General features: G+C 38.2%; 2 protein-coding genes and 2 long non-coding RNA genes across 7 annotated transcripts; 2 read left to right on the top strand and 2 right to left on the bottom strand.

Moving 5' to 3' along the window:
* Positions 1-49,451: 49,451 nt before the first annotated feature.
* Positions 49,452-51,470, bottom strand: LOC141572744 (uncharacterized). The gene is made up of 2 exons (XR_016019074.1): positions 51,263-51,470; positions 49,452-49,994 (listed from the first exon to the last, which is right to left on the bottom strand). It is a non-coding gene; the product is annotated as an uncharacterized LOC141572744 (long non-coding RNA).
* Positions 51,471-51,563: 93 nt separating this feature from the next.
* On the top strand, positions 51,564-70,148 carry TMEM184C (transmembrane protein 184C). Of its 2 annotated transcripts, XM_019730734.3 has the most exons (11): positions 51,564-52,272; positions 58,038-58,168; positions 58,262-58,298; positions 59,031-59,236; positions 61,929-62,003; positions 63,135-63,228; positions 64,949-65,061; positions 66,426-66,525; positions 67,020-67,191; positions 67,396-67,661; positions 69,810-70,148. In XM_019730734.3, the coding sequence occupies exons 1-10, from the start codon at positions 52,057-52,059 to the stop codon at positions 67,656-67,658; spliced, it is 1,407 nt and encodes a 468-aa protein (XP_019586293.1). In that variant the 5' UTR covers positions 51,564-52,056; the 3' UTR covers positions 67,659-67,661; positions 69,810-70,148. The 2 variants fall into 2 exon arrangements, with proteins under 2 accessions (XP_019586293.1, XP_019586292.1); XM_019730733.3 differs by lacking the exon at positions 69,810-70,148 and having other exon boundaries at positions 67,396-68,137.
* Positions 69,481-95,118, bottom strand: PRMT9 (protein arginine methyltransferase 9). Its single transcript, XM_019730732.3, has 12 exons — positions 94,692-95,118; positions 92,298-92,446; positions 89,304-89,540; positions 88,642-88,809; positions 86,399-86,501; positions 85,360-85,466; positions 79,673-79,865; positions 77,635-77,818; positions 75,056-75,767; positions 71,724-71,877; positions 70,389-70,511; positions 69,481-70,094 (listed from the first exon to the last, which is right to left on the bottom strand). Exons 1-12 carry the CDS (start codon positions 94,878-94,880, stop codon positions 69,879-69,881), a joined length of 2,535 nt encoding a protein of 844 aa, XP_019586291.3. The 5' UTR covers positions 94,881-95,118; the 3' UTR covers positions 69,481-69,878.
* A 26-nt stretch (positions 95,119-95,144) lies between these two features.
* LOC141572743 (uncharacterized) lies at positions 95,145-103,935 on the top strand. Of its 3 annotated transcripts, XR_012498196.2 has the most exons (4): positions 95,146-95,554; positions 96,925-97,125; positions 97,705-97,943; positions 98,323-103,935. It is a non-coding gene; the product is annotated as an uncharacterized LOC141572743 (long non-coding RNA). The 3 variants fall into 3 exon arrangements; XR_016019072.1 differs by having other exon boundaries at positions 95,145-95,554; positions 97,705-103,935; XR_016019073.1 differs by having other exon boundaries at positions 95,150-95,554; positions 96,990-97,125; positions 97,705-103,935.
* Positions 103,936-111,839: the final 7,904 nt, after the last annotated feature.

The raw sequence follows: 111,839 nt of genomic DNA, 5'->3' as shown, positions 1-111,839 counted from the left end.
ACGAATAAGTCATATATGGTTCCAGATGACCGAATTGCAGGGCTCCTTTATGGGTTAGCAGTGAAAATCCATTATTCCACTGGCACATCACATGCAGTGATATATACCTAGAATATAAGCCATAGGTTCACATTATATTGTTTAGGCAATTGCCTTTTTTTTTAAGATGTTTGTCTATTGCATGTGAAGAATGCATTTTGTAAATTCAGAAAGTCATAGATTTCTGAATAACCACAAAGGCTTTAATGTACATTTTTGTTTATGCACCCACCGGTAAGTAACTGTGGTTTAGTAGGAAGATTTTCAATTTCTACTCTTATCACATCTTTCCAAGGAAATCTGTAGAAATGAGCCAGAGGCCAAAGCACTGCATTGCCATTGGCCTGTAAGTATACAATAAAAGTTTACAGAAGCCTTACAAGTGTCTTTTCATTTTTACATAGTTCTTCAGAGAAAATGGTTGTTATGCAATGCCTATCACAAATCTCTCCCTAGGATAGCCAAGCCAGCAATTTTACTTCCAGATACTTCCTAACTGTGCTGTACTCTCAACAACTCTCATTCATTCCTTCAGTTACCTTTCCAGTACATTTTACTGAGTATTTACTACGCCCCAGGAATTCTTCTAGCTACTGGGCCTAGAGCAGTGAACAAAACAGGCAAAGTTCCTGTTCCAATGGAGCTTGAATTCTAGAGGAAGGAGTTGGAAAATAACAATTACAATGCAGAAAAACAATATGTCAGGTGGATACCTGGAGGAAGAGATTTATATATCTCCAACTGCTTATTTGATATCTCCAATTGGATGGCTAACAGACCTACTATATCTAAAACTAAGCTCCTGGTAGCCCTCTAACCTAAGCCATGATAATATCCCTCTGCTCATGTATTAGGGTTCTCCAGAGAAACGGAGTCAATAGACTGTGTGTGTGTGTGTGTGTGTGTGTGTGTGTGTGTGTGTGTGTATACATACAAGTATATATACATGTATATGTATACGAGTATATACATATATATATACATGTGCATGTGTGTATTTGTAAGAGAAGATTTGTTATGGGAATTAGTGATTATGGAGGCAGAGATATGCTATGATCTGCCAGCTGCAAGATGGAGAACAAGGAAAGTTAGTGATATAATTCAGTCCAAGTCCAAAGACCTGAAAACAAGGGTAGCCAATGGTGCGACTCCCTGTCTGAGGCCAAAAGCCTGAGAACTGTGGAACAGCCTGCTTGCTGGTATAAGTCCCAGACACCAAAGGGACCAGGAGAGTCAATGTCCAAGGGCAGGAAAAACAGGATGTCCCTCCTGAAGAAGAGAGAGAATTCACCCTTCCTTTGCCTTGTTTTCTCTTTAGGCCCCTATAGATGGATGATGCCAGCCCATGTTGGTGAGGGCTGATCTGCTTTACTCAGTCTCCTCATTCAAATGCTAACCTCTTCAGGAATCACCCTCACAGACACACCCAGGAATAATATCTTAACCAGCTCACTGGGCATTCTTTAGTGCATTCAAGTTGACACATAAAATTAACCATCACCACTCAGTTACAGACAGCTCCATCCTTTGAGTTGTCAGGATAAAAACCTGGAAGTCATTTTCCATTCTTTTCTCTCACACTTTATACTTAATGACTCAATAAATCCCGACATCCCTATCTGCAGAATATATCCAGAACCTAACCACTTCTCTCTCTCTGCCTCTACCATCCTTTCCTGAGCCACCAACATCTCTTGTCAGAATACCTGCAATCAGTTGCTATCATGCCTCCTGTTTTCCAGCCTTGTAAACACCATACTATCATTGGGGCCTGTATCTCAAACCCTGTAAATTGTCTAGAGGTGTTCACATTTCCAAGCTTCCCTGCCCAACATCCCCTGGGAGTTTTCTAATAACAACGAAAGTAAGAAAGAGCCCTTTCCCACTGTGACAAACCTGGGAGGTTATGAGCCTAGAGGCGACAGGCCACTGTAGTTCAGGCTTTATGAAGGTCAATTGAGATTGTTGCAAAGATGAAAAAGAGCACTTACATCCCCGGTTCCAGTTCTCCCTGATGCTTTGCCATGGCTTGAGTAAGCAAACCAACACATTTACCTTTGTGTCTATGCTAATTAAATTAAATTTGGTTTTCTGTTGCTTATAATACACACATGCTAAGACCATCTCATCTAAGTTATTTGACTTATCTTTTGTTATTGTTGTTTAAATTACTAGGCTTTATGTTTCTTAGAGAAGTTTTAGGTTTACAGAAAAATCGATTGGAAAGTACAGAGAGATCACACATGTTCTTTTTCCCCCTTCCCTGGACACAGTTCCCCCTTTAACTTACCTCCTGTATTAGTGCAGTATATTTGATGAACCAATAGTGATATAATATTATTAACTACAGTCCACAATTTACAGTAGGATTCATTCTTTGTGTTGTACATTCTATAGGTTTTGACAAAGATATAGTGACATTTATCCACCATTATATCTCATTTAGAATAGCTTCACCGCCCCCAAAATCCCTTGCATGCCACCTTTTCTTCCCTTCTTCCCTCTCCCTCTTGATGTATCTTCCCACTCAATGCAGAGATAGTGAACACCCACCACATTAAATTGTTTTAGTTGCTGGGAACACCAAACCAGACGCATAACTGAATAAATGCCAGAAGTGCTTTGTGGCAGCGACTCACTAGACAGACCTCAGCATAGGGGTCGGTAAAGGCAAGAATAGTCAAAATGCTTCCAAGTTCAGCTGGCGACATCAATGAACACAGTGTGAGGACTCTTGCTTCTATACTCTTACTGTCGTGAGCATAAATGTGTCATTCCTGGGAGAATGGCATAATAACAAGCCACATAGCCCTGTCTCTGCTGTATGAGCATTTTAAGTCAGTAAATACATTTTATTTTTCAACCAAAAATAAACCTATCCAGTAAATTTTAAGGGAATGAAAGAGATTGGAGATTCAGTTCAGGAAATAACCAAGGTAAGTGCAAATCTTTCCCTAGTCTGTTACCTCTGTTGTTATTTTTAATTATATTACTCATCCATGATAAGAGTATGAAACACTGAAACACTACACATGTGTGGAGTGAAGAAAATGCATTGCCAGTCTTTCCAAGCCTCTCCAGGCCTGAAATTCTGAATCTACAGTTCCGTTATTTGTAACATAATCTAGTATAGCACTGTATTTATGGATTTTTCTCCATACTTCAAAGCAGAGGTAAATCAGGGCACATATCCATCATATTCAGTTGATTATTTCTGAAATTCCAGTGGGGTCTTCACACGTAAAAATCTCAGTGGTTGTTTTTTTAAATAATCCTACATTTGGAGAAACTGTCACACTTTCCTCTAAGTGATAACAGAGATAAACTAGTGTCAATATTTGGTCAGCACCACTACTCTGGCTTTTTTATTTCTAAAGCCAAAAGGAGACAGGCCACAGCTCTTAGAATCAGGGAATAATCAAGCATTAAAAACAACCATTGTCACTGCAAGACCAGGCTCTCCCCAACAAGCTGGCATAATTCACTTTGGATCTGATGGAGCCACTAGTCCTACTGTCTCCTGGTTTCCCAAGCTTTTGGCATTAATGTTATTCAGTAGATTCTGTGTTTCTTCCTGGGAGATAACAAATTAGGAAGAGTGATGCCAAACCTAGATATAATCAGAAGAGTCATGGAATCTTCCTAAGGGAATAGAGAATTCCACAAATTTTTCCTTTTTGGTACTCAACCACAGCCCTCTTGCCTAATATATCTATGTGGAACTGATCATTTTTTATTTGAATTTGATTCTATGATAGTAGGTAGATTTGCATGTTGAGTGCTGTGATATATTTGTTCCAGATGGGGTGGAGTCACGGACCCTGGCCTGACTATGTAGTGTCACGTGACCAGACAAATCACAGGACCCAGGCGCGTACAGAGCATAGCCCTGACTCACTCCATTTAGGCCATGATTTAACAGAATAAAGCCATTTCTCCATGAACTACAGCTCTCTGTTTCTCTCAACGTGTGATGATTACGATTAACTGCAGTTCAATCCTCTTGTTTTTTAAATATACCTAACATGAGCAAATCTAAGTGTGATCATGTGAAGGGAACATACGTGCCCATTCAGGCTTCGCAGGTCATACATTTGTGCACAGTAACCGCTGACCCCCTAGGTCCAATCCTTTCTCTATGTCATGCAAGCTAATGGGGTGAGGCCTGGATCATTGTCCCTCACTCGCGATCTAGACCCTGTTCGGAGCCATGGAGTTCTGCTGACCAGATTAGGCCACACAGAGCCAACTCCTAGAGCAGGAGTGCGGGAGGGGGACGAAGGGGTGACTTCCGGAAGGAAAACCCGCATGGCCTTAGACAGGAGAAGGGATAAGAGCTGCACTACTTTCTTCCTCATCGAGGACATTGTCCACATATCCTGCTAGTTCTTATTTCTCTCGCTTCTTCGCATTTTCAGCTCAGTTAATTGCTCAGTTCTTATTATTGTCTTTAAACATACTTTTTGCTCTTCCAATTATAAAAATGCTATATAAAATAGACCTATAATATATCTAAACCCTTGCAGAACAAAACAATGATTAGAGAATGATCCATGTATGCAAGGGAGAAAAAACATCCCTATGTATAGGACTATATATTTTATATTTAATTTATCCAGTCCTTTGCTACCACAAACCAGGCTACGTTGCACATCTCTGCACAAGTCTCCACGGAGCCTTGTGTGATTTTTCTGAGATTATTAAAAAGGAATAGGCTCTCTTGCTACTGGGTCACAGGGTTTCTGCATCGTTAACATCCCTGAGTACTTCCAGATTGTCTCCAAAATGGCCCCACCAGTCCTGGGCTGGTCCATTATTGTCCATTATTACAGACGCCAGGGCTCTGGGTACCTTGTACATGCTCTGCTTTACACTGGCCCCGTCACACTGGAGGAGTATATACCTCTAGGCATATGTAACAGACACTGTTGGAGACATGATCGGTTCCTGTTGAATCCCTTAGCTCTATTCACCCATTGCCAGCTCCAGTGTCTGTGCTACTATTTGTGCCTGCATGTTTCAGCGGCCCAACCTTGGAGCCTGCAGCCCCCCAGCTGGTAAGGAGAAGAGGGAGTGCCTGGGAATTCTGTGTCCACCTGCACCCACACCTGTGGCCAGCGACGTCCTAGAGTAGGAGTGCAAAAGCCCAGCTGGCTGTCTCGAGGTGGGCGTGGGGAGGTGAACACCAAGCACCCCAACAGATCAGGCTGAGTCTGGGACTTCACCTGAAACCTCAGCTTCCGTAGCTTCTATTCCCTTACTGGTTTCTTCTGGGGGCTGCATTGTAACAAACTACTTACACCCAAATCCTTGGCTCATGCTCCACTTCTGGAAGAACCTAATGAAACACAGCACACATTTCTAAGTCACAGCTAAACATAAATGGCAAGTTCCAGACACTGAACATGTTAGATTCTTTAGCATCCTAAACTTGAGCTCAGATTTGAAACAAGTCTTTCAATTTCTCCATCTGGGGCATTTTAGTGTGTGTGAGAGCTCTCTCCCAATTGGCAATCCTCACCCTCACCTTCAGATTCAGCTGCTGTGAAGGAGAGTGGCTTTTCTGTCAGACATTCATATAGACCATTCTAGAAACTCCATTTCAGCCTCTTTGGAGCAGGGCTATTAAGCTTTTCTGTGTATCCAAACACTCCTCACATCAGAAATCGGCTGTGATTGCTCTTAGGAGAACATGCCCTCTCACGTGACTTCCAAATGAAGATTTAGGTTATTTATGAAGCTGTATATCAATGAACGGCAACAAAACTAGTCAGCTGGCATAGGAAGGTGCAGGTAGCAAGCACAGGCCACTCTTTCAAAGGGTTTGGCAGTGAGGATACTAGAGAACTAGGATGACAGCCTGAGGGAATGGCAAAGTCAAAGGGAAGGTTTTTATTTCTTCAAGAGAAAAACAACCCCAGCATTTTTATGATAGAAGAATTGAGGCTAGTGAATGGAGGAGATCATGTATGGATGAAAAAAAAGAAGGTAATTCATGGATCACAGTCCCAGGGGAGATGAAAGGAGTTGGGAATAGAGCCTTGGAAAGGAAGAAAGATTCTTCGAAACTGAGTAATCAACAGCATCTGTTTATTTAGGCATGTGATTTCCTGACTTTCTACTCAGAAATGTCCTCTGTCTATATTTTGGGCTTAAGGATAAGAACAGGGCCTGTTTGCACCATAGGTTGGAGTGTGCCATTTTTAAACGGTACCTTACAAGAACATCCTGGAAAGATATCCTTACAAGTGCACCTGTATGAATGAATTCTTCACCTTGGCCAGCTCCTAGCTAAATGAACTCAGGGAAGACTGAGCTACAGCTGGAGTCTGAAGGGGGTCTCCTCCACACTCAAAACTATCTATGGGTGCAAGTGGAAACCATAACTGTGCAGCTGTTTCATATAGTGAACATGTGTTGCTCTGTAATCAGAGTACACGTATATAAAGAGAAAATTTATCCTTGATTTTTGGTGGTGATAGTGTTCATTCTTCAATTAACAATTGGGTTATACCATAAATACCCAAGATAAATCAGAATCATTCCATTATGTATATATGTTTTCTTACAGAACCTATGAGGGAAAATAAATTTCCAATAAACTGGAGATACATACTATTCACGTAACTATGCCTGAAAGCCTTTATTTTAGAAACATCTGCCAATCCTGTAGCTGTTTCATATTAAAGAGTCTTACTCAGTGTTGAAAATCTATGAGTCAGGGTGGTGGGTAGAGATTAAGCCCTGAAGCAGTCTAGCATGGCTGATCGTCCCTTCTTCTGTGTATCTGGAGAATCTACTAAATGGTCAAATGGTTTTTAACTCCTCCTCCTCCACTGAGTGCTCCATTTCCAAATGTGCGTGTGCCTAATATTCATACTTCCTCCATGCCAACCCTCTGTTTCTCTACATCATCGGCAGACACCCAGCAATTGCATGATAAATTGCACAATTCCTTGGGTTTGGTCAGCTGGTATAGCTACCCACTTTTGTCATAAGCCCAGCTTCCCAGGGTCTCTTTCAATCCAAAAATCATGGGAACGTAACATTCTACTGAACCATGATTTGGTTCAGGCAAAATAATGGTGTAAACTTCTGATCAGGCTTGGGATCACTTGTCATTCCATCAGGTTGTTCCAGTACCTCAGGGAACATTGTGTGGTTACGCTCGAGAACTCTCATCTAGGAAGCATGCTGTATGACGTACCGTCTTACGAGCTGCTGCATCTGTTGATTACACAGTATGCAACAAGCAAAAGGTTGTCATTCTGATTTCAGCTTAAATGTCACCTCCTCAGAGAGTCCTTTCCTGACCACACAGTGTAATTAGCCACTCAGTCACTTAATCACTCTGTTTTAATTCTCTGCACAGCACATATCACTAAATATTTTTCCTGCCATTTTAAGTTTGTTTGTCTATTGTCTGTCCCCTCCCACTAGGTAAATTCAGTAAAGTTGCAGGATACAAAATTAACACCCAGAAATCAGTTGCATTTCTATACATTAACAACAAAATATCTGAAAAAGATAAAGAAAACAATCCAATTTACAATATTACCAAAAACAATTAAATACATTAGGAATAATTTAACCAAGGAGGTGAAAGATCTGTACACTGAAAACTATAACACTTTGATGAAAGAAATTGATGAAATCACAAATAAATGGAAAGATATCCCATGTTCATATATCGGAAAATGTCCATACTACCCAAAGTCATCTCTAGATTCAGTGCAATCACTATCAAAATTCCAATAGCATTTTTCACAGAAATACAACAAACAATCATAAAACTCACATGAAAACAAAAGATCCTAAATAGCAAAAGCAATCCTGAGAAAGAAAAACAAAATTAGAGGCATCACACTTCCTAATTTCAAATTATATTACAAAGCTATAATATTAAAAGAGTATGGTACTAGCAAACATATAGACACATAGACTGATGGAACAGAATAGAGAGCCCAGAAATAAATCCTCACATATACAATCAACTAATATGTGACAAGAAAGCCAAGAATATTCAGTGGAGAAAGATAGTCTCTTCAATAAATGATGTTGGGAAAACTGATAATCACATGCAAAAGAATGAAATTGGACCCTATCTTACACTACTCACAAAAATTAACTCAAAACTGATTAAGACTTAAATATAAAACCTGAAACCATAAAACTCCTAGAATAAAACACAGGGGTAAAATTCCTCGGCATTGTTTTGGCAAAACATTTTTGGATATAACACCAAAAATGCAAAAAACAAAAGCAAAAATATAGAACTAGGAATACTTGTTTAACTAAGAAGCATCTGTACAGCAAAATAAATGATCAATGAAAAGAAAGGCAACCTATTAAATGGGAGAAAATATTTGCAAACCATCTGTCTGATAAGGGATTAATATCCAAAATAAGGAACCCATATGACTCAGTAGCAGAAAAAATAAAAACAATCTGACTTAAAAAATGGACACAGAACCTGAATAAACATTTATCTAAAGAAGACACACACGGCCAAAAGGTATATAAAAAGATACTCAATACCATTAATCATCAGAGAAATAAGATATCCACAATGAGCTATCACCTCACACTTGTTAGAATGGCTACTATCACAAATATAAGAGATAACAAGTTTTGGTGAGGATGTAGGGAAAGGGAAGCCTTGGGCACTGTTGGTGGGAATGTAAATTGGTACCATCAATATGGAAACCAGTGTGGAGGTTCCTCAAAAAATTAAAAGTAGATCTACTACAGTGTTTCCCTGAAAATAAGACCTAGCTGGACCATCAGCTCTAATGTATCTTTTGGAGCAAAAATTAATATAAGACCCAGTATTATATTATATTATACAAGACCATTATATTAAAATAAGACCGGGTCTTATATTAATTTTTGCTCCAAAAGACACAGTAGAGCTGATGGTCCGGCTAGGTCTTATTTTTGGGGAAAAACAGTATATGATCCACCAATTCCACTTCTAGGTGTACATCCAAAAGCTATGAAATCAAGATCTCAAAAAGATATCTGCCCTCCCATGTTCACTGCAGTAGTATTCACAATAGCCAAGATACAGAAACAATCTGAGTGTCCATCAACAAATGAAAGAGCAAAGAAGATGTGGTATATATACACAACAGAATATTATTCAGCTTTAAGGAAGAAGGAAATCCTGCCATTTACAAGAACAATGATGGACCATGAGGACATTATGCTAAGTGAAATAACTCAGGCAGAGAAAGACAGTTGTACGATCTCACTTATATGTGGAATCTAAAAGCATCAAACTCATAGAAACAGAGTAGAATAGCAGCTTCCAGGGACTGAGGGCTGGGGAAAATGGGGAGATGTCAGTCAAAGGATACAAACTTCCATCTATAAGTCGAATAAGTTCTGGGGAATCTAATGTACGGCACGGGGCCATAGTTAACACTGTATTATACGCTAGAAATTTGCTAGGAGCGTACATCTTACATGTTCTCACCACAAAAAAGAAAGGGTTCTTATATAAGGAGATAGAGGTATTCACTAACTCTGTTGTGGTAATCAATTTCAAATATATAAGTGTATCAGATCATCACAGTTTACACCTCAAATTTACACAATGTTTTATGTCGAATTATATCTCAATATAACTGGAAAAATAAATTATTCGAACTAGCCAGTCCTAAGCATGCTTATCCTTCATCACCCGTTCCCGCCCCCAGGAACGCCCACATTGCCTCCCTTCCCTCTGCCTTCTGATGAACACAGATGCCTCTCTGTGTGCCCCCCACCCCATGATGCGGTGGGGCCCCTCTTCTTGGGGTCTGGAGCATAACAAGTTATCTTTTCACTGGCAATCATGTCCAAATCTGTTGGTCTTTCCATATCTGAATAGTAAGAAAACTAACATTTTAAAGCAATGCTTCATCAGATTTGCCCTCTCTGTTCTTTAACACTATCCCATGCAGATCCCACAGCTTTCCTGCTACTTTCAGATATTTAGAAAAGTCTTATTTTCAGATGTTGAAATGTCAGTCTAGTTTAAACCAAAACCTTAACCTCTTATCCATTTCAAAGTTTTTTCCCTTCCTCCAGTTCAGGCTGACCCAGCTCAGGGCAGCAGTGGAGAAAGACAGAATGATCTTCCTTTCACTTGCCTTCCCTTTTTGCTGCTGGATCATCCAGGTACAGGGGAAGGGAAGGGTGGCGTTAGAAGAGAAAGGAGCAAAGAAATTGATGCTTAAACCATATTGGTGGTTTTCCTTTAAGCAGCACAAGCCGCCCATGCCCTGTGTTGCGGCAGGTGTGCTCACAAGAAACGTTAATGAACAAAAGCCACACAAAAAACTACAGAGATCACCACAATTCGCCATTTCCTGAGGTGAGCGATATACTGAATTCACCTTGTAACTGACATCTTGTTACCACCCCCACCAGCTCCATCCTTTGGCAGCAGACTCTGTAGCCTGTTCCTGCTGAGGCTTCCTCACTCTGGCAGACAGAGCTCTTTCAAGATGACTGGAGCCTGGCTACTTCCAAGGCATCCAGGTAGCCCAGGGTAACTGGCAGTCTTGTCCTCCGAACGACGGAAGTGCAGCCTGCTCCCCCTGCTGCTCTCTGCTGCCACAGGAAACTTCAGTCAGCCTTCTCCCATCTTCAAAAGTCTCAGTGTAAGAAAATAGGCACCCGTTTCTGGAGTTACCTGTGCCCTCAAACTCCAAAACACACAGGCAAGCTCTTCCTCACCAAATGGTGCTCCAGTTCCATGGAGTTGTGATTCCACATCCCAGACAGCATCTGTCAAAGAGGGTTCTAGGCTGGATTATGGGAGAGGAAACTCCCAGGGAGGTACCAGATGGTCGGCACAGTCATCTGTACCCCCCTCCCGCCCCCCCATCCTGCAGCCTTCTCTTATGTGGGCTGTTGGGAGTAATGGCAGCTGTGTCACACTGGCTATCGCTTGGCAAATCCTTAGCAAATGATGATGTCTCTGACGCCTCTCTATAGAAAGTGGGGTTACTTCCTGCTCTATTATGGACTGTTGTTTCTTAAGCCTCTATAAAACTGTCGTCCTGTAATTGTTTTTAATTGAACTCCTATCTTCTACTGTTTTTGGATTCTGTATCTTCCTCTTAAGCTTCTTTTATTTTTTTTTATTTCTAGTGACCTTGGGTAATTTTTTCAGATAGAAAAAATTGTCTTTTTTCTGAAAGTATTAGAAATGTCTTTATTTGTCCTTCATATTTGGATTCACAATTTTGCTAGGTAATGGATTTTAGGTACGAAATCATTTCCCCTCATAATTTTGAAGGTATTGCTTGTGTCATAAGTATCCATAGTTGTTGAAGAGACATCTACTAACAATCAAATGCTTATTCATTTGAGACAATCTGTTCTTTTATTCTCTCTGATCATCTTTGAGATTTTTCTTTTTCCTTGGATTTTTGAGGCTTCATGAGGATATTTTCATCTGTTCATTCATTCATTCATTCAACAAATTTTTACTGAACAAGTGATATAGGAGTGCAAGTGCTATAGCTGTGAACATAGCAGAATAAAATGTTTTCTGTTTTGGTTTTGTTTTGTTTGTTATTCTTTGCTTGGATCTCTGTGAGCCCTTTCCTTCTGAAGATTGGAGTCTTTAAAATTCAGGAAAATGTATTAATTATTATTTATTTGTATTTTTATTTTACGTAGGCAACAAGTATCAAAGTTAGAGGAAAATATTTTTCATATTTTCCATCTCTTTTTCTTTTCAGCTCTAAATTCTCACAGATTACCTCATTTTATCAGCTTGATCTTTTCCCCCAACAATCTTATAATTCAACCAGTCCATACTTTTTCTTATTTTGCCATTCTTTTTTAAAATTTCTGTCTTCTTTTGAACCTCTGCTTTTCCCTTTTATATAGCAGCCCAGTTTTGTTTGATGGATGCAACATTTTCTTAACCATTTCTGAGGATAGTATTTAGAATTTTTAAAATTCTGTTCTGTTTCCTGAATTATTCTTTTTCTTAGGATAAATTATTGTTTCATTTTTGGTCTTCATTTTTTTACATTGTTTGCTTTCCTCCTATGTCTGGTGAGCTTTATCTTTCCATATTTGTTAATGATGGATGACATTAGTTAGCATAGGAACTGAAACACTTTTCCTCTCCAATTGTGTAGGTCCATATCTTCAGTTGGCTTCTGCCTGAAAACTGACAGTAGGCAAGCGGACAGAGGTCTGTTTCCAGATAGCCAATATGGGTGAGGAGCCAAGAACTCTTTCAAATATCAAATTATGAAGGACTCTTTAGTGTATTTTACCCCTGAAAATTTTTCTTCTGCTGCTTCCTTCCCTTCCCCCTCCTCCTCTACATCCTTCTTTATTATTATTATTATTATTATTATTATTATTATTATTTTCAGGTGTACAAAACAATGTAATAGTTAGACATTTACACTCCTCACAAAGTGATAACCCCCTTCCCCCAATCTACTACCCCTCTGACAGTGTATATAGCTGTTACAATTCCATTGACTTAATTCCTTACGCTGTACTCCATAAGGAGTCTGGTACCTGTGACTATATATACATATTAAATAATACTTGACGTTCAATATTATTCGGCTTCAGCTTCAGGTATACAGCACAGTGGTCAGGCATCTACACCGTCCATGACGTGGTCTCCCTAATAAGACAAGTGTCCATCAGATACCCTACAAAAGCTTCACAACATTATTGATTATATTCCCCAAACTGTCTTTCGTATCCCCGTGGCCATCTTGTGGTTACCGATTAGTGCTGTCTAATCCCTTTCCCTTCTCCCTCATCCCCACCCTTCTCCCATCTAGCAACCCTCAGTTTCTCCTCTATATCTCTGAGACTATTTTTGTTTACTTTGCTCATTTATTCAGTTCTTTAGATTCCACATATAAGTCAGATCATATGGCATTTGTCTTTCTCCAACTGACTTACTTCACTTAACATAATGTTTTCTAGGTTCATCCATATTGTTACAAATGGTAAGATTTCATTCTTCGTTACAGCTGAGTAATAATCCATTGTATAAATGTACCACAGTTTCTCAATCCAGCTGTCTACCGATGGGCATTTCGGTTGTTTCCATGTCTTGGCCATTATGTATAGCGCTGCAATAAACATAGGGGTGCATAAATTTTTTAGAATTAGTGCCTTGGATTTCTCTGGATAGATACCTATTTGAGTGGAATTGCTGGGTCATAAGGTAGTTCTATTTGCAGGTTTTTGAGATAACCTCCATACTGATTTCCACAATGGCTGTACCCAGTCTGCAACCCCACCAGCAGTGCACCAGAGATCGATCCCTTTTCTCCACAGCATCATCAGCACTTGTTGTTTGTTAATTTATTGATGATAGCCATTCTGACCAGAGTGACATGGTTATCTCATTGTGGTTTTTATTTGCATTTCTCTAATGATTAGTGAGGTTGAACATTTTTTCATATCTGTTGGCCATCTGTATGTCCTCATTAGAGAAATGTCTTTTCATGTCCTCTGCCAATTTTTTAATTGGGCTGTTTGATTTTTGGTGTTGAGTTGAATGAGTATTTTATAAATTTTGGATATCAATCCCTTATCAGATGTATCATTGACAAATATCATCTCCCATTCAGTAGGTTGCCTTTTTGTTTTATTGATGGTTTCCTTTGCTGTGAAAAAACTTTTAAGTTTGATGTAATCCCATATGTTTATTTTTTTCTTTTACTTCCCTTGCCCGAGGGGATATATCAGTAAAAATATTATTCAGAGTAACGTCTGCAAATTTACTCCCTGTATTTTCTTCGAGGAGTTTTGTGGTTTTGGGTCTTACATTTAAGTCTTTAATCCATTTTGAGTTTGTTCTAACATATGGCGTAAAGAGGTGGTCCAATTTCGTATTTTTGCATGTGTCAGTCCAGTTTTCCTAGCACCATTTATTAAATAGACTGTCTTTACCCCAATGTTCTACCTCCTTCTTGTTCTTAAAAAAAGAAAAAAAAATTGTTTTGCTTTGTGTCAGAAGTCTAGCATTAACCGTAAATTCTATGCTACTTTTTTCTCAGGCATGAGTAATCTCTCTAGGAGCCTCAGGCAAGCCTACTGTTGACTAAAAGCAGTTTTTAACTTGGGTCTAAGGGTAAAGAACTGTACCCGCAGCCCCAATTTAGGGGGAGGAAGAAGAATGCTAACAGCTAGGACCCAGCAGATAATTTGCAGGCCTTGGTGCAAAATGAAAACGCAGGGTCCCTTATTAAAAAATTATTAAGACTTTCAAGACAACAGCAGAGCATTTGAGCAAGTAGAGGCCACTTCTGTGCCACTGTAGAGGTCACACCCCTGAAAATAGCCCTGGATCCCCAATGGGCACTTCTCCAACTTCCTCTACCAACCAATACCCTTAAACTCCTGGCCATTACCACTTTTTTGTTTTTCTACTGTTCTGCTATTTCCATCAATACAACACCGTCTGTTTTCAATTGATCAGGAATTCCCCAGATTTTCTGGTCTGCTGACCTTCCCTCACTTTCCAGTGATTTTTTTGGTTTTATTCTTTTGTAAAGTATATTTTATAATATTTTGGAACTTTCAGAAGAAGAGGAAATAGATGTCCATTTGAACCAAAACCTGGTTTCTTTTAATGACAGATGTTTACGTAATCACAAATATGCGGGTGGTATACTGGTTTTAAAACCATCCAGTCCCCTACAAATTTGTTAATCTTAGTAGTAGCAAGCAGAGATTAAGTTTAGAAACACTAAAATAATACATTTCTGGGGCACTTATGTACTTCACCTTAAAAAAAATTCACATTACTTTTATATGAACTCATTTTAAAAATAACCTTTGGTATCAATTAACTTGTCAGGTTTCAAAGTTGGCAGAGGTTCCCATTGTGCAAAGGAATATCACTTTACCCGGAAAGTTAACTATTTTTAAGGTCCAGTTTGTTTTGGTTTGGTTTTTTTAGCCAAAGGATGTGGTTTCTACACACAGAGATAAATGAACACTATAAATCTGAGGGTGAGAAGAAGGAATTTTCTGATTCAGATTATTATTATTTTTTCCTTTCTATATGCACAGCTTCACAAACTCCACCCCTATCAAAAGATAAAGGGTTTAACTGATATTGAATTACCTGGAAAGCCCTTATGTGAAAAGAGACTTTCAATTGTCCCTCTAAAACCCACAGCAATTTTGTTGAAATTAGTTATCAGAAAGTGTTCCAAGTCCGAGGACTTCCTTGTACATGAACACATTTTTTTGAGAAGTTTCATTTGTGAAAGACAATTGCATTTAGCTGTTACTAGCGATACGCTGTCAATTAGGGAGAAGCTGACTTTACTAATGAAACCCAGCACGAGAACCATTATTTCAAGTCACTCTTACTTCGTGACTTTTGAAACAAACCATTGACTTCATAAACTGTTTCCTTGCAACTTATAGAAATGAAAACTGACACGGGAAGTGAGACATAACGTCATATTTTTTTTCTAGAAATAATACAAGTAGGTACACTATTTTCAATGGGTAGAGCTAGAGTCCAAATGCAATCCACACCTTTTGATCCAACAATTCCAATTCTGGATGTCTACCCAAAAAATAATCTGAAAAGTAAGTTGTATGCTGAAGATGCTAATTTCCTTTTTTTTTTTTTTTTTTTTTTTCCATGATAGTAAAAAGTAGTATATCCTAAGAAGTGTCTGAGTATGACTTCTCTCCAACATGGAGTCTGACAGAGATTTGGGCAGGTAGCCTATTTGAAAGGTGACTCAAGGAAGGGATTAGACAGCATAGATTGGTAACTACAATATTGCCAAGGGGATATGAAAGATAGTTTGGGGAATATAATCAATAATGTTGTAAAGATTGTGTAGGGTGTCAGATGGGCACATGTCTTACTGGGGAGACCACTTCATGGACAATAAAAGAAATGGAAGATTGAGAGAGAAGAAAGAAAAGGCAGCAACTGATCTAGTGTGAGCTGGTAACATGTGTAGATAGCTGGGGTCTGGTCCGGCTCTGGGACCCTCTGAAGAACCTGGTACTGTGCATCGCAGAGCTGGGGACAGTGCCCCAAGCTTCCACAGGGTGTTGTCTCTAAGCTCTCATGGTATCTGAGCCTTTAATAGGCCATTCCAACATTTTATCTGCCATTGTTTCCAAATGATGTGGTATATTGCTGTACTCATAGATCTTGTGCTCATGAGCCCTTGATCATACATACTTTGCCCCCAAAATGTGTCACTTGGTCCAAGGCAATGTTATGAAGGCTCCATGTCAATGAATTGGTACAGTAGGTCATAAGACACCAGGAATAGCATAGGCACTGTGTGCAGAGTATGTAAGCCCATATTCTGCTCTACAAAAGCTTCGGCTAGATAAATGAATGATGGGCCACAAGGAGAAGCACTGAAACACTGAGGTGCCAGACATGTGAATAAACACCCCCTAGCTCAGTGCAGGTAAGTGAGTGGCTGATGCCATATAGAGCAGAAGAGCCACCCATCCCAGCCTGGCCCAAATTCCTTATCCACAGGATGATAATAATATACTTTTGTTTTGAGCCACTAAGTTTTAGGAAGACTCACTAGCAGCAAGAAGCCAGTAGCTTCTGTTTTCATGATTTGGGAATGCTTCTTCTTAGAAGCCAACCACCATGGGAAAGGACTGATTACTCTGAGACCATAACACTATGAGGAGGCCCAAGCTAGCTAAGTAGAGAGGCTTTGCAGAGCAGCTCCAAGGCTCCTTAGCCAATAGCCCTAGCTCAACCAGAATCAAGTAATGCAGAAGAACCACCTATGCAATCCACAGACTCGTGAGAAATTAGAAAACAAAATAATCACTGCTATTTTAAGTCCCTAAATTTTGGTGTGGTCTACTACATTTCAATAGATCATTGAAACCCAGGGCTACTCCACTCATGAGCCCACTGCACAAGGACTGACAGAGGCTGGCTGACATCCACTGGATGCATCATCTTGCCCACTGTATTTCCAAGCAAATCCTCTGCCATGGGTGCTTCCTAGCAGACAGTGTTATGAGCACAAAAATGTTTGTGCCCAATAGATTCAACCACATTCCTCTTTTCCAGATCTTTACTTCAGTCTTCCATTTGTCTATGTGTCTGTGTCCAAATTTCCCTCTTCTTATAAGGACAATCTAATCCAGTATGACCTCATCTTAACTTGATTACATTTGCAAAAATCTTATTTCCAAGTAAAGTAACACTTCTGAGGTGCCGGTGGACATGGATTTGGGAGGGGCACAATTCAATTCAGTACAATCTCCAAAGACAAATAACTAACCACATAGCTCTGTCCTTTTGGCCACATGGACATGTGGCTTCAAGGGCCAACAGAGTAGCTCTTACTACACACTTATCATGGTTTACATCATTGGGTAATTAGACAATCAAAGTCTTCCCCTAGCATGTACCAGAGCCAAAGTATAATGGCAAGAGTATTCTCTACTTTAATGGTTTCTAAACTCCTTTACCCACAGAATCCTTTGTCCAAGTGAAATTTTACTAGGACTATTCAGGAAAACATAATACATAGATAAAAGCTGTTCTGGTAGAAGTACAGCTGACAGGGTCAGAGTCTGTCTCCCCATCCTGTATTAGGTTATTCAGCTTCACAGACTATTACTGGAAATCTACTTATTCACTTTTCTGTTTAGTTCAGGAAGCAGTTGATAAGTACCACCAACATAAAACAAAATAGGTACATAAGGGATAAGAGAAGACGTAAAGAGGAAAAAGAAAGTGAATTTAGGAAGGGCTAGAAAAGAGATAGTTATGGCCACCTTACGTACTTTGGGTGCAAAAAGGAGAAGGAAAAATCAGAGAATGCCAATCTGTAGCCTCCTGGTAATACCGAGGGAGAGGGTAAAAGGATGAAGGGAAAAAGAAGGAAGGACCTCCTTGTACAGTGGTTTAGAGTGGTAGCTAGTGTTTCCATGTCCCTATGGTGGACCCGTGGATGAAGCTGTAGAGTTTCCTGGATCAAGTCTGAAGCGTAGATACATAGTGAAGGCAAGTTTACACTGAATGACTTAGAGATCTTCTGTTTCCCAAATAAGTAGATAAACAGAAGACTTCAGTCTCCAGACTCATTAATCTAATACCTTCTGTGAGCACTCAGCATGCATACAAGGCTAAATAAAAGCACTCAATATAAATAAATCAATAATAATTTATATCTTTTGATCTCTCCAAAGGGAAAAAAATGTTTATATGTGGAGAAAAAAAATAAACAACATGACATTTAAAGAAAAAATCCATCCTTCCCCACAAATACACAGGACGTTAAAAAAAAAAAAGAAAAAGTGAGACACTAACTAACCATTGGATGTGTCTTTAAAGTCTTTACCAAAGAGGGGAAAGATCTGTCAAGAAGCCAAGGCCTGTGAGCCAATGGGTCAGTTCAGTTTTTCTAAAGTGATGCTCCCAAGAAAGCACTTTCATGTGTTGTCTTAAATGGGTTAATAGCTTAACCTATTAATTCTCATGTCTTGGTACTAGCTGAGTCTGATACGGGGCAAAGAGCTGGTTGGGAACAATTCTGATATGAAAACGTTGCTAAGCAGTGCTACAGCAGTACCGTGAATACCCTGAATAGAGGTATCTTGTTTGGTGAATGCTGTGCCACCAATTCCCCACCTGTGACGAGTTCTTAGTGCAAGGCTCTCCTTGTACAGGGGCTTAGTCAGCTCGGGCTGCTATAACAAATGCCACAGACTGGGTAGCTAAAGCAACAAACATTTATTTCTCATGGTTCTAGAGGCTGGGAAGTCCAAGATCAAGGTGACCATAGACTCGGCATCTGGTGAGAGTTGCTTCCGGGCCCCCTTATCGCTGTTCCCTCACAGAGCCGAGAGAGAGGGCTGTCTTCCTTTCCTTATAAAGGTACTAACCCCATCATGGGGACTCCACCCCTCGAGACCTCACCTAAATCTCATTACTTCCCAAAGGCCCCACTTCCAAATACCATCATATTGGGGATTGGGCCTTCAACATACGAATTTGGGGGTCAGATTCAGACCACAGCAGGGGTTCTTAATCTTTTTGGGGGTCACGGAACCCTTTTCAAAGTCAAGTGAATAAGACTCTTAAATGCATTTTTAAAACACATAGAGAATTATAACAACCCTAATAACATTAAAATATTGTTATCAGAACATTTTTTAAACAAAATTGTGATAAAGCACTATATTTCTTCTGTATTCACACATGAAATAGCAAGATTTAATAGCAGGTAAAACAACTATCATAATTTCTAAGTAGTGATGAGTGTAGGTGATATTTTGAGAGATGTGCCAATAACTGTAATGTGATGTGAAATATCTACGATTTCTATTGGCGACAGTCATAGGTACTGTTAACACCACTGTGATGTATTTATTGCCTATATTCATAATTGAAGGAAACGATAACTGTCAGTTGGGAGTGAATGAAATAGAATGTAATATTCTTCCCATCCCCAAACTCCGCCTCCAAATTCAGAACTCCTCCACAGGGCTCTCTTTGCTTTCAAAATTTCTTCTTTCCACCATGCTCGCCAGGGGCAACAGGCCTAGATGACGAAACACACCCTCAGAAGTAGTTTCTGCCAGTGGCTGTTCTAATGGAGGTTATTCAGCTTCCATCGCTGCCACCTTGGATGGGGCTCTGCACATCCAGGGCTCCCATCCCTGGTGCATGGACAAGAAGGCAGCTGTCACCAGTATCAGAGATTCAAAACACTGGAGATGAATAGGAGGGTAGAAATTATGTGGTTTCTACTGCAAAGGCACAAGGGGTTTTCACAGGCCACAGTGTAACTAACGCAACCAGGGCAAACATGTAAGTGGGTCAGGCACCCTAGGGTGCTTCCTGTGCTGTGTCCAGAAGCCAAACGTAGATTCATTCCATAGCTCAGTGATTCACACAACAATCGTGCACCGCGGGGCCTACGTAGGGCTGGGCACCGGGTGAGGTCCTGAGAGTGGACACTTCGGTGCTCGTGGATCTGCGGTCTGCTCTACAAGAGCATGAAAATGCCCAAGAGCCCATCAGTACAATAAATGAGAAAGAACAGAGAAGCCAGGCAGTCCCTCACCAAGAGGTCCATTTCCCAAAGGTTGCTCTGAACCCACAATGCAGTTTATAAGAGAAAGGGAAGAGAACGAACATTTATTGAGACCTATTATCTGCCAGGCAACTTACATTCATTATTTCCAGGCATCATTAGGAAAGAGGGAGAAAAGGGGTCGCTGAGGACGTGGATGTTTGTTTGCCAGTTAGTATGTGACGGTGCTGGTTTTGAATCCTAGTCTGTCTAATGCTAAAGTGCACAATCTTTTTTCAGTGCGTCATGTGGGTCAGCCTCTTGACCATTCAGAATCAGTTTCCTTATCTGGATATAATGATACTGTGGATCATTCAAGAATATGTATACAAGTGCTCTGGAAATTATAAAACACTAAGCGCATGTTATTGTTGCGATAATCATGTCACCGTTGTTATTATCACCAGAAATTTGGTAGACAGTAACACTTCTGAAATTATCGGAAATCCCGGGCACCTAGACAATTCTATCATAAATGAGTCAAAGCAAGGAGGAGGATTATAGCATATCTATGTAAGGAATAAGAGATTCTGATTTTTCCTAGCAATGGCTTTAGTTTTTAAGAAAATTGGGTCTTTTCCTAATTAGGAAAATAAGTTAACTAAGTCCCACTTAATACAATATTTAGTTTCTTAGAAAAAAAGTAATAAAATGAATATTCTAAATGTGATAAGGAAGTCTCTCATCCAATACGGAGGTAAGATATAACTTTATTCAAGCAGTTCTTAATTTTTCACCATTCTTGGGCTGCCGTTCTGTGAAATGGATGTGTGATAGATACCTTCTCAAATACAAATTTTTTCTTGATTTTTTTTCCCCTAAAAGGTTTCACTGTGCTGCTGTTTACTGAAGTGGATTTGTTTACATTAAAACGGCTTGTTTTGTAAATTTTAATACTGTTTTTTCCTGTTTACCAAAATAACACTTGCTCATTACTAGGGGTAAAAAATGAGAAATGCAGATGAAAATTTAAATACCAAAGACAACCACTGTTAATACGCTATGTTAACTTTTCAGCCAATCTTTAAACTTTTAAAATTCAATCATTTTTTTAAACTTTGACTCCTTTCAGCAAGAAGTCTCCCTTTAGTGGATTTAGCAACACTGACTTTCAACATACAAGGCAAAAATAGCTTTCCTGGTAAAAGGAATTTGTTCCAATGAACAAATTATGCACCAACAGTTTAAAAACATAGGACACTGATGCAGCCGCTATGGAAGGCAGTGTGGAAGTTCCTCAAAAAATTAAGAATAGAATTACCATATGACCCAGCAATCCCTCTCCTGGGTATCTACCCAGAAGATCTGAAAACATTTACTGTAAAGATACGCTTCAATGTTCATTGCAGTTTTAGTTACAGTGGCCAAGACATGGAAACAACAAAAGTGTCCTTCGATAGATGATTGGATAAAGAAGATGTGGTATATATACACAATAGAATACTACTCTGCCATAAGAAAAGATGAAATAGTGCATTTGTGACAACATGGATAGATCTTGAGATTATTATGGTAAGCGAAATAAGTCAAATAGAAAAGTCAAGAATCATATGATTTCACTGATATGTGGTATATAAAACTGAAAACAACAAAGGAAGAAGACAAACAAATGAAAAACCAAAAACTCATAGACACAGACAATAGTTTAGTGGTTATCAGAGGGTAAGGGGGGTGGGGGGTGGTAGATGAGGGTAAAGGGGATTAAATACATGGTGATGTAAGGAGAATTGACTCTGGGTAATAAACACACCTTGTGATATATAGATGATGTATTATAGAATTATACACCTGAAACCTATGTAACTTTACTAATAACTGTCACCCCAATAAACTTTAATTAAAACAACAACAACAAAAAAAAAAACAAACAAACCAGGAGATCCATGAATGTGTTCTTAAAAAAAAAAAAAAAAAACAGTTAAGGAAAATTACCATCTGAAACTCAAACTAAAGTAATATTATTGTGTCAGAAAACACTAAACATCACTTAGGACCTTGGGGCAGAGGAAGGGGAGGGCAGAGTTGGCTCAGAGGCCAGGAAGGGTCCCCATGTCCCAGAGGCATCCTGTTTTCTGGGGCCTCCAGGGGGCATTTCTGTACTCCCCCACCAGCCACCTGGGCCTGGCTGCCCAGCCCCCTTCCTCACTCTGTGGCTGGGGAAAGTAGTGGGAAAACCATGCCCCATTCCTTCTGACCATCCTTTTTCTCACTCTGCAAACCAAAACTGGTATTTAAGTCTTCATGATCCATCGAGTTAAACAAAATATGATTTCTAGAGACTGCAGAGACCCACGTTTGCTCACCAGTTTGCTAATGCTGGCATTTCTTTTAACCAGGGCTAAGCCTTTAACTTCAGAAATAGAAAAAACAAGATGAAACTCCAAACGTCTGGCAGAAATGATATTGCAACATAAATAAATTTTCAATGAAGCATAGTCAGTTGAGGCAGGGAAGACATTTTGGATTACGTGTGAGGGCAGGGTTAGTAGCCTGGGCAAGAAGAGACTTGAAAGGAGGAAATTCATGAAGAAGACATGACACTTCCTAGAATAAACTTGGTTTACTTTGCGCTGACTGGGAACAAAGAAAGGCAGGGCAAATTATTTTCGTCATTTTTGTGCTGTATATAACTTCATCTATGTATCTCTGTGTGTCACACTGCCCACCAGTTTGTTCAGTCACCAAGAACCCAAGATCCTGGAATTGGAAATGATCTTTAAAAATCATCTAGTTCAACTCCCCATTTTAAGAGGAAACCAAATTCCAAAATGGTTACATAAATTACTAAAAATCAGATGTCTGGCTGGTAACTAGAATACAGGCCCCCTGTATTGCAATCTTGACTTTATTTTGCTAACTATCTTTCTGTGCTATTTTCAGCATCAAGAGCTTTCAGACATACACTATATGGAGTTTAGAGAGTAGCTGACCTACGTCTGTTTTTACTCAAGATAGTGTTGTTGCCTCCTGTTTACTTCTAACAGCTATCCCATAACAGTAAAGAATTAATAGTGGATATAAAAGAGTGACTATGATGGTGTGATGGTTAATTTTATGTATCAACTTGACTGGGCCACAGGGTGCCCAGATATTTGGTCAAACATTATTCTGGGTGTGTCTGGGAGGGTGTTTTAGGATTTGAATCTGTAGACAGAATAAAGCCGATTGCCCTCCTTACTATGGGTGGGCCTCATCCAATCAGTTGAAGGCCTGAATCGAACAAAAAAGGCTGACCATTCCCCAAATAGGAAACGAATTCTTGCCTGACAGCCTTGGAACTGAAACACTGGCTTTTTTCCTGTCTTCCTGTCTCCCCATATTCCAATACACACACACTCACACACACACACACACGTGAGTATAAACCTCTTTGTGGGAACCAGAAACTACAACACACTTGTAGTTATTATAGGATTACATGAACAAACAAGTAATTTCCACTCTGTTTTGCCCTTAATCTCTCCAAAGAAACTACCTCAAAACAAAACAAACAAGAGCTTCACTGAAAAATAAACTAGTCGAGGGGCGGCCAGATGGCTCAGTTGGTTGGAGCATGAGCTCTGAACAACAGGGTAGTCGGTTCTATTCCCACATGGGATGGTGGGTTGTGCCCCCTGCAACTAAGATTGAAAACAGCAACTGGACTTGGAGCTGAGCTGCGCCCTCCACAGCTAGATTGAAGGACAACGACTTGGAGCTGATGGGCCCTGGAAAAACACACTGTCCCCCAATATTCCCCAATTAAAAAAATAAAAAATTTAAAAAATAAATAAACTAGTCAAACAAATAAACCACTCTGATCTCAGTTTTACCCAGTTTAACCCAGAGGTAGACAATAATAGCTCAAGTAATGGGCTTTCTTTATTCTTCTCCACCATTTCCCTTGCCAGACCCACACTCAGGCGTCCCTAGCTGAGTCAGGACAACGCACGCTCTGAGGAGCACTTTGTAGCTTACATAATGACTACGCAGGCCTGTGTGGCAGGACTCAGGGGCTCCTGTATTCTTCCCTGGGCTTCACACAGCAGAGCAAGAGTCCTTGAGGTCATCCACCCTGAGGGAATCTGTGCTTACAAAATGCACAGATTTGTGTATATTTTTCTACCGAGGTCAGTTAAGAGTTCAGATAGTATTTTTTTCTACCCAAAGAAAAGACCCAATAAGAAAGCCAAATTAGATTCTTCCAAGAGTTATTTATAACATTAATTGCTGACCAGTGTGATGTGATTTCCAGGGTTTCTTATAGTTCGGTTGTCATGGTGTGTCTGGAGATTGAAGGAATTGTGCCAAATGAAAAAAGCAAGGGGAACTTCTAGGCCAACGGAACACATGTGCGATAGACGGACTCTGCAAAGGACCCCAGTGTTCTGGGGATGGGGAGGAAATGGATCAATGTGGCTGCAACACGGGCTGTGCAGGGTGGGGGAGGGAGAAAGGGAAAGCATTAGGAGAGGGAAGTATACAAAGAGAAGTGAGAGCTAGGCTGCGAAGGCCAAACAGCGCCCTGCACTACCAGGGAGCTCACAAAAGGAAGCTTCTGTCCAATCTGCCTCTTTTTTAAAAAACTATGGTTGTGTACAATATTATATTAGTTTCAGGTGTACAATATAGTCACTCGACATTTGTATACCTTAATGTGATCACCCCACTAAGCCTAGTAATCATGTCACCGTGCAAACTTATTACCATATTATTGACTATATTCCCTTCACCTTTTCCATCCATCCAGCCACCACCCTCCCCTCTGGCAACTATCAGTTTGATCTCATAGAAACAGATATGCTTCTTTATAATTCAACAAAATGCATAGATGTGGCTTCTTAAATTTCTCCTTTGAGGTACTCATTCAGACTACTAGCATCTCTCCACAAAAAAATAAATACCAAGAAGTCATTTGACCCTAATATTTGCTGAAAAGTACAACTATGCAAATGGATGTGTAGTTGGGAGTTTTTGCTTTTCTGCATGCAATCACATAGGGTTGATAACAGTTCCCTCCTTACACCCCACCTTCCCTCCAACATCAAAAAGTCATTGTATAATCATCAGTAGAAGTAAACAGGCATAGTTCCAACAAGTCGAAATACTTAACGGTGCATTAATGACTCAGGAATTTGGGTCTAAGGAATATGATCATTCGCTATCAAAGAATTTCAAATATGTATTCACTTCGATTTTAGTCTCTAAGGAACATATGAATGGGTGACGCTTCAGTCACCTTTTTTAATGGCTAGCACTGGGCTGTGTGAAGGGATGTGTCTCCCCAGGCCTCGTGACAAGGCCTGAAAAGAGTGACTGCCATTTTGATAAACTCACATGGTTCCCTGAATGTACCATCCCCCTGCTCCAAAGGACAACAACCAGCCCTGAACAAAGACAAGACGGCAGGGTTGGCTTCAGCCCGCTCCTCCCTCATGCACACCTTCATTTTTGTTCTGTCCCTTCCCAACCGAAACACACAAAGTGTCTTAGTCAACTCACGCTGCCATAACGAAATACCATAGATTGGGTGGAATGAAAAACAGGAATTCATTTCTCAGAGCTCTGGAGGCTGGAAAGCCAAGATCAAAGTGCCAGCAGGGTCAGTGTCTGGTAAGAGGTCCCTCTCCGTGGGCTGCAGACAGCTGCCTTCTGCTGTGTCCTCGTGTGGCCTTTCCCCTGTGCTCACCCAGAGAAAGAGAGAGACGTCTTATGTCTTCTTGTCCTTCTTCTTTCTACTCTCTCTTCTTCTTCCCCTTCTTCCTCTCCTCCTCCTCCTCCTTCTTCTCTCTCTTCTTCTTCTTCTTCTTCTTCTTCTTCTTCTTCTTCTTCTTCTTCTTCTTCTTCTTCTTCTTCTTCTATTATTACTACAACTACTTCTACTACTACTAAAGGCACTAATTCCATCATGAAGGTCCCACCCTCATGAGCTCATTGAACCCCAATTACCCTCCAGTGGCCTCATCTCCGTACCATCACATCAGAGATTAAGGCTTCAACATAAGAATTTTGGAAGGTTGTGTTTAGTTCATACCATTCTTCCCCTGGCCTGCCAAAACCACGGCCTTCTAGTATACAAAATGCATTCATTTTATCCCAACAGCCTCGTAAGTCTTAACTCATTCCAGCATCAACTCTAAAGTCTAAAACCCAAAGTCTCATTTAAATATTATCTAAGTCAGACATGGGTGAAACTTGAGAGATAATTCATCCTGAAGCACAATTTCTCTCCAGCTTTGAACCTGTGAAACCATACAAGTTATGTGCTTCTAAAATACAAGGGAAAAAACAAGTGGAACAAGCATACATCGCAGGATGGATATTCCCATTCCGAGAGGCAGAAATCAGAAAGAAGAAAGAGGTGACTGGTCCTCAGCAAGTCTGAAACCTAGCAAGGCAAATTCCATCAGATCTTAAGGCTCGAGAAAAAATCCTCTTTGGTTTAAAAACTCTGCCTTCAGGACCCGCCAAGGCAGCAGTCCCACTTGCAAGGTGCTGGCACACAGGGGTTGCTCCCCCAAAGGCTCTAGGGGACCCAGCTCCTAAGGTTCCACAGGGCAGCCCCACTCCTGAGGCACTGGGGGGCTCTACCTGGCCTACAGAAACAGGAGTGGCAGCACTACCCTTTCAAACTGAGGAGAAAATAGCCTTGATTGCTGGGTGTTTGGTGAGAATGGCTGTCCTCATGATTGCTGAATCTTCTTCAGGGTCAGTCTTCCCTTTTCTTGAAGAACAGCACATAGTCAGAGCCAAGCAGGTCCATAGTGCTGTCCTATAGAATCCAAGATCCTACAGCCTTTGTTTACTTCGGCCCATTTCTGTCCTGTCCATTCAAACTGGAAGTGTTTTTGCTCCTATAATCCTATAAAATTGTATGAAGTGATAGCGCAGCCATGTCCTTGGTGTTTTCTTCAGAACATGTTTCCTCATTGTTTTTGCAATATGGAGAGGCTGAGAATTTTCCAGATCTTTAAGTTCTGGTTCATTTTTACTTAATAAGTCCTTCTTTAATTCATCTCTTTCTTCTTTCATTTTACTCTTCCCTCTCATCTCTCATATGACATTCCTCAGCCACGCCTTCAACACGTAGCTTAGAAATTCCCTCAGCTAAATAGCCGATTTCATCACTTGCGAGTTCTGCTCGCCACAAAACACTAGAACATAGTTCGGCAAAGTTCTTTGACACTTATAACAGTCACCTTCCCTATACTTTTTAACAAAATATTCCTCGTTACCATCTGAGACTTCACCAGAATCACCCTTACTGTCCTTCTTTCTAGCATGCAGCTGAAAATTCTTTCATCCTCTACCCATTATCCAATTTCAAAGAGGTGTTCACATTTTCAGGTATTTCATTCAGCAGCACCCTACTTCTTGGTACCAAAATCTGTCTTAGTTTGGATTCTCCAGGGATACAGAACAAATAGAATATATACATATATATAAAGAGATTTATTGTAATGAATTGGTTCAAATAATTATGGAGACTGAGAAGTCCCAAGATCTCCAGTTGGCAAGTTGGCGACCCAGAGGAGCCAATGGTATAAGTTCCAATCTAAGTCCAAAGGCAGAAGAAGAACAAATGTCTGAGCTCAAAGACAGACGGGCAGAAAGAATTGTTTCTTACTCAGCCTTTTTATTCTATTCTGACCTTTGACAGATTGAATGAGGCCCACTCACATTGAGGATGGCAATCTGCTTTCTTCAGTCTACTGATTCAGATATTAATCAGAAACATCCTTACAGGCATGCCCAGAAATGTTTAGCCAAATATCTGGGCACCCTGTGGCTCAGTCAAGTTGACACATAAAATTCACCATTACACCAGGTCATCTACCTTGACCTGCTTTCTTGTTTTCTTTCTTTTTTTTTTTTTTTTTTGAGATTTTATTGGGGAAGGGGAACAGTGTGTACTTCCAGGACTTTTTTCCAAGTCAAGTTGTTGTCCTTTCAATCTTAGTTGTGGAGGGCGCAGTTCAGCTCCAGGTCCAGTTGCCGTTGCCGTTGCTAGTTGCAGGGGGCGCAGCCCACCATCCCTTGCGGGACTTGAGGAGTTAAACTGGCAACCTTGTGGTTGAGAGCCCACTTGCCCATGTGGGAATCAAACCAGTAGCTTTCAGAGTTAGGAGCATGGAGCTCTAACCGCCTGAGCCACCAGGCTGGCCCTGCTTTCTTGTTTTTTCCTCACATGTTTAACCCTAGCCTCTCCCATTCACCACAATTTTTCTGATTTTGCCCAATAACCAGAGCCTCTCTAAGAGACTGTTTGATTGCCCTAAAAATTACTTCTAAGATATTGACTGCCAATTACTTAACAATTATTCTCTCTGTTGCATTTAACCAGCATTTTATTTAAGGAAGAAAAAAGTTTTTATTGTGGTAAAATACATATAGAATAAAATTTACCATTTTAACCATTTTAAAACGTAAAATTCAGTGGGATTAAGTACCTTCATAATGTTGCACAACCATCACCACTATCTCGTTCCACAACTTTTTCAACGCCCCAAAAGGAAACTCCATACCATGAAGCAGTCGTTCCCCACTCCCATCCACCCCACCCCCAGCAACCACTAATCTGCTTTCTGTCTCTATGCATTTGCCTATTCTGGATATTTCATATAAGTGGTATCATACACTATTTGGCCTCTCGTGTCTGGCTTGCTTCACTAAGGAAGAATGTTGGCCTGCTTAACTAAGGGAAGGTGAAAAACAGAAAGCGGAACATACTTTGTGATATAAACATTTTGAGGCACCTCTGAAACCACACCAACCTTCTATTTAGTTGTTTTACCAAGATTTGGGGAACTCATCTGTGATTCATATGCCCTAGACATTCTGCTCTAAGTTATTATTTCTTTTTTTCCATGGAGGTTTGAGACAGCCAAACACAAGCTGGCATCAGGCCAGGGTGAGAATGTGAGGACACTTCAGGGGGCCCATTTCTCCCCATGAGGGAGGCCTTCCTTCCTTGAAAGCAACCTGGCAGGACCACAGGGGTCATAAGGTCATACAGCCCCGAGCAGCACAAGGGTGTTTGTCCCCTGACACTTTAGGTCTTGAAAAGAAAAGCCAGCGCATCTCTGGCAGTAACGTAAATCATTCATGGGCTTTATCTAAAAAGAGAGAGTATTTATAGGGAAAGAAAATGGATACCACTTCAATGTTAAAAATCATTTCCAGAAGAAGATGTTTAATCAAATGTGAGTCAAAGATACTGCGTTCATCGTTTCCACACAGCAGAGCTACTGAGTTAGCAAAAGGTTTGCTGAGATACTGGTTTCTACAATGCGGGTGGTTTGAAAGAATTACATAGCTGTATTGGGAATATGCCACACAGATGGCCAGCTCAGACTATGAGTCTGTGAGTCTGCTGAAGTTTTGTGGGAAATGAGCAGTTTGGCAGCCCTCCCCCCCCTACCCCCCACCCCCCCACCCCCCCCACCCCCCCACCCCCCGCCATCTAAAGGGTCTAAGAATGGCAGGCCAGCAGGATCCAGGGGCCGTAGGGGTCTCCTTAAAATGCTGGCGTACTGGAAGCCCCACTGGAGGGTTTCAGTTGTGTCACAGATTTCATGTGCTGTCGACTCCTACAGCTTTATTTGCTCTACATGTGACCCCAAGCAGAGGCTGTACTTTTCTTTTTCGGCTCTTCCTCTTTTACCAATCTCCCATTTTTATTATTAATAATTAAACACAAACAGCTTGTGAATGTTTTTAGTCTTGATTTCTATCCTGTTACTATTTATATTTATGCTAAGATCAAAGTATGGATTCATCCCCAAATGAGTTCATGTTGTTTTCTTGCTTCTGTTTCAAAATATGGACCACAGAGTCTTTATAATTTTATTCCATGATGACGAGCTTAGATTTAATCATATACACAAGCTTCAATAACTCGCTAAACAAATCCATGTGAGGATAAAAGGAAGATCGCAGGCCTGCTCTGGGCACAAAGGCCTTTATATGTTTCTCTTTCTTTTCAGAAGTTTCTGGAATCTAACTGAACACAGAGAACTCTGGTTTAAAATTCACAATGATTCCTTTTTAAATAACAGCATTTATCTTTGTATGGGGTTCGTCATCCCAAAAGGATTCCTATTTGACAGCATAGACATTTACATTCAAAAGACATAACTGCAAGGCAAGGTCACTGGGTTTTACGGAATACATGGAGTTTAATGGATGCTGCCCCCTCAAACAAGCAGCGACATTCCAAGGATATTGCTACTATTGAACACCATTTTGGAATTCCAATTAGGGAAATGTTCCTTCCCACAGTGAGGGAATTGCTTTGAATGTCCCCAATGGTTAAAAACATCTTTTTCTCATCAGTATAAGTTTCATTTTTGGAAACAACCAAGTCATTCAATAAGGCAGATGATAACCGACTTTAGCCTAAATGAGAGGTGACTACAATATAATAAAACGAACTTTTTCTTTAATATGATTCCTTAAGTTGTCCCAGAGTTCATTCCAAAAGCACTTCCTCAAATGTTTAGGAACAATAGCAGCATGGTTGAAAGAAGAGTCTAAACCTCCAAAGCAACTCATCTGAAAAGGAGGACTTTCATTTGAATATATGGATTTTTAAAAAGAACAATAGGCGATCCTCTTCTTGTTTGATTTTCACAGACACCCCATGTTACCGGTTATTAGATAAGGAGAGTTGGCTATTTTTCATCTTGTTATAGGATAAAATTTTATTGAACAATTCAGTTTTTCGAGTGAACAGAAGGCCAAAACCTGAAATACGTTCATAGAACTATGCTTTAGTGACCTCTTCCAAAACAAACTTAACACATTCACATGCTCATACAATCTGGAAGTTAATGTATGTCCTGGACACAACAGATAAACATATTAAATGTCAACAAAAATATCATAATACTAACTCTCTGCACTACAAATTATATTTTTGGTTTCAAAGTCTTGTTTCCAAAGTTAACTTCATTAAGCATGTCTATGCTTAATGCAAGAATGGCGTATATTGAAATCTTAGGCACCATACAAATTAGTTTAAATAAGTTTTGTATTTTGCCCACATAGAGGTACTTAATATTAATGTTTTTGGTTTTTTTATATATATTCTTGTTGATGATAAAAGGGAGAATGAAATCACTGTGCACTGGGTACCTACTGTACACAAGAACTGAACACATGACTAATTTACTCCTCTCAGCATCTCTGAGCTAAATATTTTTATCCCCTTTGACAGATGAAGAAACCGAGGCTTGAGGAATTTAAACAGCAGAACACTGGTAAGTGAGAGAAATGCATTCAGAATTATCTGACTATGGGTGGAGAAAATAAAACAACGCCCACGGTCTTATGTTTGGAAAATAAAATTAAAGTATCTTCCAATAGAGAACCTTTAAAAACAAAACAAAACCAAAAAAAAACCCTGAAAACTGATGTTATCATTCCCCCTAATTATTGTTTTCACTAATCTCAATAATTCTTTTGTCATACTTTTCCTCCAAAATGAAATAGTACAGTTATCTCCTGATCTGGGAAATAAAATGTTCTATGAATTTTGTTATTTGTACAAGGAGCCTTTGGAAACCAGTTAAGTGCTTAAACCAGTTAAGGGTGGGACATATAAAAATAATGCAAAAAAAATAAATAAAAATAATGCAAGCGAAATAAGGAGTTATTGAAGTGAATAGAACAAATTTTTTAAAAATTATGAACCATAGTTTAAAGACACTAGGAGCCCTAACCATCCATGGGGGTAATAGGTTAAAGATTTAAATGAGGAAAGTAATAAGGAGGAGATCCTTCAAATAAAATGCAAGAGGAAATTGAGGATAAATGTCAGAGCTTTCCATTAGGCCTGAAGACATATTTTACTGATGACTTTGTTTTTAAAAGTGTTTCTGTTTTGTTTTTGTTTTTTTACATTTGTTAATGACCCGTTTTTCAGCTTATCTCCCAGTTTATTCTGCCTAGTAAAGCTTGATGTTTTTGGCTTTTATTTTCTTGTTCAACTCCTACTGATGGACAATTTGAGAAAACAAATTAAAATAAGTCACCTAGATTAAATAATGATTTTTTTATCATCTTGATGGATAACACTTTATTTTCAAAATAAATATAAGTTCCAAAATTTACTAATATTTTGTGAGATTTTTACCTTAATTTTGTGAGCGTTTCATTCTCGTTGCTTTCTGTCTTTACCACTGCCAAAAACAAATACCACCCAAATCCTAAAACAGGTTAAACCTGAAGTGACTGATGTTTTGACAATGATATGGTGAAAAAATATCCAGAAATTTAGACTTGAGAATATGCTCTCTGAGGAGATCACAAAATCTCAAATATACTTGCATAATTCTGGCTTTTTTTGGCGGGTGGGGGGTGCTTTCTGGAAGTCTACATCTGTTTTTATGCAAAAAGGATATAGAGAAATATGTGCATTGCTCATCTTGAGTTTACATTTTATGAAGCAGAGCTGAGTACAGAATTTCCTTTCACTTCAAAAGGCATACCACAGGGTGAAAAGAAAGGGATTGGGTCCTTCCAGCCACACATTGCCCTCTGGCACTCATACTCAACACTCCAGGGATCTAAGAGGGCAAACTCTGGCCCCTTGTAACTCTAGGTAACATTTCCCACAACCCCTGACTCGTAAATATTGACATTTGGGAAAAACAAGAACAGAAAAGAAAAAAGGGTTTTCCTCCCTCAAAAAAAGTTGTTTCAAGCTGAAATGTTCTTATACAAGTATTTTCTAAAGCCTGAGTTACATCAAAGATACTGCTATAATTTTAAATAAAATATACCATATCTTGGTATTTAAAAGACAAATAGTCTTATACATTAACAACTAGAGACTATAGGAAACAAAATTTTCAATGGAGTTTGTTGTTGTTGTCTTTTTGTTTTTGACATCAGGAACGTAGTTTTAACTAATAGGACTGAGTTGAATGCAATTTTTTTAAAAGGAACTAGAACAATGTTCTCAGAGAAAATCCTTTTTGCTGAATACCAAATTTTAAATCAGAGTGAATTTGGAATTCTCTATTTTCAGCAAAATCTTTTCTTCTTCCTTTTAAGTATTTGTCTCCCCTCCTCTGCTTCAAAAGCAGAAATAATATGGTTACCGGAGACCTCTGAGAATTCCCCACAAACCCAGCCCCTTTGCTTCCATTGTGGAACTGCAGCGCGACCTGGTGGCACTTCCTGCTATGTACGGTTTAGGAGGCCTAGGTACGGTTTAGGCGGGTGAACAGACAAAATTACAAACAAATAAAAGGATGCCTTGTGGTCAGGCTTATAGAAAATCAACTACCAGGAAAAATAACTGTGGAGTGGCTCGCTTACATTCTAGTTACACAGAGGGTTGTTTTTAATATATAATTTTGAATATTATATACATTTAAAAAAATCGTTTTGTAAGGTTAGTGATGAGTCAGTTATGGACATAGGCTGATAATTTTTAACATTCATATATTTTCACAATAATCCCTTTGCTATGACTTTTTAAATTATATAAACAATGTTTCAAAAGTATTTAAAGAGCAAGACTATCTTTAATAAGTGATAAAGTAAACTGCATAGTTTTATTCCTTTTCCCTTTGTGTTTTGGGCACTGCCAAAAAGACAAAAAGAAAAAAAGAGAAGAAAAGTAAATAAAAGAAGAAGAAAAAAGAAAGGAAAGATTCATATGTCATGAGACTTCCCTAGCAGTCAAATTTTAGCTAATAAGAACTTCGTTACGTTCTTTTCTATTCTTAGAAAGGAAATATATGTTTGATATTTTTTCCCCTAAAAGAAAAGAAAAATTTATATGCTTTTCTTTCACAGTTAGCAATACCATTGATGCAAGATTTTATGGACAAAATGATGATTCACAGTACAGTCAGCCCTCCATATCTGCAGGTTCTGCATTGCAGATGCAAACAACCATGGATCAAAAATACTTGAAAAATTATGTTTTGTGGTTGCTGATGAGTACTCTGTAGTTAGGCCTATGATAGTTGCATCTGTACTGAACATATACAGACTTTTTTTTTCTTGCCTTTATTCTCTAACCAATACAGTATAAGGAGGATCTACATAGCATTTATATTGTATTAGGTATTATAAGTAATGGGAGGAAGGTAAGAAAAGAGCCTGGCTAAGATGAGAGAAACAGAGTCCTAGCAGAATCACACCCCCTTGCATGTGGACACTAACAAAGAAATATCTCCAAAAGGGCTTCCAAAAAGAGGAAACAAAAAATCGCTAGATGCAGATGAAAACTGCTGCCCTATCCAGGGCCTTGATTTCAGACTAATGGGTACCTGAGCAGAGAATCCATCTGACCTACCATAATTGTGAGAGAATGAATTTGGGTTGTTGTAACCCACTATGCTTCTGGTGATTTGTCACCAGCAATAGAAAATGGATACAGGTCAGATGCAACAACTTGTCCTTCACTCAGGAAGGGCTATTTTGACATGCCCTAAATGACTAGGACCTTGGAAAACTGAAATGGACACATGTGAGCAGGCTCCAATGAAGCTGGGTACCTGGACCACCGATAATCTGTTGAACCTTCTTTGCCAAAAGAAGCAGCTATGGTAACTGTGCTTAAGGGGGTTACTCTCCCTTTGCCTGAAGAACTTCCCTGGTATACAGCACAGGGAGGTATCCAAAGGTTTAGGGAGACTGGACTTTGAGCACCAGCTCAGACACAAAGACAACAGCTTTACAAAGACTATTCAATTAGCTCCCACAATTGTATAAGGTCAGATCGCTGTAACAAATGTGTGTGTGTGTGTGTGTGTGTGTGTGTGTGTGTGTGTGTGTGTGTATCCCAGTGTTTCTGCTTTCCTGGTTGAACCCATAATGATGGAGGAGAGGTCACTGTCACTGATACCATGTTCAAGGTGTATCTTCTTTGCCCCAGGCCCCGGTAGCCTCCTAGTGTACTTTCCTCAAAGAGTTATCACCTACTCATCTGGGAGAGACAAAAATCACATGTTTTCCTCAGTTTGGTTCAAGATGTTCAGAACAGTTTAAATAAAATCACCATGGAGTTATCATCAACCCATTCTTTACATGTAAAAAAGAACGATGTAAGAAAATATATAATTTTTCTGTTCTAAAAACATTATACTCTTGTTTTCCCCCAAAAGTATTGCCTTGATATTCCCCTTTATTTTGTGTCTTTTTGTTTAAGGAATGATCTATTAAAAAATGATTTGTGCCAGTTTGGTTTGTATGCAAGCGAAAGAAACACAAACTAACTGTCGCAGTGAAGCTTCAGTCAGAGAAGCAGAGCCACCTATGTACCACAGGAATAAGAGGTTTTTATTGGGATTAGACCTCACACCATGTGGGCAGCTGAGGAAGTAAAAGTCAGAGGACTTGAGAAAGTCACTAACTCGTCCTGTAAAATCACCAGCGTGAGTGGGTAAGTCAGAGCTTGCAAGGAAATCTGAGAAGAAACTATACCCAGCTGCTTCCGTGGGACGGTGAAGGGGGAGTTCACACAGAGGATCATGGGAAGATGCTCCCGTGATAAGAAAAGCAATAAATACTATTATCTAATCTATGTGTCCTTACCACCTCTGTGAGCCTGCAGCCAAGTGTCTGGGTAGACGGGAGGGAGCTGACTCTGCTTTGGGTGAGCAGGGCAGTGGTGGAGGAAAGCAAGAATAAGTGGGCCCCACAGATACCTCTGTATCTATCTGACCAGCATGGCCTTCCAAGAATAATGGTCTTTGCTTCCCTTCAATCTCTTGGAAGTTCCTCTTTGGCCAACTCTAACCCAGAACCGTACATGGAAGGAGATTCAGGGAAACAGAATTCCCAGATGTCAGGACATAATCCCGCACACTAGCTAAGAAAAAGAGAACTTGATTATAAGGATCCTGGGACTCCTCACAGAGCTGAGGACAAGAATGAAACTAGGTCTCAGGAACAGTCAGAAACAGGAAATCAGGGCTTTCATGTTGTTCCCCACTTACCTGCTCCTTTATCTGCCTCTCCACACACTGCCCTGCTCCACTACAGGAAACCTATGCTAACTGCTGACAACGCCCAAGCTTTCCCTCTTACATCTTTTTCAGACGTGTTAATGGGAGAGAAACTATCTCAGCTTTATCTCTTGGTGCCTTGGCCAAGAAATTCTGAGAAAGGACTCACTGGCCAGTGAGCTGGGGCATGTTATAGAATAGCTACTCCTGCTGTACCACGTGGGCAGAAAAAGAAGGAGCAGTTTTCAAAAGTAGAGAGTTTTGAGCAAAGTAGCTCATGGGTGTACACTACATGGGGAAGGGAGCACTTATAACAGGCTCAATGCTGAGAACAAGAACTTTGCATATATTATAATTTAATGCCTCTGTCAACCCTCTGAGGTTGTTATCATTCTGGTCCCATTTTACAGATAAGGAAACTGAAACTCAGAGACATTATGTCCTACAGAAGGTCCCAAAGCACCTAAGTAGTAAGAATGGTCTGGCTCCAAAAGGTGCTGTTTGTCCTACACCAGTGGTTTCCAGTGTTTCAAGGAACCCAGTAGCTGCTCCATTTGACTGTCACTATGTGGTGGGCTTTCCCCCAACGTTGCATTTACCATGTTTTTTTTCAAGTTTTTAGAAACCTCTATGCCATATTATAGTACCTTCTTTCTCATTTCATAGGTAGCAGAGACACAAAATGAAGACCCAAAGAACACACCTGGAGAAAAGCTCTGACTCCTGGTAGAGAGCTCATTTCCCTATTTCCCACTGCCCCTGCACCCTTGGTCATCCACTGCAGTAAATGTGATCAAAGCTACTTTTCATTTCTTACGTGGAGCAAGAGAAAAATCGCTGTTCACGCTCAAGTACATTTAGTTTAGCATAATCAAAACAAACAAACAAAAATCCACACTTAATATAATCATGTAAATTGTTATTGATATTACTTCAGACTCAAGAATCTTCTACCAGAAAGAAAGGTCAAAGCAAAATGGAACAATAGCTTGGAAGTTCATTTCTTTTCCTTCTAGGATTCATTATCAATAACTAATATATATTGAGAAAGCTATTATAAAGCAGTGTACCAAGCATTATATGTATATATAAATAAACACACACACACACACACACACACACACACACACATATCACAAAGTTCCCATAAATTCTTGAAATAAAGTCTGAGACAAGCGAAATGTCTCCCTTGCAGTACCTTCAGACGCTCACTTTTCTCCACCATAAGGAAAGCTGCGATGGAAAATTTTGGGAAGCATGAGTAGTGGGCTCCTGTTGAACAAAATAAAAAGAAAAAGTGATGAAACAGCAGCTAAAAGATAAATTGTAAGATTCCTAACCTTTTCTCGAAGAAAGAATTGCCAATTAAGACTAAAGAAATCTTTTTCTTTAAATCAGCTGTAAACTGCATTATATAGCCTCCACAATAAATATTATTATCTAATCTATGTAATACATAATATATAATATTTATAATAAGTAATATAAATGTTATAAAGAGAAATATGAGTTTATATCTACAGGCTTCCGCAATAAGAAAGTATCTAGTTTTATAAACAATCTTTGGGGAAAAATAAAGAAGAACAAAACCCTGCTAGATCTAAAAATTTGTAACTGTGTATACACACACACACACACACACACACACACACAATTTCCCAAATTTAAAGTAATCTGATTAAGAAACCACAGTCCCCTCTTAAAACTGAAATTCTTTAAGTCCCTGAGTGAAGATAATAATGATATAGCTAATATAATATACATACAATAATAGCTCACTATCAGAAATTTTAAGGATTAACCTATAACTGGAAAGCTTCATTTTGGCATATTTTTGCATAAAATTTTACTAGTCTTCAGTTTCAAAATTTGCTCTTCCGTTGCCTGGCTTTTCATCTCTCAGAAAACATGCCACGCCGTCTCCCTGAGGATAACTAGGACGGTCAGTACCATGTTGCTGTACACTTCAGATCTGGACATCGTCACCCATTTGCTCTTTCCAAAGCTGCAGGACACTTATTTTAGGACACCTGTCCTACTATATCAGTTTTTAAAAATGCTGGTGACAGTGTCGCTGAAAATTCAAATGGAAAAGAATTGGAAAGGGTCAGCTTCTTCTGCTGATTTTACAAAACCGATTCTGGAGGAGACTGTTTCTCTGCAGGATGACCAGGGTATGGCACTGCTAATTCTATCACTGAAGCCCCTTCATAATCAGTGTAGATGGCCACACGGTTCATTCAGCCCTTAGTGATGAGAATCAAACGTGAAGATGGCTGAAATAATTGGGGCAAATCTGCAGCAGGCCAGTTCAGGGGTCACATAAAAATCAGGGCATATTCGAAAAATCATAAGGGATTATATTCTCTGTGGGTAAAATAGGAGTGATGATGATGAAATATCAGCCAATTTCAGAAAGACACTAGCAAGTAAAATAATGTAAATCATTAATATTTATATAGGTGTGGAATAAATAATACTGTTTATTGTATAAATTTAGGCAGATTTATGTCCCAAAAATCTAATTTCCAGCTCATTACCTCTCATAATAAAAAAGTTAGCCAGTAATGGGAACACCAGGGAGTCAGACAACTCTAAGCTAAAGCATTATTTTTAATACTTTATTTCACTATGCAGAGTTGGATTTCTTCCGTTTGCCACACCAAATCCATCCTCTGCCCCTCTCTGTGTTGTGTTCTGTGCTCTGGGAGGTTGATCTGTTTGGACTCCGTCAATAAGCTCCCTTGTCTTCTGGCTTCCAATTAGGTTTGGCCAACAGGGAACATGAATGGGAGATCAGAGGAAAGGAGAGTTAGATGGAGCATTAATGGTTTCAGCTCCCTTTGATCGGGTCACCCCTCCAAAGAAGGTCAGCTCTTTTTAAAGGGCCCCCTCCACACACCTCTCTATCTTCACATTCCAGCAACTACTTCTTCCTCTTTGCCCAGTCGTTTCTCTACTCCCTGCCCAAAACCTTTGTAGACAGTCCCCTTATGAACCTCTCCTCAAACCACCCAATTTGATTGGCCATGTATGTGTAACTTTGGTTGAATCATAGAACCAGTGTGAGGAGAAAAGTCTTTTATCTCTGATCCAGATAGCTCATGTCTTCTGTTAGCATCTAGGAAACTGTGGCAGGAGAACCTGTCAGTTTGCAAACGGTAAAAATCTCAGGCCCTTCCCAGTTCTCAACAGTCCACGAACTCCCAGCTCAGGAAGCCACCATTCTGAAACCATACATTTCTGTATCAGGCCTGCTGCCTTTTATACTAACTGCAGTCGCTTTTCCTCTGGACGTGAAGTACTGCTACTTGGCTTATATGGGGTCTGGGTCTCCCCAACTTCAGTGAAATAAGGAAACCTGTATTAACTGTTGTTCCCTAACAGCAGCTACAATTACAGATAGCCACTCAAGCATTTTCTAACGAGGGTGGCACTCCTTTTACCAGTGCATTTGCTCTCGGCCCCTTCTCAGGGACATAAAAGATGGTCGGGGACTGAATGGACTGCACATGAAAAACCCAATCTAGCATGTCCAGTTCCCCAAAAATAAGACCAGCTCTTATATTAATTTTTGCTCTAAAAGACACATGAGGGCTTATGTTCAGGGGATGTCATCCTGAAAAATCATGCGAGGGCTTATTTTCCGGTTAGGTCTTATTTTCGGGGAAACACGGTAGTGTGGCCCCACTGAGTCCAGGTTCAGTTATGTAGACTTGCTGAAGTACGAGAACACAGTGCTAGAGGGTCTTATATCAGCAATTAAATATTTCAGCCTGGAAACGACACACACATGACTTTCCCTCAAACCTATTGGCCAAAACCACATGGTCCCTCCTGCAAGGGGGACAGAAAAGTATAATGTTCCAGGGTTCTGGAAAGAGAGGAAAACTGGATGTCTCAGCACGACTCCCATGTAATTTGAGGCTGCCCCAAGTGAAGAGCGACAATATCACAAACTATTCATGCACCCTAACGGACAGCCCACTTGGCTACACCGCCTCCCTTCATTTCTTCTGAACAACCCCCGGAATCAGAGTTCCTGAAATCCTCCCTCAACTTCGAGGATTGTAGCAGCTATGTTTTATGTTACTTAGTTTTTTCTTTTCTCCCTCCCAACTCCTCACATCTTATACGTAAAGTACCTGTAGTGACTAATATTTTAGGTTTCAGTGGGGACTATGTCTAAACTGTATCACTTTTCAGTAAGACTTTAGTCTGAACCGTTTATACTGTTTACTGGTTCCTTCTGGCCCTGCTAGAGCCAGGTTTTGTATTGACCTCTTCTCTTTTATAATGGAACACTACTGGGCATACCAGGGTTATGGTTCAGTGATCAGATAATAGCTAGTTTGTGATGGGTGGTTTAGGTTGTTTCGTCACCTGGAGTCCCAGATTCAGATTTTCAGTTTCTATCAGGACTCAGCAACAAATTAAGTCGTGTTTTTCAAATGATGACTCGTTACAGCATGAACTTCCTCCAAAACATGGGGCTTGCTCTGGGGCTTGCCAGTTTCCAAACAGCATCTCTGCCCCACGCACACTTCTAATGCCACCAGATCTGCTACATCCTAGGGTCCAAGTGGCATGTCAGCCTGCATCCAGCCTGGACGTGCTGCAGAGCTCGTTCTTCCAGGACGCACTTAAAACTGGCTGCTTGGGTTGGTGCAGCACGTCCAAAATCCAAAAAGTCATCATTGTGCCTCTTACTTTGTGGTGGTTGGTGAATGGACTGCCATTTGTCTCTCTGTAGAAGGGATTTCCTATTATGCCCCAAACCAACGGACCCCTTGAAACTTCACTAAAGTGGCAGAGGGCTCCGAACTATCAGTTTGTCTCCCACCCTCTAGTATATATTTCGCTTTCTGCTCACTAGGTCCAACTAACAATAATCAATGTAAAGAACCAATGTGATATTTTATAAAATACAATAAGGATATACCTTTGTCTCTGCTATATAAATGCAAACTGCTTCTGATTTTGCCTAGTGATTGGGATGGAAAACAATGCACTTGCCAAGTTAATAGTTACATGTCAGATGCCAGGGTGATGACTCGTTCCAATAAATATATTGTGTTGAAAACTATAGCTGCAACTACCATCACAATCTGATTAGGTGTGCAACAGTATGTCATTTTTGGGCTTTTGATCTGATCAAGCAGAAACAATTTAGTCAGCTATAGTCGGAATCACTACTCCTGCCTCTCTCCAGGTTTTTATGGCAGTGTTCAGTTCCTCAATCCCTCCAGGAGTACTGCTTACCACTTATCATGGGTGTATTGTGTGGGAAGAGTTCCAGAGACTCTAGACCAGGGGTGTCCAAACTTTTTTCAACGTTTTTTACCAAGGACCATATGCGGTAAAATACACAAACAGCCGGGCCACTCACTCAAGGTGAAGTACGTATTGCCTCACCTGGTTTATTTAAGTAAACTAAATATATTTTTGGAATTTGCTGCGAGCCAATTAACAATGGATTGCGGGCCGCAGTTTTGACACCCCTGCTCTAGATGGTCCTTCCTCTCCTAACAGCTCTCACTCCACAGGACAGGGAACCGGACTGGTTCTCTACTAGTTACCAAGTCTATGTATATGGGTGTGTATTCCCACCATAGATTCTGGAACTGGGATAATAAACACAGGATGGGTCTGCAGTCCCACTAGACACCCCGCCCCAATGTTAGATGAATGGGGGCCAAGACTTCCTCCAACTTCTGACATCCATAAGCTCCGACTTCCATGGACTATTATAGTATTTGCAATCTCTGGGGATCAGTGTAAAATTAGAGCCAGTGTGTAAGAGCTCCCAAAGTTCTAGGTATTTCCCTTTCCCTGGGTGAATAGCTCCATGTCACTCTGTGGAAGGCTCTTGAGGAAATTCACAGTATATGCCTCTGGCTGTACTGCAGGATGCTTTTTCAGAGGAAACCGGCCTCCACCTCTGTTGAGGGGCTTCAGGTCTATACACTTAGTTTGGGAATCTGGTAAGAAGCCATGATCCTAGCCATAGTATCTAGTTTCTCCCATTTCTTGAAATGACCTTGAAGGATTCCTTCTACAATGTAAAGCAGAACCTCTGTAGGCTGCCCATTTATTTCAAAACACCCCGATTACTATTCCTTCTCTGTGGTTCATTGTACCAACTGCACCTAAACTTGTCTTTGTCAGTAAGGCTCAACCGCCTAGCTTCTACCCCTCTGGAATTCCATTTATCCACTGTAATCAGGAGATGCAATTTTTTTTGTAGCATTTCCCACTGTCTTCTCTGGGTATCTGAAAAAAGCCACCACAGTGATGCCCTCTTGCTCCCTTACTCACTGCTTGATGAAGAGAGTGGTCCCCAAGGCTTTCCTAGAGGGTATGATTAGGTGGTAACAGCAGTGGTAGCTCACAACACAGTTTAGAGAGTCAAATCTAGAGACTGCCACTGCCACCCATTTCTCAACATTGAACCCTGGAATGCGGCTAGAAGACAACAGCTATGCTGGACCATTCATTCTGCCTTCCAAGGAAGAGGAGAATGCATTACTAGAAGAATCAAATCACTATTCAGAATTTTAGATACAGGGGAATTTGAGAAATGTGACTTCTCAATGGATGGCCACATGCCTGCGAAAAACTCTCTTATGATGGCAGAAGGGAAGAAGAGATTGGAGGATTACTTCCAGTCTGCCATACTCTACTCTCCTTCTCTACTGATTCCTTCCCACAGCATTTCAATATACGCACAGGTGGTTGTTGTTTCCTCCTCTCCATATCCCCCTTTAACTATTTTCCTCCCCTTATTCTACACAATCATATACTATGAAAGAATTGTCCTCAAATACTTATTTATCAGTGGATATAGCAGTCTGAATTTAGCATAAGAAAGGGAGCTCTAGATATCAATATACAATGTACAAAACTGACAGCTATGCAATGATTAAAAGTTGAGGACTATTTGTTCCTGTGTCAGGTCATTTTTTTGACCATCACAGGTGTGGTAGGCAGAACAATGGCCCCCAAAGATGTCCACGCCCTAATTCCAGAACCTGTGAACATGCTACCTTGCATGACAAAAGGGATTTTACTGGTGTGAATGAGGTTAAGGACCTTGAAATTACATTGTTTTGGATTATCTCGGTGGTCACAATCTAACTAATCACATGGCCCTTGAAAGTATAAGATGGAAAAAATAAAAGAGGGTCCTCTTGAAAGGGACTCAACTCACTGTTTCTGGTTTTGAAGGTGAAAGGAGAAAGGCATGAAACAAGGAATGTGGTCTCCTCTGGAAGCTGTGGACACCCTCAGCTGACAGCGGCACGGAGAGAGACCTTTGTCCTACAACTTCAAGGAACTGAATGCTGCCAGTGACCTGAAGGAGCGAGGAGAGATTCTCCCTGGAGTCTTCAGAAAGGACTGTTGCCCTGCCGACTCCTGAGTTTTAGCTTTTTGAGGTCCACGCCAGATTTCTGATCTCCCAAACCATGGAGATAATAAACATCCATTATTTAAGCCACTAAGTTTGTGACCATTTGTTATAGCAGCAACAAACAATACACGAGGCAAGGTACTTTTTCCACTTATGTCTTCCTTCCTGGTGTCGCTGATTACAAAGCCAGGGTTTCTGAGAATAGGGGGAGTTGAAAAAGCTTCGTTCTGGGACAGTTGCCTGACTTACAGTATTCTGCCTTAGAATATAAGGGAGAGTGCTAGCAGGCCAGCAGGAAAGGAAAAAACAGAGACCCTGCTCACCTGTTTTCCTCTCCTTTCCCAAGTGAGAAAACTGGAAAGCACAAATCATAGAGTTTACATTACAGGATCAAAAACTGACTACTTCTACCCCTACACAGTAAAGATGCCACATACATGGGCGCACTGGTCACACTGGCCCAAGCCTGGTGGGCTCCATTCAGAACTATGTGCGCACAGCATACTCATTCTAGTGCTGGAGAGGAATGAATTCTCACCCCACCCTCCTACCCTATCTGTGGAAAACCATATAGAACATGTGCCTGACTTTACTCAAGGGCAATGGACAGCCTGAAATACACGAGAAAAGGAAGCAGTAAAACTCAAGTTCCACAGAGAGCTTTACTCACATCTGAAGAAGAAAACTATTCCTCCACACTAGGACAAAATCTTCCCATGAGTCTCCTTACCTCCCGTAAGTCAAAGCCTTCTTTCTATGGGGATCATTATAGTCTAGCATCTAACATACCAATGACATATTGATCTTTGTTTAAATCCTAAAAGAATTTGTTTCAGCACAAAAATATTTTTCCTTGCTCATTTTTTAGTAATGCACAGAATCTTCTTCCTAACCAGAAATACTCTCTCCGAAATCTTCTGAATGATCTAGTTTTGAATGTTACTTCAAGTTATTAAGATTTTTCACATTGCTATAATTTGATATTCCAGAAGTGTCACTTAAATCAGCCTGAAATAAAACATCAATGAAGACCAAAAAAAAAGTTCTTCGCCAGACAGAGCTACTGGAAAGTTCATCTAGTGAGGACTAATTTATAGAAATGGTAATTTATTATTTACTGAGCAAGTTGTTTACACCATTCACAGCATCTTCTTCATTTGAGTAATGAAGGACAACATACACTACTAAGGACGATCAGGTGGCTTAAGATACTTGATCACCTTTCTTGTGAGGAAACTAGAGAGCCTTGTAGTCATTAATCCAGTAATTCTAGTAACACACTTTTGAGGATGAGGGCAAATGTTCTCTTCACTTAAATATTTATTTCAGTAGTTTAAAAGAGAGACTTTACAAAGAAAATCCAACATGCAAGTTAATATACTGAAGGAATAAACCAGAATTGAGAATGTAAAAATAAATCTGTAATAATAAGCAAAGAAATCATCAGAAATCATTGTTTGGCAAGCCCTGGAAATGCAGAGAACAGAATCTGGGATAAAACAAGTAGCAAGGACAAAGGCAAGTCCACGCCAGAAACGCAGATAACAGACCGTAGGGCTGCAATTCCCAAATTGTGTGCTGAGGGCCACACGGTGCTGGACTACACTCCCAGAGGCACTGAGGGATACTGTCAATTTTTGAGAAAAACACAGAAACATTTGTCAGGCATTATACGAATGTCTACAATTAGGATGTTTGGATCTAATGATTTAATAGAAATATTAGACATTTCTTTGCCTCAAGACACCTTGAAAAAATTACTAAGATTCTAAGGGTGCCATAAAGCAAGCAAGTTTGGGAATCTCCACCTTAGGGACATGCTAGGATTCCAAGGACATAGCCTGCTTAGAGTAGAATCAGAAAAGCAGATCAAAGTGGAAATGACAGCACCTTCAGTCTCTGCATCCTAATTATTCCTTGCCTTCCACTCCATCCTGGCTCTAAAGAAAAAGACCTTTGTGCCCTATTACTCTTAATTTACTGTAGAATCCCTTTAAAATCAATGAATCTTACTTTTAAATCAGTGAATTTTTCTCTCACTTAAAATAGCAAAAACAAAACCTTGATTTATCAATGTTCATTTGGGGATCAAACAGCTAGAGTACCCTAAATATTTAGTGTGAGAAAGCCTACTAAAATTTAAATGCTTTCCTAGTGAACAAATGAATGAACTTTATGTTGAGATTCATTCAGCAACTTCCTAAGAGCCCATTATAAACATTTTCAAACTTACTCTAAAGTAAGGGTTGCCAATTTTCTGTAAAAGACCAGATAGCAATCGTTTTAAAATAGTCTTAAAAAAATTTTTTTTACAACTTTAAAAATGGAAAAGCCACATTGAAAGCAGTGAGTATATTCACACTGTTATCAACCAATCTCAAGATCTTTTTACATTTTGCAAAACTAAAACTCTATATCCATTCAACTAACACTTCCCCATTTCCCCTGTACGTCAATGTACATAGCAGCATTGGACATCATTAGGGAATAGAAAAGAGGGCTCTGTGCTCAGGTTCAAAAGCAATGGAGAAGGACCACATCCATACTCATCTCCCAGGTACACACACAGAGGTTCCTAGCAGCATTATTCATAAGCAAAAGGTGGAAACCAATGTTCACAGCATATTCATCATAGGCAAAAGATGGAAACAACCCAAATGTCCATCAACAGATGAAAGGATAAACAAAACGTAGTATATACTTACAATGGAATATTATTCAGCCTTAAAAAAGAAAATTCTGATACACGCAACATGGATGAACCTTGAAAACATTATGCTAAGTAAAATAAGCCAGATGCAAAAGGACAAATATTGTACGACTCCCGTTGTATGAAGTACCTAGAATAGTCAAATTCATAGAGACCGGAAGTAGAATCGTGGTTACTGGGGACTTGGGGTGAGAGGTGAGAAAAACAGGGCATTAGTGTCTAATGAGCACAGAGTTGAAGTTTGGGATGATGAAAAAGTTCCAGATATGGATAGTGGCAGTATGTGAATGTACTTAATATCATTGAATTATACACTTAAAAAAATGGTTAAAATGGCGAGTTTTATGTTATCTGTGTTTTAATACCAAAAAAAAAAAAGAAAAAAATGTAGAAACCGTTATTAACTCAGGGCCATCCAGAAATAGACTGTCCATCACAATTGGGTTGCAGGCCAGTTTGCTCTGAATCATAAGACCCACTAAAACAAAATCAACAAAATGACGTGAAAGACTTAAAATTTTTTCCAAGTCATTGTAATTCACTTTTATTTCAATATGAACATGTTAAACAGATTTTCATATTTAATGTTTATTACATTAACTAAAATTTAACCAAAATTTATAAATGCAACTATAGTATTTATCTACCAAAAAATACTTGAGAGAAGTCTCTTAAGATGGGGTTGAATGTATATACATACAGACATGTAGAGATATGGTGATGCATATAAGTATCTACAGCTTTATCTGTTATAAATGTAGGGAGGTATAAGAATGGTAAAGATGAATAAACCATGGTGTCTTTAACAAAACTTAAAATGTAGACTGAAAGGTGAGGTAGGTAAAGCTGAAACTTAATGGGCAAAAATACTCAAAGTTCCTATTTTGAAGTTTGATATTATAGCTTATACCACCTTTATTTCCTTCCCCCACTCATTTGGTACATCGTGGACCATTTTCCCTCCCATTTGGGGAAAGGAGAGAAAATGACATATTACAAAACTGAGCATACTGTAAAGACCTGCTCAGATTTTTACCCTGCATTTGCCACCATTAAATTTAAAACTCACTTAACTCTTTTGATTGCTTGGCACAATCTCAGACTCTGAAGGCAGTATATTTGTAAAAAAAAAAAAAAGAAAGAAAGAAAAGCAAAACCTGAGGAAACTTACCTAGGCTTAAATTCAGCTCTAAACAAAACAAACAAACAAACAAACAAAAAAGTCACTCTAAGCAAGAAGCCTCTTTCAGATTAGGTAGAGAGTACATAAATACATAGACAAAAGATCTTGTTTTAACTATCTATTCACTGGAACAGATGTATAACAAATAATCCTAAACTCAGTGAAATAAAACACATCATTTCATTACACTCATGGACTCATGGATTCTTTTTATTTAAAAACTTTTTTTTTTTTAGGGCAGTTTTAGGTATACAACAAAATTGAAATGTGTAGAGAATACCCAAACACCGACTACCCCATACATGCTTCTCCCATTATCAGTGTGGTCACCAGAATGGTATTTTTTTTCTTTTTTTTTTTAAACCAAGGATGAACCTACACTGAAAATCGAAATCACCCAAAGTCATGGTTTACCTTAAGGTTCATTCTTGGTGTTGTACATTCTATAGTTTGGACAAAAATATAAGTACATATATTCATTATAAAATCATATAGAATATTTTCACTGCCCTAAAAATCCTCTGTGTTTTGGCTATTCATGTCCGCCCTGCCCCCATCTGGCAACCATTGATCTTTTCATTGTCTTCATACTTTTACCTTTTCCAGAATGTCATCTAGTTAGGATCATACACAGCCTTTTCAGATTGGCTTCTCTCACTGAGTAATAATGTATTTAAAGTTCCTCCACGTCTTTCCTAACTTGATAGCTCAATTCTTTTTAGCACTGAATCATATTCCATTGTCTGAATGCACCAGTTTATTAATCCATTTATCTACTGAAGGGCAAGGTTGCTTCCAAGTTTTGGCAATTACAAATAAAGTTGCTATAAATATCCACATGCAGGTTTCTGTGTGATTGTTAAGATTTCAACTCCTTTGGTAAATAGTAAGGGGTGCAATTGCTGGATTGTATGGTAAAATGAAGAAACCACCTAACCGTCTTCCAAAGTAGCTGTATCATTTTGCATTCCCACCAGCAATGTATCAGCAACGTATACTTTTGCTCCACATCCTCACCAGCAATTGGTGTCAGTGTTCTCAATTTTGGCCATCCTAATAGGTGTTTAGTCATATGTCATTGTTTTTATTTGCATTTCCCTGACGACATATGATGTGGAGAATGTTTTCAAATGCCTATTTGACATCTGTGTATCTTCTTTGGTGAGGTCTGTTAAGGTCTTTAGCCCATTCTTTGAGTTTCTGTTTTCTTATTGTCGAGTTTTCAGAATTCTTTGTATATTTTGGATAACAGTTTTTATCATATGTGTCTTTGGCAAATATCTTCTCCCAGTCTGTGTCTTGTCTTCTAATTTTCTTGAGCTAATAGATTCTTCATGTCAGGAATTAGACAAGGCAGCAGGGCAGGAAGGCTCACAAGTCTAGGGTCTCAGCTGGGAAGAATCAAAAGGCTGAAGGGTGACTCAAATGGCTGGGAGCTGAATCTGATGCTCCACTGACATGCCTGGCACCTGGGCTGGGCTAACTGGCGGACTGAGCTCAGCTGTGACTGTCAGAGTAACTTCAAGGGGGCTTTCTCTGGGCCTTAGGCTTTTCACAGCACACCAGCCTCAGGTAGTCAGACCTCTTACATGATGGCTGAGAATTCCAACAGCAAGTGTTCCAACAGACAAGCTGGAGTTGCATGACCTAGCCTCTGAGTCACATACGGTGACTCTGATCACTTTCACTGTATTCTATGGGTCAAAACAGTCACAAAACCACACAAAGGAGAGGGAACACAAAATCTATCTTTTTTATGGGAAGAGCATCAAAGAAGTTACAATCACATTGTAAAACCACCATGGCTATATTTATATAGAGATACATGGAGATACATGGCAAAGGGTTAACAATGCCCACCTCCCAGAGTCCCTCAAAGTGAATTTCATTAACGTATTTTAAATCAGACTAAACCAAACATATCTTCTATGAATGACAAAATTTCACCTACCTATTTTCGTGTGATACAGTAACAAATAAACAGAAACTTCATTTTATCTATGTATGAATTACACCAAGAATGACTAACAGCTTGCTTTAGACCTTAGTATCATCTGCCAGTTACAACCATTTCTTCTTTTCCAAACACATTGAGCTCAAATCCACTCTCAGGCTTAGGCTAAGTCATATCCAGAAAGAATACAGAGATCATCTATAACAATTAAAGCAGATAGATTAGGATTATGCCAGCATTATTGTTGTTGAATTCAATGGCTGTTCCCTATCTCTGTGATTACCAGACTTTAAGATTTCATAGACCAAGACAATTTTCAGAAATAAACCAAATAGGAGCAGATAAAATTACCAACTGTTTATTCTCCAAAGTAAAAACATTTAGAAAACTATTCTATATTTATCATCACATAAAAGAAATAGAATAGACAATTTCAAAATAAAGCACAATCCTTAAAAGTTTGACTAAACAAAAAACTCTCTGTAAATTTATTTGTTTTTCTCATTTTACTGCTGATCTGCAGAAACTTCACCATAGAGGAACCCCAGTCCACACGCTGGTGTGGGAAACAACTTGTGCATCTGACATTCTGGTCTCTTCCCTCTCTTGCTTTATTCTAATGGTTCTCGAAATTTAGCTTGGTCCTAGGAACTCGGTCTAAAAAGACAAACAAGTAAATGACTGTAACACAACATGAGTGCTATAGGATACAGGAAAAATAATCAAGGACGGATTCACAACTCAGGCAAAAAATAAAAAAGGTTTACCGATGAGAAAGAATATAGGTGGCAAAGACTGTGGTTGAAAGCACAGACGGTCTTTGTATGCAATATAGCCAAGGAACACTACATTGGGTACCGAAAAAGTCAGTAGTGGCTATACTTAGAGTAAGGTTTACTCCTCTCTTCTTTACTCTTGTATTTTCGGAACTTTAACAATGGAGTATGCATTAATTTAACAATCAAGAACATTTTTAAAAACCATTTCAATTTTGTAAGTTAGCTTAGGAAGAACAAACAAAAAGCCTATTTCCCTTTTAAGAAAGCAGTTTGTATTAAAAGACGCCAGGTTGTAAAACGGAATTGTTCAAGATTTGGAAAAGAGATGCAGAAATCAAGTTCCAGACTTTAGTTAGGACAAATGACACTGGGGAAGACATTCTCTCACTGCCTCTGTGAGACTCCTAGGCTGGGTGTACTCAATACATCAGGCCTTCTTGTCCATAAGATCATTAGTCAGAAATTCTCAGGTGCAGATGATGTCTGACGGGTCAAACGCTTAGCAGAGCCTTTCGCATCAAAGACTAGGGTTAGGGGCCCAGCTCTAGAACTCAGGCAAATTAATCACTTGAATCTGTTTTCTCATCTGTAACATGCATGAAAACTGTCTACCTTTCAGGATTTTTATGCAAATTAACTGACCTAACATGGGTAAAGAACTTAGTACAGTGCCTACCCCTCAGAGAATGACAATGATACCACAGGACCTGTTTGTACATCTAACTGAGAAGTTGGTATTTATTTGCTCCATTGGTTTTAAAAGGCTTTAAGAGCCCGTTCACCAGTTGCTTGCATTATAGGTTTAACTAAAAGCGTTAAGCACGTAAAATTTCTTTCAGTTGGAACGTCAACCTTTTGCCACTTAAATGGGTGTGAATTTTTAACACAAGTTCCAAATGCGGAAAAGACATTCAGTATTTGCAGTTGCTTCTAAAATTAAGCTATCTTTAGAATGGACCTTTCTGCCGGATCCAGAAATAACTTAGTGGCCCATCCCCTATATTCTAGCAGCACACAGAAAACTAGGCAGACGTTTCCCCGTCTTCTCTGTCTTCTTATTGCGGCTGGTTCCCCTATCCACTCCCAGAGAGAATTGGAGACCTTTTACGCAGAAAAAGGTTCACCTCGAAGGTAACTGCCTCTTACCCAGGCTCTCTTAAAGCTGGAATATAGTCGGCAGAAAAATGCAGTAGGTGTTCCTCAAGAGTTCTCAAAAAATTCTTAGTTTCCAGAATTCCCACGGGCCGTAGGGCCACCCAGCAGCACCTGTTAGAAACTGCCATCCACCTCCTCTTCCAACCTTCTAACCCAACACGCCTCCTTACAGCCCGCCCCCCGCAAATGACCAATCAGAGAGCGTGAAGTGAGCCGGATTGGGCGGGCCCAGTTTGGCGCTGTCGACGAATCACCGACCTCAAAAGCAGGGGCGGAAGCGGAAGCCCTGGTGTGGCCTTGGGTTCCGCTGTGGGGGATGGTCCGTGGAAGCAAGTGAGAAAATCCTGGGTGCTGAGAGTTTTCAGTTGCCACCTCTTATTTATCAGCAGAGTCGGGTGAAGAGACCCTTGCGGGCGGGGTAGGGAGGAAGGTCGACCGCCCGAGAAAAGAGCGAGCGGGCCGGCCCCTGATAGGCAGAAGCGAACTGTGTGCAGGGTCCTTAGAGGCAGGTCTTGTTTTGCGGCGCTGTCCAGGCCATGGTGCAGGCGGAGCTCTGGGTGATCCCCAGGTGAGGACAGCGACTCCGCCCGGAGCTTCCACCGCGGAAGAACTGGGTAGATGGCGGGGTGGGGAAGAAAGGATGCTGTCAGCGCTGCTCCCGGGCAGCACCCTGAGCGGCCGCAGTTGCTGCAGCAGCAGCACTAGCAACAGCGGAGAGCATACCGCGGGCCGAGGAGGCGGTTCGAGCTGCGGGTCAAGTCGCCCAACAGCTATTTCTCCGTAGTATGCGAGTTGACAAAACAGCCAAAGAACAGGGCTCCCCATTACAGTCTCCTTCGAGCTCTTTTTCCTTACTCGGAGCTGATTTATGCGGAAACATGCCTTGCACTTGTACCTGGAGGAACTGGAGACAATGGATTCGACCTTTAGCTGTGGTCATCTACCTGGTGTCCATAGCAGTTGCGGTTCCCCTTTGCGTGTGGGAATTACAGAAACTGGAGGTAAGAGGGGCCTGCACCATCAGCTTCACCCTTTATTCTACCTTCCTGGCCATCTACGGTTGCCCGTTTTTACTGTGGATGCCTCAAAACTTGATATCATGACAACCAAATCATGTAAATGAGCCCTGTCTTAGGACAAGTCTGTCTGGTTTCTTGTTCACGGTTTTTTCAAAGGGTGCCACAGGTGGAGGTAGAACCTGGTCGAGAAAACACTTAGAATATATTAAGATAGCTGCTTAAAAGAGCACTGTTTTCTTTTGCAAGTACGTATTCATCAATTCCTTGAAAGGTAATTTTATTCCTGAAATGTGATCTGTTCATATAATAGACTTAACTAGATCAAATGCACTACCTTGAAAACCAAGTATTGAATTTTATTAGCATTTAACTAGCTTCCTGAGTTCAAGGATTCTAGTTGGTTTAACTTTGTTTTTACTTTAGAATTTAAGTGAACCAACAAAGGTTTTGCAAAACATCCCTTGATATTTTTTGATGTCATATTCTTATTATGACATCATAAAGTACTACAAGCTTGAAGACCCCCAAGGTAAATACATACCTATGCACTTTATAAAAATTGTAAATGAACTTTAAATTGAAAGTTAATAATAAAGTACTTTCACTTAGCAACACCTATTTTACAAGAGCTAGGACAAGACCGTAGCTATTTGAGACCTTTTATTATGAAAATGATTTTTACATAATTAAACAAAATGTATTTAATATACATTTGTTCTCTGTATTTTCACTAAATTATTTTTCGTTGCCTTTCCTATACTGGAATAGTTGATATAGTTATTTTTAATGTTAATGCAATATGCCAGTACATTAAATATTTCCCATTTGTTAGATATTTAGGTTATTTCCATAATTTGTCTACCGAAGACATCTTCATACAAATAGGGATTTCTTACTTTGAAGTATTTTTTTGGAGTATGTTATAGGAAACACTTCTAAGGTTAATAATATGTGTAATGCCAACCTAGTTTAAGACTTCTCTAAGTTGTTGGTTTTAACTATAGTTTTTAAGTGCCAGCTTTTAAGGAAAATTTTAATCTGCAGTCTCCACTCTGAGCTGAATTCTCATCATGCCTTGCCTGGACTGTTCTCCACAAAAACAAAGATGTTGAATGAAAACATAAGTCACATTGTGTGTGTCCTCTTCTCTGTTTTCCAGTCACTCCTAGTCCCAGATTAAAAGCCAGTATCCCTAACATTAAGGCCCAACATGACCTGACACACGTCTATCCCATCTCCCTCTGACTTCTCTCCTCACTTTCTGAGCTTCCTCCACACTGGTTTTGCTCAGTCTGAGAGGCATGCTTCCTTCTCAAGGCCATTACACTGAATGTTCTCCCTTGATGGCATGTCCTTCCCCCACATGGTGTCTCTTTCCTTTAGGTCCTTCAGGTCTTGACTCAGATTTCACCCAGCTCCCCTGTTTATCATCACAAGCTTCCCTTCCTCAACTCTTCATATCCTATTTCCTGCTTTATTTTTCTTCCCAGGACTCACCACCATCTAACATGATACATATTTTACGCATTTCGTTTTCTTCTCCTTCTGCCCAAATGTCTGATAGTTAATGATTATTTGAGTCCCCATGATAAATCGGGTTTGTGTTCTATATGGTGAAAGATAGAAACATGGCACCCACCTTCATGAAACTTAGTGGTGGAGACAGACAGAGCCAACAAAAACAAATCAATAAAATAAAATTGTATAAAATGTTACGGAAGAAACTAAAAAAGATCTAAGAAATGAACAGGCAGGGCAATCTCATTGCACATCTTCAAAAATCTACTAGCTATGGAAAATTAAGTGGAAGTGGAGGGAAGTTAGAAAACTCTTTATAGTAGTTAAGAGGTAGAAGCTGTCTGGGCTATGGTGACTTATGGCTCAAATCAGGATAGCAAAAATAGAAATAAAAAAACTGAATTTTCAAGTATCCTTGGAAGTGAAGAAATAGGGATTGACAGTGGATTGGATTGGGAAGGGGAGGCAGTGAGAGAAAGGGAGAAATCAAGATCCCCTCTGAGGCTTCTGTCTTAAACAATGGGGTAAAGGGTGAGGCCAGTTATTGAGATGGAAAATTGACAGATATGGACAGGTTTGAGAGAAATTGAGTTCTTTGGACATTTAGTTCAAGGTCCCTGAGAGACATTCCGATGGGCATGTAAGATGTGCGCTTGGACGTGCAAGTCTAGAGCTCAGAAGGGTGTGAGCTGCAGATATGAGAGTTGTCAGAACAGAGCTGGTGTTTAAAGCCATAAAGATGAATGAGATTCTAAGGGGGAAGAAGAAAGGCCAAAGACCTAGCACCAAGTGTTCGAGGTCAAGTAGAGGACTAGGAACTGTGAAAAGAGCAGCAGCCAGGGGAAGTGCAGTGCAGGAGAGGTGTCATGGAAGCCAGAACAGGAGAGCGTTTCAAGGAAAAACTCGTGAACAGTGTCTGGTGCTGCTGAGACATCCATTGGTTTTCACAAGTAGGGGTGTCATTGGTGATTCTACTCATGGTTTCAATGGGGTTGTGATGGCTGAAACTAGAGGGAGTGTTTGAAAATGGATATGGTGGGGCAAAGAAGTGGAATCGGGATGTGAAGATGAATTTTTTTGTTCATTTTTGTTTTTGTTTTTAATATTTTGATTCTATGGGAACCTGAGAAATGAATGGCACAATAGGATAGAGAGAAGTGTGGGTTTTTAAGGAGTTTTTTTCCCCTTTCTGTGTTTTGTTTTTAAGATTCAAGACACTAACTAGAGCTCCTCCCCAAGATTTAGGTATACTTTAATCTTCAAAATCCTGAAGCATAGGAATTATCCTCATTTTATAGATATGAAAAACCAAGAGCGATAAGAGGCTAAAGCAACTTTGTGCTAAAGTGCTGTGTATATTAATACAATGGCTTTGTCATTCTCTTCATCATTGTTTACGGAATGAGCTTGTGTATTTAAAATGTTTAACACCTTGCTCAGCACATAGTAGGTGCTTAATAAGCGCTAATTACCACTATTGTTTTTAAAATAGCATCTCTGTTCTTGGTTGGCGCAGCAGTTCTTTTTCTCCTGAGATAGCATCTTAGTTGGGATTAGGTTCTCAGTTGAACACCTAAGCCAGAGTTATATGCATCTGCTTGAGCACTAGATAAAGTAGTTGACATTTAGGGAAAGTTTTGTCTGAAAAATACTTGTCTTTTAAACACTAGAATCACGAGGCTCACACTGTGAGGAGTCAATGGAAACAAATTGTAGAAAACAGGAAGTTAATACAGCGACCCTATCATGGGGAGGGGAATACTCATTTATTGGAATCGCAAAATAGTATGCATGATTGAAAATATTTCTCTCACTCCTTATTTGGCTGAGTATGTATAATTGAAGTCACGTAAGTTAAATGCACACATGATGTCACGCTGCTTGCTCTGCAGTGATTTCACCCTGCCCCACTGGTCCTTGTGCCGCACGTCCGGAGCCACTCTCTGTAAGTGCCCCTATTCCCCTGAGGAGCACTGGGCCCAGAAAGCACTCCTGTTCCTCTCTGCTCTCTGTTTTGAAAGCATTTGGCTGTGGGACAGTTAACCCGCCTGGATGCTCACCTTTAATAGTTTTCTCTTTCCTCTCTGCTTTCTTCAAGTTACTTTAGGAAAAACTACGCTGCTTATCGCCTCTTTATTTTGTGAGCCAAAAAAACCCTACACATGGCCGATGAGTGTAAGAGTGTTAATGGTAGCCTTATAGCAACGTGTCTCAAGTATGAATAACTTATTTAGAGATAAATGTAAATTAAAATAAATGTGATATATTAATAATTTCTACAGATACCTAGAGATGACTTATATGTACATGCTTAAAATAGGTTAAATTTCTTACACATACAGCTTTTTATATAGCTCAAAAATCAAAACAACTGTAAAATCAATGATTCAAATTAAGGGCATTAATGTGGACAGATAATGTTTTTCTGAAACTCAATTACCATCTGCAATGTAGAAATGGTACTAACTCTATGATGCAAGATTTTTTAAATTTGGCATCACTATACTGAAATGACTCAATTGTCCAGTCACTTGTTTTATGATCATTTGAAAACGAACTTTTTTCCTTACAGCACACTGAGGTCACTTAGGCTTTATTAGCCACAAGCATATCATTTTTCTCTTTTAGATGTACCACCAAGTTCTACTTTTTGGCACCAAGGCAATCCATAAAGACACATGTGGGCATTAAAAGTACTTGGCAATACTATTCTTAATGATCACCTTATAATAGAGGAGATCTAGAATATGCTTTTATTTTTATTTTTGTTGTTATTATTTTAGGTCATCATTAAAATGAATACTCAATTTTAAATGAAATTGAGCCAAGCACAAATCCCTGGGAAAGGTTGCCTCAGACATTCCTTTAGAATCTTTATCTCCACACATTTGCTTTTCAGTTACTGCTTTGATTAATCTCCAGCACTGAACAAGACTTCTGTATTTGCTTTTCAAGTTTTCCATACAGTTTAATGTCAGAATTTACTGTCTTAAAAATACATTTGTTCCCTATACTTTTATTTTCTACTTCTTTAATCTTTGACCCAATGAAGAAAAAAGAAACCTTGTTCAAAACAGTAAAACTAGAAGTTGGGGACTTCAGTTCTGTTTTAATTAACTGCTCAAACCCCTCAAGTACCAAAAATAAATGCCCGCATTTTTCCTTTAAAAAGTTAGCATTTGCATTTTTTAAATTAAAGATTCACACTCTTTAAAACAATCCAAGTTAGTATAAAATTCATTCCCTAGGGCCCCTCAGAATAGAGTTTCAAATAAATTTATTTTTACCAAAAAGTGAGTAGATTACTTCAACTCTACCTAGGATGAGGTAGTTCAAAGTATATTTGTAGAAATTGAGCTTTTACAGGATACAGTATTGATCAGTTATGGACCTAAAAAGGAAGTTAGAACGTTTTAAAATACACCTTGAGTTGATATTGTTGTATATAAGAGGGGTGGCATATACATACACAGTTAGCTCAGGCAGTAGTTGTGGCAGTACTTATCAAACGGGAGGGTTAAAAGACAAAGTGAATGTAAAGAACTTAGCAAAGTATCTGTCAGTCATATAATCAGCGTCATTAAATGATCTACTAACATGTTGGGTAACAATACAATTTGCAGAAAATATAGGTAGATTTTTAACTTTCCAGACAGAAAAGCAAAGGAATAAACCATATACAAATTTGTAGAGTTTTAAATTTCTATTTAGCTCCAAAGACAGTAATCAAATCTAAAGAGCAAATAACAAGTTGAGGGAAAATCACATGATATTAATATCCTTAACATGTAGTGTTATTATTACGAAAGACCCCATGAAAAAAGTGCTCAATCCCATGAGGAAAATTTTGCCCCCTACCTCTACAAAAGTAAAAATAGGTTGTTTATTAAAGAAGAAATAAAACTAGCCATTAGTCATTTGGAAAATATTGGGCCTCATTTATGATCAAATAAATGAAAATTTAAGAAATAAGAATATTTAATTTGGGGGGACGGCCGGTTAGCTCATTGGTTAGAGCACAGTGTTCTTAACAACAGGGTTGCCAGTTCGATCCCCACGTGGGCCACTGTGAGCTGCACCCTCCACAACTAGACTGAAACAACTACTTGGAGCTGATGAGTCCTGTAAGAACACACTTAAATAAAAGTTTAAAGGAAAAAAATATTTACTTTAGCTCTTTAGTTTTAATATCAGAAAATTTATATTAGCATGTTTTTCTGCTTTTTAAGGTTGGAATACACACCAAGGCTTGGTTTATTGCTGGCATCTTTTTGCTGTTGACTGTACCTATATCACTATGGGTGATATTGCAACATTTAGTGCATTATACACAACCTGAACTACAGAAACCAATAATAAGGTAAATCTTAGTGTAGTTTGATTCTATTAGTGTTGTGTTGGATTATTTCATAAATATAATGTAAAATGTTTTTATGTTTTGCTTTCCAAATAGGATTCTTTGGATGGTACCCATATACAGTTTAGATAGTGTAAGTATGTTTCATTTTATCTCATTAAGAACTTGTTTGATACTAACTATACTTACAGAATGTTTAACGTAATAAAAATATTTTTATTTGGCAATAGGAGTCAGATTAATAAAAAATGAATTGGTTTACTTATTTTTAATGTTAATAAAGAAGATAAAGGATGACAGTAGAAAAAGCAGATGTTTAAAATTTTTTTAAATGTATAGTTTTTTTTTCTTTGCTTAAACTTTAAAAATTCAGAGTAGGAGCTCTTAATCTTTAAAAGAATGTAATGTATAAATTTATATTATTATCCTTTGTATTTATTAAATCTTTTATTTCGACAAAAAATTCCTTTCCCAGTGGATTCTAACACAGTTGTTACAGATGACTGCTTTAATTTGATCAAAATAAAGGAAGCGTCCTTGAGAGCATTTTCTATGCTCATGTCAAGAAAATTTTCAGATTATATTTAAGAACCCAAGTGTATGCAGTTTAGCTTCTTTCTTCATATTCATTATTTGCCCCCCAAACACAGATGTTTTCACTTACCAATATCTAAGATGTTTATTGCCTTTAAAAATTAATTTCACAGATTGTCTGGTAGCCCTCATAATGGTAAACTTTAGAAAGTTCTAAAGATGTAAGTATGTGGCAAGTTCAAAAATTAGTTTATTGTGAATACCATGAACCAGAGTGGGAATTCATTTTATCTTAGCTGCAACTATTTTTAACACCTGTGCTTTTTCATAGTGGATCGCTTTGAAGTATCCCAACATTGCAATATATGTGGATACCTGCAGAGAATGTTACGAAGCCTATGTCATTTACAACTTTATGGGATTCCTGAGCAATTACCTGACTAACCGCTATCCAAACCTGGTGTTAATCCTTGAAGCCAAAGATCAGCAGAAACATTTCCCTCCTTTATGTTGCTGTCCACCGTGGGCTATGGGAGAGTAAGTATGTTTGCTTTTAGCTCTTTCACGTTTTATTTAAGCAGCCAGTTTTCAGCAGAACGGTGTGTTAAGTACTATGAGCAGGACAAAAAGTGTAAGACAGAGTCCCTACCGTCATGTGGTTCATAGGTTGGAAGACTAACAAAACACACTTCGATAATCCACACATAAGTTAGTCTGTTGGACATTATTCATCCCAAATAGAAAACAAAATATTGTGGGGGGGAAATCCTCAGAGATCATTTAATCAACATCCTTTTACATTTGGGAACCAGAGGCAGCAGAGATTAACTTACTCAAGATCACATAGCTAGTTAATAGTAAAATCAGGCCTAAGACCGAGGGAGAAGATAGTCTAGGTGGGGAAATAGTACGATATGAAACAGCAGCAACAAATAGCAATGTTTATTCTAGTAATATATAATAAGTTAGTCGGCCTTATACATTCATGTAGGCCAATAAAGGAAGCTAAAGCCTGAAGAGGTAAGTTGAAGCTAAGATTGCATTTATTACATGAATGAATCAGTGGATACTTTTCAGCAAGGAACCATTTAAAGACGGTGTTTTAGAAAGATTAATCTTGCATTAGAGGGAGGAAGAGTCTAGAGCTGGGGGAATAGATTAGGTGATTATTATAACAGTCCATTTGTGAGGTAAGCTGAAAGGAGGGATGAAATTGAAATAGAAAGACAATAAAAGAATGTTACTGAAAAATCAATAGGCCTAGATCACTGATAGATTGGGATTAAGGTGAAAGTTGCAACCCAAGGTAACAGGAATGATTTGGAGCTGTAGTCATCAGTGTAGATATCTGACCTGGGGATGGCTGTGTTGCGTTCCATGTAATACAGAATCATTTGTACATCAGGACTGAATGTAAGCGTCTCTACTTACACACTTGCAATGCCAGGGAGCTACCTGGCTATTTTAAATAATTAGCTCCTAATATGTTCATTTGACAAACATGTACTAAGTACCTGGTATGTGCCAGTATATAGATATATCCTGGTGTGTATAACAGACGTAGAACTCATAGAACTTATAGTTTGGTTAAGAAGGTTAGGAATTAAGCAAAGACACATATATAGTTACTTGTTTCAGCAAATGCTGTGAAGGCAAAACAAAACAAAAAAACGGAACTATGAAAAAGGATTAAAAAAAAATTAATGTAGGTTGTGCTCAGCTCCGAATACAACAAGGACAAATATTTACAGCCAACAAGCAGATTGAGGTGGTTACTGGATGAAAAATTAGTAAGAGGAGAGACATCCAGGGTAGGGCGATTCTCTCTAAACTGGCCTAACAGGATTCTTGCTACAGGCAGGCCAAGCACTTAAACCTCAAGATTGGGGATAAGGAGCTTAGTCAGACATCAGAGGTGGGGGTGACTTAGCAGGATTCTTTGCTCAGACTGACTTGGCAGGCCAAGAACAGGGTGGGCCGAAGGATGATGGCTAGTTGGAAAGAAGGCTCAGGGGAGCCCAGTCTCAAGTTCAGTCAAGGAGAGCGGGTCTTTGTCAGTGAAAAGCCATTGCAGGATGTCATTCAGAGGACTAGTGTCCAAATTTCATTTTCAAAGATGACTGTGCTCTGTGTAGACTGAATTGGTGGTGGGCAAGGATGGAAGATAATGGCAGTGGTCCCGTGAATGTGATGATGGGGTGTTGGTGATGGCAGCTTAGCTATGAACAGGACGCCTCCATGAACACAGAACCTGAGATGCGGCTCTGGCTGTCGCTTCAGACTGGCTCAGCGTAATTACAATTAGCTGGTGGTCAACTAAAACCCCAAATCTTTTTCAGATCATACTACTGGTCAAAATTCCCCTCCTCTCTGCTTGTGTAATTGATTTGCGCCTAACTACACTGGCAGTTACATTTATTCTTGTTAAATCTCGGTCTGTTGGCTTCATTTTTTCTTGAGGCTCTTGAATTCTGACAGCTGCTGCCTGAATAATGTCAGCAATACATCCGTAACTATAACTCGGGTATTCTTTCCTTTGAAAAGACAATTGTTTACCAAAGTCATGCAGTTTGGAGGTATAGTTTTAGTAACGATAAAACTTCTCATTCTCTTGTACATAAATACGTTTTAGGTTACCAGTCTGCTCTGTTAGGTAACTGTTGTTAGGTGACTGTTGTTACATATCTGATAATCAGGCTATTGTTGTTTAGGATAATTTAGTATCATGCTTTGGTTTCAAGATGGCAGTGCCACGGCAAATTTGCAGTCCTTAGAAGATAAAAAACTGCCTGCTTTTTATGTTCTGGTTTCTGTAACATAAGCAGTGAGCACAGTGTGTTTTCTTTCAATGAACATTAAATTTTGTGTGTGTTCTTGAGAGGAGGGAAAACGTTTTACCTGAAAATTTACTGCACTTAAGAAACAAATGTTTTCATGAAACAGAACTAACCTTTATTATGTATTCCCTTCCTTCCTCTGGAATTGGAGACTGTACACAGAAAGGGGAATCTTTCAGAAGATGTGTGCCAAATAGTTTTAAAAATAGTATTTAAATAATTCGTTTACTACTATCCACATTCTTCCCGTCACCATTTACAATGACTAAACTAAAAGAATTAAATATAAATATGGCATCATTTGTTAAAGTGATTTTAATTTGAGGGCTTTGGAGAAAATCTGATACTACTTAAATGAATAGTTGAAATGCTAAGTTCTTTTTCTTTGGCAGAGTATTGCTGTTTAGGTGCAAACTGGGTGTATTGCAGTATACAGTTGTCAGACCATTCACCACCATTGTTGCTTTGTAAGTACATAGAACTTAATATTATCATTTATTTCTTTAAAATCCTCATGCTTTTAAGGGACAACTGAGTAGAAAAACAAAACATAATTTACTTGTTTATAATACAGGTCTAGCCTCTTATTAAAAAAACACAGTATATAGAAACCCTATTATATTAAATCAGGTAACCATTCATAGGCAAAGAATCACCACAGAATTCTAAATAACAGTCTCTAAATATTTCTGGAAATCACTTAAAAAATACTTTCTTTTTCAAATGTTAATAATCACACAACTTTTCAGAAACATCTATTACATGAAATTAAACTATGCTACTTTAGATTCATTACGTGGTTTTATTTTTTTACATAGTTAAATTAGAATTAATGAGCACGATATTCCAAGGAAGAAACCGTATTTTTCTTTTTTAATAAGTCTGTTAAGGCTGAGCACTTGAGGTAAAATGGGGTATCATTGGATACCTGGTATAACCATTCCCTAAAATATTTAGGAGCATCAAATAAAGCAGGTAGATTGCATGTTTTATATGCTGGTCATAACTAACATTCTGTGTGTTCACAGAGTAAAATGGGAAGAAAGACATGTGAAAAAAGCATTTAGTTCTTTATTCTGCCTTTGAGCCAGCAATTTTTAAGGGCTGCTTGCCTTGGAATTAAGACTAATTCACTTATTTCTGAAGGCATGCCTTACTTTCTGCAGTTTTGAAATTGGGTAATCATATAAGTTAATACTTAGGTCTGGGTCTTCATAAAATTTACCTCCAAGACAATTTTGGGGAAAAAATTCACAGTTGTAGTTATAGACCTGCATTATATGTTTATAACAATTAACCTTTTGCAAATTAAGCAGCATAATTTTTTTTGACTATATAACTGCCCTTTCTAGTTCTATGTATGTGTCTTATTTTGGAGGTACAAAATAAGTTGGAGGTACAATCATAAGGTAACATATCGAGAAAATGTTTTGCTTTTAATTTTTGAACCACCTCTATCACACGAATCAAGTGATTATCTTCAGGATCTTTTAAATAAACTGACTTCTAAATTTAACAATTGCTGTCAATGCTGTATTTTAAAATATATTTTGATTTAGTTAATCATAAAGGTGTCTCATTTTTACCATTTTTTTTAGAATCTGTGAGCTGGTTGGTATATATGATGAAGGGAACTTCAGCTTTTCAAATGCTTGGACTTACTTGGTTATAATAAACAATATGTCACAATTGGTAAGTAAATATTCATCCTATTAAATTAGTATCTGTAACTAAATTTTCTTAGGAAAGGTTTCTCTGGGAATAAAACTTAGTTGTTACTTTTTAATCTTGAAATTTGATTTATAGGAAGAACTTGAAGAAACTTTAACATATATCTTTATACATATATAAAGATATAATGTCTTTGTAAATTATTTGGTGCCTTATGCCTTGACCTGTTGATACTGTTTATTTGGTTCAGGTACTCGTTATATAGTTCTGTGGGGATATAAGCACAGTCTTGTCCTTTTTTAAAAAAAAAAAAAATATCCTAGGCATATTCAGTAAGAGAAAAAGTCTAATGGCATGTGACAGTACAGCGTTTGAATAAAAATGGGAGAATAAAATTCTCTCACATTTTTGGAGAGAATTTTCCTTTAATAGGAAAATTGAGAATGCCAAGTTAAAAAAATAAAATTATGTTCTAGAAACTGAAATGGTCCAAATATATATCTGTGTGATCCTTTCAATTTAATATACATTTTATTTAAAATCTTTAGTCAGTGCTTTCAGCAGATAATTTATTAGGTTGGTGCAAAAGTAATTGCGGTTTTTGCAATTTTTAACCTTTTAAACGTAATTACTTTTGCACCAACCTAGCAGATGCAGTGGCATGCATGTGTGGTTATTAGAAATTAGAATAAAAATCAAATGCCTGTGTATTCAAAGCCTTCCCACATGTTTATATTCTATGGAACCAGTAATTCTATTTCTGGGGATGCATTCTCAAGAAATGGTCAGAAGTACTTTTGCTTTGAGTATCTCTGTACATAAAGGCTATTTGTAATAGCAAAAAGCTGGAAACAACCCAAAGTCCAGTGATAGAGACTGGTTAAATATACTATGGTTTATCCATTGGCCAAAATACTAGGCAGTTATTAAAAATAATCTTTATGAAACATACAGAAAGCTAAAGTCAAGTGGGGAAAAACAAATCAGGCAATAAAATTTTATATTTAGCTGACGATACCTGATAAAAACCACCTTATGTGTAGAGACAAATGGTTGAATGATGGGACCGTGAACAAGTTTATACTTTATTGCTTTCAAGTTCTAAAATGTTTTCAATGAGCATTTTATATGATTTTAATGGGGAAAGTAAACTTTTAGGAAAATGATTATTGCCATGCAACACTACACTAGATTACTATTGATTTTTAAAAATGTTAAGTCTTGAGCATGTATTTTATAAAAGTCAATTCACGTGGATTAACATACCACCATCAAGAAAAAGTTTTGCCCTGATTCTTTACTTTCAGATGTCATGGTCGAAATTTTATTGAAATAGTACTTATTTAATGTGTTGTCTTATAAATAATAGCTCAACCCTTACAAAAGTAATGGTAATTTGTTTATAAAACCCATTACTAAGTAAATAGTTTATGTTTTTATTTTGGCTGAATGAGAGCGTGTTCTTCCACTATGGCAGTCATTTGTTCATTGCTTATGGGCCCCAGTAAGTAAACACTTAAAACCATTTTCAGGGAAGATGTTATACATCTCTTCTGAGAAATTTCATACCATATATATTCATCCCCAGTAAACTAAACGCTTGCTAATCCAGAAATAGCATAATACAGCCTAGAAAAATTTGCTTGAAACATTACTCTGTACCAGGTCTCTGATTTATTCTTTACTATTTCTACTACCATATTTAGTTATTCTTACTGAAGTTTGTTAATCTTGTTTCTAGTTTGCCATGTATTGTCTCCTGCTATTTTATAAAGTACTGAAGGAAGAACTGAGTCCAATCCAACCTGTTGGCAAATTTCTTTGTGTAAAGCTGGTGGTTTTTGTTTCTTTTTGGTAAGTGTTGCTCTCTCTCAAATGTTTTCATTTTCTAAAGGGCAATAAAACTTTTACCAGGGAGGATTTTTTTAAATTGTCAATACAGAAGATAAAGTGTCTCTACTTACCTTTTAAAAAATTCATCTTTTTAGCCCATGTTGGTTTTTCATAAAGAAATAATCAGTTGGCCACTGTAACATTTATCAGAAGAAAAGAATTTGAGACAACCTGTATGTCTCAACACTGGAGGAATCCCTAAAATAAGGAATCATTAAAATGAATCATGGTGCTTCATATTAGAGAACACTCTGCCGTTTGGAAGATAAACATAATGTAGAATATTTACTGATGTGAGGAAATGTTTATCAGTAAAAATATTTTTTAAAACACAAGGCAAAACTATATATTGTCTTAGTTTAGTAAAGGGGTGGGTGACAGGGTCTAGAAACAAATACACCATATTTAACAATATACAAATAATATAAAAAGGAGGAACATAAAAGAATGCTTGAAATCCCACCATCCAGAATGACTAACATTATGATTCACATGTCTTATATAACTCCAGAGAAATAGTTTCATACTATAAAAACACAAAAATATGTTCAGTATATTGTGGATATAGTTCTTTGTCAATAAAGTGAGGATATAATTTTGTTGTATAGTTTTTTGTTTGTTTGTTTTGGTTTTGCTTAGTATTCTGTTGTGTGGATGTAACTTTTTAAGCAATCTATTTTAGGTTGTTCCTTATTTTTTCACCTTTACAAGCAATATTGAAGTGAATATTCTTATGTCTAGAACTATGAAAGATTGTCTAACTCATTATTGGCTGATAAAATTTAACCTAAGGTCATATCCCTAAATATGCTTGAAATGCTCAGTATGACTCCCTGCCTTGGAGTGAGACCCCTTCTAAGTTTGTCTTTAGTTTCAGTACCTCAAACAAGACTGGTTTCAAGAATTTTTTTTGAAATAATGTGAATAATCAGTTAATACATGTGTAAATGACATTTAAGCATCTGCCCTTTATTTCATTTTAAATGCCGGTTATACACAGTGTTAGGCATTGTCTGTGTATAGGAAGAACTTAATTACTTGTGCACACTTTCAAAATCAAAAGATGTATGAACCAACTACTGAAGTTCTAGCAACATATAATCAAAAGTCATGTGATGAAACTAGTAGAAGAGTGAATTTGTAAAGCAAATAACTATTTAGTAAAGACACACTGTGTTCAGGAGTATGCTGTGGAGGCAGGGGTTGGTCATGCTGGTGGTCCACAGGTTGTACGGGGTTTAACTTTTTTAAATAGCATATTTTTGAAACAACTGCTCATTTTATGCTTGATATAGATTTGGCGTTTACCTTTTCCTAACATATAGGCAAGCAGTAGTTATTGCTTTGTTGGTAAAAGTTGGCGTTATTTCTGAAAAGCATACATGGGAATGGCAAACTGTAGAAGCTGTGGCTACAGGACTCCAGGTAAGTAGTACTTGCTCTGAATTCAATACAACTTTAGTGTTTGTTAAGCATTTTTACATATTATCTCCATACCTGACAACGTGCAGGCCATGGAGCTACTGTTATCCTCACTCTACAGGTAAAATGGGGGAAGCCTAGAGAAATTGGCCATAATTACTAATTTGTAATAGAGCAGACTACAAGCTAGATTTTGTTATCCCCAGTCAGTCTCTTTCTGCATTTCTCCTTGTAGTCTTTGTGCCGGGATGGAGAAGAGTGTACTTTGCTAGGAAATACTTGATTGAGGTAGTGCAAAAGAGATTTCAATTTTTAGAACTTTGTCTTTTTTTTTGAAGAGGTCAAAAATAATTTCGGAAAATGGAAAGATGAATATAATCTTATAAAAAAGCCCAGCTATTGATACTTAAGGACTTTTGAAAGGAAAGCTAGTGCTTTTCCTTTACCTACAAAACTAGATTTAAACTCAAAGATGGCTGTTACTTTTGTTGTTGTAGGACTTTATTATTTGTATCGAGATGTTCCTTGCTGCTATTGCTCATCACTACACTTTCTCATATAAACCGTACGTCCAAGAAGCAGAAGAGGGTTCGTGCTTTGATTCCTTTCTTGCTATGTGGGATGTTTCAGACATTAGAGATGATATTTCTGAACAAGTAAGGCATGTTGGTAAGTACTAGTCATTTAATTCATACAACTAGGTAGGTTGCTGTGGTTTTATTAGAGCAATTTAAGAAATGAAAAGACTTCACTTAAAGCAGTGCCACAGTAAAGCTCTTCAAATTGGGAGGGGGGGCTTATTTTTAGTAGGGTAAGTTTATAGCGGTAAAAATAACTTCTGGCTCACTTGGAAATCTTTATATTACTTTAAAGGAAGGACAGTCAGGGGACATGCTAGAAAAAAATTTTTCCCCGAGGATCAAGATCAAAGTGAACATACAAGCTTGTTATCATCCTCATCACAAGATGCAATTTCTGCCGCCTCTTCTGTGCCACCTTCCCCTGCGGGTCACTACCAAGGCTTTGGACATACTGTGACTCCCCAGACTACACCTACAGCCGATATGAGTGATGAAATATATAATGATATTACAGAAGAGAAAAGAGAACCTTCAGATAAACCCGTGGCCTCTTGAACGGTGTGTGAAAACAAACTGTGCTACTACCCTGTTATTTCATTACCTGGTATCCCGCTGCTCAGGATATTGTGCTTGAGACAAGCCATAAATGATAGACAATTTCAACACAATGATAGGTGAAAGCCAGGAACTACTGGATTTATATAACCAAATTTTGTATATCATAGTCTAAATATGCTAGACTTAGACTTGGTTTCTTAACATTAGAGTATCACATACTCAAATGGTAGAAAATAACTGTACTAAATGTTCCTGATGTTACAATGCTTTATAAAGAGGATGGGCATTTAAAAAAAAAAAAATCAGTGCTTCCTTCCACTGCTGCATGAATATAATGCTCTGGAATTAGCAGAAAACGTATAATTCAGAAATACGAATTAGTGGAAATCATAATCATGTGCCATTTATGCCTCCCTAACAATTATTTCTCTATTTCTCAATTGGATGTCTTTCAATAAATAAGAATTGATCATTTATTTTCTGCAACTTTTTATGTCTCATTCTTTAAACATAAATCATTAATGTTTTAACAAAAAGTTCTTGATTAGAGAGCTACAGCAAAAATGAAGCTAAGTCCAAAATATTAAGGGTTAAAAATTATATACTACCATAAAAGACACCTAACTCTTCTGTTATTACTAGGGTAATTATCTAGGACCTAATCTATTAATCTTAAAACCACCATCTAAAAGTCATATTTTCAACACTGCTGGTAGATTAATAGGTTATCCATGATTTTGAAATGAAAAGAGTAAATTGGGTAGAATACTGAAATAATAAGTAAGAAGCTTAATAGAAAAGGAGTCTACTTTTCCTCAGTGCTATTAGAGGTGTCAGCAAATGTAAATCTAGGCTGAGTAGTCTTAATTATTCATTAAACTGCAGTGAGAAGACATGTAGGTGCTATTTGGGAGACATATATTACTTTTGATGGAGTTCCTCTAATTGGTAATCACAACCCATTGGGTCATAGTTAACATTTTATACTGAAAATAAAATACACAAAGTGCTGCAGTAGTATGCTGCAAAAATAGCAAAAGTATTATATTTCTCAAAACCTTTGCTTTATATATTTATACATATTCATATACATATGCTGGTTCACAGTAATTAGGTACAAAGTCTTTATTCTGTCCACTATTACAAACTAAACATTTCTATTGAAAGTAAAGCTGGGTAGTACCGTGTTTCCCCGAAAATAAGACCTAGACGGACAATCAGCTCTGATGCGTCTTTTGGAGCAAAAATTAATGAGACTCAGTTTTATATAAGACCGGGTCCAGCTAGGTCTTATTTTCGGGGAAACACGGTATAATATTAGAGGTAATAAGAATAGGGAATGTAGAAAGAAGGTACATCGTAATTTCTTTGTGGCTTACTTCAAACAGCACAGAGTATACACAAGGCATGATAATCTTATTAATCCATTTCAAGTCTATTAATCTATTTAAAAATTGGACCAGTTACACGTTTCTTATTGTACATCCAAATAAAAACAAAATCCTGGTTTAAGTTTAACTTTCTTGAATTGATCAGCTTTTTCATTTTTCTTTGCCAAACTAGACCAGGAAAAATGCTGGCTCCTTAAGATTTTCTTTCTATAACTTGTTTACTCTTAATTACATTTAGCTTATAGCTTATGCAGGTTTGTATTTCCAAAACACAAAACCTGAGGAGGTGTTTCAGAAGTATACCCAGGATTTAAGAGAAGCAAGCTTGGAATTTATGGGTAACCATAACCTTCCGTCTTCAGTGGAAGCCAATCTTTTGATGTTTCCCAATTATAAGTTTAGAGTTAAAAAAAGCCAAGATACATAAAAAAATTAAAAATTTTTGCTTTATTTACTGACACATGACAATGAAGATGACTCAAAGGCCCTTATCTTTACAGCTTTAGCATGTAGACAAGTGTTTAGCAAAATTTAATCTAAAGTAAAACCGAGCAATAAAGTTTCCTAATTGGAAAAACTAATGACAGCTTTTTTAGAAAGGCTGCCTTTTTAGAAAGGAAGTCTGCAGCAAATATTTTTGTAATAATGCTACTCTGTAATTTAGTGTCTTTTAAATACACTTTATTAAGGTCAATTTTTCAAAATATTTGACTGTTATAAGGAATTAAATCTTGACACCCCCACCTTATGTTTACAGTCCCTCTATTCAGAAAAAATTGTGTGCTTGGCCGGCTCCACTTGAATAACTTCATCAGAACACTGCTCTTCATTGCTTTACTGTGATGCTGACGTTGCTTTTGTGGTGCTGGACACTGAGCACGAGCTCCTCTCCCGTTTCCACCTGGATGGGATTCTCTAAAACTACCGCAGCTTGTTTCCAATGGGAGACTTCACTGGAAGTATCCAGCCTAATCTCGTCATCCAGGAACATATGATACCAAAAGGGAATGGCAGTCACTCTTCCAGATTTACAAATGTGCACCTAGGAAAAGTAAGAAATCATGAAAATTTCATCAGAATAAATATTTGAAAGTAAGTCTTTTGTCTTTTTAGTCAATTTTAGGTCCAAATTTCATAAAGAAATATAATTTACCCAATTAAAATTAGTATCAATCTATTTTACTCAGTAATATTTACCAAAAGCCCACTTTTGGATATGGTTCAGAAAAATAACATTTAAATCTTCAAAGTGGCTAAAACGATTTTATGTACATAAAGTACTACTTGGTTCAAGATAATTATTCTGAATATGACAAGAATAATTATTTTGCATTACCTTTACTTCTCTGTTAGAGGTGTTCAAATACGGAGTCATTAAATCTAGTCTTAGGAGTTCCACAGGCTTGCTTAAAGGTATACAGGGCAATGAGGACAGGTCCAAAAATACACGTATGGGCACCTAAAGAAAGCATAAATTTCTCACTTTTACTCAGTTCTTGTGGCCAAGGCTCATCTATTGCTTCCTTTATACCTGGCTTAGTATGATACAAGCCTTTTACACCTGTTACCTCATTTAACTTAATTCCCACAGTAGCCTTGAAGTATAAGGATTTCCCATGGTTCTAGTTTTATAGGAAGAATGAACAAACCAAGATTTAGGCAGGTTAAATCATTTGCTTAAATCATGGTTTCAATTACCTATACATTCTTCACTTTGATGAAAGCAGATTAAATTTTTACTTAAGCCAAACAGCTTCAAAACCAAGTATGTGCTTATGTGTGAAAAATGAATAAGCGAATCGTACAACATTAACTATTGAATTGTTTGAGAAAATTTGCCAAATTCAACCAAATAGTAGTGGAATTCATTTGAAAAATAAAGTTTATTTCCATAAGGCAGTGATTCTCAACTTTGCTGCAAACTAAAACACCCAACAAGCTTTCAAAAAGGCCAACTGCTCAGGCCACACCTCAGACTGACCTAGAGTCGGGACCAGTTATCAGTTGTTCTGAAAGTAGTCATGTGAAGCTTAACCAGGGAATACGCACCGGGAAATGTGTCCTTAGGTGATTCTGTTGTAAGAACATCACAGTGTGTACGCGCACAAACCTAGATGGTTTAGCCCATCTAATTGTCTGTGCTGTACTTTTATATGATTGGCAGCGCAGCAGGTTTGTTTACACCAGCATCAGCACAAACCCGTGAGGAGTGCGTTGCTCTAGAACATTACCATGGCTACGACATGACTAGGCAAAAGGAATTTTTCAGCTCCATGACAATCTCATGGGACCACCACTGGATATACAGTCCTTTGCTGACTGAAACGTCACTATGGGGCACATGACTGTACAAAGCTGAGAACCACTGCTACCAAGTGTCCCATCACTTTAGCCTGCTCATTTGAAATAAAAAGGAAACTTGTGTAAGAAGTGCCCTCCGTCTCAAATACTAGAGCAACTGTTCATGGTAAAACAGAGGACACAGACACATCAACCTCTCCCTGGGCATCCTGAAGGCATTCGACTTCCCCTAGGTTGATTTTTACCCATAATAAGTTGCTTTGCTCTAGGAAACTGGTACCATCCTAATGCAGTGACTATAAAATGCAGGGAGAGACATAGTAGACCGGTAACAGCCACCTGCTTACACTTCTCTCTCTGAGATACTTACCTGAAATTGGTTAATAAAAGGTGCTATATTTAATCCAAGAGTCCGTGCTGTTCCTTGAACAGCATTCTCTTCTAACAGTGTCTGAGATTCCACGAGCAACCCAAACATAAGCACATACTGAGGAAATATCTTGCCTCCAGATTGTAGCAAACACCTAGAGAAGGAAAAATGTTTAAAACAGCATCTTGATTCCCCACATTTTACAAATACTAATAACTGAATCATGATGAATTAGCTACAGGTTGCATAAAGTCTAATAGACTTTTATGTTATTGGCTGGTAGTTCAGAATGGTAAACCCAGCAGAATGGTAATTTCCCAACAAGTCAAACTTAAAATGACTGCTGATCTATGAAAAAGAAAACTAACAAGTCAGCTGGATGGATATATCTTTAGATTCAGGAAGTCATCGATGGATAGTAAAACTAGTGGGTGAAAGTTTGATTAGGGAAAGGATATTTACATAGTTTCAAATTATCACCCCCACAAATGACTTATTCATTACAAAGGGAAAAATAGTAAGTTACTGTGGAAAATCCTGGTAGATACAACTTAACCGACTGATCTAAATTAATAATAATGGAATAAAATAACACCATGTGCCTCCTATGTGACAAGACTTCTGTGGTATTCCTCTCTAAAATAGATAATATGAATCTAATAAGAAAACATGAACAATCCACAAAATAAATGGCCTACAGTCTTCGAAACTGTCAATGTCATGAAAGACTGAGGAACTATTCCAGAATAAAGGAGACTAAAGAGACATGAAAACTAAATGCAATGTGTGATCCTGGACTGGATTGTGAACCAGGAACAAAAAAAGCTATAAAGGGTACCATTGCAACAAATGGTGAAATCTGAGTAAGATCTGTACAGTAGATATCAGTACCGTGTCCATGTAAATTTCTTGATGTTGACAACTACGATGGTTGTATAAATGAATGTCCTTGTTCTTAGGAAATACACATTAAGGTACTTAGGGATAAAGGAATATGATATCTGGAACTGATTCTTAAAAGTTCAGAGAATAAAGCAAATGAGGCAGAATATTAACAATTTTTGAATCTGGTTGTAACGTATATGTTAAGTTCTTTTTACAATTCTTTTAACTTCTCTGTAAGCTTAAAATTATTTCAAAACAATTTGAATACTCTGAAAGGAAGAAAAAAGTTATTAAAAATCCAAGTGCTCTAATAAAGAGTATAAATAAAGGGTTAACAAAAACGCCTTTTCTACAATTGATCCTGGGTTCACTTCCTGTGTCCCTGGAACTCCCATAAAAGTTGAAAGTAGGCTGTTTGGTTTTTTTTAATGTTACTAGGTAGATTGCATCTGGACTGAGAGCACTATGAACAAACAAGAAAAGCCAGATGGAAAACTACACTACCCTGGGGCTTCCCCGAGTGTGGCAGAACTTGTAACCAAGTGTTCCTAGTGCTGGGTCTTGGAAGCTACGCCGATGGGCGGTATTAGTTCTTACATGAAATTTAGGGATCTTAAGCCCAGGCGGCTCCCACACCCAGACGCACTATGTGGGGGATGAGAGAGGGGTGGGCGGGTTACCTACTGCCATCAAATGAATCAGCGGTGGAGGGCACTTTAAGGTACTTTAAACCAAATAATTATTTTCATTTGCCACATTTACAATCAGACATTAAATCTCTCAAGTTCACTGAATATTCCAAGCTGATTTCAACCTGAACTTCCAGATTGGTGAGGAAAAAAGCAATAAAGAATATATTACTGGGGCCGGCCCGGTGGCTCAGGAGGTTAGAGCTCCATGCTCCTAACTCCAAAAGGCTGCCGGTTCGATTCCCACATGTGGGCTCTCAACCACAAGGTTGCCAGTTCAATTCCTCGAATCCTACAAGGGATGGTGGGCTCTGTCCCCTGCAACTAAGATTGAACAGGCACCTTGAGCTGAGCTGCCTCCCGGATGGCTCAGTTGGTTGGAGCACGTCCTCTCAACCACAAGGTTGCCGGTTCGACTCCCGCAAGGGATGGTGGGCTGCGTCCCCTACAACTAGCAACGGCAACTGGACCTGGAGCTGAGCTGCACCCTCCACAACTAAGACTGAAAGGACAACAACTTGATTTGGAAAAAAGTCCTGGAAGTACACACTGTTCCCCAATAAAGTCCTGTTCCCCTTCCCCAATAAAATCTTTAAAATATATATATATATATATATATATATATATATATATATATATATATATATATATAACTAAGACAGCAGGGGAAATTTTAATATAGACTATATATTAAATAATAGTATTTTATCAGTGCTAAGTTGCTGAGTGTGATCATTTAGTTGTGTTATGCACAGGAATGCCTTTGTTCTAAGGACACACATGCTAATTGTTAAAATAAGGGTCAAAGTTATGAAGCCAACAGCTAACTACCAAAAGACTCAGCAAACAAAACAATTACCTAGTGTTCATTGTTACTATTGCAATTTTTCTTAAGTTTGAAATCTTGAAACTTTTCAAAATAAAAAGTTGATGGAAAAGTTTACAATAAGTAAACACGCTGCTCTTGAAATAGCTCTCCCTAAAGACTAGCTAATCGGGAGTCAAATCATAACCGGGTCATTTGACGAGCACAGAATAGCAAGGAAAGTTAGAGATGATTCATTAGTGCAGTGGCGTCAGGCCGATCGAGGGAAGTCATGCTTCTAACCAGGATAATCTCTCTTCACTAAATACAAGCACATGATCATTTAAGTTGTAATAAACCTTATGTACAGGTAAGTGTAAAAATGGACTGCACCCTGACCCCATGCTTTACTCATTTTTGTTATTCCTTTCCTATTACCTTTTTAGCAGTTTAGGTAAACTCGGGTAGACATCGAATCTCCACAAGTGGTGAAATTACATGCCTCTTAACAAAATTACACAGCTTTTCACAAAATCCCTACCTATGTGTTTACCAAACCAGATAGAATTTTAACCCCAAACAGCCACAAAAGGCACCAGAGGGTACTGTTCTATGAAGTTATTAGCAAGCTGAGATTTTATTTTTTCCTTATTTACCCCGAATGTCTTTATCTATTCTGACAGATCTCTACTCAATTCCCTATATTATATATATGCAGTCCAATCCTAAAGCAGGTCTCTTCACACCTACAATGCAGGGGGTCCTTTAAGGGGGAAAAAATCAGTACTGATACGCACACAAAAAGAAAGATAGGACGTCCCAGGCGCTGGAAAGAAATACTTGAGGAACACACAAGGTCATGACTCACTGGTACAGTTATACCATTAAAGAAATAAAAGAATTTACATGAAGTTTGAGCTAAGGAAAACCAACAGTTGCATTTTGTGTTTTACCTGGATATTGCAGCTTTTTCCATTATTTCCTGCTGAATAAGCCCAGATGGCTCAATGACATCCAATATAATTATACTCCACAACTTGTCTGATTTTGGCCTTTGCAACACAGCAGATTCGTCTTCCACATGTCTCAACCAAAACTCCAGTGTTTCTTTAGAAAAGTGATTGGCTTCAGATATGAGGTCCAGAGTGATACGATGCTGGTCTTTCTCCACAGAACTGTAAGGTTTAACCCGCCCAAGTACGCCGGCAATTATAGGCAGAATAGAGAAGCCTTCAGACACATCTAACACGTAGAAAGGTTCAGAGGCATTCTGCTCGGAGTTATTCTGTCCACTTTCACAGCTCATCTCACTATCTTGACTCTCCATGGCCTGACACCGTTTCTCTGGAGTCAGTGAGGACAACACTTTCCTCATGGCCATTTTAAAGCCTTCATGATACGGGATGTTATTAAGCAAAGCAATTTCCGTGGATTCCAACACACATGTCTGCTCCACAGCATCTGGTTTACTGGTCTGAAGGTTAGCCAGGGCACTACAGAGTTCAGCCTCATTTCCTAAAGAGAGCAAGTCTTTGTCCTTGGTAAAACTTTTCCCAACATCCATTTCATAGTCCGAACTGAAAACACTGATATTCTGGATTCTTAAGTAACAATCTTGACAAGACACTTCCATCATCACGTGGTCGCCAGGCTTTATCCGGTAGTCTTCATACAGTAGTGAGAAAGAACATCATTATCATTGATGAATGTCAGTGTGTATAAACCTGATGATCAGCATATAAACACATCTGCCCTCCCATTCCCTCCCCCCCATTTTTAAAATCACTACATGGAGGATTACGCATATTGATTTAGAATTAAGTGAATTAATCTATTAATTTCCTACATTAAAAAAAAAAAAAAAGCTAGGAAAATCCCTCTAGCTTTATGTAGGGAAAAACTGAGGTTTGAAGATTCAATTAACTCTTACATAGCCTATTGGAGAAATTCAGGAACTACATTATTGCACTGTAACTATCAGTATTCAGTGTTTTCACTACAATCACTAGGTACCATCTGGATCCCCAAGTTGGAGGCTGGAGAAGGGCTAAGGGAACTTTCATTCCTTGGTAATGAAGCCAATAGCAGAGAGATGAAATTCAGGATCAATACCAAACCTCACTTTAGCTTAAAGGGACGTTCTTTAAGAGAAATTTCCAAAAGAACAAAGCAGGATTCGATACAACCTTATCAGTAATATCTCTTAGCTGAAAGTCTTGCAATTTGTTTAGAATTCTGAATATGTAAGGAAAGACTAAGTCCTACAATAGACTATCTCATGCTCTTTTCCATTATCTTTCACGCTTGGTAAAACTTTAAATGTACAATCACAATTCCTTCTTACCAGCCCTTGCACCCGTTGAAAATACAAGTTGTTATTCTTGTGTTTAAACATTTAAAATGTCCTTTCCCTTAAGAAGGATTAAAAAAAAAAAAGACCATGTGACTGTAAGTTACTGAAAGAGGCACAAATAGAAAATGTCACTTATTAAGTGCCAGTCACTGTGGTAGGCATTTTACGTCCATTATCTCTAATAATCCCTCCAAAAGTCCTGCAAGGTAGGCAGCATCATCCCATTCTTACACACCACTTAACAAAAGTTTGGAGAACAACCAGCAAGGCCAGCCAGGGAGTCAGGAAGCAGTGGAGCTGAGACCTGAATCCAATCTATCTGACTAGCCCCGACACTACTGATTCCAAGACTGATGACCTTGCCAAATTAGACCCTCGATTGGGAGAAACAGAAATAGCCACTTTTAAAAAGGTAGAATTTGGGCCAGCCCGGTGGCTCAGGAGGTTGGAGAGCCATGCTCCTAACGCCAAGATCACTGGTTTGATTCCCACATGGGCCAGTGAGCTGTGCCCTCCTCAACTAGACTGAAGACAACGATTTGACATGGAGCTGATGGGTCCTGGAAAAATACACTGTTCCTCAGTTAAAAAGAAAAGAACAAAAACAACTCACATTCTTATTTAAAAAAAAAAAAGGTAGAATTTTCCTATGTAATACAATTGCTGTGACATATATTGAAATCCATGAAATTGCTGGTAAAAATAAATTCTATACCAAAAAAAATACCTTTAATACAGAACTTCCCTAGAGAAGCCCATGGATTCATGAACTCCCTAAAATTGCAAAAGTTTGTACTTACATAAGTGTATGCAGTTCTGTGACCTGGGGCTCCACAGATACCATCAGATTCTGTAAATTCCTGCACTCAGTAATACATTTCCACTATGTTCCATATAAAATGAACCAGCATTTCTCTTATCTACTGGTAACTAGAGTAATCAGAGCTGAAGAAATGATTTAGTCATAGGTATTTTTGAGTGGTATGCAGCAAAGTTGTGTTTTAGTCTCTCTTCTCAACTACATATATCATTTAAAGCCACTTTTAAAAAAGAAAAAAAATTCTGAAAGATTTAACCAATCTTCCTTGATTGAAAACTCATATTCAAAGTAATTTTTTGACACTCAAATACTTAGAGGATTAAAGCGAGAAGTTTGAAAAAAATTACTCAAGATAATACCTGCAAGGTCATGTACGGGGTAGACAGCCTGTTCCCAACATGTTTCCTCACTAGGACTTGTGGATAAACTGTGTTCATCATCCAGCTGGAGTACAAACCAAACCACAATAGCGTCTAGTATGCCTTCTTTAATAACAGGAACACTGATTTTATCAGGTTTCTTAGTTGCAAGACTTTTTAGTTCCTGACAAAAAATGTAAAGGGAATGACAGGATTATATATACTTAATATGTACATGCCCCAATATCACATCACTTTCCACTTCTCTAAGTTCTCAGTCCTGCCAGTGCCGTAAGGGATTAATATCTTGGCACACCCGTAACCATTTAAGGCACACTGGATGGGAAGCTCTATCTATTACCTGGAATACCATGCAGCTATTAAAAACAATGAGGCAGATACATATTACTGATGTAGAAAGACGTTCATGACATATTGTTGAAGTACATGATATACTATGAATGAGGGCAGTGAATGGCAAAGCAATACAGATTGCTTTGTTTTGTAAAAAAGGTTTGTGTGCAGAAGAATAGAAAGCAAGTCTGAAGACATGCACTTCAAACTGTTAACCTGGAGAAATAAAGGCTTAAATTACAAAAAGGAAGAAAGATACTTTTTCTTTTTCCTTTCTATTCTTCTGTATTACATGAAAGCGTTAAATAGGCAGATATGACTTTCAAAATTAAAGCCTTACTACGTTTTGTTGTTATTATTGCGGCCAAGAAAAAAATAAAAAATCTTTAACAAAAGGATCGCTTTGGGGTCCTTAGCAGCTATCCCACTGTCCTCTACTGGAATGTTGTACTAGAAAAGAAACGCTCTTGAAGCTCAGCCTCAGTAAGCAATGCCAAAATGTGCATTTAGCTCCAGACCACCTCAAGAAAAACCTAGTAACAATTAATAGGTGGAAGCTTTTATTAAATTATGAAAACCTTAGGCCAAAATGACCTTAACAAAGTCTGCTGTTCCCAAGCAGGTTTCATCTAAAAAACTTATGTATTTGAACACTGAACCATACATAAAGATCTCCAGAGAAGGTGTCTATGTAATTTTTCTCAATTTCTTTGGGCACTTTTCTTTACATACTGTGTTTCCCCGAAAATAAGACCTACCCAGACCATCAGCTCTAATGCGTCTTTTGGAGCAAAAGTTAATATAAGACCCAGTCTTATTTTAATATAAGACCTACTCAAATATATAATAAATATAATATAATATAATATAATATAATATAATATAATATAATATAATATAATATAATATAATATAATATAATATAATATAATATAATATAATACCTGGCTTTATTTTAATGTAAGGCTGGGAATAATATAATATAATACTGGGTCTTACATTAATTTTTGCTCCAAAAGACGCATTAGAACTGATGGTCTGGCCAGGTCTTATTTTCGGGGAAACACGACAGCACGTCTTCCCACCAACCAGCAACACACACCTAGATATACAAGAGTGAGCAACTTGGCCTGGTTTGCCCAAGACTGTCCCAGTTTCAAAACTGAAAGTTCCATATCTCAGGAACGGCTCAGTCCTGGGCAAACAGAGATGGCTGGTCACCCTAACTGTCATACCATCTAGAGATTTAGATTGCTGTGCATTTCAAGGAATACTGTTCATTTGAAATGGCAGCATGACACAGGGAAAAGTCAGACACATCTAGGCTAGAACTCCTGTCCCGGTTCCACACGTTGCATAATTGGGGGGAATGAATGTGAGCAGCAGCCCCCTCACCTGTACGAGTACAGCACAAGGAGACTGTAACTACTGCATCGTCAGAGCGACCTCAGAACACATGTGAAAGCACCTTACACTTTCCAAGCCAATCTTAGGGATACTTATCTTCGTATTTGAAGTGATAATTTCATGAAGGAATTCTGGTTACTGTTTAATCATTTTCTTTATATAGAGTAAGTGGAATCCCATACAAACTCATAAAATAAGACCGTCCTATGTGTTAATTATTTTAAACAGCAGATGAAGTTTAATTCTCAGAAAGAGTAATTGAATCTTTTTTTTTTACCTGAAGATTGTTGAAGTCTACTGTCATAATTTCAAAGCACTCTGTCAAAGCCACATATCCTCCTGGAACTCGACTCATCTTTTCAGTCGTATAAGGTTCAATTGTTTCTTCGGTATCTGAAGAAGAATAAGCTGGGCTCTGGAATTTCACATTTGCTGGCAAACAGATCCCAGCAATGTCCTTAATGCCCACCCTGGTGAGAGAGGAAATAAGAGGGGGAGGAAGAAAGAGTGGGTTCTTTTTTAGAACCAAGTAGCACCAACAAATACTGAATCTAGCAAAAATAAGCATAAAAATGAAATACAACTTCACAAAGATTTCTTAAGCACAATCACATATACAATGACTAACTATTAAGGAAAACACATGATAAATAGGTTTACATTAAAATTAAGGACCTCTGCTCATCAAAAGATACACAGTAAGAAAGTAAAAAGGCAAACTGCTGAATAGATTTGTTAATACATCTATTCAACAAAGGCCTCATATCCAAAATATATTTTAAAATTCCTACAAATTAAAAAGAAAAAAATGGACAGAAGACTTAGACACTTCACAAAAGAGCATATCTAAATGGATAATAAGGATATGGAGACTTGCTCAGATTCATTAGTCATCAGGGAAATGAAGTTAAAACCATACTACACAACCACCAGAATGGGGGAAATAGTCAATACCAAGTGTTGGTGAGACTACAGTCTCATGCACTGTTGGCAGGAATATAAATAGCACCCCTTCGGAAGACTCTCGTCGTACCTACTCAAGCTGAACATACCTATTCCAGATCCACTCTTAATCTAGGAACCTCAATGTGTTTGACATTTCCACTTCTGGGAATATGGCACACAAGAATGCATGCACACCATCACCAAAAAAAATGCTCAAGAATGATTATAGCTGTATGATCACCAATGCCCCCAAACCTGGATATAACCTAAATGTCCATCAACTGTAGAGTGGACGAATGAATTGTGCTGTGTTCACACAATGGCATACTATACAGCCAGGAGTATGAACAAACTACACACAAGAACCTGGCTGTGTTGGACAAAACAAGCCCCGCACAAAAAAATACTGTACGACTCTATTTGCATGAAATTCAAACAGGCAAAAATAAGCTATGGTGTTAGAAGCCAGACTGTGGCTACTTGTGGAGGGGAAGGGCGCTGGTAACTGGCAGGAGTTTCTTCCTGAGGACTCCCTGGGGTGGGAGTAATGATCTGAGCACTGGTTACACAGGTCTATCAACTCCCTGCAAGTTCATCAAATCATAAATTTACAATTTATGTACTTGCTATAATTGGCTTGATGCCAATAAAAGTTCACATTAAAAAAACACTTCATGAACACTTTAGCAACACCACTTTATAAAAGGTAATAGTCCAACCTCATCTTATCCCGGAGACATTCATTAGTCTATCTGCCTTGACAGGGTTTCAGAAGTTCAAACAGTCTACTTCTAGAAATGATCTTATTATACTCTCACAAGATGAATCATCAAATGGAATTATTGATTTTAATAATTCTTAATTAAAAGTCACAAGTTATAGAAACAAAAAGGATGTGACAAATAAGTTCTTTTCGTCTTACAAAATACATGAATATAAAGTTATTGTCAAAACTTGCAAACAGTATCGTAAAAAGTGCAATCTACCTTCACAGTACTCCTTCCTCCCCATTTTTTCGCCATTAAGTTTGATGTGTATCCTTTCACATCTTTTATCTTTATATTTATGTGTGTAATAGTATGTATTTATATTGCTCAGACATATACATATTTCCCTCTGCTCTTAACTCTTTATTTTGAAAATGATTTCAAATGTATAGAAAAGTTTCTTGGATAGTCTAAAGAACTCCCACATTCTTTAACTGGACTCATCAACTTTTTTAATATTGTGCTACATTTACTTCATCACATTCTCTTCTCTCCATATGTATTCTTTCTTCTGAACCATTTGAGTAGGTTGCATTCATCACGCTCATTTCTCCCTTAATAGATACTTCAGTGTTATCTTTATTATAAACGGAATTATTTTCTTAATCACAATAGTTATCAAATGCAGTATTATCTAATCTTCATTCCATGTTCTATATTTGTCAAATGAATCAATAAGTCAAAAATGTCCTGTATATTTTTTTCTCCCTGATACAGGAATCATGATTTCAATTTAGCTGTCCTGTGTCTTTAATCTCCTTTATGTGGAACAGTTCATCCTTGCTTTGTCTCTTACAACATTAACACTTTTGAAGAAGGCAGGCCACTATTTTATAGGATGGCCCCCAACCTGGGTTTGTCTGAGGTTTCCTCACATTTAAGTACAGGTTATACATTTTAGATATAATAGTACATACGTGATAACATCCTCAAAGTTTCAAATTTGGAGGAATTTTAGCGTTGATGTTAATTTTGATCACTTGGTTAAAATGTTCTGTGATTTCTTCCCTGTATACTTAACACTTTTCCTTTTGTAATTAATAGGTTATTTGTAAGGAGATACTTTGAAACTATATAAATACACTGATCCTCATCAAATTCTTCCCTTTGATTTAGCATCCATTCATAATTCTTGCCTGCATCTTTTCATGAGGATTGCAAATAGCAATTCTGTGTCATCTGTTATGCATTTTGAATTAGCATTCTACTATAAGGAAGAGTTGTCTTTTTATCCCACTGATGTATTTATTGATCTATTTATTGTAAGTAGAGACTCATGGATTCCTATTTTACTCAATACGTTTTAATGCATAACACCTCTTACGCATTTTGGTGTTTAAATTGTCCCAGATTTGGCCAGTGGGAGACACTTCCAAACATACTCCTGTGTCCTTTTAATACTTCCAACACTCAACATGTTCCAGGGTCCTCTTGACTTTGTCCAGCCCCAGTCCTGGAAGCAGCCATTTCTCCAAGGGTGCATACATAGTTCCTTTTGGTGATAAATGGCATTTAGAAACCAAGATTTGAGTACTATGTATGCTCACTGCTCCTAGTATTATGTACGCTCATTATGCCTTGTGTTTTTCACTAATAGTATATTGTGAACTTCCATGTCTGTACATGTATCTTGACTAATTCTTTCTGATATTTGCAAAGTATTACACTAGGTGAATGTTTTACTAAAATATTTTCTTATTGATAAACATTCAGATGGTTTTTTTGTTTTAATTTTTCCAACTAGTGTTACTGTAAGCATCCTTTTTACATTCATTGCACACATGTATGAGTATTTATCAGCACAGATTATCAGAAGTGGAAATGCTAGGTCAAGGACTATACACATCTTTAGTTTTGTTAGATAATGCCAAACTGAGCTATTAAAATGTTGCACGAACAGTGTATACATTTACCACACAACTATAAGAAAACAGGATATCATTTTTAGTATTTGCTAATATAAACAGTTAAAAAATATTACCCTATGGATGTAATTTCCATTTTTCTGATTAATAGACAAATATATTTATGCTTTGATTTAAAAGTTACAAATTTTTATATATGTCACCTGCCTTTTAACTTTATACTGTCTTTCACCAGATGGACTTTTTTCAAATTTTTTAATATGGTCAAATTTGTCAGACTTGCATGGCTTCTAGAACGTGTATTTTTCTTTAGAAAGCCTTCACACTTAATGGATTTTTTACACTTAGATATTTAATTCATCTGGATTTAAAAGTAAGGATCTAACTTTTCCCCCCAAATGAAGCATATTATCTCCATTTACTGAATAATTTATCCCTTGTCCACTGATCTGAAACACCAAACCTGTTCCAGATACTAAATCCCCTATAAATTCAAAGGTCTATATCTGGATTCCTTATTGTGTTCCACTGATCTATTTTTCTCTTTCTACATCAATACATGAACGCTTTTTATTTCTAGTTTTTATATCCAGTAAGGCAAGTTTCAATAGTTTTCTTGGCTATTCCTAAAACATTTGTTTGTTCAGATGAACATAAGATGCAACTGATTAGGTGCCAAATGGTAATATTTATGATATTTATAGGGGCCCTACTCACCCACCTACTCAAACAGAATGTATGGCATTTTTATTTTTACAGAAGTTCCTCTGGTGCTTCTGTTGTACAGTCAGACACTCATTTGCTATATAAATGAGTCAGTGAAGAAGGAATGGCAGATTTTTCGAAATGGTAGATACCAGTCATTTAATTTCTACTTCACTAGGCAAACAATTTTAGTGATTTTTCTATAAAAATAAAATATAAAGAAAAACTATGGAGGGAAAGAAGTCTAGAAATACGTTATAGCAAGAAATCTGAAGGAGCTACAACCTAGTTTTTTGGTGGGCAATTGAGCAATGTGTCTTTATAGCCTGAAAAATATACATACACTTCAACTCAGTGGTTCTTTTTTAAGGTAGTTATCCTAAGAAACAATAAAGACAAGTCCACTAGGACATAAATACAAAGATATTTACACTTGTTTTTAAAAGCAGAAAAGTGGAAGCAACCTAAAAATTCTAAATTCTGGGAACTACACTAGGAAATTGATTTTTAAAAATCATGAAGTAAATCTATCAACATAAAGAGGCTCACAATGAAAAAGCAAATATATTTACTGTTACTTCTGAAACAAAATTAAATTTATACACAAACACATTTACTTACACAGAGCTGACACTCAAACAGTGCACTCTAATTCAGCCAATCTGCTCATTAAGACCACTATCTGTTTTGTTGATTCCCTGTGCTCTACCAATCACAAAATATTTTTACTTATCACCCTGTAGTATGCATAGAAAAGTGGAAGGAAGACTATACAACAAGGATAAACAGTAGTTATCTACAGCAATTATCAGAATGATTTTTAGTTTATTCTTTTACTCATCAGTATTTCCTAAAATATTTATATTTCAATTACCACTAATAGGTTATTGGAAGGGGGTGCCCGCTTAAAAAGTCTTTAAAAAAATATGAATCAGTATTTTACCAAAAAAAAAACAAACAAACAAACCAAAAAAACCATTCATTAATGTTCAAGAAAAAAACTGTTACCAAGAAGCTTCTGTAACTACAAACATTTTCATCTGTATCAGAGTTGATAAGTAAATCTCACAATCTCAAAAGAGTATACCGTGTTTCCCCGAAAATAAGACCTCACTGGACCATCAGCTCTAATGCGTCTCTTGGAGCAAACATTAATATAAGACCCGGTCTTGTTTTACTACAATATAAGACCCAGTCTTATATAATGTAATGCAATATAAGACCGGGTCATATGTTAATTTTTGCTCCAAAAGACGCATTAAAGTTGATGGTCCAGCTAGGTCTTATTTTTGGGGAAACACGGTAGTATTAATGAAACTATTAAGAAGAAGGAATGGGGGAAATAAATTAAAAATAAAACTATTTTCACATTGGTAATTTTTATTTCACTTTCAACTAAAATAAGTCTGAACTTAATATTTTTGTACATGAATCTATTACAAAAAGATACTGAGTTGTATCAAAAATAATTTTCCAGTAGAAAACTGAAAGCTGGTTTTAATACTAGAGTCCTATTTTAAAAGAAAGTTAAAAATCACACAAAAAAATTTAGACTAGAATAAACATCATGAATTTAAAAGTCAGAAAACTACAAATTCTCATACAAATATTCATCGAAGAACCTCTGAAGTACAGTCTACTTAAAATTAAGACTTTTAGAAATTTACCATTTAATCACTTACCTATGATATCTCCTTATCTCTGCACATTCTACTGCCATCCCAAAGATAACAGCACTTGCTGGTATAACTTTCCCATACTTTTCACAATTATCATTGTCACCTTTGGTCTAAAAATGTAACAATAAAATTATATTCAATTATATGTATGCAAAAATATGTATGATGACAAGCTATGAAAATTAGTAAGGAAAAACAACAATAGGTAAGAATAAACAGGTTAAGGGTTTTTTTCTTCAAAAAGTTTCTTTTCATTGCTATACGTATGTGTATATGTTATACATATATATAATATATATTCATATATATTTTTTAACAGTATAAATAGAAAGGGATGAAGGGAAGGGGGAGCTGTAAGTCTATAAGCCTGCATACAGCAAAAGACTATTGGTATGACTTTGAGAAGTCAAAATCATCATTACCTACTTAAAAACAAACTGCCCTTCTTTTCAACCTTTAATAAGCTATTTTAAATCCAAATCGTTTTGTGTAAGTAGTGACTTCTTACCACGTTAAAACCTTTTCATTCATAATATGTATTATATAAACCAAATCTACAACTTATGAGCCACTGAGAGAATTTTAATGAAAAATATAATTTGGCAATTATACGAGTTAGTCCTGTCAACTCAGTGGCCTGGGTTCAATGAATACCTTAAAACCGTACCATGCCAGCTATCACTACACTCCCTTTTGATAATACGCCACAAATCCAAGCAGTGAGTGCTGTGAGATTGAAAGTACTTCCCTTTCTCAACCCTACTCAAGAATTCCACAGTCAGTCCCTTCATAATGTAACCTCAATTCCTGTGACTTCCCTTCGGGAGTATTTTTTGCCTGCACACCCCACTTGGGCACGCAGGTGCACATTACGTTATGTTATTAAATGTTTGTATTTGCACCGATTTTTTTCTAACTACACACTATGTACCTTGATGGTGGGATGTATTTCATACAGCTTTGCCAATGTGCTAGGGGCTCAATAAATATCTGTTAAAATAACGAATTCTTAATACAATTTAAGTCTTTTCATACTGCTTACCTTTGGCTGCAAAAGTAAATGCTCCCATGCGTGAATCAAACTCTCCACAATTCCTTCTCCAAATAAACCTGCATCGACAGTTTCGGTTACAACTAGGGACACTCTATAGAATGATTTTTTAAAGATATATGTAAGTAAAACATCACGCTGTTTATATAAAGATGTCAAAGCTGAGAGAAGGAAGAGTATATTAGAGAAAAAGCCCATACGTAAATGTTTTCTAATAATTTCATTTTTAATATCTACTCTTGAATCTTGAGGAACTTGATTCTACTGTTCCTCAGGCCACTTCTGCTCTCTACTTCCGGTTGGGGAACTTCCGGTTGGGGGAAGGGGCAGGCACACCTTCACTTGACCCTGCACCTACTCGGATTATTCCTTCATTGCCTAAATCCTCAAGAATGGTTTATACCCATCACCTTTACCAGCTCCCCTCCTTAACACTGAGTAATTGAACTTCTATCCCCAACAGTCTATAAACACACTATTGTCAATGACTCCCCTACTTATCAAAATGAATAATCTTTCTCAGTTTTCATTTTCTTTGATCTACAAATAATATTTAATACAGGTGAGAAGCTCTGCATCTCAAAATCCTTCTCTACCTTCATTATCCATGTTTACCTCTTACACTTTGATTGTATCTCTTCTATTATTTCTCTTCCTTTACCCACTATATGCGAGTTTTCATGAAAGTCTAGTCCACAGAGCTCTGATTATGTCCTTTCTTTCTAGCAAATTTCACTCAAATACACCAAAAAAAGTCTCCCTTCTCTGAACTTCTTTAGCACTTACTGCCAATAGAATTCATTTGTGCAGTGAGAAGATTGAAAAAAAAAATCATGACTATTTCTTATTTTCCCATCTCGATTATAGGTGCCTTGAGAACAAAAACAACCTTGGTGTCCCCACAGTGCCTAAACCACATAAATATTTATGGCTGTGTACATTTAGTGGAAGGTATCTCAAATCATCTAGTCCAACATCTTCAAGTCTCTAGATTTGTTCAAGTCAAAATAAATTAATAATGGAGTCTGTACTGGAATCAGTATCTCCTTATTCAAAGCCAGGAGATCTTTCTACAACACTATCTGGGAGAAAAAGGTAGATTAAATTAAGGTAACTTTGAGTCATGCAATGGACTGAATTGTGTACCACCAAAATTCATGTTGCAGTCCTAACCCGCAGTGTGACTCTTTGCAGAGAGGGTCTTTAGGAGGTAAGTAAGTAAATGAGAAGGGCAAAGCCCTAATCTCATAGAACTGGTGTCTGTATAAAAGTGGAAGAGCCACCAGGAATCTTTCTCCCTCTCCTCACATGCACAGAGGAAAGGTCATGCGAGGACATGGCAGGAAGGCAAGCCAGGAAGAACCCTCATTAGAAATCAATCTTGCTGGCTCCCTTGATCATAGACTTCTAGCCTCAAGAACTCTGAAAAAATATCTGTTAAGACACCTAGTCTGCATTATTTTGTTACAGTGGACTGAGCAGAATAAAACAATTCAGGACACTATTTATTTCTATAAAATGAGTATAATATCTGCTTCAACAATCTAATAGGACTTCTTTCTAATAGAACAAATGTAGAGACCATTGAAAACCACAAGTATGCTGTAAATATAAATACTATTATACATATATGGATGACTATTAAAAATCATAGTCCAAATGACAACACAGTATCATTAACTAAGATGAGAAGACCGACTACCCAGGAGAGGTAGTAAACTAAGCACTACATAGAGAAAACTCTGTATCTAAAATAAGTGTTGGACCAAATGATTTTAAATCCCTTCCAGCTCTAAAATTCCATCACCTTTGTGACACTTCCAAAGCTTTTATTTTAGCCAACGATATTAACACAAAAAGTGATGAAGTCCATCAAGCCTGATCAACTCACGTATCATTTTTTAAGTACCATTTTTAAATACTGATCGACCACATAGGAGGTATTATCCGTTTTCTGCAGCTAGAACATTGAAATGAACAAAGGTAAAGTAACTTGCTAAAAGTCAAGATTATTAAGTTCCTTGCCACAAATTTTTCTCAAGGTCTTTTAATATTTTTTTATCAAGAATATGACCTTATGAAAATCCATCTCATGCTAAACTAGCCTATATCCAACTCTTTACAATATAAGGGTTTTAGCATTTTTGTTTGGATTAGAAGCTAGAAATGTATCTTAATTTTTAAAAAATAAAACAGCGGATTATAAACACTAAAATTAGTTTACATTACAATACCTTTCAGGAATGTGTTTTGGAATTTCTATGTCAAGTGACTTCATATGTAAGAGTGTGATCCCTGCTTCCATCTGGTTTGCTGCCACTACATCACAGGCAAGTTCATACATGGTCTTGGATAACTCACAGGCATACACTGAGTGCGCTCCAGCTTTTTTAGCAAACATGCTGTAAGGGGAAACAGTGCTCCATCAATAAAAAATAATCCACTGTACTTTTTCAAATTTTAGTGATATTATGATACTTAAACATGGGTTTTCCCTTTTATTCTTTAACACAACCATTATTCATTCCACATTAAAAAATTAACTAATATTCTTGTTAAGAAACTAATCAGACAATACATCATGACTTCCACCCTATTAAGATACAATTGGTATGAAGAATGCTAATATATTTAAACAACTAGATTCAATCAGAAGCATTAATATGTAAAAAATACTATTAAAATTCATTATGCAAAATTTCAATAACCCCCAATTTTTCTTTGTAGTTATGTCGTTTTCGATACAGCAAAAAGATAGTGAAAAATACAATAGCTGCATGAATAATCTTAACAAGAAATAAATTAAACTGTTTTTAAATTGCAGTTAAATATTCCATATTTGGTACAATCTTTAATTTACATTAGTATACACTAACATGCTATTAAAACAACAAACCTTAGTATTCCAGTTCCTGTTCCGATGTCCAAAACACTTTTGGAGCCCAAACAAACTGCCTTTTGGATGGCTGCATTATAAATCGTATTCCTTTTGGTGTCATTAAGCATGATAAAGTGCCAGCGTTCCACCAACCAGTTTGCAACACGATAAAAATTCTCCTTTGCATCACTGAAATCAGGGTTTAGCTTCACTGCTTTATGAAAATACCCGGCTGCTTCATCTCTAAAGCCCATCCTAGAGTAAAAAATGACAAAATATTCAATTATCCACCATCAATTACAGGGCTTTTGTTCATGCCATTCATCTGGCCTGAGATCTCGCACCAGCACCCGAACCCTAACCAACCCAAGTGCCACCTCCTGTGGGAAGTCTCTGGTGAGGACTGCAATCCTCGCTCACTTCTTTCTTGTCTGAACACCTGTGTTTATGCATTCCAGGAGACTACCAAGTACCTGACTATACGTTCCTATTGTATTATAGTATAGCAGCTTTCAAAGACATCCTGCGTTTAACCAACATACTAGAACACCAGTGCTTTCTACAAACCATTCTCTCTGTAAAACAGACCAACGCCGATGGCTAGCAGGCTCCGCGCTGGCGTGCCTGCATCCTTTGTCACAGGAACTCATCAGGTCAGACAGTCATCTAGAATCAGCTCGACGTGCTGCCAGATCAGTTTACAGTAGTTGTGCTTGTTACTATAATTATATATTTTACTTAAATATTACAGAAATGAAATAAGTATCACTGCAAAAAGAGAGCCATTGTTTCTAAGCTAAATGCTTTGGAAAAAATCAACAGCAAGAAAAACTATCAAACCGTCTAGAACAGTGCTTCTTAAACTATTCAGGGCGAAGAACTCCGCGCGCCTCCCTGCCCCCCCACCCCCACACCCCTCCTAATCATGTGTAGACCGAATACAGTTGTAGTACCCAAAGTTAGTAAGCAGCTCACACATCAGATTTCAGCAGCACCCAAACTGGTTCACACTCGTCAACAAGTGAGTTCCTTGATCACACACTTGGATTTACTGCACTGTCAAACTGCTATTTATATTTTTAAATCAATAATCTGTTGAATCAATGCCAAACCTGCTCCTAATAATTTCCTAGGTTTGTGCTTCTCTCAGTCTTGATCCTTAATATATTATTCAGTTTTCTTAAATGGCAATGATAATCTAAAAATTAAATGATCCAGTCAATTAATCTATACCTCACAATAAAAGACTCAACATGTGTGTCAACATCAACAAACTATAAGAACACGATTTTTCTTTTTAAGATTTTTATTAAAAAAATATAGCTAATATACACCGTTTTATCAGTTTCAGGTGTACTCCATAGTTGTTCAACATTTATATACCTAAAGAAGTGATCACACCATTTTTTTTCTTTCAAAGAAAAAAAAGACGTTAACTTCCTGATTCATAAATATATTTTGTTTAAATCTGATGCTGTTTGACTAACACAGGTTGTAAAGTTGACACATTCCAGACACAAATTTTATTTCACAAATAAATGTCAGGAAAGAAAACTATCATTTACTGTGCATATCTTTTTCTCCTGGAACAATGATTCTCTTGGTGGGGAGCAAGTCATCACTGTTTTGATGAGAAAAGTAGAGTTGAATAAAAGCTAATAACCACTGTCCTAGAGAACAAAAGTAAACCGTATAACAAAAGCCGCGTACATACTGTCACAAATTCTGAACTGCCTGTGTATGAACTCAAAATGTTACGTAGTTACATCTCCCCAAAGCAAATTAACACCAAGTATTTTCAGTCTCAATGATTCGTAATTGCTCAGACTAACGTCTTACAACAATAGGCCACCGACAGTTACAAGCTGCCAAAAGTGTGTAGCTCTCCAATTTCCTGTTGAGTTTGTCCTGAAACGTAAGTCTTATAACATTATGATCATGACATGTGTATAATCTGGAAATATAACTGAATCCTACAGAGTAACTCCACTCACATGAACTGAAGAACTAAAGAAAACTTTGAAATTAAAATATAGATTTCTAACTAATTTGAGGAATGATTTAAAAATATTTTGAAATGAATTAAATTTCATTTAAATGGAAAACGGTTGTTAACTTGTAGAGATGGACTTTGTATATCTGGATCAGGTTAGCTGTCCGTGTGAACAAACGGACAATCTGCCTTATTTTCTCAGTTATTATCATATTCTACAACTAGAAACTATCAAATACCTGTCTCTTAAAGGAGTACTCATTTCACCTCCCCAGATCATTTTGATTAAGACTATTAAGTGGTATTAGCCGTTATATTACTGAGGCTTACCAATAAAAGTTTGATAAAGGTATTTCTTATATACAACTTTTCATAGGAAAAAACTTAGTATGACCAAATGAGCAAAGCAATAAAATAAGAGGACAACTGCTAGAACATGTAAAATGATCTTACTATCCAGAGCAGGGCATTCTAACGGTGTTTCTTAAACAAGAATTCTCCCTTTCCTTTATAAAAAGCAGATACCAGATTTATCAAAACAAAAAATTCTGGTTTTTACCAGTTTTCCTAATTATAAACTTTCTCTGGAGAACAGAAAGAAATTCCAGAGGCAAATTTCTGGCAAGTTCCAGACAACAGATTTATAAGTTTCCTGGCAAGGTACCACAGTGAATTCTCTGCCATCCTGTGCCATCCTTCTATGTCCTTGCCAACAAGGTCTGGATCTCAGACCTCCTAGTAAGGAGTTGGAATTCTTCCCTGATACTCTGTCTCAGCCCTGGGGTAGTGGCTATTATGCATATATTATATAATATTCAAATTGCTCTGTTATTACATATTATATCTGCTATTCCTGTATTCTTCTGAGTTCTCTTTATAGCTTACTAGCCAATCCCTCATTACTCTGATCCTGTTATAGTTATTAATTCTTTATGTTAAACTTTCCCTGTTCAAATTACTTTCCAATTTATCCCTGATCCAGAATAATTCTTAACAAGTAATATGAAATCGCTACCCACCTGAAGAGATGCTCCCCCATACTATTGCAAATCACTTCATCATCAGGAAATAGTTCCAAGGCTTGCTCATAGCAACCAAGTAAGTCTTGTGTTCTATTGAGAGCATCAAGCTCTTCAGCCCACCTGAAGAGCGTATACTGAAAAGTTTCCTTTATAAAAGAAAAAACAGTAAATTAGTCAATAATAAAAATGATGCAAGAATATACACAACACTGGTTGAAGATTCCACAGAGAATAAAACTTAACTATTATTGAGCGATCATCTTAAATTTTATTTAACTTTAAAAGGCGCTGTTTGCTAAACAAATACATAAATGAATAAGTTGTAGCACTTTCATGGTAATAAGATGCAGAATTAGACACTTGGACCACTCTTTAAACTCTCTCTATTCTTAGCTGCCATTTCACATTCTCCACCTACTTCTTTTTTGTGGGTTCCTTCGTTTTAGGAGTTGGTCCTTGGCTGTCTTTTCCCATCCATCCATCCCCAGTGCATGAACCATCAGCTATGTGCTGATGACTGCCACATCTACATCTCTAATCAAGACCCTCTCTTCTGACCCTCACTCATAGACAACTTCCTATCGGTAATCTCAACCAGGAATGCGCCCTTAGTGTGCAGTGTGCAAAGCATAGCAATGAACAACACAAATCCTGTTCCTAGCCTCACAGAGGCCTCTAGAGGGAATTTTAACATACAATTTTGAGAAAAATGTTCTAAACTGAACCCATCATATTCCTCTCACACAGGATATAAAGTTAAGGAACCACCCAACCACAAATCATGAAGTCATCTTATAATGGTACCCTAACTCCAACGCAATTGGTTTCAAACCCAGCCAATTCTCTCAGTATCTTTAAATCTGTCACCTCCTGTACATCCCGAGTGTTACACCAGAATCTGACCGTTGTAACCACTCGCTGGGCTATAGCAATAGCCTTTGCACTGTCACCTTCACTCCAATTATAAATCCCTCCACACAGACATTCTCCACACTGCAACACAGTGGAATGAGAGAAGGATTTCGTAATTCCAGGTTTATCATGAACACTTTTTACATCATCTTCACATATTTTATACAGAAGACTTGATACCTGAAACTGAGCTGTGATGAAGGAAAGAATAGGGAAGACGATTCCAGGGTGTGAGGGGGGAAAGGTACAGTTATATGAAATGGATCAGGGACTCAATCAATAGGTAAGCAGGTTGGTGTGGCTGAAGTGTGGGTGTGGGAAGTAAGGGGAGTAGCAGGAAATAAGACTAAAGAGATGGGTCTTTTGCAAAGGCCCATGCGAAGAAATATGGACTTTGTTCTCCAGGAAACAGTTAGTTACTGAACCCTACTGAATGCCAGGCACTGAAATGTGAATTTTAGATATATTTCTAATACACACTCTTATAAGAAAGGTTTTGTTCCAGAACAAAGAACAGAGGGAAATAGCGCTCAGATTGATCCATTTTATTCTACGGCTGCCTACACTTTTTCTCCTCCTTTAAGCCAGCTGGTCCTGAAATTTACCCTAAATTTATGTGAATTACCGATGTCTTAGCTGCTACTGATATCTATTGGATGGAAGCAGGAATATTGCTAAACGTGCTACAGTGCACAGGACAACCCTCCACGACAAAGAATCATCCCATTCAAAATGTCAACAGGACTGAGGCAGAGAAATCCTGACTGAAATAAAGCAAAGTAGTTTGAGGCTGAAAATTGAATGCAAAATTAAATCATTTTTTGAAATTTAGATTATAAAATAACTTGAAAAAATATACAGCATTTCAACACAACAACTGTTAACAAATAATCCAACAACTGAAGCTTAAAGAATGCATCATCAAATGATTAGGCTAATTTTAAACTTTATTCAACTCCATAAACTCACATGTCTTCTACAAACAAGGGCAAGTGCCAAGGCCCTGAGGCAGGAACTGGAATTCAATATAGGAGGTGAGAGACATCACCTGAGGCTTCATCTGCAATATAGCCTTAGGAATTTGAGTTAGAAGGAAGTTTTGAAACAGGGAAGTGATGTCATCTGACTTTTGTTATGAAAAATTCACACTGGTCGCGTTGTGATAAGACTGCAGGAGAAAGCCTAGTTGCACATCTACTGCAACAGTCAAGAGAAGACTGGGGCTCGAACCAGGGTAGTAAAGAAGAAAGTAGTGAGAAGCACTAAGACTGGACAGGTTCTGAAGGTGGGGCAGGAAGGGTTTTCTGATGGGGTGGGGGTGGGTGTGCACAAAAGAAAGGAGTCAGGACTAAACAGTAACTGTTAATAGCAAACACAGCCACCCACCTTAGCCCCCTTCTCCCAATTATTTATGTATATAGTTTTTACGAAAAGAACAGAGGATCCGCCCGCAAGTGGGAGAAAGAAGGGCCCCATCACCTTCACATCGTCTTTCAGCTCCGGCGCCAGGCTGAGCACGAGGAGGTAGTGGGCATAGGCGGTGCCGAAGTCCTGGGCGCGCATGCAGTGCTCCGCGCTCTGCAAGGACCGCGATACCAGCTCGTCCCGCCCGGCTGCCCCGGCGCTACTCCTGGCGCCCCGGCGGGGCCTGGGCCGCGAGTTCGGCATGACAGAGTCACCGCCCTAAGCTTGCGCTTGTATCACCAAAAGGAAGACGCCTTGGTAAGTGGAGCGAGGAAACTGTCTCGATGGCTACACGTCCATGCGACGAACTACAGCGCGAGAAGCGACAGAGGTAGTTACCCCTCCGCGGCTGGCGAGCGAGCCCACCGCGGCCAAACGAAAGCCCCGCCCCCTCCCTAAACGTCGGGCGCCGCACTTCGCGGCGCACATCCCTGCAACTACACGCTCCGACCGACGGCGCACGCTACGTGAACGTCCCCGCGCACGACGTGTGCACGTCGTGGTCTTCCCTAGGAGGGGAGGCGCGGAGCGGCCACTGCGCGTGCGCATAGATCACCGTTCCTAACGTGATCTTCCATTTTCATTCTCTTTCCCCTCTGCCTCTCTTGCTCCGCCCCCTCCACCCCCCAGCCCTGAAACGAGAGCTTTCTATCCCTCTTCCTTGGCTTTCAGGACCGTGTGACTTCAGCTACAAGACCTCACTCCGCAGACCCAGTCAGCACGAAGTTACACCCGCCCGTGAGGACCGGGGCGAGATGCACCCAGTCTCAAAATAGCAAGACCGTAAAGAAACCGGAGATCACAAAAGCACCTTAGATGTGGCAGAGGAAATGCTTTCACTGTCATTATTTTAAACCATCCTTACAAAGCCCTGTAAGGTGAGCCTTTGGAACGCAGTCACCTTTAAGACGGGAAAGGAGACATTCTGAGAAGTGACCTGCCCATGTCCCACCGCCAGTGAGTGGCAGGAGCCAAGTTCCCTGGCGGCCTGTTCAGTTTTAAAACGAGCTTAGGGTTCATGTCACTGGTCAATATATCATCACTGTATAGTGGTTATATGTTATATACAGAAAAAGGTTTTCTACATTCGAGTGTGGTGGCCCTTTAGGGTTAGAGCATAGGAATCACAGCTAAAAAGTCTTTATGTTCCGGGTTTCAAACACGTTAATGGTGAATATTTTACTTAGAAGCAAAAAATAGAGTATGTATGTGTCTAACAAACTGAGGGCTCCTTCGGTTTTCCTGAGTCTATCATTTGCAAGCCTTTTTGCTTTTGATCTGATTATCTGAACTCACCCTTCCTTTGAACACCTACCTTCCTATGTAAATCCTGATCAATTCTTCGGATCGCGAGATTGTGACCTCCCCTCGTCAAAGTTCCTCAAAGGTAGCATACATTCTTAATCATTTGTTTCAACTTTTCACCTAGCAGAGTCCAGCTCAAAGTAAGGACTCAGATTTTAAAAAATTTTAATGACAAGTACACCCCTCCCTCCTAGGTTTTGCAAGACTTTCCCAACCATTAAAGGTCCTTATTTCTCGCCTATCTTCAATTGATACTTTCTATGTTAAACGGTTTAAGATTTAACTACATGGTTATTACCCTAACATAATTGTAAAACTCAGGCCTCTCTAGTCCCAGTAGGATGTAGTAAGAACATGAAGAGGCCACTGGACTAAAAAAAGAAAAAAAAAAAGTGCATTCTCATCCAGGCTTGGTCCTTTCTGGCCCATCCAATAACTTTTCCTTAAGAGTCATTTGTAAACAGACCTAACAAAGCTACCTTTCCTACAGTGGACACAAAATTGATATAGCCATTAAATGAGATCATACATATAAAAGCATTTGATGTATAAAATATATATTTAATGCTATGCAATATTACTATTATCTAGAGTCATCCAAAACTTATCTAGATTATTATTAAAATGAAAATCAGGTCACTGACAACTTTAAGCATTGATCAGAAGTGTATTCAACTCATACCTTGTAAATGTTTAAAGTAATTGGCTGGAATCTCCCTCCAGAAAGCAAAGGGAGACCTCCCAACGTTCTCTCCAGAGATTTGGGTTGGTAGAGAAGCACTTAGAATTCATTGTTCTAGTCACTTCTGTGAGTCCCTCCTGTAGCTGAAGTACTTCACTTTACAGATTATTTTAACTCTAGGGTGTATTTTCCAATTCCACAGGGGTAAGGTTTCTTTTGTCCTGTTTTGTTTTGTTATGTGGACTGTTTGGTTTGTTGAAGTAATCCAAATACCTAAAACGCCTACACTGCTGGAAGCTTAAAGTGGACATATTATTATTACCAAGTCTATATAGGCTGCGATGGAGGAAGGAGTTGGCAGGAAGTGGAGAGAGGGCAGCAAATGAAAGAAGTCAACTTCAGCTGTTTCATCATCACCTATAGTATCAACCTGCGGGCACTGCCTACTGCTAAAAAAAAATGGTAAGGGATGCGATATGCTCTTTGTGAAATACTTAAGATAACTTTGTGAGCTACTAGATGTCACTAGTTAAAATGTGATTAATCTAGATAGAGAAATCACAGGTTATTTGAATTTCTTTGTCGTTTATCTATAGCTTAGATACCCCCTACCTCAGGGTGATTCATTTAAAATCAATGGAACTGACATACATAATATGGAACATCTAGCCACCTTAAGAAACTAGAATAGAAAATATATTTTAATTACTATTTTTCTTTGTTACCTCATTCCTAATTGAGACTTAGAATTACTCAAGATTTTTCACATTTATTGAAGGTTAATTTTATGTATTGTATTATCTTTCTCTTATGAAACAGCCCTATATCCCATTATAAAGAAACCTGAAGTATGATGCAAAACAAATGCAGAATGTAGATTTTACTTTTTGATCCTTAGTCAAAGGTTTCATTAAAAATATTGAAGTCACGCCTTTGTTCACATTAGCCTTTTTACCCTCACAACAAAAACTGTGGTCTTTAACTACGTTTGAGAGTGTATTTGATTCCTTCATCTATATATTCTTTTTCACCCTCTTTTAGGGTTCTAAGAAAAACCTCACTGATGTGGAAAACCACTGCTGACTGGAGGCAGGTTTAATTGTGGTTGTTTTTCCCCATGATCTGGGCAACTTGTCAACAAACCACACATGCCAAACAAGGAAGCAGAACCAACTGAAGGTCTCTTAGTCAACTTTCCAGTGTGCAAAAGTTGAAGGTTACTGGGGGAAAAACTCACAGAAAGTTCATTAACAAAGGATAAACAGCTTGCTTGACATAAGGTATCTTGTGTTTATACCTTCTCTGCAGAGTCATCTTGTTGTATGATCCTGTTTGTTTTGTGGTTTGGAGCCTTGATCTCAACTCTGTATTTTAGAATCATTTGGGGAACTTTTAGATAATATCAGCGCCTCATACCCAGAGATGATGATTTAATTGTATAGGTTTATACACTGAGGTTGTTTGGTTTAGAATGTACTATTTGAGTAAATGAATTAAAGATCATTTGAGCTTCCTTAATGGCTAAAAGCCCCAAGATTGTTTAGTTACAGTGTCCTCCTCCCTGGACCAAAAAAAAAAAAAAAAAAATGTTTAGCCAATTAGAAATGACCCTTAGAAATACATAAATTAATAAGTTCACAGCCTTATCTTCTTTTGTAGCAACCTTGGAAGAACTGGACCATGAAGGTGTAGGCTTTCTTTTTGAATGGCAGAGATGAGATAAATTGACTTTAAAAAGGGTAAGCCGTGATCACAGGTTATGCTTCCTAGGATTGCCCTTTTACAACCTTTGCACTAAAGGACTCTGCTTAAGACCCACTTTTAAGGAGACACTATAGCTCAGTGATTATGAGATCAAATGCTGGAGCCAGACTGTCTGGGTTTGAAGCCTAGCCCTTGCACTTACCACCTAGGTATCTTGAACAAGTTAAGTTACTTAACTTCTGTACCTGAGTTTTCTCATCCATAAAATGAGGATCGCACGGCACCTATTTCTTAGTTTTGTTATAAGGATTAAATGAGTTAATGCACTTATGGAATGTGGAACATATTAAACCCTCAATTAGTGTTACTTATTATTCCAACTTCCCCTAGAGGGAAACTCTAGTAGTTCTCAAAGGAGCCAGGCTTCCACACACAAGGAGCCACTATTTTCTGCCCGTCACATAAATCTTACAATGCTTGCATCTTGAGACCGGTCACTGGGGAGAAAGGAGTCAAGAAGTCTTTCCTTCTCTGCCTACTGCCCTCTTATAAATAAACCTACACCTCCCAAATAAACTAACATGTCCCTTGAGAGTTCAACAATAACTGCTTAGATTGGTTCTCTCCTACAGTTGAGTTAAGGAAAGAGAGCAAATACAATGTTTTTCTTGGTGAAATAGATCTTAAAGGATAGATCTTAAGTTGTGGTGACAAGCCCTCTGAAGGTAGGGTTATTGTTTGTTTGTTTGTTTGTTTTTAACTTGATGGAAAGCAAGTGATCATAGTAGATTCCTGTGACCTACTTTTTGTGCACAGTTTTGATTGTCAGGTCATAAAAACATGCACAAATAATAACTGAATGTCTCATGCTATGATTTCTTTTCAGAGCAGAGTTAGCTCAAACTGTTTAGTACTTACGCTTTCCAAGACAAAGATACCCTCTCTAATCTCTTTGTTTGTATGAATTTGATAAGCACCCAACACCTTTAGGTAGGGGAAGTATTACCCAAATGATGGGATGAAAGTTAGCTGAGCTTCTCCTGTTGAAGTAGGTGTCAGAACCAAAGCCATGGAGCACAGTTGGCCACCACTCAGTGAATTCTTGAGGACCTTTGCTGAGCCCAGTTTGAAACTAGTTTCCCGTAAGATTATATGTAAGCTCCGAGTTAAGTCCAGGCTACATGATTTGGCTTCCACTTAACCTCTCTATCCTCAGTCTGCAACCTTTCCTGCTTCACTATTATCTTCGTGCACACCTTTACTATGGCAGTTCTCTCTCCCTACAGTGTTTTCTATCTCAATTTGCTCTGCTCACTCTATCATCTTTACACAGTTCAAGATTCTCCATTTCCAGAAAAGTGTCACGGAATTGCTAGTTTAGGCAAAGCATTCTTTCTCAGATTTCTCATGGTTCTCTATCCATAACTCCATTAGCATTTACCCTGTTGTATGAATGAATAATCTTGACAGAAAGTGAGTTTCTGGGCCTCAGGAGGTATGCCTTAATCATTCTTTAACTCCAGCATTCAGAATAGCGACTAAAATAAAAGAAGGCACTAACTGTCTGATACCCTGAACTGAAGGCAGTGTCAGGAGAACCAGAGAAAAAGGAAGATCTGGAAGATGGTGCCATTAACCAGGATAGGCAGTACAGGCAAAAAAAAAAAAAAAAAAAGAAGAGACAGATGATGAGGTAAGTGGCCATGTTTGACATATCAATGGACATCAACACCCCTGTGCAGGTTTTTGTGTGAGCCTGAGTTTTAGCTGTTGTGAATAACGCTGCTATGAACATGGATGTATAGATATCGCATTGAAACTGTTCTTTCAAGTCTTCTGGGTATATATGCAGAAGTGGAATTGTTGGATCATATGATAATTCTACTTTTAATATTTCGAAGAACCTCCATACTGTTTTCCACAGTAGCTGTATCAATTTAGTTTCCTAGCAGCAGTGCACAAGGGTTCCAATTTCTCCAAATCCTCAACGACACTTGTTATTTTATTTATTTATTTATTTATTTATTTATTTATTTATTTATTTATTTATTTATTTTACTAGTAGCTACCCTACTGGGTGAATTTTGATTTTGATTTACATTTCCCTAATGATTAGTGTTGAGCTCCTTTCCATGTGCTTATTGGCCATTTGTATATCTTCTTTGGAGAAATGTCTATTCAAGTCTTTTGCTGATTTTTGAATCTGGTTGTTTGTTCTTCTGTTGGTGATTTCTAGGAGTTCTCTGTATATTCTGGATGTTAATCCTTCAGATACATGATTTGTAAATATTTCTCCCATTCTGTGGATTGCTTTTTTACTCTGTTGGTATTGTGATGATGATGATGATGATTTGCAGTAACAAATTATCCATGAGATACATGCTGTAATGGAAAGAGTATTATGTCAGGAGACTTGATTTCAAGTTCTGTTCTACATTTATTAGTTCTGACCATATGATCAACAATACTGAGGTACAGAGTCCTGGTTTCGAATTCCAGGTCTACCACTTATTAGAAACCTGACCTCAGGTAGAACTTTTGAACCTTAGTTACCTCATCTGAAAAACAGATACAATAAATCCCACTTTGTATGTTCTTGTGAGATTAACAATACTATATATTAAAAGCACCCGGCACAAAGAAAGTGATTATTATTTAATATTACTGTAGTGGATTTTTTTCCTCCTTCAGGTTGCTTTCGTTGTATTGATTTAGGGAGAGATTATCCAAGAAAGTTTTTGGGTTTTTTTTGTTTTGCTTTGTTTTCAAAGATTTTATTGGGAAAGGGGAACAGGACTTTATTGGGGAACAACAGTGTGTACTTCCAGGACTTTTTCCAAGTCAAGTTGTTGTCCTTTCAATCTTAGTTGTGGAGGGTGCAGCGCAGCTCCAGGTCCAGTTGCCGTTGTTAGTTGCAGGGAGCGCTGCCCACCATCCCTTGCAGGAATCGAGGAATCGAACTGGCAACCTTGTGGTTGAGAGCCCACTGGCCCATGTGGGAATCGAACCAGCAGCCTTCGGCATTAGGAGCACAGCACAGAGTTCCAACCGCCTGAGCCACCAGGCTGGACCAATAATGGTTTTTATCCAAGTAAAAAATATGGAAGCCAATTAGTGCCAACGCAAGGAATAAGGATAAATAATAGGGGGCAGGGATGTAGCTTTGTGGGATACCTTATCAAGTTCTTCTATAAAGAAAAAAGAGGGGGAAGAGACAGAGCAATCAGTTATGTCTAATTGGAATTTCAAAAGCTTCCTTCTTGGTTCAAGATGTTTAGCATCAAACTATGTTTGATGACATTGGTGGAAGGAGCAGAAATTTGATTGTTCTTTATAGCAAATGGAAATGTAATAAGGAGAATCATTTGATAGCAAATGTTTCTCTTTCTCTATGGCATAATTATATATATACATATATATGTATATACACACACATATATACATATATACACACACATATATGTAAATGTGAGGAGTATTTTAATAGCATTTTTTGGATAATTGAGGATATTTTTGTTTAATATAATGCTCAATAAGGAATAGTTTCTTAAAGGCTAGTTATAATATGGAATCTGAAAATATATTAATGAAGTTTTCATACTGTTATATTAAAATGCAGTTGTCTGTCTCACACCTTTAATAGATCTTTCACCCATGCATGATTTTGTAACATCATGCATTGGTCACTTGGAAAATAGTCCACTGAGTTATGTAGATTTTCCAACTATTGGCAGATTTCATTACACAGTATCAAAAAATCACATTTGTTAGTATTGCCACCAATCTCATTAGAAATTCTCTATGTTTTGGGAAGGTGTCAAGCTAACCGGGGTGGATATAGAGTTTCCAAAATTCTGATTTTTGCTTGAAAGGTCGAATTTTATCATTGGCAACAAATACTGTCAGTTATTTTCCTAGAAGATGCAGGTTTACTTGGCTCGTTTTCAGAAAAATGTCTGCCAGATTTTCAAGTCTAAATAAACATGGTTTGTTTTCAATTGTTCTTTCGAGTAAAGATGGGGTTTCATTTTTGAAAACAGCTAGTTCAGCACACAATTCAATCATTTGTGTGCTTTTCCTCAGGAAAACCATCACACCTCTGTATGCAGCAGAAGGGCTTTGTGTGTATTTCTTGTTTTGTCATACAGAAGTTAAAAAAGATGTGTACTCGAGGGATGAATTTTAATACAAAAGTTAGTATTTTTTACTGCTTAATTAAAGACTTCTTACATGAAACTGGCGTTTTGTTTCCCTGCAAGTATGTGGTGGTGGTGAATACAGTAACTGCCAGGACCATTGGTACCAGTGCTTTGATTCATGTGAAGGCTCTTGCAATTTACCCACCATTGTTTTTGTACATTCAGTGCAAACGTGAACACAGTGGAAAAAATTCAGATAATGCCTTAGTATTATTAAGAAAACATTTTTGGCCTCTTGGCCCCTCTGAGATATTTTTCAAGGACCACACTTTGAGTACTGGTGATCTAGAATGCGAACTCTATGTAAGCAGTGTTTGTTTTGTTCACTGTTATCTAGAAGAGTGCCTGGCACACAGTAGAGGATTAATAAATATGTCCTAAGTGTGTTTATAAAGCAAGGGCAGATGAGAGGTTAATCCTTTGTGGAAAAAAGAGTAATAAAATGTATGTTTTTTACTACACACAGCCTGATAATTAACGAACACATTGCACAAAATGGTATGAAAATTTAGTTTTATTATTGCCATTTCCTTTGCTGAAGATTCTACCGACTTCTAAATTATGAGCAAAAAGACTAAATGACCTTTGTAGGAAGAAATGTAAAATGTGCGAGCATCACAGAACAAATGCTTTTTTTTTTTTTCATAGCAGCACAGAGTTGAAATGCCTTTAGAGGTCATCGAGGCCAATTCTTTCATTTTTACAAATGAGAAAACTAAGCTGTCGGGGGCTGGCTCAAAGTCATAGTGAACAGACTAACATACGGGACCTTTCACATCCTCTCCTGCACATGGCAATGATAGAAATGATCGTGGGAGGCAGGAGAAGAACTTGTGTGTATTTCTACTGTAGGCCTGGCCAAGCAAGCTCAGAGTCAAATCCTTACACCAGTCTGTGGCTACTTTCGGACAGAAGAGGGACGTGGAGTTAGAGGATAACACCTCATGTACCTCCTGGTAGAGCACCTTGCTCCTCCCCCAAACAGCTCCGGCTGGAGCGATGCAGAGACTGCACGGGGAGTCAGCTAGTCTTGTGGAACTGTGGAGGGGAAGAGTCAGGCTCTGAGAAGGAAGCGAGGAGGGTCTGGAGCTGTGCTGTATAGTAACATGAATGGGGGCAGAGTCTGGAAGAGCGCCGACAGAGAAGGATGTCTTTGGCATATTTCAGCAGGGAGCTACCGGCATTTTGTATGGAACTGTCCTGCACGTTGCAGTATATGTACCATCTCTACTCTCCCCCATCAAATGCCCGTGAATCCCTGTCACTGTGACAACCAAAAATGTCCTGCACATTTCCAAATGCCCACAAGGGGGCTTGTATAGCCTCAATTACCATTTATCACATATTTACTAATAAACACACTTCCTGATGAATGTGGTAGAATACAATTTGGAGAAAATAACGTTTTTGTTCTTCTCTGGCTTTTTGGTCTTCGTCCCCAACCCACGAGACCTCCACCCTCACCCACTGAATCAATAGGATTCATTGCTCCAGGATGAGGTGAGCATAGCCAGGAACGAAGAAGACACCTACATTTCTGGGTGCAGTTTTCAAATGAAAGCTGAAATAGTAGGCTTTGTATTAGAAGGACAGGTTTCTTGAAAGAGGAAATGTGGTTTTTGAGTTCTAAATGAGTAAGGGCTTGGCGGGCTCAGGGCAGAGCATTTGCAGCATGAACCAAAGAGTTGGGAGGTATGGCATTGTCTATGGGAGAAACATAAGGAAGACAACCTGAGGGAATGTGAGTAGCACGTAGGTGTCTTACCCTCTGTCCACTCTCCTCAGTCAGCTCAGAGGACCAGCACTTCCGTGGGGAAGACAGGACAGGCTCAGAGCAGAGCAGATCCAGCAGCCCCCCCCCCCCCCCATCAACTCACAGACATCCCTCCCTACCCTCCAGGATACTGAACATCCACCACTTTCCGGAGCGCCCCCTTCCCACCCCCAAAAGCAGCACAGCAGTGGCTGAGAGTGGGATGATGATGACGGACAGACGGAAGGGTGAAGCTAGCACAGATGGATGCAGACATGGGCGGCAAGGGAAGAGAGCGGAAACTGGACTAGAGGGAATTGCCCATCGCAGCAGACCCTGGACCCGCTGCCTGAGAGGTCGGTACTACCTATGAATCCCCAGAAAAGGAGAGGAAAAGGGGTGGGGGGACTGAGTTTAAATCTGTGCATTGCAAAGTTTACATAGAAGGTCAAGTTTTAGGCTCCTAAGTGGACAGGGGCCTTAGCAATTAAGTGCAGTAATAAGGACATAAAGAGCTCAGAAAATTCATCCTAAGTATGTTAATGAATATTTACCCTCTCTTTAGTGAAGCCCTGTAAATTTGAGGGAGGTATCTAGGTGCCACATGTCTGCTGTTCAGCTCGTTCAGGGTTAATAACCATGTTTTTCCCCCAAAATAAGACCTAGCCAGACAATCAGCTCTAATGCGTCTTTTGGAGCAAAAATTAACATAAGGCCCGGTCTTATATCAGACACAGTCATATATTATAGTAAAATAAGACCAGGTCTTATGTTCGGGGAAACACGGTATTTATGTGGTTTCAATGACTATGTATTGACAAACAAGTGCTTTGACTTCTCTGTGGTTGTAAATACCACTGACGTAGCCCCTAACTGTCTAGAGGCTGAAGATCTGTTATCAATGGATGAGATACTTCAGGTAGAATCTGTCCGTTTTTTAATCAATGAAATGTTTACTCTCTGTTTTGTGCAAAGCGTAGTTTTAAAATTAACTGTCACTAAGAAAGGAACGAGCACTTAGACCTTAGGATAGTTTTCTTGAGACATCATCCTCCAAAGCATCACAATTCCTAAGCTGAGAACCGTAGTGTAAATTCAGAAAAATTCCACCTTAGATTTGACTAAATACTCAGGAGGAAATGATGTTCTCTTTGTTCTTATTCCTGTAGAGGTTTTTTTGTTTGTTTGTTTGTTTGTTTGTTTGTTTTAGGTGTCATTAACATTCAGATTTTAAATTTGAAAGGCATACCCTGTGTACACGGTGCCTATGGGGGTGACCAAAATGGACATTCCTATTTTATTGCACACACTCACCCCAAGAAAGCCTAGAGCTGATTTCTTTGTCTTAACACTGGTAAGAAGCTCATCTTGTACATTAGTAATTTCTACCTTTATCTCTAGGAAACAAGAAAATTTTAGTTTGTGCTCAGAGAATGCCAAGATAGTCTGAAAAACAAACAACAAAGTCTTAAGCTCTCATAAGCACATCTTTCATTGGGACTGTTGTTTGGTAAATTCTGATTTTTGTTCCAAAAGAGCACAGTGGCTGTGTTCTAATACACCTCTAGTTTTGCAAGGAAGACCTGTAAAATTTCATGGTCTCATTATTCAATATGTGGGTTTTTAAGGGCAACCTCCTTGCCTGATGTTGAAACCAAGTGGTAAAATGAAGGAATGTGCTGAAGTCTATTTTATTGCATACATGACACATTTTGTGGTTGAATTTTATTACTTGATTCATGGAAAAAAAATCTCTGAGTTTGGATTTGAGGTTATTTATGATAGCTTTGTGGTTCATTCTGTTCCTTAGAAGGCTTTCATTCTGCTTTTTAGTTGTTTGTTTGTTTGTTTTACTTTTCAGTGAAATGAGTTGGTAGCTTGAATGGTATCTGTGCTTTAGATATGTAAAGAATAAAGAGAGAAGGCTTCTTAGACTGCTTAATCATATTAATGTGTTCTCTTGGTAAAGACAGCAGAGGCCTAAATATAACAGAAAGATGGTTGTGAATGCAGAATTTCTTTTCTTCGTTTGATCATTTCATTCTGTAAGTAACAAAACACGTGAATCCTAAAATTCTAAGGGCTAACCTTTAAACTGAACATTTAATTGTGAACTGGATATTAGTCACTGAGTATGCCAAGCAACTTATTTCTTGCACTTGTAACTACCTTTTCAAACAAGTTAAAAACTGATAAGAAGTGCTTGGGAAATTCTTATCAGTCATTGCAAAAAATAGTTTAACCCATCCTAATCGGGTAAAGACTTTAAAAGGCCTAAATTCCTAAAAGCATAAGGGGATTTTATTTTATTTTCTATTTGCTAAGTATGCTGTATAGGAATCTTATTTTTTTAAACAACAAATCCAGAGTTAAGGTATCTCTTTATTCGTGTGATATACTCTGAGTGCTTTTGCAGCCTACAAAATAGACACTTGCTTAAGAGCACACTGTAGACTGATGCAGGAAGTGTTGATTAGAATTTGTATGTTCGTTCTGAGTTTGTGAATTCCAAGCAGGTTTACTTATGGGAAGTAGCTGCTCTTCCATGATTGTTCAGCTCCAGAGCATGGCCACCTGTTTCCTATTGATGACTGCTGTTAATATTGTGGGGTACATCCTTCCTGTCTTTTCCTCTCTTCGTATACATTTTTTTTAACTTGCAAAATTAATCTCACAGTTTACTTGTTACTCCTTAATCTTTTTGTCATTAATGGTGTATTTAAAAAATGTGTTCAATAATGTCAGATAATCCATCCTCTAGGTACAACATAATTTACTAAACTACTTTCATATTGTTAGACTCTTAGGCTATTTCCAATTTTTACCCATTATAAATATTGTGACTTGCATCTTGAGCGTAAATCTTTGGGCACATCCTAATTATTTCCTATAGGTAAATTCCTAAAAGTAATATTGTTGGGTCACAAGGCAAATATTTTGAAATGATCACATGTAATTTAGTAATTTACCACCCTAAAATAGCCACTGCCAACAATTTGATGCATATTTTTCATCGTAAAAAATTAATACGTATCTGCGTGAATCTATATATTTTTTATGTTGCTTTGTGTATGAGGGTTATATTGAAGGGTTTTAAGCAGAGGAACGATATGATCTGATTTTCATTTTAGAAGGATCACTTTGGCTGCCCTTTTGAAAACAGACTATTGGGAAGCAAGGTTAGAAGCAAGGAAAGTTAGGCTCTATTGCAGTAATCCAGGGGCGAGATCAGAGTGGCTTACAGCAGGGGGCAGCAGTGGAGGTAGTGAATGACGGTCAGATTCTGGATATATTTTTACAGGAAGACAGATTGGATGTGGAGTATGAGAGAAAGAAAGGAATACAGATCAACTCCAAGTTTTGGAGATCTGAACAATTGGAGGACGGTGTTGACATCAAGTGACAGGTGGAGCAGGTTGGGGGAGAGGGAAGAACAGGAGTTTAGTTTGGAGAGAGTGAGTTTGACATGTCCAGAAGGCATCCAACTGGAGATAACCAGTTGGCTGTTGAATATATGAGTTTGGAGTTCTGGAGCGAGCAGGCATAGGAAGTATAAATTTGAGAATCATTGGCATGCAGATGATATTTAAAGCCAGGGAGACTGGGTGAGATTCTCAAGGAAGTGAGTACAGATAAAGAGAAGAGGGACCAAACACTGGGGAGAGGGGCTCATTCCAACCAGAAGAGCATTTACTGTGTACTAGGCACTGTTCTGTGTGCTTTGCATAGTTATAGGTGGACTCATTTTATCTTCAAATCAGCTCAATGAAGGGATACAATTATCATCTCAATTTTACAGAGGAGGAATCTGAGGCACAGATAAAGTCAGGAAGTCAAAATGCATATTTTACGACATGAATTGATGCAATAAGTTTTAACTCCCTTTTTGAATCATGCAAACTTATTTTAAAATAAATCATGTAAACTTTTTCTGCACAGGCTTTATCCATTATGTCTTAAAAATCTTAGTAGTTATGCATTCCAGTTATACTTTAAAGAATCAACATGACTCATCTGCTCAAAGGTGCTTTTCTTTCCATCTGACAACACATTCTAGTAATATTGAGGAGAGACCAAAACAAACAAACAAACAAACAAACAAACAAACAAAAACCAATAATAACAAAAGACATGTTTGAAAAGGAGAGCGAGCCATTGAGGCATTTTTAGTGCTCAATATTTCTTAAAGACATTGTCTTTATTTGCTTTCACGTGTCTCTTCCTCAAGAACCATGCATTCTCTAATTATATTTAAGGGTGGGAGAGACAAGTGAATACAGGGAAATTGTCATCACTCCTACCACCTCACCCTATACTGTATTCAGAATATCTCAAAGGGATCATTTCTAAGGCAATACCTCACCCTTAACAGAAATGTGCTTAGACAGGGAAGGACAAAAACCACTATGGTGGGTTAATCGTTACAGAAGGCTTCCAGAAGAAATATTTTAAATTGTCCTTTTGGTACCCTAGAGATTTTTATACCTTGGGACAGGGATATGCATGAATGAACTTGCTGTTTGCTTTGCTTTTCCACTTTTTACCCTTCCTTTGAAAAAGGGTTATTGTGAAAGGGAAGGTGGGTAGGAGACCTTGCACAATGTATTTTTTTCAGACAGATCACTTTTAGGAAAAAGGACAAATGCAAGTTAAGGATCTCAAAATAAAAATTTCCCAGCCCACAGTGCTCCTTGGAAAGTCTTCACATACTTTTGGGGGTTCCTGTAACTCAAGTTGTCTTTAGTGATTCCGATTATTGTCTTAAATAATTCCGATGTGGGGGAAAGAGAGAGATCTTGAAAAAACAAGAGTGACTGCAGAGGCATTGCTCTGCTGAACCCAAAATATGAGACAATGGATAGACATGTGTATTTACCTCAATGCCAGAGAGCTGCATGACCCTTGAATAACAATATCAGGAAAAGCAGAATCTAAAATGAACTTAGAGATGCGAAAAATAGTTAAAAAAAAAAACCAAAACCAAAAAGGATCCATTTAAGGTCATGTTCATAGCAATGGCAAAAACATAAAGACTCTGGGGAAAGATGATGTAATGTTAAAAAGATAACAAACAAAGCAGAACTAACCAAAGTCTCTTTTTTCTATTCTTCTCTCAATAACTACCTACAAATGGAAAGGGTGAAAAAGTAATGGTAGGAGAGAACCTAAATGCAAGGAACGTAAGAAATAATTGAGTTAATTTAGTTATTTTAATGAGTTTGTTTTTATGCCAGGATAAATTGTAATCTGAGATACTTGGAGCACTTGAAATTGTAACCATGCGACCACAGTTAATAATCTTAGAAAATAATTGTATGAATTGAAAGTCAGCATAAAGAATCAATGTTGTCAAACTAACCTCACGTTCCAGGAACTTAGCACTCAACTTAAGACCTAGGCTTTGTATCTCTTTCATTTAACATTACAGTTGACCCTTTGAACACATTGCAGTTTGAATTGCGTGGACTTTTTCCAATAAATACCTGTACTGTTTTCAGTCTGCTGTTGGGAGTCCACAGATGCAGAGGGCCAACTGTATGAATTGATCTACACCTTTTTATGTAGGGTACATGAGCATCCTCAGATTTTGGCATCTGTGGGGGAGTCCTGGAACCAATCCTCCTCAGATACCAGAGGGACAACTATAGTAAAGTATTGGGAGAGTCAAAAGGTACCCTGGGATTTTCGACTGCATAGAATGTCAGCTCCTTTACCCTCCACATTGTTGAAGAGTCAACTATATATTGGAGCAGTTCTCCAATATTTCTCATTAAATATTCTTCTGTACTATAATTTTAATGAGCTATATAGGACTCAATTGTATGAATATACTCTAGATGACTCAATCCACCATGGTCCTGTTTACACTGTTTCACATTTTTTTGGTTTTTAAACACCATTTTGGAGTCATGATCATTTCACATAAAACTTTGTACATTATAATTTTTTAAATTTTAGTTCAGATTCCCAGAAGATTTAAAAATGAATCAAAGGGCTTCATATTTCAAAGGCCTTTTAATGAGGACCTCCAAAATTGCCTGCAGAAAGAAGTACCTATTTATATTCTCAACAATAATAAATGGATACCTGTTTTTTCCAACCCTTATCATTACTGGAAGATTTTGGTAGAAAACCTTATTTTGGGGATTTTTTTTATTGTGGTAAAATAGACATAACATACAATTTGTCATTCTAGCCATTTTAAATGTACGATTCAGTAGCATTAAGTATATTCGTAATGCTGTGCAACCATCACGACTATTTCCAGAAATTTTTCATCACCCCAAACAGAAACTCTGTACCCATTAAAAAAATAAAAACTAAAAAAAATGATTTTGAAAATATTGCCATTTTCTTAGTGTCTGTTATTTAATCCCATCAGCAATATTCTTCCCCTCTCCTAAGACCTTGGAATTTTTCTGCGTTAGTCAGACTGGGACAGGCTATGTACTGTGGTAACAAACAACTCCAAAATAGTGTGACTTACACAGCAAGTGTTTGTTTCTCACTCAGCTTCCATATTCTATGCCAGTCAGCGAGTGTGTCTCCTTCTCACAGTCTTTCAGAGGTTTGGCCAGTGGAGGCCACATGACTTCATGGCTTCACCGTTTAGAACATAAGGACTTCATGGCTACGAAGGCAGGGAAAGAAAGTGCTGTAAGCCTCGCACTGGCGATTGAATGCTTCAGCCTGGAGATGACACGTGTCACTTCCATGATATCCAGAAGACGTGGTTAGAACCGGTAACAGGCAATACAACAAAGGGTGGCAAATAATTCCTCCCGTGTTGCCTAGACGAGAGAAGAGCTAGATAGGGGTATGCGCTAGACGTCTCTGTATCTTCATTCATGTCCTTATTGATACAAACTGGCTTAGTGAACTATTTGCAAAGCTTTCTTTTCTTTTTCTATTGAGGGAGCCCACACATTAACATTTCACTTCATGTAACACCACAGGAAATCTTGGAATAAAAAGTGAAAGAAATTAATTCTAAGTAAAAAGTTGCATGTCCCAGAGTGATATGTAAACATCCTGCTGTGGCTTAAACATGTTAAATGGCCGTCTTTCAGCCCAGTTTGCTTAATAACCTCTAACTTCTGAAGTATGTGCTGATGCTTTCCTAGCAGTATTGGGCCCTCTGGTTTGCATGTGTTTGGGTATGTCACTGTGGATGCCCTACAGAGGACAATAAATGTAGACACACATTTTACAAGTTCATTAGCAACTTTTTTGAGAAATGGGAAATCAGTACTTAATTTTTCATTAAACACTCACTCATTTGTTTAGCTCATTCCTGCCAAAAGGGTTATTTTGTCAAAAAAAAAAAAAAAAAATCCCCAAAACAAAACAGTGCTACCAAACAGTAAAGTATTTAAATAGTTGTAGGTTTGTACAATACAATAAAGGCCAAACAATTATAGCAATGAGGTTCAGACTACTCGAAATGCTCTTTGGCAGCCCTACTAAACCTTCCTTTGCTGCCACATCTTACACTCAACCTATAATTGTCTAGGCTTCCA

The sequence above is a fragment of the Rhinolophus sinicus genome, chromosome 15, assembly GCF_057876585.1.
Source record: "Rhinolophus sinicus isolate RSI-liver-muscle chromosome 15, RSI-T2T, whole genome shotgun sequence".
NCBI lineage: Eukaryota > Metazoa > Chordata > Mammalia > Chiroptera > Rhinolophidae > Rhinolophus > Rhinolophus sinicus.
This window is presented reverse-complemented; position numbering and strand designations above follow the sequence as displayed.

Excerpts from the sequence above, each read along its gene's own strand:
- TMEM184C (XM_019730734.3), top strand. The coding sequence starts at position 52,057 with ATGCGAGTTGACAAAACAGCCAAAGAACAGGGCTCCCCATTACAGTCT. Across the intron at positions 63,229-64,948 it reads TAAACAATATGTCACAATTG|TTTGCCATGTATTGTCTCCT; the intron begins GTAAGTAAATAT and ends TCTTGTTTCTAG. Across the intron at positions 66,526-67,019 it reads CTGTGGCTACAGGACTCCAG|GACTTTATTATTTGTATCGA; the intron begins GTAAGTAGTACT and ends TTGTTGTTGTAG.
- PRMT9 (XM_019730732.3), bottom strand. The coding sequence starts at position 94,880 with ATGCCGAACTCGCGGCCCAGGCCCCGCCGGGGCGCCAGGAGTAGCGCC. Across the intron at positions 92,447-94,691 it reads AGCTGAAAGACGATGTGAAG|GAAACTTTTCAGTATACGCT; the intron begins GTGATGGGGCCC and ends TCTTTTATAAAG. Across the intron at positions 77,819-79,672 it reads TAGACTTCAACAATCTTCAG|GAACTAAAAAGTCTTGCAAC; the intron begins GTAAAAAAAAAA and ends ATTTTTTGTCAG.